At 41.7% G+C, this 121,896-nt stretch overlaps 2 protein-coding genes and 1 long non-coding RNA gene across 7 annotated transcripts in view; 1 reads left to right on the plus strand and 2 right to left on the minus strand.

Annotated features, from left to right (window-relative positions):
* Positions 1 to 21,141, minus strand: part of NAV3 (neuron navigator 3) — a 1,044,290-nt gene extending 1,023,149 nt beyond the window's left edge. For 2 of the 3 annotated variants that reach the window (XM_061639678.1, XM_061639673.1), the window contains exon 1: positions 21,096 to 21,141. The gene's annotated coding sequence lies outside the window, so the exon portion shown is untranslated. Of the gene's footprint in view, positions 1 to 15,651; positions 15,714 to 21,095 lie in introns of those variants that run through there. The other variant, XM_061639674.1, reaches the window with a different exon arrangement.
* A 46,230-nt stretch (positions 21,142 to 67,371) lies between these two features.
* Positions 67,372 to 97,264, plus strand: E2F7 (E2F transcription factor 7). 3 transcript variants are annotated; one of them, XM_061639690.1, is made up of 14 exons: positions 67,372 to 68,023; positions 68,352 to 68,477; positions 68,627 to 68,719; positions 72,044 to 72,322; positions 79,150 to 79,318; positions 83,852 to 84,139; positions 84,770 to 84,928; positions 85,635 to 85,772; positions 86,118 to 86,312; positions 87,969 to 88,035; positions 89,610 to 90,123; positions 90,660 to 90,930; positions 91,796 to 92,220; positions 93,775 to 97,264. In XM_061639690.1, exons 3-14 carry the CDS (start codon positions 68,627 to 68,629, stop codon positions 93,949 to 93,951), a joined length of 2,775 nt encoding a protein of 924 aa, XP_061495674.1. In that variant the 5' UTR covers positions 67,372 to 68,023; positions 68,352 to 68,477; the 3' UTR covers positions 93,952 to 97,264. The 3 variants fall into 3 exon arrangements, with proteins under 3 accessions (XP_061495674.1, XP_061495676.1, XP_061495673.1); XM_061639692.1 differs by lacking the exon at positions 68,352 to 68,477 and having other exon boundaries at positions 90,663 to 90,930; XM_061639689.1 differs by lacking the exon at positions 68,352 to 68,477 and having other exon boundaries at positions 67,373 to 68,023.
* On the minus strand, positions 89,264 to 121,533 carry LOC133390655 (uncharacterized). The gene is made up of 3 exons (XR_009764443.1): positions 120,931 to 121,533; positions 96,221 to 96,391; positions 89,264 to 90,802 (listed from the first exon to the last, which is right to left on the minus strand). It is a non-coding gene; the product is annotated as an uncharacterized LOC133390655 (long non-coding RNA).
* Positions 121,534 to 121,896: the final 363 nt, after the last annotated feature.

A 121,896-nucleotide genomic window follows, 5' to 3' on the forward strand; every position in this document is an offset into this window, starting at 1 on the left:
TTTGGGAAGATGCACTGTGTATGAGACAAGAAATTAGCTAATAGAAAGAAGTGTGATGTTTAGATTACTTCATTCTGCTGGAATAAGAATAGAAAATCTGCATTTTGAAACACGGAGTTTGACTTCAGACATGATGAGTGTGGATTGTTTGCCATCAAATTCATATTGAGTCTTTATGCCAATTGGATTTTCATGAGGTGTGGCACTAGCTAACAGTGTGATCTGACAGGTCCCTGTGATTGCACTACAAATATTATGGCTCTAGCTCCTATCATATAGAAGCAGATTTTCAGTGGCAACCACACTACACTAATATCTAAAGATAGTCTACTCTAAATGAAGTTTCCTGGCATGTAACAAACTTTTAGTTGCATTAAACTATTTTTCAATGGACAGAGTTTATAGTGAAAAATGAACTTCACTATTTCAGTTGTAAAGCAGCACATTCAAAGAAATGCTGATGGTTTCTTAATAGTTCCAATGTATCCAAATTGAGCATAATAGAGCTGTTACTTACATTTCAAGCATCTGAAGAGTTTAAATATTGTCATAATTATCCTAAACATTTGCAGCAGTACATATGCCTGCATATTTTGCTGTCCCCTTAGTTTACTGTAGCTTTTACTGTAGCTTTTTAAAGTGCTTTTACTTTCTTCACCTGGTACAATGTCTGGATTGTGTAAATTGATCTGCATGGCAAATAGATAGCTCTGCTTTGCAGCAAGGATTGATACAATGCAATAGCAGAGGAAAAACGCACACACAGGGGAACCAGGGAATTAGGGAGGTTTACAGACTAAAATATATGAAGTGGGGACCAAGAGAAACAAATATGGAGTGAAGCCAGGTAGAAACAAGGCAAAGAAGCTGGAGCAGTAATGTGCACAAATGTCATCCAGCTTTATATCACATTTCTGTACAACTGGTGAGGGGAATCTTTGACCCTCCAGATGTTGTTGAGCTATGCGTTGGGCCAGTGACAACTTGAGACAGCCCTATGATCATCATGGAGGCCATGACATCCCGAGCTGGAGCACTAGAAGCAGCCTCAGCATGGACTTTGAAATCACCCAGAACTATCATTCTGGGCTCCTCCAAAACCAGAACCAAGACGGTCTCCGCCAACTTGGTAAGAGAGCCTGCCGGGCAGCAAGGTGGAGGATACACCAGCAGTAAACATAGTTTACTGTCTCCTTGGCCCGACACCAGGTGCAGGCCCTCACAGCCAGCTCCACGACAGAGTGGATTCCTGGTGACAGAGATGGAAGTTCTGTAGACCACAGCAGCCTGTGCTGGTGTTGTACCAAGTATCCAGGTGGGTGAGACCAACTCCTCCAAGTTCACTCGCCCAGGTCTCAGTAATGCACACCAAATCGGCACCCTCGTCTATGATCAAATCATGGATGAATGTGGTTTTATGTGTATCGATCTGGCGGTAAACAACAGCTAGTGGGCATAGCAGATAAGCAGTGAGGAACCTGTCAATGAGAGGAGTGGGAGCGAGGAACAAGGCATAAATAGCCTTGCCTTTGACTTCTAGGGTAGCTCACCACCTCCCCATAGCTATACCTCCCTCTGCTTATGATTACTGAAATTGGGGTGGCATCACCCATGTCCCTCCTTACTAAAACCCCTCCTAAACACCTGATATGGACCCAACAATAACCCACCAACAAAACCTACCTGAGCCAATTATCTCAGTAAGCCTCTGAGGGAATTGGGAACAATCAGACCCACTCAATATCTTTCACACAGAGCACATCTACTCCCCCCCACCTCACACCCAGGGAGGGCCAGCCTTCTGCCAGTTACAGATTCTCACTCTGAAGGCATCTGGCGACTTTCTCCTATCATTCAGTTCACTGCACAGGCTCTCACCCTGCGCCAGATCTACACGATCATGTTATGCCCTCCCCACTACCAATCTTCTCTAGATTTGTTTTTTAAAAATAGAAGGGGGTAGTGCCCTCGCCCTTGGGACTCCCTAAGGAGCTCCCCAAGGGACAACTCCCTTTGGTGTTGCCCCTTCAGTGGGGATCCTACTGGTGGCAGACCTGCCACCCAAGGGCAGCCAGGCTTTTATGCCCCCTGACCCAGCCAGGAACTGATGCAAGAGGCTGCAAGATTGACTGCAGCCTCTCTCTGGATTCAGGGTCAGGCAGAGGGTCCCAATCCTTGCAGCACTTACCAGGGACTTCAGCTGTCTCAAGAGACAGCAACCCCAAGAAGCGATCAAGCAAGCACCCAGATGCTCAAGTACTCACTCCCAGGACAGGTCTTCTCCACTCCCCCAGTGCTGCAGCTGTTCTCCTTAATTATTAAGTGTATCTCTTAATGATTTTTCTGCCTGTTGTAGCAATTGTAATGCACTGTGTGAATTGTTTTTTTTTACAATTAAAATGGTATTTGCCCAATGTTGTATGGTTTTTAATTGCATTTTTACAGACACACCACAGACCACCTGAATGAAGCTCGTGGGCCACTGATGGACCATAAACCACAGTTTGGGAACCCCTGGTCTATAAGAAGGAACACTGGAATAATGTATAATAATTTATAGAGAATAAAGCCAGGAACAATAGGCAGGGTATGTAGCCAATCCAGGTGAGCAAGCTCCATGAGAGGGAAGAATGAGGTCCTGCACCACTGAACCCATTGGAAGCCAAGGTCCTTGGGAGAGTTTCTCATGGCTGAGAGTGTGCTTGCACCCCCAGTTTCAGTTTCACCCTTCTTTCTCCCTTTGTTGAGTAAATATGTCTTAAGGAGGCCCAACCATATCTATTTTCAGTCCAAATAGTTATGCCCAGACAAGACCCTAGCACCTCACAATTTCCATCTAATGATTTTTAAAATAAAGGACGAACCATCATATCATGAATCTGCATTAATTTCCTTCAAATTAGCATAAAAGAGAAACTGTTCAAAGGAAAATACCATCCCAGCACATTTTTCTCCTTTGGTACATTTGTTGATTTATTTGTGTAAATTATTATTTGTTGTTATGTGCCTCCAAGTCGACTGCGACTTATGGCAACCGTATGAATCAGCGACCTCCAAGAGCATCTGTCATGAACCACCCTGTTCAGATCTTGTCAGTTCAACCTGCCATATACATTGTTACAATGTGGAGGTCTTCTTACAAACATGGCTATGGTGAAGCGATGTAGGACTGAAGATGACAGAAACAGGTAGGAAAAACATGATTTATTAGTTTGTGGCAAATGAAACCATTTGTCTTGAAGGTGGGTCCAGTTTGTTAACTCTAGTTTATACTATAAAGAGATGTCACTCTATAAGGTCCAAAAACTGCTAGGGCCAAGAAGATGCCAGCATGGTTAACGAGCAAAGTCAAAGAAGCTCTTAGAGGGAAAAAGTCTTCCTTCAGAAAATGGAAGTCTTGTCCAAATGAAGAAAATAAAAAGGAACACAAACTCTGGCAAAAGAAATGCAAGAAGACAATAAGGGATGCTGAAAAAGAATTTGAGGAGCACATTGCTAAGAACATAAAAACCAACAACAAAAAAATCTATAAATACATTCAAAGCAGGAGACCATCTAGGGAGGCGATTGGACCCTTGCATGATAAGGGAGTCAAAGGTGTACTAATGAACGATAAGGAGATTGCAGAGAAGCTAAAAGAATTTTTTGCACCTGTCTTCACAGTGGAAGATATAGGGCAGATCCCTGAACCTGAACTAACATTTGCAGGAAGGGATTCTGAGGAACTGAGACAAATAGTGGCAACGAGAGAGGAAGTTCTAGGCTTAATAGACAATATAAAAACTGACAAATCACCAGGCCCAGATGGCATCCACCCGAGAGTTCTCAAAGAACTCAGATGTGAAATTGCTGATCTGCTAACTAATATATGTAACTTGTCCCTCAGGTCCTCCTCTGTGCCTGAGGACTGGAAAGTGGCAAATGTAACGCCAAAGCAGAAAGCAGAGAGTAGGAATAAATGGACAGTTCTCCCAATGGAGGCCTGTAGAAAGTGGAGTCCCTCAAAGATGGGTATTGGGACCTGTACTTTTCAACTTGTTCATTAATGACCTAGAATTAGGAGTGAGCAGTGAAGTGGCCAAGTTTGCTGACGATACTAAATTGTTCAGGGTTGTTAAAACAAAAAGGGATTGCGAAGAGCTCCAAAAAGACCTCTCCAAACTGAGTGAATGGGCGGAAAAATGGCAAATGCAATTCAATATAAACAAGTGTAAAATTATGCATATTGGAGCAAAAAAACCTGAATTTCACATATACGCTCATGGGGTCTGAACTGGTGGTGACCGACCAGGAGAGAGACCTTGGGCTTGTAGAGGACAGCACAATGAAAATGTCGACCCAGTGTGCGGCAGCTGTGAAAAAGGCAAATTCCATGCTAGGGATAATTAGGAAAGGTATTGAAAGTAAAACAGCCAATATCATAATGCCGTTGTATAAATCTATGGTGCGGCTGCATTTGGAATACTGTGTACAGTTCTGGTCGCCTCATCTCAAAAAGGATATTATGGAGTTGGAAAAGGTTCAGGAGAGGGCAACCAGAATGATCAAGGGGATGGAGCGCCTCCCTTACGAGGAAAGGTTGCAGCATTTGGGGCTTTTTAGTTTAGAGAAAAGGCGGGTCAGAGGAGACATGATAGAAGTGTATAAAATTATGCATGACTTTGAGAAAGTGGATAGAGAAACATTTTTCTCCCTCTCTCATAATACTAGAACTCTTGGACATTCAAAGAAGCTGAATCTTGGAAGATTCAGGACAGACAAGAGGAAATACTTCTTTACTCAGCGCATAGTTAAACTATGGAATTTGCTCCCACAAGATGCAGTAATGGCCACCAGCTTGGATGGCTTTAAAAGATGATTAGACAAATTCATGGAGGACAGGGATATCAATGGCTACTAGCCATGATGGCTGTGCTCTGCCACCCTAGTCAGAGGCAGTATGTTTCTGAAAACCAGTTGCCGGAAGCCTCAGGAGGGGAGAGTGTTCTTGCACTCAGGTCCTGCTTGCCGGCTTCCCCCAGGCACCTGGTTGGCCACTGTGAGAACAGGATGCTGGACTGGATGGGCCACTGGCGTGATCCAGCAAGCTCTTCTTATGTTCTTATGTTCTTACAGCACATAGTAAAAAGAAAGAGCTCTTTGGAAAACAGAGAACCAATACTCCTGTACTTGATATGTAAGAAAATGGAGTATCCATTTTATATCCAGGTTATGGTCTGAGTGCACATGAGGCCACCACTTTGTTGAAGCTAAGGAGGTACCAGTCTGGTCAGTAACTGGATGGGTGATTGCCTGGGAACAACATGTACACAACCCTGGGTTCTATAATGGAAGAAAGGTGGCATATAAATGGAAGGAAATGAATAAATAAATGAAATATCTACATAGTGAATTCTCACATACATGCAACATCCTGCCAAGTGTTCCCATTGGCAAACACAACTAATAAAATAGCCAGAAAATAAAGTCATAGCCAGAATTATAGCTGAACGACTTATCCTTTTACTTTGACAGCTCCCACCTTTGTTAAAACTCTCACCTTTATCCAGGTCTTGTCAAGATTTTTATCCTCTTTCAGCTAAGGAAGTGCAATGCAGTCTTCTTTCACCTTGAAAAATCCCAGCCTGGTCCCTTTTTTCCATCCAAAATTCTGCAGCTATTGTCATTGTCATATGTACCATTGTTCTCCTCCTCCTCACTGTGAATTCTTCTCAAGCTGTTCTGGCTGCCCTTTCCTCCTAAAACATATAATGTGTGCCTTGTCTTTTAGAGGCATTCACAGTCCCTTAGAGAGCATCTGTCAAGGTACCTTTTTTCCAAACAGGAATACTAACTTTTACCTGTCATGTTAGGTCTGTAGAAATGTACCCTGATATTTCCCCTCCTCCCGTGCCAACTCTTAGAGTTAGTTCCTGCTTTATGAACTGGCCCAGATTCATGTGAGCAACTGTCCATGTGTTATGGGATCAGAGAACGTAGCTTTTGCATGAGGAAATTCTTGTGCATCGAATATCCACTGTGTCTCCTGTAAGTACTCCGATCTTACATCTCACTCATATAAATCAACTACTGTAACAACCAATTATCTGTATCAATCAGAACTGATTTGCAACACATAAATAATATTTTTAAAACTCCCATAACATTGTTGACTTTCCAACGATTCCCATTTTAAATCCAGATGTAATGTGAAGTTGTGCTTACTGCTCTAGCCTTCCCTCCGTCTGTCTCCTCTTATAAATGATGTAGTGTAGTGGTTAGAGTGCTGGACTATGACCTGGGAGACCAGGGTTTGAATCCCCACATAACCATGAAACTCATTGCGTGACCTTGGGCCAGTCACATCCTCCCAGCCTCAGAGGAAGGCAATGGTAAACCACCTCTGAATACCACTTACCATGAAAACCCTATTCATAGGGTCGCCATAAATCAGAATCAACTTGATGGCAGTTCATTTCATTCATTTCACAATGCATATGCACACTGAATATTATTAGGTTGGGAATGATGTGTGCAGTGCACTTCTCCCACAGCAGTTTTTCTGGATGCACTTTAAAATAGAAAACTTTATATTGGCTATTTCCCAGGAACTAACATTTTCAAGCATATTTAATAATGTTATTTAATAATATTTAAGCTCATGGCAATTCCCTTGAAACAAATTTGGCACTATAGGAAGACGATGGAATGCCACATCACATTGCTATGAGGGATAGAGTAGAAATTTGATTCAGCATTTAATGATGAAACTCTCTAATTCACACTTTCTCAAACACTATGCAAACTGAAACACAGACATCCTTCAAAATTTGCCCTTCTCTGAATTTTGCAGTGCAGTGCTCCAGCCAAGTAATATGTTCAAAAATACATATACTAGGGTAAAGTGTACAAAAATGCATTATATTGCAGAAAATTGTTTTGCAAGAATCTGTATATTAGACAAAATTGTAGACAAGCACGGGCATGTTAGCAGAAATTTGCACTAAAATGCTGATGAATTTTCAGGAGGACTTTTAAAACAAAAATCACAAACTGATGTGGAAATACAGAGAACTAAACCTAAGACTGGGAAAATGAGAAACTGAGAGAAGCGGAAATTAACAGATTTGCCCATCCTTAGTTGGCAACCAAAATAATCATGTAAATGCACCAGCAGAGCATGGGTATTAGATTTAGGGAAACTACGTTGAGCAGTTTGCCAGTGGAAAACCAAGGATGGAGGTGGAAGATGGCAGCAAGGATAGGAACTGCCTCCATCAAATAAATAGGCTGTGATCTTTTTGAGAAAGACAACAGAAGAGAATAGGCAGAACTCATCATGATTCATTGACCCTTAACTTTGGTTAGATTGTGCTCTGTGTTTGCATATATAAACATCAGAACTCTTTTTCTTTAACTAAAAAAACCTGTCTATAGAAGTGTAACATTGTTCCATACCACAGATCAGTCCAATTGAAACTTTTCCATATACAAATTTGCAAGTAGCATTCTCTTGCTGAATAACACCACACAATACTAATCATATTTTGTCTTTCTGTGAACAATTAGCAAATAAATCTGTGCATCAAAGATATTTGTACATTATACAGCCAGAAGAGTGACTGTATACTATAGCCAGCACAGATTTTTCACATTCCTCAATGTTACATTGAAAATACCCCCATGCCATTCTGATGCTTCCCATAAGCTCACTTCAAAACAAAACCTTACAAAACTTATAGTCCTTGTTTAACAAACCTCTAAATTTTCATGGTGATACACAAAACAGTCAGAGAGAATTGAGAGTTCAAAGTGTAAAAAGACAGAAAGAAAAGTCAGACCCCTGTTGGACTTTTTTCTGTTGGTGGTCTCATAATTTGTTGAAATTAATTAAAAATCAGCCATGTTCACAGAGTACCTGTAAGCCTACTACTGACCTTGACCCATACTGTGACCTTCATCATCTGCAGTTTAAAAGTTAAAAAAAATGCCTGGCTGATTTTTAATTAATTTAAGAAATTTAGCATTGAAGTTAACGATACACCCAGGCATGCTCATTAAGAACCAACTGTCAGTGCTCTAAAAGCCAGACTCACAGCTGCTTGGCTTGGCTAATCAGGGGGCCACACCAGACCATTATTTCACGTTAGATAGTCATGGTTTCCCCCAAAGAATCCTGGGAAGTGTAGTTTATGAAGGGTGCTGAGAGGAGACTCCTATTCCCTTGACAGAACTCCAGTGGCCAGAGTGGTTTAACAGTCAGCTGCTCTGATTGAAGCTCTGTGAGGGGAATAGGGCATCTCCTAGCAACTCTCAGAGCATAACCTCCAGTTTGAAACACAAAAGGCTGTCTTCACCATAATATGACATTGACCAATAAAAAGGCTTTGAAATTAATAAAAATAAATTTAACACAGGTTTGTAGGATGAATAATGAGAGAAATATAATTTTCTAGGTTAAATTCTCTGTAGCAACAGTAGTAACACAGAAAAGAAGCAAAGTAAGAACACCAACAAACATACAAAAGTGTAATTCTCCATCTTTGGAGATGGCAGGTGTTGCCACTACTCACCATATGCTCAGAGGCACATGCTACCAAAGTCTTCCAAGCTACACAGGAAGTGGATTGGACTGTGAAAGACCAACCCAAATTGTGTTTGCATTTTGACAAATTTGTAGGGCAGTACAATATCTCAGAGAGGGGTCAGGTCTCCTGCTCCCCTAGTGCATTCACTATAGCTGCCCAATTTCCCTGCTTTTTAAAGTTTGATAGAAATATCTGTTGGCTATAGGTACATTCTTAAACCACAATGTTTTTTGCCTATTAGTGAATATTTATTTTATTTATGCATTTATATGTGCTCCTTTAATACTTTCAAAGTAGTTTCCAATTTAGAAAAAAAGAGTAACAATAAAACAACCAATGTACATCTTTTTTTTTTAAAGGCACAAAATATTACAGCAACTACTAGCATTTTTGCAGTAGCCACAAATTTTCAGATTTTTGCCGTCATATTACATTGTATGAATCAATTACCTACTGCATGTATATATGTAATGAGAGTGTCACAATAGTCATCCTGTGGGGAAAGGGAGGAAAATACAAATAATAATATTGAGGGTGTAAGAGAATTGCCTCCCTCCTCCCCATTTTTGTTCTATACAAGTGAAGTATCAACCCTGGCATTTCAGAAACTGCCTGCATTGTTATATGTCTCTTGCCATGACCAAATGCCAGAAACTGTATTGTCCAGCTTACTGCTCCCTGGAGAGAGAGCTTTGCACTCTCTGCCATAACAGGCACCAAATCTTGTGTTTTTTATGTGACATGACATCTATAGTTTGTCAAGACAAAACTTTTTAGAATAGCCTTTATGCCGGTGCTTTGCTTACAGAGCTACAAGAAGATTAATTTTGTGCTTTTCTTCAAAGCAATCTGAATCTTATTGATACTTACAGCTCTTGTTAAAGCAAGCTGATTTACCCTTCCAACTTGCCCTTTAGCTAACAAATGGTTACCACTGAAATGCTGCAAAAGGAGGCAACTGACGCTATTTCTAGTTGTGACACTTCCATTTGTGGCGTTGGACTAGCCTAGATGTCAGACTACAAAATTTATATGAGGGGAAGAGATTTGATTTTTGGAACAGAAAAAATCTGCACTTCTCAAGGTCTGTTTCTTGTTCCAGAATTGGAGGTTGTTGCCTTTGGCTTGCTAGTGTAATGTAACAACCTCTCTGTAGATATAGTTCCATGATATTTTGGCCATTGAGCCTTCCTGGACTTCTTAGATCATTCACAGGTTGCTCCATTTCTCTATATGGAATTGTGAATTACATCTGCCAGAGGTAATAAAACTTATATATCTTGAAATAAACAGCAAGGGATTGACATCTCTTTCTTGCTTCTGAGTCAATCTCTTTACAGGGCAATCCTATGCATGTCTGCATGCATGTTTAGTTCAATGGTGCCTACTTCCAGGTAAATGTGTCTATTGAAGCCTTAAATTGCTATAGCCTCAGAACAGCCTGGGATCATGTATATAACCCCAAGGTTTAATCAAGTTCAGGGTCTCCTATCGCTTGTCAGAGCTTGGAAAAGTTACTTTTTTGAACTACAACTCCCATCAGCCCCAGCCAGCATGGCCACTGGATTGGGCTGGTGGGAGTTGTAGTTCAAAAAAGTAACTTTTCCAAGCTCTGGGTAAAATGTTGTGTAATCAATCTATTACTCATATTTAATTTACATGAACTTAAAATATTTTTGGAAATGCTTTTATTATACGGATACTTTCATGCAAGTGAGGCAGCAGACATAGTAAGTGTAGGGCCATCATGAGATGATTTATGATCAAGTTAATAGATGCATCATGGCATCTGTATTCCTTCAACACATGGCAGGATTATAAATATATTGGTCTAAGACACTGGAAATCAATGCAGCTTCTTGGCTACACATCTGTAGTGCAAAAGAATTATGTACTGAAGAGTCTGAGTTCCAGGCTCCTAAACGGTTTTTTGAAGTAATAAGCCATAATGATAGTAAAAAATAGGCACGTAGACAGCAGTTGGCGGTGACAGTGGGGAATGGAATTCCACTAGAAATGTATCTGGGAAAATGACAAGAATACTTCAGGAGCTTCTTGAAAGTTTCTAAAGATGAAACTTTTCTATTGCTGTTCTGGTAGGCTAGTGTCCTGTTAGGGATATTATCAAAGGAAAACAAGCTGTATTCTCAGTCACAAATGCTAACCAATTTAAATGGTTAGACTTTTTTTTTTATTAAAGGTAGCTAAATCAGATTGAAGCTGAAGAATATTGTGCATTAACAGAGACTGGCTCATTTATTAAGCTGGGGAATAGATGGGTATTGCAAACATGATGCAGTTATCTGCATTTAGAAGGAAGAGCCTTTTGTCAAATTGATTGGTGACACAAGCTGCTCAGTGGTGTAGTGCCAAAAAAAACCCACAAACCCTTGTTTTAATACTAAGCAAAAGGGCTTTTTTTCTCCTATTCATGGAATGCATAAAACCTGTCATGAGTTTAACAAAGTTAAAAATAAATTGTAAGCTTTCATTTTCCTGGGCTAGGTTTTTAGCTAATGGGGTGATGGGCAGGGGCTGTGTGCTCATCCAAATAGATTCTTAAAAGGGACACTGCAATTTGTTAATACAGGACTGGGAAACCTGTGTCCCAAGAGCAGCCCTCAGTATAATTTCATGCAGGTGGCAAGGAGGAAAAATAGTGGAAAGTGTGGGGCAGAGAGAAAGAAAGGCATATATGCCAACCATTTTTGGCTTGGGCCCAACCCACCACTGACTCCAACCACCATCCACTGCAGCATGTGGCTCTTGTCAGATTACCACAGATGCAGCCCTTGCCAGAGAAAAGGTTGCCCACTGCTGATTTAATATATGTTTAAATAACAGAGGTGATACTGGGGTGACTGTTAAAAATGTACCTCTTTTTTTCTTTTACAAAAATAAATGCTCTAAGTACTACAGAAATATTCTAGTGGACATTAGGCTACATTTATATATAATATAACTATCTAGTTGTGTAGAATTACATACTACAGCAGCCATTTCCAAAATCCGCAATATGGCAACGAAACAATAAAGCTAAAGTCTCTTCCACAGCATGGACGTAATTATCTGGGACCTAGGACAGAATCTTTCCCTTTGTTGGTCCCACCTCTACTCAGTTCCATTCCTCCCAATATTCTTTTCACCTCATAGGAAATTTTTTCATCAGTTTATCTGCAACAAGAGTGATGCTGAAACAACCAAAGGTTCTTCAGCATAAAACCAAGCCAGGCCCAGATTCTGTTCATCTGTCATATTGCTTGTATAGTGGCCCCTACATGTGCCATATTGACTACAGAATCCTATTATCACACTATTTTGCTTAGTTTCTTTAATAGGTGCCTGGGTACCAATGCTTATATGATGGGCTCCTCTAAACTACCTGTTTATTCAACATTCATCCAGATTTGCCTGAAATAAAACATCTGCATTGGTAAGACTATGTCTGGTCTTTATTGAGTATTCAGATTTGTTATATAACAATGAGCATTCATCCTGATTCGCTTATGAGGAGTTTACCCATCTTCCTGTTAAGTCATTTGTTCACACACTTTTCAGTGCATTTCTCCCTGACTTTCCAAACTGCGAAAAGTCTTTTTAAAAAACACATATTTGTTGTGCTAGGGTAACAGACCACTTTAATTCGGTTTAATTGCATAAACCAAAATTTCCAGTATGCACTTGAATTCCTCCTGCAAAATACTGATAGAATGTTTACACGTATGCTTTCTGGATCTCATTCCTGCTAAATGCTTATTAAAGTTCTTTATTTTATTTTATTTTTTAAAAGCTCCAGTTAGCTCCACAACTTTCCTGAATAAGCCATGGTCCAATTGCATCTGCAGTGAATAAAATAATATTTGATTAAATAATATTCATTTCTGGGGATGCATTTATGCTGCTAGCTTCCTTGATTGCCATGGTAGCTTCCTCTCTTCAGGTGCATTCATACTCCCTCTGCTCCCACGGCAATTACTCTCAATTAGTTTGGAATTCTATGCTTTTTTGTGCTGGCATAATGGACAAAGGCAGCAGGGGGAGAAGCAAGGGAGGTCAAATGGAGAGACCAATGTGAATAACCCATGGCAATCATTTATGATTAGTAGTAGTAGTAGTAGTAACAACCACAACAACCACAACCACAATAATAATAATAATAATTGTTGTTGTTGTTGTTGTTGTTATTATTTATATCCCACCCTTCCTCCCAGTAGAGGCCCAGGGCAGCAACCATGAAATTATCTCTTATATCCCTCTCTACACATTTTTGTATCTTGTTCAAGCTTTATCAGGAACATCTGCCCTTCTTCAAATGGTACAACTTTCAATGCCAACACCAATTTCCAGATGTAGGTCAGTTGTTTTTCAGCTCTGTAGATGAGACCTTCAGCTGAATTTTTTAAAAAATGTACTCAAGCTGCTCCCACCGGATTTTACAGTAAAAAGGGGGCAGGGTTTGACTAGCATTATGTGCCCCTATTTTCAGAAGAGAGAGGTAGAGATGCACTGGAACCAGCAAAACAGTGAGTGTGTTTCTACCCTTAGTTTCACAAACCATCACAACGACAAAACAAGCAAGCCAGCAAAACACGGGGAAGTGAACAGTATACAAGAAGAAAACTAAGTATACAAGAACAAAATGTCTATAAGGAATGTACTTGTGTTTGGTTGTAAGTCGCCCAGAGTGGCAGATTAACCTCTGCCAGATGGGCATCTAACAAATCTTATAAATAAATAAATAAATAAATAAAACAAAACATGATAAAGATCATTAACTAGCATTATCCACTGGAATTACTATTCCAATATCAATTTTGTTTTATTGGGTTTACAGCTTGAGTTACAAATCTGACAGCTTAAGTGATGCTGTTGAACTACCATGCTGTTCGACACAGGTAGCTCTCATCCATATCCACTTAACTTGTGCAGGAGAATTTCTTTGTGCCTTATGTCCTGAAGCTAAAATATTCTGAAAACTCTGAGAAAGTGAAAATTGAGACTTGTGGACTCAGCTGTGTCACAGTATCAGGATCCCAAACCACCAGAAATGAATCAACCCCTTTACATTAATATAAATGTCTATCATTCATTAGCAAAGTACAGTATTTAAAGCCTCACACAACCACATCTAGTTCCTATAAAGCAGGGATGGAGAGTATGTGACCCTTTAGATGTCGTTGGACTAATACTCCCATCCTTCCTGACCGTTGGCCATGCTGGCCTGGGCTGATGGGTGTTGAGGTTAAACAACAGCCAGAAGGCCACAAGTTAGTCCCCTCTACTATACAGCCTACTTTTCTACAATGACTTGTTCTCTTCCATTGAGTTACAGCATCTGAAAGATACACCTTTTTTTCAATTACTCCCTTTCCCCATACACCAAAATCCAGTCATAGCGGTGGACAGATTAATTTGTTACTGCACTTATGTCGCTGTAAGCAGAAAATAGAAATAGTTATTTAGTTCTGATGTTTGTTGGTGAAAGGGGATATCCTCTCAAGCAATATTTACTTATCACACACTGCTACTTGTTCAAGAAGAAACCATAAAGCAATTGTGCTTGGAAAGCTAGGCTGTTAGTTAGTCAGCCATATACCAGAAACAGATAACACAATCGAATAGCGTGTCTCCTTTTTGTAATTGAAGCCCACAGAGGAGCCACTGCCCAGTGATGGATGGTAAGACTGTGTGTATTCTATGGGTCAACCTACATGTCCCATTAAATGTGTCATTGTATCTAACTTTTAAAAATGCAAATTGCATCAGCAGGGGACTGATCATGAAATGAATTGAAGCAAGTGTGATGGGGCATATTGTGTTCAGAAGCCTGGAATTCTTAAAAACTAGAATCTGGATTCAGACTATGTTTAGTAATATAGATGCACTTAGTTCAGGCCATTCTGAAATCCTGGTCTAGACTGAGAAATGGATCTGCCATAAACTTTACAGGAGGATTTAACCCTTTTCTCCTTTGCTGCAGCCCTGAGGGAAAACCCTCTTCTGAAGCTAGTATTTTCTGGGGTTAGGGAGGAATCCCCATTGGCACCTGCTCTGATCAAAGCAAATTGCAATCTGGAAGGAAGTAGTTTTTGTCGCTGAAATGACTGTTGCTTGGAAAGGTCTGATATAGAAATGTTGGAGTCCAGATCCTGGGCCAAGACACTGTGAAAGAAGAAAGCAATTAAATCTGTTGGACTTTGATGTTCTCTATCAGACTCCTCATATGGATTCTGCAAATGTTTGATCTCTGTGAGCCAATAAGTAATACCAAACATTTTAGCTATCTTATTTATTTATGTATTTATTATTTAATTTATATCCCGCCCTTCCTCCCAGCAGGAGCTTAGAACATAAACACCTCTACTGCCATCGTCCATAGGCTGCTTGATACATTTCTTTTTCCTAAAAAAAATTCAGTCTTATACTGTATTATCACAGCCATAAAATGTGAACTACCATGTAGCAGACAGCCACCTTGCCTTAATTTTGTGAAGGCAATTGTACTGGTTTCTTTCATTAAATTCTCTCCTCTAAGAAGATTCATTCATTTGAGTTCAGACAGTTGTAGTTACTAAGGGAGAACTAACCATTATCTATTGTTCTTCTGAGACTGGAATTTCAAGTAGAAGACCAGTGCAGGGTGAGGGGCTTCTTAACCTCTTCTCCTTGCACCATTTCTCCACGGAAAATAACCCCCATGTTTCTTTTATTCCCATGGGAAAAGTGGATAGATATATTTTAATCAGTGGGGATATAGTACCTTGGGGAGTCTGTGATTTTCCGCAGAAATATCATAGGAGGGGAAAGTGTTATGAAGCCCCTCTACCCATACATCAGGGGTAGCAAGCATTGTGCCCTCCAGATGTTGGATTACACCTTCCATCAGCCCCAGCCAGCATGGCCAATTGTCTGGATGATGGGTGTTGCTACCTTGCCATATGCTGTCACTGAATCCTTCCATTTTAAATTGCAGCCTCAACAGATGGGAGCTGTGGATTGTGGACAGATTGTGGACAGCGGACGGAAACGGCTGGAACTAGGAGGCTGGGAGACGGAGAAATTGACGCCGGGGACGAGGCCTTACCTTTCTGCTGTGGGTTCTGCCGCGCTGTGCCACGTTCCTGCTTCGGCCTGCGTCTTGCTGCTTGTCGCTGTGGCGGCTGTGTTTTCTGCCTGTTTCTGCCGCGACGTGCGTGGGTCCTGCCTTGTTTGGGGGTCCTGCCTGTTGTCGCGTGCTAGCGTCATCTCTTGTCGTCTCTGTCGCTGCCGTGCTGGGTCCTCGCTGTGCTTCCGCGTTGTCGTCTCTGCAGGCTCTCCTTCTTCCTGCTGCGGCTGGATTAGTCGGGACGCGTTGCAGACTTTTTCTTCTGCTGCGGCTGGATTGTTGGGGGTGCGGCTGGTCGTTGGACGGCCTGCCTCCCTTTCCGCGGCCGTGGCTGTGTCCATTGCGGCCGTCCTCGTTCTATGCCTGGCCTGCTGTTGTGGTTTGAGGCCCGTGGCCGCCGCGGCTTGCACCTCGCCGCTATCGGCGGCGTATGTTCTATATTGGGGCTTATGCCCTTCGCCACCATTATCATCTGTCTGGTGGCATTTGGTGAGAAGAAAGAAGATTCCATCTACATACACAGTGCTGGACTATGTTTGGCTTATAGGTTTGAATTGAATGGTGTGATTGTATTTTTAAGTGTGCGTTGTGTGTGAGGTGTGAGGTGCATGTTGTGTGTTGTATGTTTGTCTTTGTATATATGTTGTTCTGTGTATTTTTATCTGCAGTCTTAAAAGAGTGGCTGGCAGTCTCCGGGGTGGAAGGGGTGGGTTTTTATTTTTATTATTGTTTAGGATAGGCCTGTCCTTTAGGCAGTAAGGATAGGGGCATGTGCAAACCAAGGGGGGATGGAACAGAAAAGGATGGGGGCCAAGTTATACCAAGATTGGGTGGCAGGCGCTGGAATGATGCTAGGGGCAGACCATGTCAATTTAGAGGAACAGGGGATAGATGCGTAATACCCATCCCATGTTCCAGGTCTGCCCAAAACCAGAAGTTAACTGGGGGACGCAGGATTCCTACCGACCTTCGACTGCTGCTGTGTAATGCCAGGTCTGTGACACAAAAAACATCTGTCATCCTTGATATGATATTGGATGAGTGCGCAGACCTGGTGTGTATTACGGAGACCTGGCTGGACGAGGCCTCAGCTCCCATCCTTGAGGCCATGTGTCCACCAGGTTTCCATTATGCGCAGCAACCGAGGGTAGGAAGGTGGGGAGGGGGAGTGGCAGTCATCTATCGGGAGTCTTTGATTTTCACCAGGCCTCCGCTCCCAAGGACCAAGTTTGTTGATTGCATGTACTGGAGGTTGGGCCCGAAGGGCAGTTTGGGGATCCTGCTTGTGTACCGCCCGCCCCGCTGCACGGCAGACTCCCTGACCGAAGTGCTGGAGGTGGTCTCGGATGTATGAACGTTGCACCCAGAACTGTTAGTATTGGGGGACTTTAACGTGCATGCTGAGACCACTCTCATTGGAGCCCCTCGGGATTTCCTGGAAACCATGGCTTCCTGGGAACTGCACCTTAGTAACACTGAGCCCACCCATGTAGCCGGTCATGCTCTCGACCTTGTATTTGTCCTGGGAGAGGTAGGGAGTGTTCTGAAGTTGGGGGCTATTTCTTTCACCCCCGTGTCATGGTCAGATCACTATCTGGTGAATTTTGACTTCTCGATGCCACACACGCAGGGGTAAAGGACCTATTAGAATGGTCCACCCCAGGCGCCTGATGGATCCGGATGGATTCCTGACTGCGCTAGGGGAATTGGAACCTGCTGAAGGCCGCCCAGTCGAAACCCTGGTGATGGAGTGGAATGAGGGAATCACCAGGGCATTAGACCGGGTGGCTCCGAAATGTCCTCTCCCCCTGAACAGAACTCAGACAGCACCGTGGTATACACCCCGGTTGCGAAGTCTGAGACAGGAGGTGAGACGACTAGAACACCGGTGGCGGAAATTCCGTTCTGAAGATGTTCGGACACAGGTTAGAGCGGCAATAGCTGCCTACCAGGTGGCAATAAAGGCAACAAAGAAGGATTTCTTTGCTGCCTCTATTGCATCCGCAGAGTGCTGTCCCAGGAAGCTGTTCCAAGTGGTCCGAAGCCTGGTCGGTCCAGTTGCTCAGGAACCCTTGGAGCACTCTAAGGCTTCCTGTGACAAATTAGCAAGGCAGTTTGCTGATAAAATCGAACACCTGAAGGACTCAATTCCGTACGCTGTGGATGCAGTAGAGGATCCAGAGTTGACTAGTTGCAATCCGGTTCAGTGGGATCGGTTCCGGCCTCTCCCTTCTGAGGATGTGGACAAGGTACTTTCAACGGTGAAGCCTACCACCTGAGTGATCCTTGCCCATCATGGTTCCTTATGAATTGTAAGGAGAAATTGGGCGAAGGGATCAGGGCGGTGGTAAATGCATCCTTGAAAGAGGGTATACTGCCACCTGCCCTCAAGGAGGCAATTATAAAACCTATTTTAAAAAAGTCCTCCTTGGATCCCCAAGTCTTGAACAACTTTCGCCCCATTTCGAATTTGCCATTTTTGGGCAAGATCATTGAGCGAGTGGTGGCTAGCCAGTTGTCAGCACACTTGGATGAAATGGATTATTTGGATCCATACCAATCGGGTTTCAGGACTGGACATAGTACTGAAACAGCCTTGGTCGCTCTGGTGGATGATAGGAGCAGGGCATTAGACAGGAGGGAATCCACCTTTCTTGTCCTCCTGGATCTCTCAGCGGCTTTTGATACCGTCGACCACGATATCTTGTTAGATCACCTGGAAGGATTGGGAATAGGAGGCACTGTTTTACAGTGGTTCCGTTCCTTTCTCTCTGACAGGCATCAACAGGTAGCATTGGGGGATGAGGTTTCAGACCCTTGGCCCCTCACTTGTGGAGTGCCACAGGGTTCTATCCTCTCTCCCATGCTATTTAACATCTACATAAAACCGCTGGGAGCTATCATCAGGAGTTTTGGGCTGCGGTGTCACCAATATGCTGATGACACGCAGCTCTATCTCTCTTTTAAATCCTCACCGGAGTCGGCTGTGGAGACTTTGTCCAAGTGCCTGGAATCCGTGAGTAGGTGGATGGGAAGGAACAGGCTGAAGCTCAATCCTGATAAGACCGAGGTGCTACTTGTTGGTGACAGGGGAAGGTTGAGTGCTGTTGACCTGAAGCTTAATGGGGTGAGTCTACCCTGAGGGATCAGGTCCATAGCCTCGGGGTTGTTCTTGATTCCAGGCTGTCCATGGAGGCTCAGATTTCGGCAGTGAGCCGGGCAGCTTGGTATCAACTGCACCTCATACGGAGGCTGCAACCCTACCTCCCTGTCCATCAGCTCCCACTGGTAGTACATGCCCTGGTCACCTCTCGATTAGACTACTGCAATGCGCTCTACATGGGGTTACCCTTGAAAATGGTCCGGAAATTACAACTGGTGCAGAATGCGGTGGCTCGTTTGCTTACAAACAGCCACCGCCGTGATCACATCACGCCAGTGTTATTTCATCTACATTGGCTTCCAGTTGTTTTCCGGGCCCAATTCAAGGTGTTGGTGTTAACCTTTAAATCCCTATACGGTCTCGGCCCAGTTTACTTGAAGGAGCACCTCCAGTACCACCAATTAAGCCGCCCGACTAGATCAGCCACGCAGGGCCTTCTCTCAGTCCCACCAACAAAAACAGCTAGGTTGGTGGGGACTAGAGAGAGGGCATTTTCAGTGGCGGCCCCCACTCTCTGGAACTCCCTCCCATTCGATCTTCGCCATGCCCCTTCCCTGGATACATTTCGCCGAGCCTTGAAAACTTGGCTCTTTGGACAGGCCTTTGGGATCTCCGGGGTGGGCTAATTTTTCTGTGATTGTTTTATAATTGTTATTGATTGCCCTACATGGTTTTATACTGCTACATTAGTGTTGACTGCATTGTATTTTATTTTGTATTACATTGTATTTTACTGCATTTTAATGTGTACGTCGCCTAGAGTGGCTTCGGCCAGATAGCCAACACAAAAATTAAATTTGTATTATTATTATTATTATTATTATTATTATTAAAATCACAACCCCCCCCAAAACATTTCGGAATGATATGCAGTATGTAATTCCACCCTAATCAGCTTCATCCTGAATGTTCAAAGTAGAAGGCAACAGCGCTTAACAGAACAATACTATAAAATTTATGAAATAAAATACACAACGAGATACCAGTTAGCACTCGAACTCAGGAACATTCAATGAAGTTAAATGTTGGAAGATTCAGGACAGACAAAAAGAAGTACTTCTTCACACAGCTCACAGTTAAACTATGGAATTTGTTCCCACGAGAGGCAGTGATGGCTGCCAACTTGGATGGTTTAAAAGACCTTTAGACAAATTCATGGAGGATAAGGCTGTCAATGGCTACTAAACATAATAGCTAGTAGTGTTGGAGTCCAACAGTTCATACTGTTGGAGGCACTATGCTTATGAATACCAGTTGCTGGAAGCTGTAGGAGAGGAGAGTGCTGTTGCACTGAGGTCCTGATTGTGGACCTGATTGTGGGCTTTGCACAGGCATCTAATTGACCACTGTAAGAACAGGCTGCTGGTCTAGATGGGGCATCAGCTTGATCCAGCAGGCTTTTCTTATGATCAGTTGCTAAAATGATTTAGCCTGGAATCCTATACATACTTATCTGGGACTAAGCCCCATTTAATTAATTCATTTAATTAATCTATTTATTTATTTTATATCCTGCCCTTCCGCCCAGAAGGAGCCCAGGGCAGCAAACAGAACACAAAAAGCACTCTAAAGCATCTTAAAAACAAAACAAAAAAGACTTTCATAGAATCATTGAATCTTTGAGTTGGAAGGTGCCTACAAGGCCATTGAGTTCAACCCTGTGCTCAATGCAAGAATCCAAATTAAAGCATACCGGACTGGTGATTTTGGATACTCTGTTTGGGCTCACGGCTAAGATGGCGACTTAGGAGGACGTTAATTCGAACTCTCTCCAGATAACTGAACTAAACTCCTTATTAATGCCTAAAACTGCCTAATTACTTCAAGGTCTACACAGTATTATTATCTGCTTCGGATGTTTGCTTTTAACTGCTGATTACTCCCTGTTCTCTGGCTACTCCCTGCACTATGCACGCTCTATAATCAACCGAGAAACAACAGACCCTGTGCTTGGAGCTTATTTCCTAACTGTAAGTAAGCAAAAACATGAAGCTTATCTATGAGACTATTTAAATTTAATTTATCCATTCTACAGTGATCAAGCCAACAAAATAATATACTAATTCAAACTAAACTGTGATGGTTCTCACTAGAAATGCCTGCAAAACGCTGGGTATCTCCCCCACACCGGAAGCTTTATCAACTAATTTTCGAAAAACTTCTCACAATCACAAGCAGATGGAGATTACACAGTATTATAAAGTAAAAAGCAGCAAAGTGGGAAAGAAAGAAAGTGATGAAATATTAACATCAAACTTACATGCTTCCCCCAGAGGTAGGACGAATGGGAACATCCTTGATATTTCTTTAAGCAACACAGAAATATTAGCCTCCAAGTGGGAGGACTCATCCTGTCCTAACTTAGCCGAAGAGCTAAAATGGGCTGAGCAAAATGACTCCTTTATCCCTTTCTCGGACCCATATCTGACAGACTTTCCAATCAACTTATCTACATCCAGCTCTATGCCCCCACTTGAATCATCTTACAGTGAGGTAACACCTGAACGACAATCTATTAAAAGCATAGGAACTTTAACACCATCTTTGCCATCTTCGTCAAAAACAAACTCAAATTCACATACAGATTACAACTTTCATGACCTTATCAAACTTAACGATGTTTCACATAATGAGCAAAGAGAACCTGATATTCCTGAACTGCCTAAATTTCAAGAAGGACCTAAATCTCACACAACACATAACAATGAGACGAACACAACAATGACCAAATGGATCATCAATTACCTCTGCTTTCAATGGAGATTATTAAGATACCCCCTCGCTCCTCTAAGGACAATGTTACAAACTATGCAGGACTGTTATTAATGAAAATGTGTATAGAAGCTAATTTAATATTGCTGAATGGTCGAACCAAGGGAGATACTCCAGGGGAACTTACTTATTATTCATTCAATGGTTCATCCCAAATTGATTTTGTTTTTGTCTCAATAGATTACTACTCCTTGATAAACAAATTCTACATCGAAAACCGTCAAGAAAGTGATCATCTACCAACCATTACTAAATTTAACCCTAATGTAACGGACTTCCACTTCTCTAATAGAACATTTGCTAGTAATGAGATAGAAATCTGTACAACGAGGGTTAAATGGCTACCAAGGTTGTGTGATGAGATATCTAACCTATTAACTTCCCTGACCATTAATAAAATTAAAGATGAACTATTAGAACCCAATTCTACAACTGATACACTTCGTATTTTCCAACTACTTATGACAAAATTACAAACGACTATCGTAAACACATCACGCCCTTATCCCATTAACCATCGCTTAAGATCTAAGATATGGTTTGACAGTGAATGCGTAACAGTCAACCGTCAAATGAGAGATACTTACCGGAAAGCTAGTGCCACAGGGACTCGTGAAGATTTACATGCATACTGTAACATAAAGAAAAAATATAAATTATTAATTAAGAATAAAAAACAGCAAGACATAAATAATGCTTGGAAAAAACTATTTGAAGCTGCTAATCAAAATAACACCAGTATTTTTTGGCGTTTAGTTACATCTTATTGGCCAAAATCTCAAAATCGCAATTCCATAAATATACCAGCATCTGTCTGGGAATCATATTTCTACAATTTATACTTGGACCAAATTGACCTAAATCCATCACTTTATCCAGCAAACGAGTCCTTACAGAAGTGGCCCCCAGTTTCCAAACAGGAAATAGTTTATTTGATCTCTAAACTGAGGTCTAACAAAGCCCCTGGACCAGACAACATCCCCCCAGAGGTTTTTAAAACGAATGTAAACTGGTGGGCTCCCGTTCTGGCTTCATTGTTCACATATATCGATTCTACATTAACGATACCAAAAGATTGGGGATTGGCTACAATTGTACCTATCTATAAAAAAGGTTCGGTAAATGATCCATCTAACTATAGACCGATTAGCTTACTTAACATAATCAGTAAACTATATGCAGCCCATCTCCATATTAAATTACATGATTGGATCGAACAGAACGATATTTTAGTGGATGAACAAGCTGGGTTTCGACCGAAAAGATCAATATTTGATCCTATACTTGTGCTCCAACACTTAATTGATAAATATGCAGCTAGAAAAGGAGGAACCCTTTAGACCTGAAGGCAGCATTTGATTCAATATCCCGCCCTCGTCTCTGGTCAAAGCTAAACCACTTAGGCATGGATAATCGCCTTATTACCTTAATACAGGGCCTCTATAACAATACTTCTATGCAAATAAGATGCAATACTAAAGGACATTTAACCAACCCTGTTCCAACATTTAAAGCGGTCAAACAGGGTTGTGTGTTAGCTCCAGTATTGTTTAATATATATATTAATGATATTGTACATAATCTTTCAACAGCAGCTACACACCCTCCCATATTAGCTAAGAAACAGAGAAACATCCTTCTATATGCAGACGACATTGCTCTAATATCGAAAACCTCAATTGATCTGAAGCGACTTCTTGCTAAATTAGCAACCTATTGTCAGATGGAGTCACTGACGATAAATTACCCAAAGACTGAAATAATAGCTTTCACCAGGAAAAAAACCAAACACCATTGGCAAATACAAGGAAATGAAATCGAACAAGTCAACTCCTTTAAATACTTGGGATATGTCATACAAATGTCAGGTAACTGTCACATGCATAACAAACTTATGATTTCCAATGCTAAGAGAACGATGAAAGCATTACTTGCTTTCTATTTCTCCACTGGCGGACAATCCTTTTTACCGGCCATTAAAATTTTTAATGCTAAAATAATAGCACAATTAATTTATGGCTCTCAGGTAAATAAGAATCTCAACTTTAAAGAGTTTGAAACGATTCAGACCACTTTCTTGAGATCGATAATGGCAATTCCAACATGTGTTTCCAACAATATTCTCAGATTGGAAGCTGGAGCACAATCAATTGAAACCAGAATATGGCTTTCAAGAATCAATGTTTGGCTAAAGCTTAACTTTAATCCCACTGGTTTTGCTCCAGATATTCTAAACAATAATTTTAAATCCTTATGGGCGGATCTCATGGTAAATAAACTTACAACGATAGGCTTTTCACCCCAACTTATCTTCACCATGGGATTTCAATCAGCTATAAGTAACATACGCCAACGCTTGAAAGATATTGATCACCAACAACATTTGCTATTAATCAAAAACCAAAGACACAACTCCGCATTTTTTACCCCAATGCCATATCTATTAAAATTCGAAATACCCAAATACCGTAAAGCTTTCTCCCAGATTAGATTGGATGTTTTACCTTCGGCTGTCATGGAGGGCAGGTTCACTAAAACTCCATATAAAAATCGAGTATGTCCTTGTGGGGAAGATGTACCTGAAAATAATATACATGTACTTTTTTATTGCCCCTTTTATAACTCTTTAAGGCATCAACTGATTATTCCCCTTCTATCTGCATCTCAACAAAAATCTGAATACCTTTGGTTGCAATATCTTCTAGATAACACATCTTCCACTATAACAACTCAAGTTGCAAAATATAGTGCTGCTGTTCAAAAACTTAGATCCAATATTTTAAAAAGCTCTCCTAGCTGAATATATGTTTTAACAGGATGAATAATACTATGAAATACAATCTATCTGCATTATTTTAACTGATTTGTATTTTAAAAAAACTTTACTCCACGGGTTTTACTAAAATTGTTATCAATGTATAACTGTTACGTTTAACTTTCAATATGTCTTACTGACCACATGGTCAAATAAATTGTTTGATTTTATTTGATACCGGACTGGTGGCTGTCCAGCTGCCTCTTGAATGCCTCCAGTGTTGGAGAGCCCACCACCTCCCTAGGTAATTGGTTCCATTGTTGTATGGCTCTAACAGTTAGGAAGTTTTGGCTGATGTTCAGTCAAAATTTGGTTTCCTGAAACTTGAGCCAATTATTCCGTGTCCTGCATTTTGGGACGATTGGGAAGAGATCCCAACCCTCCTCTGTGTGGCAACCTTTCAAGTACGTGTTTTTAAATTGTTTTTTAAAAAATTTAAATTGTGTTTTTAATGTTTTTAATTGCTGTAAACCGCCCAGAGAACTTCGGCTATGGGGCGGTATATAAATGTAATAAATAAATAATAAATAATAAAAGTGCTATCATATCTCCCCTCAGTCTTCTCTTCTCGAGCCTAAACATGCCCAGTTCTTTCAGTCTCTCCTCACAGGGCTTTGTTTTCAGTACCCTGATCATCCTTGCTGCCCTGCTCTTGAATCTCATTAAGATAACCATTTTGTTCTATGCTAATTCTTGTTTACTATTTCAATGATACTTTAATAATATGATGTCTTGTTATATCTGTCAAAATGTTTCCAAACCCAAGCAATTTGTTTATTCTTAAATATACCCTATGATGGATAAGAATGCATAATGTATAATGCATCTAAAACAAAAATGTATAATGTATCTAAAACAATGCAATTATTACTACCAATGTAAGAAAATTAAAGCTTTGCGCATACCATGGACTGTGAAAAAGACAAATAATTGGGTGTTAGAACAAATTAAACCAGAACTATCACTAGAAGCTAAAATGATGAAACTGAGGTTATCATACTTTGGACACGTCATGAGAAGACATGATTCATTAGAAAAGATAATGCTGGGAAAAACAGAAGGGAGTAGAAAAAGGGGAAGGCCAAACAAGAGATGGATTGATTCCATAAAGGAAGTCACAGACCTGAACTTACAAGATTTGAACAGGGTGGTTCATGACAGATGCTCTTGGAGGTCGCTGATTCATACGGTTGCCATAAGTCGCAGTCGACTTGGAGGCACATAACAACAAATAATAATTTACACAAATAAATCAACAAATGTACCAAAGGAGAAAAATGTGCTGGGATGGTTTTTTCCTTTGAACAGTTTCTCTTTTATGCTAATTTGAAGGAAATTAATGCAGATTCATGATATGATGGTTCGTCCTTTATTTTAAAAATCATTAGATGGAAATTGTGAGGTGCTAGGGTCTTGTCTGGGCATAACTATTTGGACTGAAAATAGATATGGTTGGGCCTCCTTAAGACATATTTACTCAACAAAGGGAGAAAGAAGGGTACTGACAGAGTTGAACTGAAACTGGGGGTGCAAGCACACTCTCAGCCATGAGAAACTCTCCCAAGGACCTTGGCTTCCAATGGGTTCAGTGGTGCAGGACCTCATTCTTCCCTCTCATGGAGCTTGCTCACCTGGATTGGCTACATACCCTGCCTATTGTTCCTGGCTTTATTCTCTATAAATTATTATACATTATTCCAGTGTTCCTTCTTATAGACCAGGGGTTCCCAAACTGTGGTTTATGGTCCATCAGTGGCCCACGAGCTTCATTCAGGTGGTCTGTGGTGTGTCTGTAAAAATGCAATTAAAAACCATACAACATTGGGCAAATACCATTTTAATTGTAAAAAAAAACAATTAAAAAGCATATACCATCACACAGTGCATTACAATTGCTACAACAGGCAGAAAAATCATTAAGAGATACACTTAATAATTAAGGAGAACAGCTGCAGCACTGGGGGAGTGGAGAAGACCTGTCCTGGGAGTGAGTACTTGAGCATCTGGGTGCTTGCTTGATCGCTTCTTGGGGTTGCTGTCTCTTGAGACAGCTGAAGTCCCTGGTAAGTGCTGCAAGGATTGGGACCCCCTGCCTGACCCTGAATCCAGAGAGAGGCTGCAGTCAATCTTGCAGCCTCTTGAATCAGTTCCTGGCTGGGTCAGGGGGCATAAAAGCCTGGCTGCCCTTGGGTGGCAGGTCCAGAGCTTGGAAAAGTTACTTTTTTGAACTACAACTCCCATGAGCCCAATCCAGTGGCCATGCTGGCTGGGGCTGATGGGGGTTGTAGTTTAAAAAAGTAACTTTTCCAAGCTCTGGCAGGTCTGCCACCAGTAGGATCCCCACTGAAGGGGCAACACCAAAGGGAGTTGTCCCTTGGGGAGCTCCTTAGGGAGTCCCAAGGGCGAGGGCACTACCCCCTTCTATTTTTAAAAAACAAATCTAGAGAGGATTGATAGTGGGGAGGCCATAACATGATCGTGTAGATCCGGCGCAGGGTGAGAGCCTGTGCAGTGAACTGAATGATAGGAGAAAGTCGCCAGATGCCTTCAGAGTGAGAATCTGTAACTGGCAGAAGGCTGGCCCTCTCTGGGTGTGAGGTGGGGGGGAGTAGATGTGCTCTGTGTGAAAGATATTGAGTGGGTCTGATTGTTCCCAATTCCCTCAGAGGCTTACTGAGATAATTGGCTCAGGTAGGTTTTGTTGGTGGGTTATTATTGGGTCCATATCAGGTGTTTAGGAGGGGTTTTAGTAAGGAGGGACATAGGTGATGCCACCCCAATTTCAGTAATCATAAGCAGAGGGAGGTATAGCTATGGGGAGGTGGTGAGCTACCCTAGAAGTCAAAGGCAAGGCTATCTATGCCTTGTTCCTCGCTCCCACTCCTCTCATTGACAGGTTCCTCACTGCTTATCTGCTATGCCCACTAGTTGTTGTTTACCGCCAGATCGATACACAATAAGACCACATTCATCCATGATTTGATCATAGACGAGTGTGCCGATTTGGTGTGCATTACTGAGGCCTGGGCGAGTGAACTTGGAGGAGATGGTCTCACCCACCTGGATACTTGGTACAACACCAGCACAGGCTGCAGGGACAGGGGCGGGGGAGGAACTGCTGTGGTCTACAGAACTTCCATCTCTGTCACCAGGAAACTGGCTGTGAGGGCCTGCACCTGGTGTCGGGCCAAGGAGACAGTAAACTATGTTTACTGCTGGTGTATCCTCCACCTTGCTGCCCGGCAGGCTCTCTTACCAAGTTGGCGGAGACCGTCTTGGTTCTGGTTTTGGAGGAGCCCAGAATTATAGTTCTGGGTGATTTCAAAGTCCATGCTGAGGCTGCTTCTAGTGCTCCAGCTCGGGACGTCATGGCCTCCATGATGATCATAGGGCTGTCTCAAGTTGTCACTGGCCCAACGCATAGGGCAGGGCACACCCTCAACTTGGTTTTTGCTCCATATGGAGGAAGGGGTGGTCTGGAGTTGGAGGGGTGGATGTCACCTCGTTGTCATGGTCAGACCACTTCCTTGTGAAGTTTAGACTTACGGCCCTGATCTTCCCCTGCAGGGATGGTGGACAGATTAAGATGGTCTGCCCCCAGAGACTAATGGAATCTACTGGATTCCTGAATGCCCTGGGGGAGTTCCCAGTAGATAGAGCAGGTGACCTTGTTGAAGCCCTTGTCACGCTGTGTAACAATGAGGCTGTTGACATAGCTGCCCCTGAGAGCCCTCTCCAGCATTGTTGAGCCTGGTTTGCACCTTGGTACACCAGTGAGGTAAGGGCAATAAAACAGGCTAGAAGATTGCTAGAACGTAAGTGGTGAAAGATGTGCTGTGAGGCTGATCAGGCACGAATAAAACATCATAACTGTGCCTACTGTGTGGCAGTGAGGGCAGTGAAGAATGTCCACTTTTCTGCCATCATCACATCCTCAAGTAGCCGTCTAGTGGAGCTTTTCCATATTGTCAGGGGTCTGTTGACAACTCCAGGAAATGGAGTTTTAGACCCTTCAGAGGCCCACTGTGAATTGTTTGCAAGGCACTTAGAGGGTAAAGTTGCTAGCCTCTGTAGCAATCTTGAAGCCCTGTCCACATCTAGTGTAATCCTCAGTGAGGTGTCCAATGCAACACCTGCTGAAACTTCTTGGGCTTGGTTTCAGTTGATGTGGCCTGATGATGTAGACAAGGTGCCTGCAACAATGTGGCCAGCAACATGTCCTCTCAACCCTTGCCCTTCTTGGCCTATTAAAGTTTGCCGAGGGGGGTTGACAGAGTGGATCCAGGATATGGTCAATGCATCGTTGCGAGAGGAAGTGGTTCTAGCCACCCTGAAACAGGCAGTGATCCAACCACTCCTGAGAAAGCCACTCTGGACCCATTGGTTTGTGACAACTACTGCTCATCGCAAATATCCCCTTTTTAGGGAAGATGATCAAGAGGGTTGTAGTGCAACAATTGCAAGTACTCTTGGATGTGTCATGAGCCAGACAGAGGGGAGTCGGATAGATGAGAGTGAATCACAGGATGAGTACTTGGACTGGGAACCTGGGGGGGGGGTTAAAAAGTGGGATGGACTCACAGAGTGACCCAGTCCTCATCTTGGACAGCTCAGCCCCCTCAGCTCTTGACCCCCCGTGGAAGCGCCGCCGCCGCCAGTAGAGATTTAACCTCACACGTCAGACATTCCCCAGCCAGGCACCCAGCAACTTTCCACACCTGAACAGAATGTTAGCCTCCCTCATTTGGAGGGGAAAGCTGAGGTCCAGCCCCCTTTGCCCTATTCCCAGAAGCTTTGGAGGCACAAAGAGCAACAGTCGGGGTTAAGTAGGATCCAGCGTCTTCATGTGAAAGAGAAACCTATTTGAGGCAGCGCTGAAGGGAGGGAAGTTGCTGCATCAACACCTGTGGCTGCGAAGGCAAGCTTAGTCAGTGTTAGAGAGGGAATTAGTTCCTAGAAAGCATAGTTAGATGAAAGAGTCAAAAAGCTTTTGACATTACTGTAACTTTAATAAAAAGAGAAAAACTCACAGAACCGAGTGTGACTGTATTTCTCAGCTTCAGGCAGGACAGGATGAAACAGATTATTTTGAGATTACTAATCTGAGTTCAGGCCTGGTTATGAGACTGAATCGGCCTTGGTCACTCTGATGGATGACCTTTATCAGGAGAAGGCCAGAAGGAGTACAACCCTGTTATACTTACTTGATCTTTCGGGGGCTTTTGATACTATTGACCATGGTATCCTTCTGAACTGACTTGGTGAGATGGGTATTGGAGGCACTGTATTAACCTCACACGTCAGACATTCCCCAGCCAGGCACCCAGTAACTTTCCACACCTGAACAGAATGTTAGCCTCCCTCATTTGGAGGGAAAAGTTCAACCTCCAGGGTTGTTTTCAGAGAATAGCATTGGGTGATTGTCTTTCAGCTGTCTGGCAGTTGTGCCCGATGCTGTTTTAACATCTATATGAAGCCTTTGGGAGCAGTCATCAGGAGATTTTGGGCAAGATGTCAGCAGTACGCTGATGATACCCAGTTCTATTTCTCTGTAACATCTTAATTGGGAGAGGCTGTGCAAGCCTTGGACCGCTACCCGGACTCTGTGATGGGCTGGATGAGGCCAATAAACTGACTCTGAATCCTAGCAAGTGGGAGGCACTGTGGGTTGGTGGTCCCCAAATTCGGATCATTCATCAGTTGCCTGCTTTGGATGGCGTCGTACTTCCTCTGAAAGAGCAGGTTCATAGTCTGGGGCAGAGCTTGGAAAAGTTACTTTTTTGAACTACAACTCCCATCAGTCCCAGCCAGCATGGCCACTGGATTGGGCTGATGGGAGTTGTAGTTCAAAAAAGTAACTTTTCCAAGCTCTGGTCTGGGGGTACTCCTGGATCCATCTTTGGCACTAGAGGTCCAGGTGGCCTTAGTGGCTAGGACTGCCTTTTACCAAATTAGGCTGGTAAGACAGGGGTGGCTGATTCTGCACCAGGATAACCTGACCAGTGTTGTCCATGCACTGGTAACCTCCAGGTTGGATTACTGTAATGTGCTTTATTTGGAGCTGCCCCTGAGGTTGGTCCGGAAGCTACAACTGGTGCAAAATGCAGTGGCATGACTGCTCACTGTAGCAGGGTATTGCCAACATGTCACCCTGCTTCTGAAAGAATTGCATTGGCTGCCCATTAGCTACTGGGTTAAGTTCAAGGTTCTGGTTCCAATGTACAAAGCCCTATACAGCTTGGGACAGAATACCTGAACAATCATCTTACCCTTTATATACCCAGTCGATCACTGTGCTCTGCAAGTGAAGGCCTCCTGCACATACCATCTTATCAAGAGGTCTGTTCTGCACAACATAGGAAGCGGATCTTTAGTGTAGTGGCGCCTACCCTTTGGAATCCCTCCCCTTAAATATTAGACAAGCACCATCTCTGTTATCTTGCCAGCGCCTACTGAAGAACTTTCTCTTTCAACAAGCTTTTTAAGTAGAGACTTTATCCCAGTCTGCGTCCATGTTGGAATTGTTTTTTAAGATGTTTTTAAAGCTTTTTTTTTTTTTAAAAAAGTTGTTTTGAAAGATGTTTTGTTTAAATATGTTTTGAAAGATGTTTTCTTTTAATATATTTTAAACCTTATTTTTTTTTAAGGCTTTATAGTGTTTTTGTTTGCTGCCCTGGGCTCCTACTGGGAAGAAGGGTGGGTTTATTTATTTATTTATTTATTTATTGCATTTGTATACTGTCCCATTATTATTATTATAATTATTATTATTAACAATAACCGTAACAATAGCAACAAGATCCTCAGCAACTTTCAGGTGGTTCACAGGTAACAAAAAGTTTAGGTACCACTGCTATAGATTATGCTAAGTTATTAGCATGTACCAGCATTTGGTTAGTGGACTTGGTGTCCTGGGGACTGTTGAGTCACATCTCATCTGTATTGTCAGAGGCAGTGAGGCACTAATTGGAGGGGGCAGGACTTGTAAAAGCTGTACTTATATGTTAGGGTCAAAATGTTTGGTTGGTTAATTGGTTAGATTACTCTTTCCCAACCTGTTGCCCTTCAGATGTTTTGCACTTCAACTTTTAATCCGAAACATCTGGAGGGCTCTACATTGCGAAGGCTGAGTCTGATTAATTGTTTTAAAACTTTTTTTAATTGATTAAAAAGTGTCTCTGATTAACTGGGCAGCAGAACACAAGAACTTGAAAATGAGTCAAAAATTGAATGCAACAGCTTACAAATACTGTGACTAATATGCAACATCTTAGAAGAAGCATTCCTCCCACCCTCTTTTGTATACATAACAGTAAATGTCCCTTCTTCAATGATGCAAGTTTATGTTATCAAATATTTACTGCTCTTCTACTACAATTATAAGCCAACATTAATTAAAGGAACATTTGTTACAAAGTAACGTCCAACATCCTATGACATCTTCATACAGACTACTTCCATATGCATATTCTGCAACCAATGGCAGAGAAAGACAATGGGGAAGTTTTTCACACTGAGAATGAAATTCAGCTGAGACAATTCCCAGGAAATGCATTTCAAGAGGTTTAACTTGAAATGTGCCATTCATTTAAAGGAAGTTCAATAAAGGTAGCTCTCTGCCATCTCCGGTTTAGGCTAGGGGTTGATCTAGCAATGCTAAGATTACAAAACTTTCAGAAATCACCATAAACTGACTTGTCCAACTGAACTGTTTAATGACTGTTATCACAGAATAATGCTAGGAATACAGTTGTAATGAATTGTTTTAGAAAGAGTATCATCAATGTATGTATATCCAACATTTTCACGCTTTTCATTCTTTTCAATGTATGTATATCCAACATTTTCATTCTTATTTAGTTAATTCATAAAAAGATTAGCAGAGAAAAATATATAATTAAATGGTGAATTTACATATTAGCATAACTTTAGTGATTTGTTATTCTCCTTTTAGCACAAGATTAATTCACATTCACTGGTTTTTCACTTCTTGTCATGCATACTCTGCACTGCACATCTTTCTCTCTCTCACACACACACACCAATGTGTAGATGTGGATCTTGGATAACTCCACTTATGCACTCATCTTTTCCTTTTTTTCCTCTCACCTTAACAGCACTTCACTGCTTTCACTGACAGACATTTTGATTAGCCAGTAGTATTACATAATTTGAAAAGGCAGGAAGAAAGAATTGATGCAGATTTGGTACACAGTATATCCATATCCTACCAGGGCATTTCAAAGTGTAATAGTGGGAAGTGCCACATTTTATTTCCTGTTATTCTGAAGAAAGGTAACCCCCTCCTTTTTTTTTCAGTTGAACATCTCCTTAGAGATACCATAGCAACTGGTGTGACTCTAATTGTGAAGGCTGAATGCATAGAGAGGAGTGAGATTGTGCCACTGTTCCTGTGCCCAGCTCCACACATTAATCAGCTCAGTGTGTGCAGCTTCATGCAAAAAAAAAAGCCCAGAGACAGCTTATATGCATACAACTTGTAGGTGTGTGGATTTTGTGAATACAACTGTGCTCTTGCATATAGTAGTGCCTGTAAATATCCACAAGAACCCACCCTATTCTTGTGATTGAAATGTATTTTAATTCTTTTTAATACTGTATTTTAGATTTTGGAACCCGACTTGGGACCTATTGGTGAAGGGCAGGCAATAAAGCAGCAGCAAAGTTGAAGCGCCGCTTGCTGGGAGATGTAAGGGTGGTTCAGACAAAGTGTACATGAGGGACTGTGGGGCCACATCGCTTAGCCAGTGGAGGTTCATCCATTAGGGCAAATGGGGCACTGCCCCATCAACCTCAGTCTTGATTTCTCCAAGCCCACAGGGTGGCCCTTGCTATCAGCTTCCTCCTCTGTTGTTTTGTCTTTGTAATACAAGGTAATACTAATTGGTGATGCTTGTGTCATTGGCTCTGTCTCCACCTACTGTTGGCCTCCCTGCCTTCCACCCCACCAGTTCTGATGGGCACCAGCTGATGGGGAATTTTGTGGTTCATTGGACTGGGGGTCCTTGAAGGAATTGAAGACACAGGCTTGCAGCAAAAAGTTAGGTCTTTATTGGATGACAAGTGTACGCTTGGTCAGTCTCCCTCTAAGTGCGTGGAGAACTGCCACATTGTACTGCTTGCCTGGAGTTTTATACACTTCAGGACAAAGAAATTAGCATTAACAAATCAGGAACTTACACATCAGTATTACCTAGGCATTACAGTATTACATAGGCATGGCATAGACATTGCATAGGAATTACATTATGTTCTATTTGGCAAAGTTCATAACTTCACATATCAGCACATGACATTTATTTGTTTCTCTTAGTTATTTTAGTTGCCCATGGAATGGCCTTGCTTCTGTCCTCTTTCACAGTACTGCAGGAATGCATAACGAGCCAGAAAACAGGGGGTGTGGGGTGAGAAATGTGGTCCAGAGTGCTTCATGGCCTTGCCACCCCTTCGACTCCAAATGAATCAAAGTGGGGATTAGCCAAGCTCTCATAACAATTCCTTTAGTTGAAAAACACCCAAATACTTCAGATGTTTTTTCCACACCTTCTCATGCTTTCTTCCTTCTGATGTAACTGTGTCATTTGGGACAGGATCCATCTTACCAGGGCTATTAAGATGATGGCCAGAATCACTAAAATGACCACAATGGGGTGTATTAAAAAGGATAAACCTCCTTTTGCTCCTTCACTCCAGCCCAGCAGTCCGTCCTACCACCTATATGTATTTTCCTCCTCCTCTCCCCTCCTCTTCACCACGTCACCACTAAAATTACCCCTGTCCTGCACCCCACCTCTGATATGCTCAACTGACATGGGGCAGTGTTTAGTCACAGAGTGTGATGGCAGGGGGTGGGACTAATCCACCCACTCCCACTGTCGACTTATGCATGTTTTTTTAATGCTTGAGGGAGTTGGTTTGAATTCTTTTGTTGTCTACCAATCCTGGAGACAGGAAGTAGTGGGGGGAAATTTGACCTGCTTCTTGAATTACTTACTCAATGATGTAGTGGTTGTGCGTGTTTTACTTCTAAAAACAAAGGTTACTTGGACTTAACGCACAGCTTTGTTGCTTGACACAACATACCCGTTGCTTGACACAACATACCCATTCACAGTGAATGTGTAGAGGTCAAGGCAGGGCCAGCAGTATGATCCCTGTCCACATATGCTGACTACACGGTAGAAAAGTGTGTTAAAAAGGTTTAACAGACTGCACTATGAAGTAGGAAGTCCCTGGAGTGGATTTCACCTAAGGTTCCTATAGACCAGACACAGCCTTAGCACCACACTGCAGTCTTCAACACAGACATAACAATACTGTCTGTGGATAGCATCATTATATGGTTCAGCCACCAGATTGCACTGATAAGGTTCCTACAGATAAGACACAGCCTTAGCACCACACTGCAATCTGCCACATAGGCATAATAATACTCTGTGGATAGGTTCATTATATGGTTCAGCCACTTGATGGCACTGAACCTAGTTGTATCTGGGTGGAGTCAGGGGTTCACTGTTGCTGTTCTGTTCCTGTTTAAGTTAGACAATAAAATTCTTGTCTCACTTCCAGATTGGAGTGTCATCTAAGCCTTCCATAACATTTATGTTTTAGGTTTTCATTGTAAGGATTATCTATGTATTTGAAATGCTTTGAACATCTAATCATTCTAAATGTGATTTATGAATGCTGAGTATTATTCACCACATTCAACCCTATACTAAGAATGCTAAGCAGAATCTCAAAGTAATGTAACAGAGTAAATATAGGCTGATGCTGGAACCCAAGGCAGTCTTAACCATGCAGGACTTTATATGCTGCTGCTTGTAGTTTGTGGGACTTGGATGTGTGGGGAAAGTCATAATAGGAGTAGATCAGATAGAAATAGTGGTCCCATGACAACATCCAGATATCCAATGGAAAGTGGAAGCCAGCCACATGGCAAATACTATGTCACAGAAAACTGTAAGATGTAGTCCACAAACTATGAGCATTATTATGAGATGGGGGTTGGAATATAAGATTTCCAAGGTGCCTTTCCACTCAATGAATCTATTGTTGTGAGACTGGAGTCTAGATTGCTAGAGAAAGATTGATAAAGTGGTCAAACCATTGAGCTGAAATATAGGTGATATGTTGTCATAGGAACTACCTGTTAAGACCATATTTTTGAATGATTAAAATACAGCCAGTGACGATTCTGAAATGGGAGAGCCATTCTGAAGAAGGATGCTTACCTTCCTTCATCCCTTGGCTGTCAAGTTCTCTGGGTGTTAAGGAAAGAAAAGGACAATTTTGAGGCAGCCTGAGAAAAGAATCAGAGAACTAAGCTGTGGGCTCTGAAGAACAATAGACATTGGGTGACTGAGTATTTAAGCCAGGTATTGAGAACCTGTGACCCTCCAAGTATTGTTGGATGCCAACTCTCATCAGCCCCAGCCAACATTGCCATTAAAGAAGGATGTTGGGAGTTGCACTCCAGCAACATCTGGAGGGCCACATTTCCCATCACTGGTTTAAGCTATGCCTCCACCTACGCTCAACCTGTATATTTGTGAAGTTAAACCTGATATTACAAAACACCATAATCTTCCTTTGGCTTAATTCCAAATAAAACAAAATCCAGGTAAGTGTTGCACCCTAGAACTTTCACTGCTCAGAGAAATTGATGGTAATGGAACAGTATTAATTCAAAGCAAAGAGTGCCAAGTCCCAAAGTCCATTACTCAAATTGCCCACTTCCCCCCCAATGGCGCAGGTGAGCACCCAATGATAGGCCACACAATGCCCAAACAACTTACATCGGTGGTTCCCAACCCTTTTTCCCCACAGACCACTAGGGTTGCCAGGCTCAGGGCCTGAGAATTATTCTGTATCTTTAAGAGAAAATTCAGCCAAGTGCAGGTTTTCTTGCAACACTGTAATGGGAAAAAACGCAAGGTGAAATTCTCCCTTCCCCCTGCACAACTTTTAAAGATACAGAAGACCTCTTGAAGCAGAAAGAAAGAAGAGTGAGCCTTTGAGAAGAAGAGCCTTGCATCCTGTTTTCTACAGTGATCAGCCGGATGCAGGGCCGGCACCAGGTATGACTGGGCCCTTGGGCATCAGCCTGCCCCAGATGCACGGCTTCTGCCTGTTCCACCTACCTCTCTCCCGTCTTTGCTGCTGTGTGCACTGTGCACACAGGGTTACCATCAACCAAGATGTCAGCGCAGGCTTCTCTAAGGGGCTGATGCTCCCACCGCCATCTTGGTTGATAGCACGCATGTGGAGTATGCTATGTTCGCGCACATGCCTGCCATCAACCAAGATGGCAGTAGAGGCATCAGCCCCTTAAAGAAGCCTCTGCCACCATCTTAATTGATGGCAGCCCTGCATGCGCAGCAGCAAAGACAGGAGAGAGGTAGGTGGAGTGAGTGAATGGGCAGACGGCCTGGAAGCTCCCTCCCTGCGATCAGCAGCAGGACCGTGGAAGGGGAGTGCTACTCTCCCAGGGGCCCCTCTGGGTCACAGATGCCCTTGGCCAAGACCCTACCTGGCCGCCGTTTGACACCGGCCCTGGCCCCTATAGAAAGCCAACAGGGATATTACTTATTTAGAACAGTTATATCCAGTTTTATAGCCCTCAGAGAGTCTCAAAGCAGCTTACAAAAGATACAATAAAAGTCACATTCAAGTGGTGTCAGGAACAGAAACATCCCTATGATGAGTGGATTATCCAGGTGGCATTTCCTACCTCATCCTCGATCTTCCCTGGTGTTGCCCTTCAACCTTCACCTACTCAACAGCACAGCTCACTGAGGTCCTGTGAGGTAAGGGAATGGAGCTAATCATCTGAAAGTTGATCACTGCATAATAGAGGCAGGTCTCTCGTTGGTAGTTGCCAGGTAACAACTTCCACTCAGGTCCTCTGAGGCAAGGAAGTGGGGCTGAGCAGCTAGAACTCACTGAGCACATGAAGGACACAACAGCCCACTCCTGACTTCAGATCCTGGAGGTAGTATATAGCCATCACGATTAGTAGTCAGTTCACCTTTAAATCCATCTATGCCATCAGCAGTGGCAGTGAATTACATAAATGAATTATCTCTGATTAACTAGAATCATATTCCACACATCTGCGTATAGATGGAAGAATTTCCAGAACAAAGGGCATTACTCATAAGTCAGCCTGAGCATTGGCCCTTCTCATCTTTAATAAATTAAGCAGCATTTCTATAGTAAACCTCTATGGTGTAAATGCCCTGCACTGCAGATTTTTTTTTCTACATTAGTTACTTCTAGCAATTTTTCTAAGTATGTCTTTCTGACCTGATGAAAGTATTCAGTGCTAGGACATCTCATATCATTGTTTTCTGATGTGGCTGTAAAATCAGCAAGGAAATTGTTTGATGTAGCCAATTTAATTTTACATCTTATCTTAGATAAGGGAGATAAGGGAGAGGGCACCTTTCTTTTTGTAGTTTGTGATGTTCTTTTTCATCCTTACAGTTTTGATGAAACTGTGAAAGAAGCTGAATGTAAACTGTGGCTTCCTTTATGGAATCAATCCATCTCTTGTTTGGCCTTCCTCTTTTTCTATTCCTTTCTGTTTTTCCCAGCATTATTGTCTTTTCTAGTGAATCATGTCTTTATTATTATTATTATTATTATTATTTATTAAATTTATACCCCACCTTATGCCCAAAAGGCCCTCAAGGCGGCTTACAAAAAACACAAATATAGCAATACATCAATAGAACATAATACATCAATAAAATAACACAATTCTCAAAATTAAATAACAAATAACATTATTAAAAAGAAAAAAAGAAAACAGCAATTACAAGCTTCCAATAGTAGGTCTTCTCATGATGTGTCCAAAGTATGATAACCTCAGTTTCGTCATTTTAGCTTCTAGTGAGAGTTCTGGTTTAATTTGTTCTGACACCCAATTATTTGTCTTTTTCACAGTCCATAGTATGTGCAAAGCTCTCCTGTAACACATTTCAAATGAATTGATTTTTCTCTTATCTGCTTTTTTCACTGTCCAACTTTCACATCCATACATAGAGATCGGAAATACCATGGTCTGAATGATCCTGACTTTAGTGTTCAGTGATACATCTTTACATTTGAGGACCTTTTCTAGTTCTCTCATTGCTGCCCTCCCCATTCCTAGCCTTCTTCTGATTTCTTGACTATTGTCTCCATTTTGTTTAATGACTGTGCCAAGATATTGATAATCCTTGACAAATTGAATGTCCTCATCAACTTTAAAGTTACATAAATCTTCTGTTGTCATTACTTTAGTCTTCTTGACATTCAGCTGTAGTTCTGCTTTTGTGCTTTCCTCTTTAACTTTTATCAGCATTCGTTTCAAATCATTACTCGTTTCTGCTAGTAGTATGATATTGTCTGCATATCTTAAATTATGGATATTTGTCCCTCCAATTTTCACACCTCATTCATCTTGGTCCAATCCGCTTTCCGTATATGTTCTGCGTATAAATTAAACAAGTAGGGTGATAAAATACACCCCTGTCTCACATCCTTTCCTACTGGAAACCAATCGGTTTCTCCATATTTTGTCCTTACAGTAGCCTCTTGTCCAGAGTATAGGTTGTGCATCAGGGCAATCAGATGCTTTGGCACCCCCATTTCTTTTAAAACATTCCATAGTTTTTCATGATGTACACAGTCAAAGGCTTTGCTGTAATCTGTAAAGCACAGGGTGATTTTCTTCTGAAATTCCTTGGTCCATTCCATTATACAACGTATGTTTGCAATATGATCTCTGGTGCCTCTTCCCTTTCTAAATCCAGCTTGGACATCTGGCATTTCTCCCTCCATCTATGGTAAGAGCCTTTGTTGTAGAATCTTGAGCATGACTTTACTTGCATTGGATATTAAGGCAATAAATATAATAGGGATAGCCAGCAGAAGCACCTAGCAAGCTTAGAGGCTCATGATTGTTTGAAAACCCCTCCAAAACATAATCTTAGATGCAGCGCTATCAATTCCTAATCCTGATGCTTGGGATACCAGGAAGGAGGGTGGATAAGGATCATGGAATTTAGAGAAGAGGCCCACTTCATAGATGCCACAATAGTACCAACAGTTGTAGGTCAATGGCTTTTTGGTGGGCATAGTAGAAGTAAAGTGCTTTAGGTTTCAGCCTAATGAAGGTTTCTAAGAGGTTTAGATATAAATAAGCATTTTCCTCTACAGCTGGTCCATAAGGTCCCACCCTCCCCCTCTGCTTCATTAATGGGAAATTACTTCAGATTGTCAGTTGTGTTCAGCAAATTCATCCATACTTCCCAAAAGCCTATTTATGAGGCACCTGAGAGTGATTCTCATGGTTAGGAATGCATTACAAAATGAGATTAAGTGGGAGGGTAGTGAGTCTCAATAGGGCATCTATTAACTGGGATAGTTTAGAGATATACTTTCCCACTCAAAGTGACCCTAAGCCCCTGACTGTTAAATATAGGGAGTAAATTACAGATTAGATCTTTCTATAACTGCCCCTGTATTTTTAATACATTTCTTTTTAAAGGCCTCAGGTGGGGTTTTAATGACAGAGAATGGTATTGTTCAAGAGAAATGAGGAACTGGGAAATTTTACTAAACCTACTATTAGAATTCTATGAGGCCACTATTAAGGTGGCAAGATTGCCTTTGAAACCAACATGGATGTTAGTCTCTCTCATTTAACTTTCCTTCCCAGATCCTAAAAACAAGTTGGATACAGGTTCTTCTCTGCCTCTTAAACTGTTGTTGTATATCTGAAATCAGACTGAAGGAGTAAACAAATCAAAAGCAATAGCTGGCATATAAAAGGCAATATTTCATTACATGGAAAAGAGAACTTCCTTTCCCCTCCTCCCAAATATATGTGTGCATTCAGGCACATAGGAAGAAGTTAATAGCTCTTCAGTCAAAATTCTATCTATCTTTGTTTGTGTATTTAAGACATCCCTATACCAACTAATCATTCACATTTCTAAATAGTGTACATAAAAACAAGCCATACGTAATATGAAAAAATAAAAAATTATCATAAAAACAAACAGTACCTTAAAATGCCTGCTGGAACAAGAAAGTCTTAGTCATGCACCTGAAGTTCGACAAGGACTTTAGGCCACTCTGTGTATATGTGAGTGTGGGGGGAGTGCTATTACATTTGGATAAATATTTGAAAAAATAAAACCATGTTTCTTCTGTTCACAATTGACTCTTGTATTTTATTTGCAGTTATACTAAAGACCTCCCTTATACAATTGAACATGTATTTGACAATTCTGTGAGACCACTTGAATAGGCTTAATTGATTTCCCATTTCTCCCTTTTATTTTGCTCACTAGAAAGCGGGTGGTGAAATTGGATAGCATAAGATGCAATCCAACAGGCAGTGTTGCTGTGCAGCTTTCATTACTTTCAATTATATTTGGATGGGAGTCGCTCCACCCCCAGGGTTTACATTAAGCATATCTGAGGAATTCCTACATACCTACAGAATTTGTACTGTTTCTCAGAGATCAACTATCTCAATACTTATATGAATGCACTGTAGGACAATACTCTGTGAAGACATGTTGCAGCAGAAAGTTAATTTTCAGGCTTTCCCAAATTCTTTCTTAAAAGTGGAGAGTTTTGTTTGTGCATTATTTACACTGCCTCTGATTCAGTACCACGAGAGCAATATCTAGTCACTACACAATAAATGGAGGCTGGGGCATTTTTCATGTATTAATCTCAAAGTGCATACAAGAGTGAGTGGGACTGTGACCACAAGCCTCTCTCTGTACATGCATTCAGCAGAAGGTATGAAAGAAGTGTGTACAAACCGTACATAGGTATATTCCATCCATGGCCTTGAATTTTGGGAGTGGGTGGCCTTGCTGTCAATTTGGGTGGTTAGGGCAAGAGAATCTCCCTACTTCCCATTAGGATGAGATCAATTCAGGAAGAGCAAAATCAGCAAGAGAGAATTGGGGAGGAGGGTAGCTGCTTCTACTCTCCTCCCTTCAGCCTGGGATTCTTGCTGACACGTACCTAGTTTCTTGCCTTCCTGCTTGCCAGAGGGACGGGGAGAGAACAAGAGAAGGCACACTTTGATTTAAACATACACAGATAGACAGGATGTGTGGTGATTCAGATATACAGTATACAAATGTTAGCGGAGAGGGAAAGGATCTGAACATGGGGAAAAGCAGCTCCCACTTTACAAAAGTAATTTTGAATCTGGCCTGATTGGCTGGAGAATGATATTCTTAATCATTTATTTTATTTATAGGCAGTAGTGTAGTGGCAAATTCAGAAATGTAGGGTCCTTTCATGGTAGTCATGCCACACCCCTCACAGCCACGCCTCCTTTTCCACTTTCCCTCATCTCCCTTGGTCTCTGTGTGGTCTCGCAAGTCCACACTCCATTACAATAGATGTTCCTGGGAACCAATCAGCATGAAAGGGAAGGTTGTGTGTTAACTATTGAGAAAAGTCTTCTCAGTGGCTGACTCACCTCTTTTCACTCTGACTGGCTTCAGTCAGCATGAAAGGTCAAAGACTCTTCTCAGTGGCTAACGTACTCCCCGTTCATGCTGATTAGCTCATATATAGGAATCTGACTGAGACCCTGTTCCCAAAAAAGTAACAGATCTACAACCCCCTACAACCCTAGACAACTACACCACTGTTTATAGGATTTATACCCCATGTTTCATCATGGATGATATCCGGGCAAGTAACGACAATTAAAAATACAATAAAATCAATGAACAGAAGAAAAACATTAAAATAGGCAAATATCACACAATTCTCATCTGTCATAGCACAAGCCAAATAGACAGCATACGTAAAATGAGGCTGGCAGAAAAAAAAGGTTATAAAAGATGGATAATGTTGGTGCCAGCTGACCCTCGGGGGAGGTATTCCTCAACCAGGGTACTATTACCAAGAGGGTTCTCTAGCTATATGATCTATAAAAATTATCAACAGCAGAAATTTTGGGCTGGGTTCAAGACTCTATAATCCAGCTCAATGGGCCAATTAATAAGGACCCCTTGAGTGCAGATGCCACTACAGTTAAGAAAGAAAGGGACAATACACTGCACATGGAAAGAAGTGTGGAGGGAGCCCACAAACCTGTGGCTCACTCTTGAACTCTTAGAGATCCCCAACATTATGTTATAGTGACCCAGTGTAATGTAAGATGTACATGTGTGTTCAAGCGAACTAGATCATGTTTGTCAGCCTGCTCCACAAGCTAGAGGGAGCCCCCTGCTGACGATGCATCGAAGCCCCAGCTGACAAAGCATCAAGGTGAGTTAAGCAGCAGAGTGAGAAGACAGTAAGTAGCGCCCATTTATTTCATTATTTAACTGAATTAAAACAGCTCAGAGTAATAAGTAATAAGGGCAGCCTAGGGTCACCATGACCTAGGAGCCAAATCCTGAAAGAACCTATATCTTAGGAGACAGATCCTAGGGGTAGGAAGCCTATAGAAAGCTAGTTTTCAACACCACCCTAGCAGGAGAGCTTCAGGGGACACTGTAAACAAGGCTAAATTCCAGCTGGAGAGAAGGGGGAAAAGGAAACTCCACCAATACATACAGGGAGAGAGTCAGCTCAGCTTTTGCTAAAAAGGGCAGCTTTAGCCTTCATTAAACACAACCACAAGCTCTGTTTCCCTAGGTCAAAGAAAGGTCAGGCTGTTCTAGGTGTGAAAACAAAAAACAAAAAAGACTCGCCTGAAAGTCGCAGCCCCTTGCTTAGATTAAAAGCAGCCACAAGCTAGTCTAGTTTGTCCAGGCCAGAGTGCAAGGCACCACTTAAAACTACAGGGGAACTTGCACTGATAAAAGTGGTTGTTGTCAGCAAATAAAATAAAAATAGAGTAAAAGCTAGTTAACCTTTCTTAATACCACTAGTCAAAGTCCTTAAACAGCTTCCCCTCCCTGCCTTCCAGCCTTCAAAGGAAGGAAGCCTGAGATAATCCTAAGGGGTTAAGCCCCACCTGATAGTTGATCCATCACCCTCAATTAACACATCATTGGCTGGCAGCAGTAGCTGGGAGGGACCAGCCACACATATAAAGTCAGAGCACCCTAGCGAGGGAGCCTGCTCCAAGAGCTAGAGGGAGCCCCCAGCTGACGAAGTGTTGAGGTCCCAGCTGACAAAGCATCAAGGTGAGTTAAGCAGCAGAGCGAGTTCGGCAGCAGGGCAAGGAGACCAGGGCTCCCCACTCTGCCCGTCTGTTCCCTGACCTCAACTAAACAGCAGTCTTCAACCCATTAACTTAATAAATCTTAAACAAAACTATGCAGGTAAGAAGCCAGCAGGGGTGTGGGGGGCTTTCCAGTGTTTTGCACTGCCTGCAGCATGTACGACTATCTGCCTGTTGGACAGAAGTCGTGGGTGTGCTCTCGGTGCAATGAGCTCCTGGCTCTCCGGGAATGACTTCATTTCCTTGAGGCCAAGGTGGCTGACCTGGAAAAACTGAGAGAGGCAGAGAGGTGTGTGGAGGAGGCCTTCAGGGATGTTATAGCTGTGTCCCACTCTAAGGATGATAGCTCTCCCGCTATCATGGAGAACGATGGTCTCAGAGAAGGAGAGCATCCAGCCAAGGAAGAGGGAAACGATCCCTTAGAAGGGACCCATTCCTTGGGGGATGAGCAGCTATCCTCTCATGCCGAGGACATATCTCCGGGGGGTGGAGGGATCCTTGTAGTGCGTGATTTGATCATTAGGAAAATTCACAGAGGGGTGTGTGATGGGTTTGTAGACCGCAAGGTGATTTGCCTGCTTGGTGCGAAGGTTGCGGATATCACCTGTCGTTTAGATAGTTTGGTAGACAGTGCTGGGGAGGAGTCAGTGGTCATGGTGCACGTTGTCACCAGTGACATGGGGAAATGCAGCCGTGAGATTGTGGAAGCAAAATTTAAGTTGCTAGGTAGGATGCTGAAAGCCAGGACCTCCAAGGTGGTTTTCTCTGAAATGCTACCAGTTCCACGTGCAGGACCAGCCGGACAGGCACAGCTTTGCAGTCTCAATACGTGGATGAGACGATGGTGTCGGGAGGAGGTGTTTGGATTTGTTAGGCACTGGGGAACATTTTGGGACAAGCCGGGCCTGTACAAAAGGGACGGGCTCCACTTGAACCAGAATGGAACCAGACTGCTGGCACTTAACATTAAAAAGGTGGCAGAGCAGCTTTTAAACTAACTGAGGGGGGAAACCTGACAGGAGCTGAGGAAGGTCCGGTTCGGAATAAACCTCCCCCCTGGGATAAAGACCAAAGAAATGCTGAAATTTTAAAAGGGGTAGGCCTAGAAGTAGGCATTATGAGAGCAGGGGCACAGGATATAAATTCAGAAGGGCAAAATTACCACAGGCCAAACCAAAAGTGCCAAAGAGACTTGAAGAGAGACACTGCTTACAAGTGTCTGTACGCTAATGCTAGGAGCCTCCGAACCAAGATGGGAGAACTGGAGTGCTTGGTCTTAGAGGAGAGCATTGATATAGTGAGCATAACGGAGACCTGGTGGAATGGAGAAAACCAGTGGGATACGGTTATCCCTGGATATAAACTATATCGGAAGGACAGGGAAGGGCATATTGGTGGTGGTGTCGCTCTATACATGAAAGAAGGCATTGAATCCAGCAAGCTCGAAACCTGAAAAGAGGCGGATTCCTCCACAGAATTGTTGTGGGTGTTGATACCATGCCCCAGGAGGGATTTAATACTGGGAACGATCTATCATCCCCCTGATCAACATGCTCAGGGAGACCTTGAGATGAGATATGAAATTGAGGAAGCATCCAAACTAGAAAATGTGGTAGTAATTGGAGACTTCAACTACCCGGACATAGACTGGCCACATATGTGTTCCAGTCATGACAAAGAAGCAAAATTTCTAGATATTCTAAATGACTATGCCCTAGACCAGTTCGTCATGGAACCGACCAGAGGGATGGCAACCCTGGACTTAATCCTCAGTGGGGACCGGGACATGGTGCGAGATGTAAGTGTTGTCAAACGGGTTGGGAGCAGTGACCATAGTGCTATTAAATTCAACATACATGTAAATGGCCAATTGCCAGAAAATCCAACACGGTCACATTTGACTTCAAAAGAGGAAACTTCACAAAAATGGGGGATTGGTAAAAAGAAAGCTGAAGAACAAAGTCCAGAGGGTCACATCACTCGAAAATGTGTGGCAATTGTTTAAAAACACTATATTAGAAGTTCAACTGGAATGCATACCGCAGATGAGAAAAGGTACCGCCAGGGCCAAGAAGATGCCAGCATGGTTAACGAGCAAAGTCAAAGAAGCTCTTAGAGGCAAAAAGTCTTCCTTCAGAAAATGGAAGTCTTGTCCGAATGAAGAAAATAAAAAGGAACACAAACTCTGGCAAAAGAAATGCAAGAAGACAATAAGGGATGCTGAAGAAGAATTTGAGGAGCACATTGCTAAGAACATAAAAACCAACAACAAAAAATTCTATAAATACATTCAAAGCAAGAGACCATCTAGGGAGGTGATTGGACCCTTGCATGATAAGGGAGTCAAAGGTGTACTAATGAATGATAAGGAGATTGCAGAGAAGCTAAAAGAATTTTTTGCACCTGTCTTTACAGTGGACCTGAACTAACATTTGCAGGAAGGAATTCTGAGGAACTGAGACAAATAGTGGCAACGAGAGAGGAAGTTCTAGGCTTAATAGACAATATAAAAACTGACAAATCACCAGGCCCAGATGGCATCCACCCGAGAGTTCTCAAAGAACTCAAAGGTGAAATTGCTGATCTGCTAACTAATATATGTAACTTGTCCCTCAGGTCCTCCTCTGTGCCTGAGGACTGGAAAGTGGCAAATGTAACACTAATCTTCAAAAAGGGATCCAGGGGGGATCCCGGAAATTACAGGCCAGTTAGCTTAACTTCTGTCCCTGGAAAACTGGTAGAAAGTATGATTAAAGCTAGATTAACTAAGCACATAGAAGAACAAGCCTTGCTGAAGCAGAGCCAGCATGGCTTCTGCAAGGGAAAGTCCTGTCTCAGTAACCTATTAGAATTCTTTGAGAGTGTCAACAAGCATATAGATAGAGGTGATCCAGTGGACATAGTGTACTTAGACTTTCAAAAAGTGTTTGACAAGGTACCTCACCAAAGACTTCAGAGGAAGCTTAGCAGTCATGGAATAAGAGGAGAGGTCCTCTTGTGGATAAGGAATCGGTTAAGAAGCAGAAAGCAGAGAGTAGGAATAAATGGACAGTTCTCCCAATGAAGGGCTGTAGAAAGTGGAGTCCCTCAAGGATCAGTATTGGGACCTGTACTTTTCAACTTGTTCATTAATGACCTAGAATTAGGAGTGAGCAGTGAAGTGGCCAAGTTTGCTGACGATACTAAATTGTTCAGGGTTGTTAAAACAAAAAGGGATTGCGAAGAGCTCCAAAAAGACCTCTCCAAACTGAGTGAATGGGAAGGAAAATGGCAAATGCAATTCAATATAAACAAGTGTAAAATTATGCATATTGGAGCAAAAAATCTTAATTTCACATATACGCTCATGGGGTCTGAACTGGCAGTGACCGACCAGGAGAGAGACCTTGGGCTTGTAGTGGACAGCACAATGAAAATGTCGACCCAGTGTGCGGCAGTTGTGAAAAAGGCAAATTCCATGCTAGCGATAATTAGGAAAGGTATTGAAAATAAAACAGCCGATATCATAATGCTGTTGTATAAATCTATGGTGCGGCCGCATTTGGAATACTGTGTACAGTTCTGGTTGCCTCATCTCAGAAAGGATATTATAGAGTTGGAAAAGGTTCAGAAGAGGGCAACCAGAATGATCAAGGGGATGGAGCGACTCCCTTACGAGGAAAGGTTGCAGCATTTGGGGCTTTTTATTTTAGAGAAAAGGCGGGTCAGAGGAGACATGATAGAAGTGTATAAAATTATGCATGGCTTTGAGAAAGTGGATAGAGAAACGTTTTTCTCCCTCTCTCATAATACTAGAACTCGGAGCTTTTTAAAGTCGTGCGTGGGCTCTTACACTCTGGCCCCCACGATACTACGGAAACATCGGAAGCCCGCTGCAATGAAATTGCTGGACACTTTCAAGATAAGATCGCATGTATCCGCAGGGATCTTGACTCCGATGTTGCGACAGATGAATCCATTGAAGTGTCCGGAGCACGGCCTTGTCCTTCATTATTGGATGAGTTTCAGTTGGTGCAGCTCGAGGAAGTGGACAAGGTGCTTGGAATAATAGATTCGGGCAACCACGTCTGTTCTGGATCCTTGCCCATCTTGGCTAGTGAAAGCTAGCAGGGCTGGGACCACCGGTTGGGCCAAGGAAGTGGTTAATGCCTCCTTGAGGGAGGGAGTAGTCCCTGGTAGCCTCAAGGAGGCAGTAGTGAGACCTCTTTTAAAGAAACCCTCCTTGGACCCAGATAACTTGAACAACTATAGACCGGTGGCAAATGTCCCTTTTTTGGGCAAGGTTTTGGAACGGGTGGTTGCCGGCCAGCTCCAGGCGCTCTTGGATGAAACCGATGATCTAGATCCGTTTCAATCCGGTTTTAGGCCCGGTTTTGGCACCGAAACAGCCTTGGTCGCCCTGTATGATGACCTTTGTCGGGAGAGGGACAGGGGGAGTGTGACTCTGTTGATTCTCCTTGATCTCTCAGCGGCGTTTGATACCATCGACCATGGTATCCTTCTGGGGAGACTCGCGGAGTTGGGTGTCGGGGGCACTGCTTGGCAGTGGTTCCGCTCCTACTTCGCGGACCGTCACCAGAAGGTAGTGCTTGGGGAACATCACTTGACACCATGGACTCTCCATTGTGGAGTCCCTCAGGGGTCGGTTTTGTCCCCCATGCTTTTCAACATCTACATGCAGCCGCTGGGTGCGGTCATCAGGAGTTTTGGAGTGTGTTGCCATCAATATGCTGATGACACGCAGCTCTATTTCTCCTTTTCATCTTCTTCAGGTGAGTCTGTTGATGTGCTGAACCATTGCCTGACCGCGATAATGGACTGGATGAGAGCTAATAAACTGAGACACAATCCAGACAAGACCGAGACACTGCTGGTGAACGCCTTCCCTGCTCAGATCGTGGATGTTCACCCTGTTCTGGATGGGGTTACAATCCCCCTGAAAGAACAGGTACGTAGTTTGGGGGTTCTTTTCGATTCTTCCTTGTCTCTCGAGGCCCAAGTGGCCTCGGTGGCACGGAATGCATTTTACCATTTTCGTCTGGTAGCCCAACTACGCCCCTATCTGGACAGGGACGACCTCGCCTCCGTTGTTCATGCTCTGGTAACTTCAAGATTGGATTACTGTAATGCGCTCTACGTAGGGCTGCCCTTGAAGACAGTTCGGAAGCTTCAGCTGGTGCAGAACGCGGCTGCCAGACTATTGACGAGGACCAGTCGGTCTTCGCATATAACACCTATTCTGGCGCGTCTGCACTGGCTCCCTATTTGCTTCTGGGCGAGATTCAAGGTGCTGGTTTTGACCTATAAAGCCTTACATGGCGTGGGACCTCAATACCTTGTGGAACGCCTCTCTCGCTATGAACCTACCCGTTCACTTCGTTCAGAATCTAAGGCCCTCCTCCGGGTACCAGCTCATTGGGAAGCCCGGAGGGTGGTTACTAGATCTAGGGCCTTTTCTGTGGTGGCCCCTGAGTTGTGGAACAGCCTCCCCAAAGAGGTACGCCTGGCGCCTACACTTCTATCTTTCCGGCGCCAGGTAAAGACCTTTTTATGCTCCCAGGCATTTTAATCTTTTAATTTTCTTAATCTTTCTACTTTTAACATGTATCCTTCTTAATTTGTGTTGTATTTCATTTTTGTTGTGCTTTCTGTTGTTTGTTTGTACATGTTTTTGTGATTTTTTACTATGATATATTGTATTTTATCTTGTTTGTTCACCGCCCTGAGAGCTATTCTGCTAAGGGCGGTATATAAATTGAAATAATAAATAAAAAAATAAACTCATGAACATTCAAAGAAGCTGAATCTTGGAAGATTCAGGACAGACAAAAGGAAGTACTTCTTTACTCAGCACATAGTTAAACTATGGAATTTGCTCCCACAAGATGCAGTAATGGCCACCAGCTTGGGTGGCTTTAAAAGAAGATTAGACAAATTCATGGAGGACAGGGCTATCAATGGCTACTAGCCATGATGGCTGTGCTCTGCCACCCTAGTCAGAGGCAGCATGCTTCTGAAAACCAGTTGCCGGAAGCCTCAGGAGGGGAGAGTGTTCTTGCACTCAGGTCCTGCTTGCGGGCTTCCCCCAGGCACCTGGTTGGCCACTGTGAGAACAGGATGCTGGACTAGATGGGCCACTGGCCTGATCCAGTAGGCTCTTATGTTCTTATGTTTATATCCCAAGAAAACTAGGACTATCACTCCAATCCCAACTAGGAGAGCTATACATACATATCACTTGCTAAATTAAAAACTATATGTTTACATTTGATGTGTATGGATGGTAATAGGAATGTGATTCAAATGTGGAAATGGCCTTTAGGGATGCGGGGAAATTCAGTTTGCATTGAAAAGTAAACTGCCCAGTTCTCAATTTCCAAAATAATGCAACTAAAACACAGCCATCCTTTAAAATTTGCTCTTGTGCAAATTTTGTACTGCAGTTCTCCAGCCAAATAATGTGTATAAAAATGTATATACTAGGATATAAGGTTCATACAAATGCACAAATTATGGAATATAGCATACAAAAATGCATTATGTTAGGGGACATTGCTTTGCAAAAATAAATATATTATGCAAAATTGGATACAAATGTGTATATTAGAGAAATTTGCTTTAAAACTGCAAATGAGGACTTAAGAAAAATCATAAATGGATGTGGAAATGTGGAGAATGGAACTTACTATTGGAAAAATGAAAAATCAAAATTGACAGATTCATCCATCCCTACACACGGCATTACTTTAAACTGGATGTGCATTCAAATGCATATCTGCATGCATATCCCCATTCATGCTCTGATGCAACTTGCTGCATATGTCTAGAGCTGGAACATAGCAACTCAAATCTACAAAATGGGTTTTGAAAGCATCACTGCTGTGGTCCCCATTGTTCTTCAGTATTATTTGCTTGACATATTGATGATCTCATTGATTCACATTTGCCACTCTTCCCCTTCAGGTAAAAGTATGAATGTGCTCCTGGTGAAACAGCTTGATATCCAAGAGCCACTGGATATTATAGCCTATACATTTCCCATGCATCTACTACTGTTGCTATCACTGTTTCACAGCCAACAACAAGGGATGTTTTCTCAATAAAAATGACCTGAAGGGAACAAAGGAGAAACAGTAGCTGTAAGTGTAGCTTTTTATAACATCAATCTTTTGAATAACTTCCTATATTCTATATCCAACTGTTAGGTTTATTAGATTCTAATCAAATGCTAGGATCAAGTCAAAGTAGTGTACTGCATACATATAAGTGACAAAAATGTACTGTCTTGAAATTCAAGATGGATGTATCCTGTGAATGAATAAGCTTCTCTCTGAGCAAAAGGAATTACCATGGTAAATGAAACATCTACTTTATTATCCTGTCTCCAATAATGACTCTACCAGATGCTATAGAGCAAGATGTTTTTTAAAAAAAACCCGAGGTAGGCAGATAATATTTGAATATTTCACCTACTTACTATACAACATTCAGTGCTTTGTGTGCATTTGAATTTCCAAAGCACTGTAGAATTTTTCTATCTGATCCATCTATGCAGGTTAGAAATTCAACAATCTCCAGCCTGGCAGTCTGTTATCCCCTTGTTGATTGCAGCTATCAGTGTTAACACTTCAGGCAGTAAAAGACATTGGAACCACACAGTCAGAAGATTTGAGCTAATTTTCTGAAACAAAGTGTTGGGTTGTTTTTACCATTAATTTGCTGACATCAATGAAAAACCAGCATTGTAAATAGGTACCACAGACACAGAAAGCAGAGATTTTCCACCTACTATTAGCTGACTGTTGCTTGAAACCAAAAGCTTGTTCAACTGCTGCTTTTTTAGCAGCAAAGTCATCAGCTTCCTGCACTGCACTATCGTTGTATTATCCCTGATACTCAAGGGACAGCATGACAACTGTTCATAATGCAGCAGGAGAGTCTTTCTGCAGGGAGCTAGCCTTTCTGCAGGAGAAATATCTATTTTCCAAACAAAGAAACAAAAATGCAATGGGATTAGTGGCAGGGGGAGATGCACATCATTCAAAGGGGACATGGCAGGGGGAGAGTATAAAAGGTTTGAATGCTGGACATTGGTATGGGAAAGGGAACAGCCTTATATTCATCACTTATTAATTTAAAGGGCTAGTGTACAGCAAAGCAAAGATGTGTTCTTCCTGGAAAGTACTAAAAAAATCCTATCAACAAAAACAAACCTTTAAAATGCCAGCAAGCATGGACATTAGCAGTGATGACATGGGCTGCCCTGTCCTTCTGGCCTGGACATTGACCAGGTCTGCTCCTGGATCCAATCTGGAGGGAAGAGTGCTTCTGGGGAGAAGACAACAGCCCAAACCACCACTGACATTGGCAAGAGAGGAGGGTAACTCCATCAAGCCCTGTCCTGTGAGGATTCTAGCTGCCAACAAGTCGGTTGTGTGAAGGAAGAACTGAATTCAGGTTCTCTTTTAATGATAGCTGATCTAGGATAGGTTTGGGGACATGTGCACTATGAACTGAGTCCAGTAGCCAATGAAAATAAAATAATACTGGAGTCATTTGCTCTGTCCAATAATCTCCAGGTAACAGAAAGGCAGTAGCATTTGGGACCAAATGAAATATTCAGATAGCCCCACATAGAGTGTGTTATAAGTTGTTCAATCAGGATGTTGTGAAGACCTGAATTTCTTGGCCAAGACTTGTCTTCTCTGGGAAAGGGGACATTTACCATGCCAGACTAAGCTGGTAAAACATGTTCCTAGTTACCACCGCCACCTCAGCATTCAAAAGCAGTACTGAATCAAGTAGCACTTCCAAGCTGCAAACCTGTATCAGTGCAACCATACAAGGCAGGTTGTACACCTACAGCTGGATAAACTAAATTACCATTGAAAAGTACTTCCACCTTAGCTGGATTAGTGTCAGTTGGTTCACCCTTGAAAATGAAAATGGACTGCCTTCAAGTTGATCCTGACTTATGGCTACCCTATGAATAGGGTTTTCATGGTAAGCGGTATGCAGAGGTGGTTACCATTGCCTCCCTCTGAGGCTAGTCCTCTCCAGCTGGCTAGGGCCCGCTCAGCTTGCCACAGCTGCACAAGCCAGCCCCTTACTTGTCCACAACTGCCAGCTGGGGGGGCAACTGGGCTCCTTGGGACTATGCAGCTTGCCCATGACTGCACAGGTGGCAGGGCACATAACCCCTGAGCCACTCACTGTGGGGGTGTTCTTTAGCTGGCCCTTGACACCCAGGAGACACGAGCGGGGACTTGAACCATTTCTTTATTGTCTCAACATTTCAGTTGATAAAAGTAAAAGACAGAGCCGTGTATCACCAGCACGCTGATAACACTTCAGCCCAAATCTCCTCACTTAGTAATTTCATGCATATGTTAAAAAGAATCAAGGACAAGATGGACTCTCCTTCATCACCCACAGGGCAATGGCTGTGGAGCATACCATCAGCACTCCACTACCACCTCCTGGGTCCTACCTCCTAGAAATGACCAAAGCTACCTAGCTACAGTGTTCCCCACCTCCATTCCTGACAGATAGCCCAGAATGATACCATCTACTGTATGCCACAGAGAATCCAGAAGAATCAAAAGGGCAGCATTGCCTCTTCAATTTCCTAGTGCCAGTCATCCAAGGCAACCAAGATAGTTTCTGTCTGTAAGTAGGCTGGAACGCAGACTAAAGGGGATCCAAATAATCAGTTTAATCCAAGACAAATACAAACAATAACGATTATGTCTATAAAAGCATGTCCCTATACTCAATCAAAATAAAGAAAACGAATCACATGCAATAGTGACATTTAGTAACCAATACTGGACAGAGGATTGTGCATGTTAGTCAGAATGTTTGCAGTAGCAAACTGTGGGGGTGGGGTGGGGAGGAACTGTGGTCACAATTTGCAGAGATGATTCTTTGACATGCAAGCTCTTGTGTATATGCACCCAAGGTTTTTTTCCCCCAACCATTATTCTTTAGCTGTAACTGTTTTCTGTAAAACTCAGGATAATTTTAAAAACCAGTTTATGAGTTTGACAGGATAGGAGAGAAAACAAGCAGAAAACCTCAACGTTCATGCACATCTAGGGCATGTACCTCTGTGGATCACTGATTTTGTGTTTAGGCCTCTGAATTTGCTGCATGAGCCATTCATTCAAGGCACAGCTTGAAAAGAGGGGACTGTTCCCCAGCCTGCAGAATTAATTACCTACCCTTTCAAGAAAAGGAAAGGGGGAAGAAATCCTGTGCTATCTATTTTAAGCAGCATGTCATTTCAGCAAACTGCAAGCTATGTTAGCGACCTCTGTCAGCCCATATTCTGTGGATTTCACACAATTACAAGAGGTCACAGAGCTTTGATAATTATTTTCACTTTTCACCTGCTTTACCAAAGCAGCTGTAAGAGATTAATTTCAAGCTATGAGTGAATTCCCCTAGGTATGGGGAGCATCGGATTGCACATGCTGAGCTCCTCCGTTCAGACTAGAGACAACTCCACTGCAGCATAATTATGCAGTTTATGTCTGCAATGCCAATAGTAACATTAGCACCCTAGAGGCTAAATCCTAGATTAGGATTCCAAACATGAACTCTTAATTTTTTTTAACCTAACTACAAAAAAATGCAACACAAAATGATCTTATAATGACCGTAAGCTACAGACATGGTTCACAGCTGACCACAAACAGATGTTTCAAGGTTCTACTAAAGATGAACACTGAGCAACTATTTTAAATGAATCTGGCTAGCAGTCCTTATGATAGCTATTACTTTATAATACACTTAGATTTGTGTACAGGGTCAGTTGTTAGTGTGCTCAGTTTATATCTTGCTGCTGCTGTTGCATGATTGGCCAGGAGTTACACCAGATCCAGCAAGCTCTTTCAGAGCTGTGATCTGTGATGATTGGTTTCCCAGTGACTTCTATTGTATGTTTTTACTTAGACCACCCTTTTTCCCGGCTTAAGTTACACTGGGACTGGACTAAGATGAACAGATGTAGGATATGGCATAAGTCCCCCTCCCCTTGGTCCTGCCCCCATCACACCCCTGGAACACCCCTTGTTTGGGACTTCCGCTGGCTTAATTTACACTGGTTTTGTCTGAGCTGAGCTGAGGGACTTATGCCACCATAACTTGGCTGAGCCAGAACCCAACTGACTCAGACAGAAATCCACTGTATCCTAAATCCACTCAGTGCAGTGTAAATCCCTTTAGGATTGTGCCCTTAGTCATGTTTTTTTTTAATTCCAATGGATTTAGTCTGAGTAGGACAAACATTGGATACAACTCTATGATGTAATACTGGGATCCTCAACATGGAACCCTTGGGACTCATGGTGCCCTCAGACAACCCCCTTGGGTTGCCCATGACAGCCCACCAAGGATCCCCGTTCCTCCCAATTTAAACTTAATTTTTTTAAATTGACATTTGGCTCTCAGTGGGGGCTTGTTGGGTTGGGGGGTTGCTTGTTTTGTCATATGGTGTGGGGGTGTTTTGCTAGTTGTTTGGGGGGCATCTCAGCTTCACCAGTTTTTCTTCTGTGAAATGGATATTCTATGGTGCCCATGACAGTTTCTTAGATTTCAAATGTGCCTCCAGACCAAAAAAGGTTACTACACACAAAAGGCAAAAAAGTGGATTAGGTGGAGTTAGGTACAAGAGCCTTTGTGTCAACACAGTGTTGCATTGTGTGGTGCTGTGCTGCTACAGCAAAATAGTAAGGACTCAATGGAACTCACCTAACTAACTTTTCATGGGTGGGGGCTGCAGATGCTTCACTAGTATAGTGGCCCATGATAACATTAATGCACAGATGCAACTGCAATGTCTAGATCTGTCTTAGGGGCAGATATGATAGGGACAAACAATTCTAAATGCATTCATAGCCAGTGTCAACAGGATCGAGGATCCCCTCCCTTTGTAAAAATGCAATATTCAGATATGGGATTTATTGTTATTTTTTCCTGATTATAATATTTTTTCCTGATTATTATGTTTTTGTCCTGATTTCTAATGTTCCTTTCACACTGTGGTACCTGTTGCATTATGGAACTGTGACTTTTTCATAAATGTACTGCCATGTCATACTAAATTTCATTGACACCAGTGGGCATGGTGTGATACAACAAGAGTGCATGTCATTAGACATGTCACCCCCTCCACCTTTTATGTGCATGTGCCCTTCTGTATGTCAGAATACCACCCCCAATTTTGTTATGTGAGTGACACACACTAAAGCAGGATTAGCCAATGTTGTGCCCGCTAGATGTTATTGGACTGTATCAGTCCCAGCCAGCATGATCAATGATCAAGGCTGATGGGAAGGTACCACAATGGTTACCCCTACCTTGAAAAAACTGATGGCTAAAGTGAATTAAATAAAATACAAATTCCCAGTGAATGCCAGTCCTTGCTTTACAGCTCTGCTCAGGAACTATTTTTGCTGGAGGACCATTACTATTTATTTACATCATTTATATACTTCATTTCAACAGTTTCCAAGGTGATTTACATAATAAAAAGTATTTTTAAAAAACATTAAAAACAAATAACAACAAAAGACAAATCAGTTTCCAAAAACCTGGCAGAATAGGAATGTTTTCACTTGTTTCTGGGGGAAAAAGAGAAGAGGATCAATGAACCTCCTGAGGCATAGCATTCCATAAATCTGGGGCCACTACAGAAAAGACCCTGCCCCTTTTAAATGATACCCAGACATCCATAAAGGATAGAAATTGGAACAGGAAATTGGAACAGGGGCTTAGTTCATCCCCAAAGTGTGTGAAAAGACAGTTAGGGATAGCTCCATCCTCCAACGTAACCTGCAAGAAAAGTTCTGCTGTTATAGGCACCACTCCCTCTGCACCCTGTCTTTCACATCTTGTTTGACAACTATACATTTCAATTTGGCCCAAAGGGCTGTCAGTTACTGATGTGAATCTACTTTACACGTCATTACCACCAGATGGAGCCTGACAACTATCTCTTTTCTTTTTAGTTAAGAATATCCTTGACATACTGCTGTTTCAGAACATGGTTTTTCCAAATTTTTAATGACAATCCTTCCATCCTCAGTCAATCCATTGTGTGAAATTAAGGTTACCTCAATGCAGAATTTGACCACTTGCCAAGCAATCATTTCCACCTACAAAATCAAGGACATCATGTTTCATATGAAAGTGCAGAGGAGAATACAATAAACACAAGTGATTGGTCAGCAAAAAGAGTATCCTTATACATATTGTTACTTTTAGGTTCATTTCAATTTGATTTATAGAAGACACTTTGTGAAGATATTACCCAGCAATGATAACAATAGATGTATCACGGAGCAAAATCCATCACAGAGTTGCCAAGAATAAATTGTTCTGTCTTGTGGACATACTAGAGGATGTCCTTCACCATTAACTAAATTATATTCACTTAAGAAGTAACATTGTTCAAATCCATTTCTTGTGTTCAAATCCTCAGGTCGAATTGCTGGTTTTCTCCAAATCACCTTTCATCACAATTTTTTTAATGCTTCAGAAATTCACTCTAAAACAGAATTGCAAATTTAAACACACAACTGAGCTATAGCATCCTCTGAGAATGAACTTCAACATTGTTGATATGAAAAGTGGTGGATGTTGGCCAATCATACATAGTAGCATTCAAGCTAGACGGCATTAATGGGAAAAGTGTTACTAAAATTCAGAGAATGCTAAGGAAAAAGAGACACAGTTTGGAACAGTAGTTATGGCATTAATTTCTGAACAAAGATTCCTTCCTTGCAACTGTCACCATGCTCCACTTTCAATCTGCCTATTACAGAGACTAGCTAATGAAAGGGATTTGAAGAAACAAATAAGATAGCGGCATTCATTCCAAGAATGGGTCCCAGGCAAAAACAATCACAACAAAATATACAACTTCAATAATATTTTCTCATATGATCATTTACCCAGGCTTTTCTTCCTGTATGATTAATGTTATATAGGACAAAAGTCACAAAATGACTCAGAAGTAAGCATCAGTGAGTTCAACAGGGTTTGCTCTCAGGTATGGATTGCATTCAGCAACATAGATTAGCTAAGGTGTCTAGACAGTGCAGATATTATTCCCATAGTTTCTAAAATACATTCTAATTATATTCAGTCAAGACTTTTCTTTAGTTTACCATGATATAGTTGGCATGGACAAAGCTGTGCACTCCTACCCAACTTCCATTATAAAGTCTTCTTAAGACAGGATAAAACTACTTTGGCAGCTATCCTTGCAAAGACTGTGGAATGCATTGCAACCTTTGCCAGGAAGTTCTGCAAAAATTCAGCATGTGTTTGATGGCAGTCTGAGCTCTTGATACACTATCCTATATATTTATGTGAAGATAGCTGATCTGTGCACAAACGTTCACTGCATGTATATATCAGTCTCATGGTTACTTCATGTTTAAACATTAAATACATAAAAATGCCAGATTTAATTTGAAAACGTGCTTCTATAAATATTTTCAGGGGATAAAAAGCAATTTATATTCAGAGACATTTTTAACCAAGAGCAAGACCAGCCAACGCACCGGGTTATTCCAAACAGCGTTGGGCTCTTTCCAGCTGTCCAGTGAAGAGATGGAATAGCATTTAAATCAGCAGATATATCATGTTTATGATCACTAGGAGATGCTGACAAGTGTTTGGACGTCTGCCTCCCTGTCTTTCACCAACCCAGAGAATTGGAATTAACAGTCAATACAATCACACTCTGCTAAAAAAGAAATCCCACACACTTGTCAATACTTTAGTAGCAAAACAATGTCAAATCTGTGTCGCGCTGCAGTTGTTTAATTACAGATCAATTAAATTTATAGTTTAACAGCAATATGGTTTTAGCCTTTGGGAAAATTCACAGAGCTGGAGCAAATATCCAATGTATCTATTGTATTAGCAATAGAAAGAGAGTATCACCACAGGCTAGCTTCAGGTTTCTGTGGGCACTGGGCACTTAGGCAATGGAGATGTTGCAGATTAGGAGGCAGGGTGCACACACAGAGTGCACAGAGTGCTTCAGGGCATGCTCTGTTGGGGCTGGCCTGTTCAGAGGCAGTGGATTTTGATTTCAACCTGGTGGGAGACCAGGGTTCAAATCCCCACACAGCCATGAAGCTCACTGGGTGACCTTGGGCCAGTCACTGCCTTTCAGCCTGAGAGGAAGGCAATGGTAAAACCACCTCTGAATACCGTTTACCGTGAAAACCCTATTCATAGGGTCGCCATAAATCGGGATCGACTTGAAGGCAAGTCCATTTCCATTTGGATGATGCTTGAACTAATAGGATGGCTCATGATCCCCAGCACCATAATTGGGAATTTAAGAACCCACTTTTGCGTGGCGAACTCCTTAGATAGGCTGGGGGCAGCCAAATCTCTTTGTAGCCCACCTTCTGTCATTATTTTTTTGCCTAATTGTGAGGTGTGTTTTTTTAAAAACTACATTACTGTAACTGAAAATATCTAGTATAGATACAGAACCGATTCCAACTGTAGGAAGATCACTTTGTGTTTGATCACTTTGAAACTATATCTAAACAAATTCAATATTTTATCAATTAGTTAAGACTTGGCAGCCTGAAACTGACTTACAGTAGGGCCCCGCTCATACAGCGGGTTACGTTCTGGACCCCTGCTGTAAAGCGAAAACCGCTGTAAAGCGGATCCCATTTACTTACATTGACCAAAATGGTGCCCGGCGGCAAAAAACCACCATAAAAGCAGAACAAGTGCTGTAAAGCAGGGCCTTTCTACAATTCACCACCACTGTATTAGCGGAACGCTGTAAAGCGAAGCGCTGTAAAGCGAAGCGCTGTAAAGCAGGGCCCTACTGTACATGAAAAAAAACGATTAAAAAGTCACAAGCAACCTGATATGGCAATACAAGTAACAAAAAAATGAACAAGTGGACAAAAAATTATTGCTGAATCAGCAGACTTGCATAAATGCTAAGGGAAAACACAGAACAGTAATAGCAACACATGCTGTTTTCTTGGATTCTCCCCCCATAACGTTCTCACATTAGAACTTTAAGTTCAGTATTTTAATTGTACATTTACTTTACAGAATGAGTTTAGGGCATTTTTGTGTGTGATGTGAAAATGTCAACTGATGTTAAGCATGACATGATTATACAGCCACAAGAGTGGCTGTATACTATAGCCAGCGTGGATTTTTCACATTCCGCAATGTTAAATTGAAAATACCCCCCATGGCATTCTGATGCTTCCAATAAGATCATTTCAAAACAAAACCTTACAAAACGTATAGTCCTGAACTCAGAAACACTTGCTTAACAACACTCTCAATTTTCATGGCGATACACAAAACAGTCAGAGAGAATAGAGAGTTCAAAGTCTAAAAAGAGTGGGGGGAAACCCGGAGCCCTTTTGGACTTTTTTCTGTCAGAATAATCTGTCTCATAATCTGTTGAAATTCATTAAAAATCAGCTATGTTCACAGAGTACCTGTAATCCTGTTAATGACCTTGCCCCATACTCTGACCTTCATCTTCCGCAGTTTAAAAGTTTAAAAAATGTGTAGCTGATTTTAATTAATTTAAGAAATTTTGGCTGGAAGCCAATGAAAAGGGCGGGCATGCTCAGTAAGAACCAACTGTCAGTGTTTTAAATGCCAGACTCACAGCTGCTGGGCTTGCCTAATCAGGGGGCCACACCCACACCAGACTTTGATTTCAGTGAAACAGTCATGGCTTCCCTCAAAGAATCCTGGGAAGTGTAGTTTGTGAAGGGTGCTGAGAGGAGACTCCTATTCCACTGACAGAGCTCCAGTGGCCAGAGTGGTTTAACAGTCAGCAGCACTGATTGAATGACTGTAAGGGGAACAGGGAGTCTCCTAGCAACTCTCAGCACCCTTCATTAACTACACTTCCCAGGATTCTTTGGGAGAAGCCATGACTGTCCAAAGTGAAATAAAGGCATGTTGTGGATATCACCAGGGACAGCTTTGGTTTAAATGTGGGTGGGTGGCTACATGTGCCTGCTGTAGAATGAAAAGGTGGGGGAAATGCTGAAAAGCAATGATACTGTTCGCAATGTTTTCCTTTTAGAAAGGAAAGGGTCTTTCCTTCTGCCCAGTGCCCACCCACCCAATCTCTTCCCCTCCCTCTCCTCCTCCCTTCCTTGCCCCTCCCCTGGGTCAGTGTTGGACTACGACCTGGGAGATCAGGGTTCGAATCCCCACACAGCCATGAAGTTCACTGGGTGACCTTGGGCCAGTCACTGCCTCTCAGCCTCAGAGGAAGGCAATGGTAAAACCACCTCAATACCATTTACCATGAAAACCCTATTCAAAGGGTCGCCATAAGTCCAGTCGACTTGAAGGCAGTCCATTTCCATTTTCAAACATGATTGCACAGAAATAAATCCCATTGAACTCAAAAAGTATACAACTGATCAAACCCACCCTACCTTCTCCTCCCTCCTATCCCCTCCCTCTTGCCCCTTTCCTCCCCTTCCTTTGCCCCTCCCTACCCATCCCCATCACCTTCCAATCCCCTCCTTCCCCCTCCCCATGGTCAGTTGTACCTATCTTAAGCATGACTGCACGGAAGTAAATACCATTGAACTCTACAAGCATGTAAATGATCAAACCTGCCCTCCCCTCCCCCTCCTTTTGTCCCCCTCCAATCCACTCCTTCCCTTTCCCCCTCCCCATGGTGAGTTTTTCCTATCCTAACCAAGATTGCATAGGAGTAAATCCCATTGAACTAAGCATGCAAATGATCGGACATGCTTTTTTATTTTTTTATTTATTATTTAATTTGTATCCTGTGCTTCTTCCCAGCAGGAGTTCAGGGCGACAAACAAAGCGTTAAAAACACTTTAAAACATCCTAAAAACAAATCTTAAAATACATTAAAACAAAACAGCATTAAAAACATTTAAAAAGAAAAAAAAACTTTAAAAGGTGTTTAAAACATTATTAAAAAGCATATTAAACAATTCTAACACAGACGCAGACTGGGATAGGTATCAACCTAAAAGGCTTGTTGAAAGAGGAAAGTCTACAAAAGGCGCCGAAAAGATAGCAGAGATGGCACCTGCCTAATAATCAAAGGGAGGGAATTCCACAGGATAGGTGCTGCCACACTAAAGGTCCATTTCCTATATTGTGCAGAACGAACCTCCTGATAAGATGGTATCTGCAGGAGGCCCTAACCTTCAGAGTGCAGTGACTGACTGGGTATATAAGGGGTAAGACGGTCTTTCAGGTATCCCGGTCCCGAGCTGTATAGGGCTTTGTACACCAAAACTAGAACCTTTTCCCCTCCTTTCCCTCTCCCCTCCCCTCCCCTCCTCCTCCCCTCCCCTCCTCCTCCCCTCCCCTCTTCCTTCTTCCTCCTCCCCTGCCCACTCCAGCCCTTCCTCCCTCCCCCCCCGGATTAAAAAGCAGAGAAATTCAATAATAGGCAAAAAACCTTGCAGTTTAAGAACATACCTATAGCCCACAGATATTTCTATCAAACTTTAAAAAGCAGGGAAATTGGGCAGCTATAGTGAATGCACCAGGGGAGCAAGAGACTTGAATTCCTCTCTGAGATATTGTACTGCCCTACAAATTTGTCAAAATGCAAACACAATTTGGGTTGGTCTTTCACAGTCCAATCCATTTCCTGTGTAGCTTGGAAGAATTTGGTAACATGTGCCTCTGAGCATATGGTGAGTGGTGGCAACACCTGCAATCAACCCAAATAATAGAAACAAGACATGTGCTGTTCAGATCTTGTTTTAACAAGGAGAGCAGGGAGGAAACAACATGATTAAGACAGTTAACATAGTTCAGATAGTCATTTTAAACTTGTCTGATTTACTTTGCAATTTTAGTGAAGTTTCCTATAGGAAATCATTTTCTCTTCCTTCTATTTCTGTGAATCTATGAAGTACAGTAACAGTTTACAAAATTTACACTCAAAAAACTCAAAAAACAATTGTGGAATAATGGCACTGACTATTCTGGCTAGATTTTATCTTCATTGTTTTTAGATTTTTAATGTCTAGGTATTGTATGCCTATTTTGTACGTCGCTCAGAGTGGCTGGACAGCCAGCCAGAGGGGCGACTAATAAATTCAATAAATAATAACAACAACAACAACAACAATAATAGTCTCCAGTGGACATCAGGAGTGTCAGAGTTTGCACAACAGTGGGAGGTGAAATATATTTTAGCAAAATTTTAGGTGTGCTCTATGTTTTTAATTGACCATGCCCACCTTTCCTTCAATGAAGTGGTTTAAACATAGCAAGCTGAAAACATGCATCTTGGGCAGGCTAAGTTTGTTTTTTCCAACACCTAGAGTCACTCCTGAAGTAGCAACTTATTGTAATCAGTTTGATTTTACATCAAACTGCAGTTTCAGATTCAACTGTTAATGCACCCAAAATAGAAATAGAACATAACCTCCAATTTGAAACACAAAAGGCTGTCTTCACCATCGTATGGCACTGACCAATATAAAGACTTTGAAATTAATTAAAAGAAATTTGGCACAGGTTTCCAGGATGAATAATGAGAGACGTAACATTTTCTAGATTAGATTCTCTGTAGAAACGATAGTAACACAGGAATGAAACAAAGGAAGAACACCAACAAACATACAAAAATGTAATTCTCCATCTTTGGAGATGGCAGGTATTGCCACCACTCACCATATTGTTGTGCGCCTCCCCAGTCTCCGAGCTGTGAGATTTCCAGGGTCCCTGCGCTCATCCAGGGTTTGGTTTCCTTTGGGAAGAAGGTCAGCGGAGACTGCGGTGTCTTTATAAAATATGGTTTATTTATTTACACACATTCCAACCTGAGCTTAGGATGGAGGGGTTCAAGGCATCAGCAGTCCAATATCCAGCTTTTCCATCTGGGTTGCAGGACGCATCCTAAAGCCATAGTGCAGAGGGATAGCCTCTCTGCCTGCCTGCCATTCTCTAGATCATTCTAAAAACACTCAAAGCACAAACTTCTGCTAGCCACCAGGAAGTGGGGGGGGGGAGGCTCTCCTGAAGAGTTTCAGTGACAAAAGGGTCTTCCTGGCCCATTCACCAGTTGCTGGGCAACTGATAGACCCATTATCCTACCTGGCCACTCTATTTAACAAAACAAATTCATCTGGCCAGCAGAGCCAGCCCCAAGGGACAGGATTCCAAATCAGAGGCTGGAAAGGGGATCCACAGGAATCATCCATCCCAACCCCTATGCTCATAACAATATGCTCAGAGGCACGTTACCAAAATCTTCCAAGGTACACAGCAAGTGGATTGGACTGTGAAAGACCAACCCAAATTGTGTTTGCATTTTGACAAATTTGTGGGGCAGTACAATATCTCAGAGAGGAGGTCAGTCTCCTGCTCCCCTGGTGCATTCACTATAGCTGCCCAATTTTCCTGCTTTTTAAAGTTTGATAGAAATATCTGTGGGCTATAGATATGTTCTTAAACCGCAAGGTTTTTTGCCTATTAGTGAATTTTCAGTTCCTTTCCTAATGATCCCCAGCACAAAATTTGCCTTTTTCATAGCTGCCGGTCTGCCGCACATTGAATCAACATCTTCACTGAGTTATCCACTATGAACTCAAGGTATTGTTTCTGGTCAGTCACCACCAGTTCAGACCTCATGGGCATATATGTGAAATTAAAACATTTTAGCCGAACATGCATCACTTTACATTTAACTAAATTGCATTTGCCATTTTACCGCCTATGGCAAATGCAATTTAGTTAAATGCCTCAGTTTGGAGAGGTTCTTTTGGAGCTCTTTATAAACCCTTTTTGTTTTAACAGCCCTGAACAATTTAGCATCATCAGCAAACTTGGCCACCTCATTGCTCACCCAACTATATCGTTTCTGAACAAGTTAAAAAGTGCAGGTCCCAATATTGATCCTTGGGGCACTCCACTTTCTCCAGCCCTCCATTGGGAGAACGGTCTTTATTCCTACTCTCTGCTTTCTGTTATTTAGCCAGTTCCTTATCAACAAACAGGCCTCTCCTCATATTCCATGCCTGTTCAACTTACTCAAGAGTCTTTGGTGAGGTACCTTGTTAAAGGCTTTTTGAAAGACCAAGTACACTATGTCAACTGGATCACCTCTATCTGTATGCTTGTTGACACTCTCAGAGAACTCTAATAGGTCAGTGAGGCAGGACTTAACCTTTGCAGAAGCCATACTGGTTCTGCTTCAGAAAGGCTTGTTCTTCCATATGCTTGGTTATTTTATCTTTAACAATATTTTCCACCAGTTTTCCCAGAACAGACATTAAGTTAACCAGCCCATAATTTCCAGGATCCCTCCCTGAATCCCTTTTTAAAGATTGGTTTTACAGTGAAGTTCAAAGACAAAGTTAAGAGGGTCAATTCACTACCCAAAGCTTGGGAGTTGTTTAAAAATGTAATATTGGAAGCTCAACTGGAGTGTATACCGCAGATCAGGAAAGCTACCACTAGGGCCAAGAGGATGCCAGCATGGTTAAAGAGCAGAGTAAAAGACGCTATTAGAGGCAAGAAGACTTCCTTTAAAAAAATGGAAGTCTTGTCCAAATGAGGAGAACAAAAAAGAACACAAACTTTGACAAAAGAAATGCAAGCAAACAATAAGGGATACTAAAAATTAATTTGAGGAACACATTGCTAAAAACATAAAGGCCAATAACAAAATATTTAAATACATTAGTAGCAGAAGGCCATATAGGGAGGCGGCAGAGCTTGGAAGTAATTTGTTACAAGCAACGAATTACTTGTAATTTATTACTTTTTTGAGGAACGAGTGGGTAATTCTTTAATTCTTTACATTTTGATTGTAATAGAACTAGGAGTAATTGTATTACTTTTGTGGAGTAATTGTAATGTTTCCAGCATTACTTTGGGGCATTGCTTGGGGGGGGGAAGTCTTCTGCTCCTCTGATTTGTGGATGAAAATCATATGCCTCAAAATGGGCTTCTGTGCAGCATCACTCTTCCCTTATGCTCTGTGGGTTGGTAGGAGGCGATGAGGGAGGAGGTGGAGACCGAGACGGGATGGAGTGGAGAAAATTGTTTTAAAAAAATGGATGGTGGTGGTGAAGAATGAAGTGGAGGGAAAAAGGAGCTGGAGGACGAGAACATGGCTAAAGAAGAAGGAGGCAGCAGAATGGAGATAAAGCACTATGGAGATGAAAGATAACAGTGTGTGTGTGAATACTTGGCACACAAAGTGGCTTCCACCACCCTCTCTGGCTACTGTGCTGCATTTGCAGTATTTTCACTTTTTTGCGTCTTAGGGGAAAATGTTTGCTTGGGTGAGTGTCCCTTAGTTGGTGGCAGGGCAGCATCTGGAAGGTGGTTAAGTGAGATTATGCTTCCTGGCTGAGTTTGGGGGGTCGCACTTGGTTTGACATGCAAAGATCTGAGTAATGGCCTCTGCCTCCCTCCTCACCTCCCTTACCAGCAGAGAGACCACGATTGCTATCTTATGGATAAAAAAGAATTATTCTACTACCTCTGTATGTGTGTGTTTATTTTTAATGTTGTTTTAGGCTACTTAGATGTGCAGCAGCCAAGGCCAGCACCTTGTAGGCGTTTTGTTTTTTTAAAAAGTTGCTGAAATGTAATTGTAGTGATTACCTTTGAGAAAAAGTAAAGTAATCAGTTACTTCCAGAGCAATTGAAATTGTAACAGTAATTACTACTTTTTGGGCCCATGTAATTGTAACTGTAATTTATTGCTTTTTTAAAGTAATCTTCCAAGCTCTGGGAGGTGGTTGGACCCTTGGATGACAAGGTAGTCAAAGGTGTGCTAAAGGAGGATAAGGAGAAACTGAATGAATTCTTTGCATCTGTCTTCACAGTGGAAGATAAAGGGCAGATCCCTGTGCCTGAACTAACATTTGCAGGAAAGGAATCTGAAGACCTGAGGCAGATAGTGGTGACAAGAGACGATGTTTCAGACATAATCAATAAAATAAAAACTGACAAATTGCTGGGTCTGTATGGCATCAACCTGAGAGTTCTCAAAGAACCCATGAAATTGCTGATCTAACAAAAATATGTAACTTGTCCTTCAGATCCCCCCATTTTAGGGAAATTTCCTTTTGAAGTCAAATGTAGCCATGCTGGATTTTCTTGGCAATTGGTTATTTACATGTATGTTTAATTTAAAAGCACCAGTGTCACTTCTCCCAGTTGGTTTGACAACATTTACATGTGGCACCAGGTTCAGGGTGCCATTTAAGATTAAATTCAGGGTCCCCTCCCCTCTGGTTAATTCCATGACCAGCTGTTCTAGGAAACAATTTTACCTCTTTGTCATGACTGGAACACATTTGTAACCAGTCTATGTGAGGGTAGTTGATGCAGCAGTTCTAAGTAATGCCACACAGGTCTGAAACTGTATTCAGGACGGAATCACATGTGACCTTTTAACCTAATTGCCACCTTCATGGTGCTTTCCACAACACCAACTGGTGCATGCCTGAATTAATCCATCTTTCAGAAACAAAACGCAATGAGCATTTTATTTCATATTTATTCCTATCTCACCCTTCAAACAAGTTCACAGAGAGGCTTACAAATATTATAAAACTTCTCCCTTTGGAAAACTTAGAGGGAAGAAAACTATAATCTTCACAATGTACTTGTACTTCCTGCTTTCTAAATTCTTAAGAGATTTCAGGAAGGGCTGAGCTGCCAACCCCAAAGCCTCCACAACAGCAGATTGAAGGGGAGGGAGAAAGCACAGCAGTCCCGCCACACTTCACGGCGTCTCCGAGGATTAGATTTCCCAATTCCATCTGTTCCCTTCACTTTCTTATTCTTCAGACCTACGCTTGAGCTGCCCACTCCTGCCTAACAAAAGTGGCGGGGCGGCCCTCCCCACTGTCGAGTCACTCCGCCCCAGGCTTCCCAGGTACCACAAGGTGGGAGGAGGGCGCGGCGGCAGCGAAGGCGGAGAAACAACCAAAGCTTCCCCACCGCTAAGGCGCGGGACCCTGAGACAGAGCGCGCCGAGACTAGCGCCAACTCTTCGAGCAGGGCTTTGAGCTGATTGGAGAGAAAGCTAAGGAGACGCCCCTTCAGAAAAAGCCTGATTGGCCGGATTGTAAAAATATGTCTCAGGGCGCCAGAATAGAAGCTTTAGCGCCTAGTGGAATCTCCAAGGCAGTAAGGAAGCGGCTAGTATAGGCACGTCGTAGGCTAGGATCAAAGTAGCAGTTGGGGGTTTGGGACGCCTCTTTTCCTTTTGAGTAACTCCAATGCACCTCAATCCTGGCTGCGGCTTTAGAGGGCCAGGAGGCGCTGACGCAAACGTGTCCCTGTGAGAGAACAGAAAAGAGTCTCGAGAAACGTAAGTCCTTAAGATTTTTGGAGACTTTTGGGGCGGGAAAGAGGGGAGGTGGGTCGCGTAGTCTTGCCTATGTGTGCTTTTTGTGTGTCACAGTCCTATGTGTGCACCGAAGCAGCCCCACTCTAAGCAGTAAAAGAAAGCGAGCGAGCGACAGTCTTTCATTCCACATCTTTATCTCCAGCCTTTATTGCTGAAGTTGGAAAGGGGAGGGAGGGTCCTCGTCGGACAGGGAATCTCCCGCGCTCAGGGCAGGGGGATTGCTAAACTGTCCCCGCCTTGAGCTTCGAGGTGGTCAGTTTCCCATTCAAAGTTGGGATTTCACTTCCAGGTTCTTTGCGCCAAAAGTAACTGATCCTGGGGCGAACACCCTGAACTCCAATGACAGATTCATCAGAAGTCCCCACTTTTCAAAGACACGCATACACACGTCGTCTACACGGCCAATTATTTTAAGGTTTTGATTTGTTTATGTATCTGTGAATTTAAAAAATAATGTGATCTTCATAAACTTTGCCCAAACTATTTTGGAGTATCTGAAAGTCAATTTTTAGTTAGGAGATGGTGTAAGATGCTGATCCTCTTGTGCAACTTTCAAATTTACAGATGGAGATTAATTGCTTAACACTAAAAGACTTGATTAGTCCAAGACCTGCAAAGGTAGATTTTATAGATGAAGATGGGGAAAGTGCACATAAGGTAAGTAGATCAACCTGGGTGCCCAAACTCTCAGTTCCATATTTTCAGATTGGCTTTGTTTTAAACTGTGTTCTCCTTTATTAGTGTAAGTTTCATATCACAGTGGAACTGAATATATAACCTAACTGTAATGACGTACGAATTAAACAATTTCAAAACCCTGTTTATGTATTATTACAGTTACATGAAGTAATAGTTACTAGCTCCATAAAACTTAAAAATAAAATTGTAACAATTCTATTGTTTTTATCACAATTGTTTAGTTGGGCACTTCTAACTTGCTAAATTCTCAGTTGTGACCAAAATCTTCCTTTTGGCTCTAATTTCACAGAAAGTCAGTTCCTCCATTCCTGTCCTATTAAGGAAATAGGAATCATATTCTGTATGCTAATTAATCAGGTTTTTTTTTTGCAAGATGTCTGTCATATATGCATGGGGTTACAGATAATCCTGTCAATCCTCACTGGCTGTTTGCAATAGATTCTTATACTTGTGAAGGGGTAGAGGTGATACAGTACTGAGCAAAATGGATGAATATTTGTTTTTAAACATGAAACAATGAAGTAGAAGATGTCTCTCACGTTATGTGTTTTTACTTTAATGTAGTATGCTGGGCTCTGAATTCAATTGGAGCAATGGCGCTGGGGGAGGGGTGCTTAACCCTTTCTCTTCCACCAATTTATTAACCAAATTAGGGGTGGTGGCATAGGAATTCAAGTAAAGGTTCCCCTCCTCCGCAACGGCAGGTTCAGATCAGGAAAACCTCAAAGGAGATGGGGGAGAAGGATTAAATACTCCTTGTTCCAGGAAAGCGCTGTTCCAATCAAAGTTGGACACATGCACTCCCGCAGCTGCATTAAAGTAAAAACAAAGCCATCAAGAGATTCAGTGATTGTATCAAAGAGGGATACAATCCAGTATAAAAGATGGGTTGCTCCTGAGATAGGAATGAAACTTGACAGACTTTATCAAAGTGGATGTACAACATTCACCTCTGAAATAACACTTTTTAATTTTCTGCATGGTAGTTGATAGATTTTTTTAAAATGCTCGTCCCAAACTGTTTGTCATTGTAGGTATTAATTTATTTGGGTTCTGCAAGCAGTTTTGGCTCTTCTGACATTATCTTTTGTAGATCTCTGAAACTAACTAATCAAACAGGTAATGCAAGTCTAAATGACTGTTGATTGCTGTAGTATATTCCCGTCAGTAAAGTTAGACGGATGTCCCAGTGAGAGTAATACAATAAGGTTTTGGCCCAGTAAAGTTTCCTCATTCTAAGAAATAGCAAAAGGTTTAAGTAAGAAACATTGTATGGATACAGCAGTTTTCATTGACCTGAACATGTTGGTAAGATGTAGTACTCTGATATAGCACAAAACTAATGTGTCCTGCAAGAGACAGCAGTACAGAAGAAACTCACTTGGGTATTGGCCCTCACAGAGTGTGGTTCCCATCGAGTTCTATAGGATGCTGTAAGCAGGCTTAAGTCAAACTGGCTTACTGGGATTCTGAGGACATCTCAAGAGGAGCTTGTAACCACATTATTCCCCCTTGTTCTTTTTTCACTCCTGTGCCATGCTGAGCTAAGCCAAAATTTGGCTTAGCATATCATCCATACCCAGACTGATGGTTAAGCTTTTTCTCACTACAGCTCATGTTTAATGAGAAGAGAACTTAATTATGAGTCTGTGTTTGAAAGACACCATACAGCTCATGCTTTGTCATGAGGGAGCTTAACCACAAACCCAGATTTGCATGACATGCTTAGCCAAACCTTGCTTAACACACAAGTAAAAAAAGACCAGGGAGGAGCAAAGTGACTTTATGCTCTCCTCCAGAAGCCTGGACATGTGCACACTCCCAGTAAGTCTTTCTGTGACTAGCAAACCAGGTCTCTGTCTTTGGCATTAATGTCAAACAAAATATACAATAGCTCAGGTGAATTAGTCTGTTAAATGTCTGCCAAATTAACTTAATAACTGGTTAAGTAATACATGAGTCAGTGTGATCTATCATACAGAAGGGTTATTCTGCTTGTTCAACATGGACAATTTCATCAGAGATTTTTTGCAATCGCATATCCATACATATCTTGGCAACTTTGAAGGATAGAAATTTATTTAAACAAAAGTTTCAAAGTGAAATTCCAGTCTTTCTGAAGACTTATGAAATACCAAGATTTTAGACTGTAAAATCATTCTAGCTTCTCTGATTGCTTTCTCTCACATAACTTTTACAGTTATGAATTAAAAAAAGAATTCTTATTCTCCAGCTGCACTCATCAAGTCAGCAACTTATTTTAACACAGTTAACTTTGGTTTTAATTAAGATTTTAAGATAATTATATATGTGTATATTATTGTTATGCCTTCCAGAAAGAGTAAAAAGAATTGCACAGTTTTAAAACTGGCTTTTCCTGATGTTTTAGATATCTATAATCAAGACTGGATTTCTATATGTACAAAAGTAAATACTTAGATTCTGTCACATTCTTGTACGACCAAGAAATGGTAGCCAGGGTAGGGTTATGAAAATGTTAAAGTGCTTTTGCTGGTGAATGGCTTCCACTGAGTTCTACATACAGAGTAAACAGTCTTAAATCTGGCACAATCGGACTGTCTCCATATATTGGGGTTACTGGAGTCTGGAACAAAAAGTAGGTTTTGTACCAATCAGCTATATCTCATTACAGCCCAGTTTTTTCCCATTTAAGTGAATGCCATTTAATCCTATGGCAAAAAATAAAGCACTAATCTTAGAAACATCTATCCTTGAGCATTGTTCCCTGACCATAAACCGTGTAGTCTGTTCTTCGCTATTTAACTGATAGGTGTTTTACTCAGGCACAATGTGTCTGAGAAAATATCTGACATTATATTGGGTGTACTTATAGAGGGAGCGTCTGTATGGTTGCACAGTGACTTACTGTGTACTCTTAAAACATCATAGCGCCTCTAGGTAGTGTCTGTTGGTTGAGGCTGGGATGTCTAGGACTACAGATAGAAGGGTGGGGCTCTCTCCCTTTGTTTCCCTACCCATAGGACTAAAGTAAAGTAATACACTGGGTCTAAACTTGCCTCTTGTAACTCAAGTGTCTGGGATGAGGATCTCTCTTAACGGCATCCTAAAATTTAGCTTGTTTACCTTGTCCCATAGAACTCTATGTGAGCCATTCGTAACTGAGCAGGCCATTGTTTCTCGGTCTGATGTTGGCGTGTGATAGGACCCTGTGAATGTGTATATATTTATAAGAACCCCAGCATTGATTGCCTGCCTAACCTACTTTCCTGTTATCCCTAAACTATATTTTCTTTCTAATAGGAAAACATATTTGATCGACCCAGAATGACCCCAAAGACTCCCATGAAAAATGAGCCTATTGATTTGTCAAAGCAAAAAAACTGTACCCCCGAGAAAAATCCAATTACACCTGTGAAGCTGACTGATAGGCCCCTGACAGATCCATGGACCCCTACAGCTAACCTAAAGATGCTTATTAGTGCTGCTAGCCCTGATATGCGGGACAGGGAAAAGAAGAAAGAGCTCTTCAGGCCAATTGAGAACAATGAATTTAGTGATGCTTTTTCTGATTCCTTGCAGGTAAGAGACTTGCAAGTTTGTTTAGAGTTAACAGTCATTTGTTATCTCTTTCAGCTAAATAATATATTTGTTTAGTCACATACAATCGCTGTCTCATTGCTTTCTTTAGTTGGCTGAGACCTCAAATCATTTGTGGATAACTCTCTCAAATTGTTCTGAATTAGCCCTTCTCAGCTTAGCCCTTCTCAACCCTTCTCCTGTTTCTGTTCACATAATCAAAATACCACTTCCTTTGTTTTCTCTACCTGGCATTTTAGTGTATACTGTCACATATTACTTCCTCAGCACAGCTGCATTTGTAAGGCCATTGCGCACGGATGATTGAGAATATGAACCTGCCTTAGAAACAAGAATATATGTAATACCATGCAACTTTGTGCTTTCCAACTTTGTGCTAGTAGAGGCAGCTGAAGTCTTACTGAGAATTCCCAGAACCAATCTAATGAGAACTACTTTCATACATTATTGCTTTTCAGAAAAAATAAAAGCTACAGTTTCTTTTAACAAATAGGGAAGTAGCCCTCAGAGTTATTTACTAGAGCCATTCCAGCCTCTTTCTTAAATATTCCTCTCAGGTAACAGCTGATTAAACATAGTTTATTATAAGAGGCTTTGAAATTTTTCTTTTGTGGTACAAAACGTGGTCTTTTGGCTAAAGAACTGTTGGATCTCTTGATTTCCTATCAAAGTTACTATTCTCTTCATTCTCCTGTGAGCCTGCAGGCAGGGACAGTTTTTAATTGGTATATAGTGTTTAGTAGCATTTAAGGGCTTTATAAATTCTACTTTGTTTCTAGAGGCAGGTGGAAGGGCTCCTAGTCAAAATTAATGTGCTGTTACTTGTTAAATTCAGCACTAGATCAGCTCTTGTCCTGCCACAATGCCACCTTATAAGCCACCATGTTTCCTGTACCAGCCTGACTACCAATGCCCAAGACTTGTCCACCATACTACTAGCTTAAGCCACTATGAGAAGTGGAGAAATACATGAGAGTAAAGGGGATGAAAACGGGGAATCATAGTCCTAATGTGACCCATAAGCATATGGATGTAGTAATATGTCCCTAAACATAGTTTTCCTGAATGTTAATATACCTTGGGGTAGGCAAGCAAGATCTTTTCCTAGTTCACAAGGTTTAGATTAAGGTGTAGGACTACAGTTCCCATCATCCTCAGCCAACATGGCACATATATAGGGAAGATGGGAGTTGTAGTCTGTGACGTCCTTCCCTGGTTCTCCCTGTCAGGTTCCCACCTGCTTGTGGCTACTGCCTTTCACTAGGCACCACCAGGGATACCACCAGTCCGGACCGTCCTTTATATGGTTTCTCACTCCGCTCTAGCACAGATCTCACTAGATCCCCCTGCTAGGCAGCACCACCAGTCACGTCCTATAACCAATACTCCTAGAGACTTTGCCTGAGTCTCTCTCTAGCTGGTTACTTTTGTGACTGCGTGCTTATGCTGTTCCCAACCCCCTTGTATCTTTATAGATAACGCATACAACTCTGGGTTGCTCTGGATACTTGAATTGTTATTATTCCTCCCTTCACCGCTGCCACCATTAGATACTGTTTCTGTTCAGCCTTGGTAATTACCTTGCCCTCCCTTCTGGTATGTATATCCCCCAGCCAAGGATCAGGCCTTTGGTAAACCAAATAAGTATTTATTAAATATCAGAAATAACAAGATTAGTTTTAGAATGTTTCACAAGCGTATGATTTCATCTATTCCTGTTTTGTACTTGACTTATTATTAATCAGAACTCCAACTCCCTCTTTCTCCACACTCCTGACCTCCTCCCTCAAACACCTCTTTCTCCACACTCCCAACATCCACCACCAAACACCTTCTTCTCCACCCTACTAACATCCACCCAGATTCAACTGTCATTCTTCCATTTATACTCCCAGCCATTCAAACGCTCTGCCAATCATCCAGCATTCTACTGCTCATGTACTCCCCCCTCCTCTTTCACTCCACTTACCATATGTCTTCTATATAAACAGCACTTACCATATTTACCCTACAAGCAGGAACATCACATTTCCCCCCCCTTAAAATAACAGCAAAGTATTATTCCTCCTCTAGGATTCATACGATGTGTTAACAATAAAAAAACAAGTCTCTTTGGGGAAAATGTCTTTTTGCACCCATGTCTGGGTCACGTCACTGCAGTCCCGGCCACCTGCCTTGAAAGTCCATTGGCCAATACATTGTCCTTGCCTTTGATGAACTGGAAGTCCACTTGATAGTCCTGTAGGGCCCAGGACCACCTCTGCAGCATAGTGTTATGATTTTTCATAGTCTGTAACCATAACAATGCTCGATGATCCGTTGTCACTGTAAATCTTCGTCCCCACACGTATGGGCGCAACTTGCTCAGTCCCCACATGACCGCTAGGCACTCCTTTTGGACCGACGAATAATTCTTCTCCCTCGATGTCAGCTTGCGACTAAGATACGCCACTGGATGTCTGGTGCCTCCTCTCTCTTGTAGCAAGACGACTCCCAGTGCTAGGTTCGACGCATCCGTAGCCACGATGAATGGTTGCTCGTAATCTGGTGCTATTAATACAGGCCCTTGGCACAAGGCTTGCTTCAGAAGGTCAAAAGCCTTTTGACAGTCATCTGTCCGCACCACACGCTCAGCATACTTTTTCCTTGTTAGTTCATGCAAGGGGTTGCGATTTCCCCCAAATCTTTTACAAATTTACGGTAAAACCCAGCCACACCTAAAAATGCCCTAACTTGTTTCTTAGTTAAGGGGATGGGCCAGGATTGTATTGCCTCAACTTTGCTCCATAAGGGGGTTATTTTCCCACTCCCCACCTTATGTCCTAAATAGATCACTTCATTCAACCCAAACTGGCATTTCTTGGCTTTTATTGTTAGCCCTGCTTTCTTAAATGCCTCTAATACTGCTGTCAGGTGTTGGACATGCTCAGGCACCGACTTGCTGAAAATGGGCACATCATCTATATAGGCCACTGCGAAATCTGACATGCCTCGCAACACAGTATTAATTAGTCTCTGAAAAGAACTTGGTGAGTTCCTTAGTCCCATGGGTAAAGTCACAAACTCATATAACCCATCTGGTGTACTGAAGGCAGTTTTGGCTCTGGATTGCTTGTCTAATTCCATCTGCCAAAATCCTTTACACAGATCTATGGTAGAGATAATGGTTGCTGCTCCCAATAGCTCTAACATTGCGTCCATCCTAGGCATAGGATACGCATCTGGGACAGTAATTTTATTGATTAAACAATAATCAATACAAAACCTTGTGGTTCCATCTTTTTTCAGAACCAGTACAATACTTGAGCCCCAGGGACTGATGGATTCCCTGATCACTCCTAGTTCCAACATGTCTTCAACCTCCTTTCTAATTTCATTCAAAACTTTCCCATTCACACAGTACGGAACAGATCTGATTGGGGCATGATTTCCAGTATCAATTGAATGTCTGGCTATACTGGTTCGGCCAGGTTTATTGCTGAAGAGATCCCCATAATTTTTTTAAACTCTTAGAATCTCTTTCTTGACTTCTTCCTTCACCTCCTCTGACCATTCCAATTGATCTACCCCTCCTTTTGCTTTGCTTTCCTGTACCAAATCTGGAAGTTCAGGCCCACTTCCCTCAGGGAATAAGGTAACTTGCAACACCTTTGCATCCCTGGTGTGATAAGGTTTCAACATATTTACATGAACCACTTTATGCTTTTTTAATTGGTCTGTGGTTATCACATACGTCACTGTGTCAAGCTTTTCCCTTATGGTATATGGTCCCTCCCAGTTGGCCTGTAATTTATCGTGTTTCCTGGGTATGAATGCCATAACCATATCTCCCACATCATACACATGTTCTCTGGCTGTTCTATCATACCAGTAACTTTGCTTCAAACTTGCATCCTTATCCAGCTCTTCCCTGAACTGCTCTGCCTCTTCACTAGAGACCATTCGATACAGTTTGTCTCTTTTAGCAGGCCTGCCAGGGGTTGCTATGGCGACCTTAGGCTCGATAACAGGTTCCACCCTGTTTTCTTCGGCCTCTGTTAACATGGTTTCTGTTGCTTTGCCAAGTTGTTGTCTGGTCACCACATATATTTTTCCTTGTGCCCCCATAACATCTCTTCCCAGTATCACTGGTTCTTATTGTTGGGCATTAATACCTACTTTACATATTTCCTCCTTTCCTCTCCACTTTAATTTTATCAGGGCCATGGGTATGCTTTCTGGTTCACCCCTCACTCCTTGGATTGTCACCGTTTCCTGAGGTAATATTTCCTCAGATTTTATCAAATCTGGCCTCAGTAATGTCTGAGCAGCACCAGTATCAAGCAATGCCCAATAATTTGCCCCTTGCACACTCACTTCTTCCCTCAGACTCGAATCAAAGTCTTTTACATTTGTCCAGTTTATCTGGCAGAACTGAACCTTCTTCGTTTCTAACTCCCTTGGTTCTGTTTTCACTGGCTTTCCCTGAGCAGGATTACCAATGGGGTTGGCAACCTCACATTGAAAACGTAGGTGCCCCGGTCTACCACATTTATAACATAATTTCTCCTCCATTTTAGGGTACACAGATCCACTCTGGGGTGTCCTGTGCCCTTCAGTCTTTATTGGAGGACTCACTCGCTGTGGTACCACATCCTTTCTGCCACCATTATATGGTCTGGGTTTAAACTCTCTTGATGTTTTCCCCACCCAGCCAGTTCTATTGGGGTCAAAGTGATCTGCCAACTCTGCGGCCTCTTGAACAGATGTAGGGGAACGGTCTTTGACAAGGAGCCTTATTTCTGGTGGTAACTGAAGGTATAATTGATCCAGTATCATGAGGCTTTTCACCTCTTCCACTTACTGAGCTTTGGCACTTCCCATCCACTTTCCAAATATGTCCATCAATTTTGCTCCCAGTTCAACAAAAGACCTCCCTGCTTGGATCTGACAGTTTCGAAGTAACTTCCTAAAGTAGTCAGGTCCCAGTCTGAATCTTTTGTACACTGCCTCTTTAAACTCGGCATATGTGACGGGCCTGTCTGTGGGGAAATATTGGTATTCCTCTGCCAATTCCCCTTTGATCAGATTTGATAAATATTGCATATATTTATCCTCCGGTAGCCCCCACATCTGAGCTGCCTTTTCGAAGGTGTTGAGGTAAATCTGTGGGTCTTGTCCAGGTTCAAACACCGCAAAATCTTTTGGTGTAACCTTTATTTTGGTTTCATTTCTGTCCTTTCTTGATTCATCAGAATGAAACTTCTCTCTTTCAAATTTTAACTTTTCCACCTGTATCTCAGCATCCAATGCTCGTTGCTTCTCCCTCTCCTCAAACCCCATTCTCATCCTTTCAGTATCCATTCTCATTCTCTCAATTTCCAACTCCCGCTGTTTTTCCTTCTCTGCACCTTCCATCCTCAATCTCTCAGTTTCCAACTTTAACTTCTCTCTCAAATACTCTATATAAGCGGGATTGCTTGAGTACCCTTCTGGGTTCTCTTCTCTGACAGGTTGTTTTTGTTGAACAGATGCGAATGCTATCAATGCTACTTGCAATTCATCTACCCCTTTACCCTCGTGAGGTAAATTGAATGTTATGCACTTCTCCACCAGCTCCTCTCTTTTCACCTTTATATATTCAGCCATGTTTTTAGGAGTTCACTCGCACTTTGCCACACACTCTTTGCCAGTCACTCTCACAAGTAATCTTTATTTGTTATTTCTTTTAGCCACACCACTTTTAGGGCCTCTCTAGGGTTCAAATCCCACCGCTACAGCCACCACATGTGACGTCCTTCCCTGGTTCTCCCTGTCAGGTTCCCACCTGCTTGTGGCTACTGCCTTTCACTAGGCACCACCAGGGATACCACCAGTCCAGACCGTCCTTTATATGGTTTCTCACTCCGCTCTAGCACAGATCTCACTAGATCCCCCTGCTAGGCAGCACCACCAGTCACGTCCTATAACCAATACTCCTAGAGACTTTGCCTGAGTCTCTCTCTAGCTGGTTACTTTTGTGACTGCGTGCTTATGCTGTTCCCAACCCCCTTGTATCTTTATAGATAACGCATACAACTCGGTTGCTCTGGATACTTGAATTGTTATTATTCCTCCCTTCACCGCTGCCACCATTAGATACTGTTTCTGTTCAGCCTTGGTAATTACCTTGCCCTCCCTTCTGGTATGTATATCCCCCAGCCAAGGATCAGGCCTTTGGTAAACCAAATAAGTATTTATTAAATATCAGAAATAACAAGATTAGCTTTAGAATGTTTCACAAGCGTATGATTTCATCTATTCCTGTTTTGTACTTGACTTATTATTAATCAGAACTCCAACTCCCTCTTTCTCCACACTCCTGACCTCCTCCCTCAAACACCTCTTTCTCCACACTCCCAACATCCACCACCGAACACCTTCTTCTCCACCCTACTAACATCCACCCAGATTCAACTGTCATTCTTCCATTTATACTCCCAGCCATTCAAACGCTCAGCCAATCATCCAGCATTCTACTGCTCATGTACTCCCCCCTCCTCTTTCACTCCACTTACCATATGTCTTCTATATAAACAGCACTTACCATATTTACCCTACAAGCAGGAACATCACATAGTCCAACAACATCTGGAGGGCATCATGTTGGCTATCCCTGATCTAGATACTCAGAACTCAACTTTTAAAACTTGCTTAATAGCTTCTACATGTATTTCATTTTGTTTCTGGAAGTCCCAGTTTAATTTGTTAAAAATACAACATCCATTGCTAGTACTGTAGCATATAATAAAGTGCTCATTTTAAAAAAAAACCTATGTATTTATTTCTAGTGTGGTACTATAGATGATGGAGCAGTGGACGAATATGAAAAGCAGAGACCCAGTAGAAAGCAGAAAAGCTTAGGACTGTTGTGCCAAAAATTTTTAGCCCGCTATCCCAGTTATCCTTTATCAGCAGAAAAAACAACAATATCTTTGGATGAAGTGGCTTCTAGTCTTGGTATGTATGTGAAGAAATAGTACTAACTGAGAATGAATGTTCCAGTTGAATTAGGTAGTGTTGTCTTAAGGTTTTAAACCCTATTTAAATGAACTATCCTCTCAGGGCTGTGGAGTTGGTACGCCAGACCTTCGACTCCAACTCCTCTATTTTTCTACTCTCTGACTCCTTCATAAATGGCAAATGTATATTAACTAGTAATAACAAATTTACTGTAGTAAAATGGTAGCACGAGGCATTTCATCACTACCACGTGAATCCAGAGCTTAGAAAAGTTACTTTTTTGAACTACAACTCCCACGAGCCCAATCCCTGGGGCTGATGGGAGTTGTAGTTTAAAAAAGTAACTTTTCCAAGCTCTGGATTCACGTGGTGGTGATGAAATGCCTCGTGCTACCATTTTACTACAGTAAATGTGTTATTACTAGTTAATATACATTTGCCATTTATGAAGGAGTCGGAGTTGGTACATTTGTACCGACTCCACCCAAAATTGCTCACGACTCTGACTCCACAGCCCTGTATCCTCTTGTGACATTCCCGTGCACTTCAGTAGGGTTTCAATGGGAGAAGGTACTGATTATTTTGCATCAGTCTTCATGTTATTCCTCTACAAGAATCAAACCAAATGTATTCCTGCTGAGGAAAATATAGGAGGCCTGAAAGTTCCTAAACAACCACTTGTGAACATATACATTGAGAACAAAATGCAGACTATGGTCGCTGGGACCAACTTTTTATCTTTTTTTTAAGTGTTTATGTTATATATTAACCTTGTTTTAAGTATTCACTGTTCTTCTTGGCATCAAATCTTAATGCTGTATATGGAAACTGGAAATAAAGATGATGGTTATCAGTTATCTCATGAAAGTAGATATTTAAGAGATATAGTACCATGTTCCTTATTGGAAGTGAGATTGTCACTAAATCAGACAAACCCCATACATATTTTATTTATGTGAATAAATACAGAAATGACTCAAGTATTTGGAACAGCATACTTTTTCCAAGAATTGGAATTGTAACCACAAGTTCTGTATTCTAAGCAAATTGGTTCATCACTGAAATATAAAACTGAGGGGTTATAGCTCAGTGGTAGAACACATGCTATGCATGCACAAGTTCCTCGATTTTAATCTCTGTAATTTTCCAGTTAAAAGAAACAAGTTGCAGGTGAAGTGAAATACCCATGTTGGAGAACTTGGACAGCTACTACCAGACACAGGAGACAATACTGGGATATCTTGTATAAGGCAGCTTTATGTGTTCCTGTAAGAGTAAGCAGTATTGGGCTTGATAGTCTCACTCGATACACAAGGCAGGCTTGTGTATGTCTAAAGTTCTTTTTCATTTTGTTATTTACATAGCACATTTTCTTAAAATAGATTTTTGACATAGTATTGCTAGGGTAGATTTGTGTAGCCCTTTGCTGTAGCAAATTTAATGAAAAATGTAATGAGATGTGACAGCATCAGAAAATATAAGCATAGCACTAAGTCCTTTTCACCATAGGCTTAAAGCCCCAGATCTGCTGCTGAGGGAAGTTATCTACAGATCTCTCTGGAGTTTAGGAAACTATATGGTATAAGCAATTAATGGTGCCATCTGTGGCTTAGTCTGTGAGTGATAGCACAGGGCTTTCTCCCAGCTGTAAATCTTCACATGGAGCATAATAGGTGAATGAATTTCCCACGTTCTAGGTAATGTGTCCTCTCCCGGGTGAATTCCAAGCTTTAGTAAAGCTCACAAGGAAGGCCAAACAAGAGATGGATTGATTCCATAAAGGAAGCCATAGGCTGAAGTTATAAGATATGAACAGGGTGGTTTGTAACAGATGCTATTGGAGGACGCTGATCCATAGGGTCGCCATAAGTCAAAATCAACTTGAAGGAACATAACATTTTAGTTCAAGAAGATGTACATTTCAGCAAGAACTTGACTGTACCGAGGGCCCATCCGTCTCAAACCTTCTAAATATCTGGAAGACTAACTATGAGTCTATCCACTCCACCGTAATAATGGTAACAATAATACCTTTAGTATTATTGGTGGGTGGGAATTGTGTTTTAAAACAAAGCATGCTACCTGCTCTTGCCCTTGCCCTATCAGCATACCACTGCACAGCTGTGAACTCTGAATAATCTAGGGATAGTCAATGTCATAGTCCATAACATCTGGTGGGTACAGCTCCCATCATCCCTAACCATTGGTCATGCTGTGTGGGGATTATGTATGTTACGGTCCATAACATCTGGACAGCACTGTGTTGGCTACCCCTGGAATAACTGTCTCCGAAGATAGACTACAGTTTATAGCATGCTTCTGGATAATTTATGAATATTTTGAGGCAAATTTAAAGATTATCACAGACATTATGAGTGGCACAAAGTCCCATGCTGTTTCCAGCTAAGAGAAAGTATTCATTATTTACTGTTTTGAAGAAAAGATTTTCTGACTACATAAAGATTTCCTATCACTGTTGCATTAATTCAGTTTCTAAGAAGGCAGTATTAGTAGGAGCTCTGGGACAATTGCTTGTTTTTTAAGCAGTGGCATAGGTCACATAGTTTAACATGGTGGTTGTAGTCAGCAGCCTATTCTCACTTGGGTTCCTGTTCTGCTCAATAAACTAAAGACTGACAAATATTTTTAGAATGTTTAGGTACAGACAGTCATGAGCTACCTTTTACATAAAGATTTTTCACTCTGGCTAATAAAAAAGATAATGAGAGTGCCTATAAGTGAAAACATTGTGTAGGGAGTTGGTTAGTCTTCTGTTCATGGATCATCTAGGCAGTATTGCCATCACTCCATCATGGTTCCACATTTAGGCACTTGTATGAGCACAAATCATTTTAACAGAAGCAGCAATGTAGGTAACTGTTCATTTTGTGAATAAGCCACCAAATGTCTCTTGAGGTATTTCTGCACATTCTGCACAATCCTATACATGTCTGTTCAGAAACAAGTTCCATTGAGGCTTACCCCCAGATAAGGGGGTCAATGATCAGAGACCGACCTGAGTGATAAACAGTTTTCCCTACAATGTGGGAGACCAGAAGTGCTACTAGCCTCAAATTTCCCGGGGACAAGAAGGGCCCCTCAAGTGAGCTGCTCTATAAGAGATATATTTTGACAAAAAAAGAACAGGGGGTGGTTCTTCCTTGTTTTCAGTCTTTTAATTATAAAAATATATTCTTCTGTATATTAATAAAACCAGATGGATCGAAAAGGTCAAACGTAAGTAAGGATAGATAAAAATCCATACAAATACAATTAATTAATCCCCTTTCTCTTAGTCCCATTCATAATATTAAAGCAGGCAGACAGAGTTCTGTGTGTGCGTGCATGCATGCGCGTGATTCTCTAGTCACCCCTTTTTAAAACCCTTCTTACTCTTCCCCAGCCTATGAGAAGACCTTGGGTTTGCTTGGTTACTATATGTTCTTCAGGAACTCAAGCCTGTAAAAAAGGTCAAGCAGAGTATGTTGTATTCCAACAGAAGCTGCAAAATAACATACAGTGATCTTCAACGTTGGTTCTGCTTAAAGTATACCAGAGCTTGGAAAAGTTACTTTTTTGAACTACATCAGCCCAATCCAGTGGCCATGCTGGCTGGGGCTGATGGGAGTTGTAGTTTAAAAAAGTAACTTTTCCAAGCTCTGAAGTATACCTATTGAAGATAAAGGACATGACTAACTGAGGTTCATTAATTTTAATGAGTCTGCTCTGAGCAGGTCTCATGTTGAATACAACTCATAGTCTCTCAAAACATCCTTGGAAAACGTTCTTTACTGGTACAAAAGGACTTTCATCTGGATGTTTTTGGATGCTTCATTTCTCTGTTAAATGGTTAAATATGAGGTGGGCAAACATCTGTTCCATCCAGGATGTCTGGGCTGTTACAATGGTCTCAGATAAGCAGAATCTGGAAACCTCCCTCAGAAATGAGTTTCTCAGACTGAGAGGAGGCAATATACCTGGAAACTGTATTTAAGCCAGAGATAACATATCCTTCTGGTGTAACCTAGCCTCCCAAGCTAGGAGGACCATGGTATGTCACTGAGACATGAATGGTTCAGTTAGAACTATTTGTAATTGCCTGTTATGACTTACAACCCCAGTGATGAAAGGGGAGTAGTTCTTGATCCACATGATCCCAGTTTGAGGCTGATGGCACCTATTTTTAGCAGTCCAAAAAGGAGTGACATCTTAAAATTGTACTGTTGAAAGTAGCCCCTAAAATACCAATTTTCTACTGGAATATGACATTGTTTTTCTCCTGCATAAGGTACATCACTTACAAGCCAGTAAAAGGTATTGCACTTTTCACACCTATTATGTCTATATCTTGTCTGGATGCTTAATAGTAGAAGTTGGGACCAGTGAGTATAATTACGTTCATTGTTTTGGAAGGAGAATCACCGTGATTTGTCTTGTAATGTACACAGGAGAGTGGTTTTTAGGGTTTTGTTTTGCTTTTTGCAATGTTTTGCTTTTATTCTCTTTGTTTTGCTTTTGTTCCACATCTAGGAGTTGAGCGTAGGCGAATTTATGACATAGTGAATGTCCTGGAGTCTCTTGATCTTGTTAGCCGAGTGGCGAAGAATCAGTACTGTTGGCATGGTCGCCACAGCTTGAGGCAAACTCTGAAAAATCTCCAGGAAATAGGAGAGCTGCAAAAATATGAAGAACTTATGGCTTATTTCCAGCATAAAGAGTTAGACCTTGACTGTAGATTTGGAGAACATAAAAAAGAGACCTTTATAGATTTCCAAGACCGACAGTTGCTTGACTTTTCAGAGACAGATTGTCAGTCTGGTAAGTTATCTAAGGCTACTGGCGAAATAAGAGAGATTCTTGCCATCACCAGCATGTGAGGTGTGTGTGGTGTTTTTCTATTTTTATAGTTGAAAAAGATTATTGCATGGAAACATGGTTCTATCTCTTGGGAGACAAGTCTATTTTTCCTCTAAGTGATGGAACCATATTAAAGTCAACTCTTGTTGCTTTGTCTTTCATTGCCCCAATCACCATCCTGACACTGCAGTATATAAATGGCAGTATATAAATACTTTTATAAATATATAAATAAAAATCAACCTACATATTGTCTGCTGCTTCTTCCTAACCTCCATTTTTATCTCTTTTCTAGAACAAAACTCACACAGCTTGATTTTGCTCTTCTTACAATACACCAAATAAAATTCTGCTCAGAATGTCTCATTTTCCATGCACTCCTTCAAGGAACTATTTTATGTCTTTCCTCTTTCCATATGAGAGTTAAAGCACAAGTGTCCATCTGTTACAGGCAATTATTTTCTGCTCATTAAAAAAACCTGCTTTCCAACAAAGAAATGTTTCTTTTTTTCTGCTTGAGAAGCTTTCATAATACTTTCTTGGCTGTGATAAATGTAACATGCTGAGACTTGGGTTGTGTTTGTAATACAGCTTCTGCAAACAGCAGAAAGGACAAGTCGTTGAGGATTATGAGCCAAAAATTTGTCATGCTGTTCCTTGTCTCCAAGACCAAGATAGTTACTCTTGACATAGCAGCGAAAATACTGATAGAAGAAAGCCAGGATACAGCAGATCACAGCAAGTTTAAAAGTAAGGATTATTTCTGAGGGGTAAATTATCATTCAGTCACTGTGGAGAACAATGGTCATCTTGACATAACCAGAGACCATCTTTGGTTTTTCAGAGTTTTCTAGGAAGGGGAAATTATTTGGAATGAAACATCATGACATGCAGGTGACACAAGAGTCTAGTTCCAACCGGAGATTGAGCAGGAAGAACAGTGTATGTGAGGGTGTATATTTGTGATTCCTTGGCCACTGTGCACTGAAGAGTGAATTCTAAAAGTAAATGCTAAAACAATAATGGGTTATGCCCTGTGATCCTGCCTTAAATAAAAATAGAATACAAACTTTGAAAACAAAATTTATTATCCTAGATTGTATTCTGAATATATTTTAAAAAGAGGCTACAATCCTGCTGAATTGAAATCAGACCAGGGTTAAGCTCAAATACTACAATGCTACTACACTTAGTTTATGTTTTTCTAATTGGGTATGGTGTATTGCTCCAGAGACAAATCCTTTCTTACACATACTAATTTTGCTAGGGAATTAATCCAATGGTCATAGTAACAGTTCAGACCACACCCACCCACCCTAGAGTCCTAAGATACATTTTATTTTTGTACCCACTCATAATTTTACTTTTATGTTTTCTGGCAACAGTTCTTCAGCCTGGTTAGTTATATTTATATTTAACACATTTATTAAATTGAACTTAAATTGTTTTCTTTTAGCAAAGGTGCGAAGATTGTATGACATTGCTAATGTCCTGACAAGCCTCGGGCTCATTGAGAAAGTGCATGTAACAGAGGAAAGAGGTCGTAAGCCAGCCTTCAAATGGATTGGGCCAGTGGAATTCACTGGAGATAGGGGTAATTGTCTTTATATTATGTCATTAGTTCTTCCTGTGCATTTCTTACTGCCTTAACAGCCCCCTTAGGTTGCCTTAAACTGTTTTCTGTATTGATGTAAAGGTGACTCAGTAACATTGAGACACCTGTCAATAGAGAGCCATATCCTTAAGACTGCAAAGGTGACATACAGCGGCCTTCAAAAGGCATCTTCTGGTGATTACTATTTTGCTTTATCTATGGCTTTCTTTTAAGCAGTAGCTACTTATCAATGGAACTGGTTTACTGTCCAAGTGGTGTCTCAAGGTTCTGAGCATGACTGTGGGTCATGTCACTAGCTAATTTAATAAGAATGCATGTGTTTAGGTGATGTCAAGATGGAAATTTCAACCTATCCTGCTTTAACAAAAGTGAAAGGGGCAACACATGTTCCACATCAAGCTTGTGCCAATAGGAAAGAGCGACTGTCACGACATGCTTCTTTTAACACGACTCAGCCTTCTGATGTGGTCAAGAGAAAGGTCAGCTCTGAACCTAGCAGCCCACGCAGAGGGAAGCAAGGTAACTTTTGGAGGGCTTGTACTCTACTAACCCACTAGATCTACTAGTGGCTTTCAGTTAACAGCCATGCATTTATACATTTATTTTCTGGTAAATCAACTCCTTTCCACAAGCGTAAACCAGAGTGCTTTTCTTGTTAGAATTTGGCACAGGCAGATTAAAGCCCTTTAAATGGAAAGAATGTATTATTTTATGGTTGCTGGTAAGATGGAACTGACTAGAACAATCCTGTTTATAGTACTTTCACACTTCAGCAGTGTAAGTTTTTTTGACAATTGGCCCATCTCTGTATGGTGCATAGTGCACAGCTTAGCGGGCTGTGTATCTTATGTGGATCAGGCTGTAAAAACTGCACTGTTACTTGGGCATAAGTTGAAGGCATCAGTACTGAGCTAGAAAATATACAATATATCAAACATTTGTTCTGATCTCCAGGCCATCATTTTCACAGCGATCCACAAATTCATTCACTATGCTTGGACCTGGGAATAGGGGGTAGGAAATGGTACCTGCAATTCCACTGCCCACCCAAGCCACATGAATGGTGCAACTGCAGTAACAATCCTGTACCCTCCCTCCCCAGCTTAAAAGAAATCCTTATCCACGTTGTGGTGTACAACACAATTGTATGTTCACCTTCTCTTTTCCCAACATCTGAGTTCAGGAGAACAGCTGGGGCTTTTTTATATAATGCTGTGCTTTGAAAGAGTAGCTTAGCATAGGCAAGGTAAAGAGCTCTGGGGGATAGATGATTGTTTTCACAGTCGTATTGCATTTCCAAGTTCAGTGATCAGTGGTCCAGCAACCATACAGTTTGGCTGACTACCACGGCCAGTCAAAATCTGTGGACACAGGAATGAGGATCCTGAAGTGGCCAACTCTGTGGATCACTTTGACACATGGGTGGGGCTGCTTGTCTGTCAATCACTTGAATAGATATGATGTCAGGTGACTGAAACTTCAAGCCATAGCTACAAAGGAAAAATTGGGAGCATAGTCTAAGTGCACCCCCAGTACTTTCTTTTGCATCCATGGCTTAAATTCTCTTTTGAACTTTTCCACACATGATGTATTATGACATCAGGTGTGGGAAAGGTGAACATTGGTTCACACAGAACTGCCTGGTGGGCCAGCCTCAGAGCTTTGGTGGGCCTAAGTAGGTCTGCAGGCTGGAGGTTCTCCACCACTGGTATAGACTATTCTGTAAACAAAGTTAAAGAGATAAGATACCCAGTTCCATGCTCTTGGGGGACTGAGGATAAGATGTGAAGTGGTAGGAGAAGGGCAAGACAGGGAACTGCATACCTAGCAGATGCTAACAAGGCCAAGGTTTGATGACCCAGAAAAATAGGGAGCAGAAGACAGTTGTTGTGAAAGAAATCTGTCACTACATGTGGTGGAGATAAGAAACAACGTAAAAGGAGAATGGGTGATCATGAGACGGAGCCTAGAAAATAATTAACAGATCTTACTCTTTCTCCTTGAAACAGTATTCATCAAGGGGGTCTTCCCGAGTTTCCATCTCCCTGTCAATTTGAGATGTTTCTCTAGAAAATACCTGATTGGGTGTTTGCATGTTCATTTATTATACAGTACCAGGATAACCTTAATCTGTTGATAGTTCATTCAGCATTTTGCTTTTCCTTCACTTTTCAGATGATTGCTGCTCCAAAATGACAAATCTAGCATCTATTTGCTGCCAGAAGATGGAAGATGATGCAAGGTATGTTGAAATTTTAAAGCTGATACTCTGTAAAAACTGTAGTCTACATTAAAATTAGATTCAATCTTCCAGGTATGGCTGTTGTGCAACATCTGTATGTTATGAGAGGATCCCATAGTTCAGTGACAGAGTTTGCCTTCGTATGTTTAATGGAGTACAAGCAGCCATTCTTGTTAATTGCTCTTTAGACTTGAAAAACAATGGCTCTGCAGTGCAAATGCATAAATTGCAGCACACAGAAATAAATGATGGTGTTTTCCTGATGCTTGTGAAAATGCATCGTACTAAGTGAAATAAATAGTTGTATACAATTTTCAACAAAAGTAGACATTTTAAAGCTCTCTAATTAATATGAGGACTAAAATAAATTTAATGAAGGGCATCTCTAAAAAATTATCTATACTACCATGGAAATACTGAATAACAAATCTAAGAGGAAGGTGAATTTAAATAATGGTTATGTTGCTCTGATGACTATTTTATCTTGGTAACTTAGCTTGTCCTAATATCATAATGGATTGCTTCCAAAGATGTGGTTCTTATGTAATTAAGCAATCAAAAAGAGAAGGTCAAAGACCAAGATGCTGGAGAGTGGGAACTTTTATTTTTGATAAAACCCAACGCGTTTCAGCCTGTTATCTACAGGCCTTCATCAGGAGATAATAGCTTGTAAGATTAAAAGACGAGCAAATCGCTTTCTGTGCTGTACCAATATTAAACATGCTGAAATGCATTGGGTTTTATCGAAAATAAAAGTTCCCACTCTCCAGCATCTTGGTCTTTGACCTTCTCTTTTTGATTGCCCATTTGGATGCTAGCCACCCTGTTTCTTCTCTTATGTAATTAAACCTATATGAATGTGTATGGCACCATGTTAAACTATAACATGGCAGAGGCAACATGCTGGTAAGCATGTCTGGATTCTAAAGTTCATTTCATGAGGCACATAGAATTTCTGAAATAAGTATTGATCTCTGTGAATATTGTTACTCATGTAAAACATTTTGTGCATGAATGATACCTGTCAGCTAGCATCTTGGCCACATGGTTTTATAGAGTGTCTGCTCTTGTTATCTTATAAGCCAAGTATCCATTTTAAAACTCTTTTATGTTTTATACTGAGAAAATAATTCATGTACTGTTATAGTGATTTATGGCAGACTATTCTAGGTAAAGCCAGAATTTCAAGTTAGGTCAAGCTAATAAAAAGGGTAATAGTGGTAGTAAGACAGGTTTTTAATTAGCCTTGTCATTTAGTGAAGGAGCTGATTGGGTTTTTTTAATTTATTTATTAAAACATTTATATATCACCCTTCTGGTGCAAAATCCTTCACAGCATTTCTGAAAATTTGAACAGGCCTTCCACTGGCCTATCCATAGTATCCATATCTGAATCTTCCTGTTACAATTCATTATATTTCCCCCCAATCATAAACCGGAGAAATTAGATCCATGTATCCAAACCTTTTGATGATTTAGTTCCCTCCAAAGCTGTTGCAATAAATCACGTTACATGAGTAGAACAATAGTTTGTGTCATAGTTCTGGACTAACTATCTTCCTTTGTCTTTATAGTAAAGGTTTTGTCATTGAAGCAGCAAGAAACTGGGGCATCACTTCTCCGTTCTCTGTTCTCCCTGTCCCAGGAGACTCAGACTATTGTCTTAACACCTTTCCAGCCCTCTCCTCAAATGCCAACTCAGACACATCACATCTGTCTGCACCAAATGGAATAAATGACCAGGGTTTGCCATTAACTGCTCTGTCAGCTTCCAAAACTGAGACTGGGAAAACCACTGTGCTCCCCAACCAACCTTTTGTTTACTTGCCGTCTCCACCTCTGTATATGCTGTGTGGCAGTCTTCATGAAAGTCTCTTGAGAGAAAGCCTTCCAGAAAAGGGGAATGGAGACCTTAAGGGCCAAGCTTCACCCTGCCCATCAGAAGCAGATGAGTCTTCAGTTAACTGTCAGAAGCGGAGTTCCCAAAAGTGTGTTCCTTCCACTACACCTCCCACTGAAGAGGAACCTACAGCTAAAAGACAGAGTCTGGAGCAGAGCGGTGGTCCCATTTCACTGGTGCTATCTAAAGTAAGAGAAATATGTTGGACCAATATCCAGGTTTCTTGCTCGTGACTGTAGCAGGAGAATTGGAAGGTTGTACTTGAAATGAGCCCTACTTTCAAGAAATTGCAACAGCTCCCTCAGTGACATACACCACTTCACACACACAAATGATACAGTCCAGAATTGTACACATGTACACTGCAGTATGTGAACTCAGCACATATTTGCTATAATACTTTAGATATGTGTTTCCCATTTTATCACCAAGTCATCCCAATGCCATCCAGTGTGGCAGTATTTCCATTTTTGAATGAAAAACAGCAATATTGGTTCATTTTATGCCAATTGCACAAGTTAACTCCTGCCAGTCCTACACTGGAAACCCTACCTCCAACTCTAATAAGAAGGATATTTTATGATAAAATTTTGCCCCATTATCAACTTTAGTTTTTAACCTTTCAAGACTAAGTTGATACAAGTTGTACAAAGGCTATAGCCCCACAATAGGGATGCATCTCTTAATAAATAAATGGTTTGTGCTTTTATTTCATTTTTCCTAGAAGACTGTGAAGCCAACTGATGAAGACTCTTCCCCAGACAGTAACTGCAGTTCCATTGACCAACTAAGAGGTTTTCAGCTTGAAGAAGGGACTCCTTCTGTTGTGGAAGGTGCCAAAAGAAAGACAGCTAAATCTTCAGTAACCTGGGAACAAGAAAAAGCATTTAGGAATAAGGGTTTGAAAGAAAATGCAAAGGAAAATGAACAGGCCTCTCAAGAAAATGGCAAACAGTCCTTCTTACCACAGTATCTCTATGTACAGCCTGCAGCTGGTAAGGCTACTCTGAGAACTAGGTACTGATGTATCAGCCAGCCAGAATATATTTTCATACTATGTGCACACAAAATAGCAACCATTTCCTAAGTAGGTAGGTAGAATTTCCAAATCTAAATCCTCTTCATTATTTCTCCCACCCTCTGAAGCTGCTATTTGTTCTTTTTCACTTGGAGCAAACAAAAGACTTGAGGTCATTTAGATTGAGGAATACTCCCAGCACCATAACCCTTATCCAATTTCACTCCCATCCCGTGTGTTGTTTAGTCTGACCCCAAATCTGGGATGACATTAAAATCCATCTACTGGAACATTCCTTCTACTTTCTAAAATTTAGCAGAAGCTGTCCAAATATTTTCATTTTCCCATCCTCAGTGCAGCAATGGGTGCTAGAAACTTGCTTTCTTTTAAAACAATGAGCTCATATTCTCTGAATTTTACTGCAGATGGAAGTTCTTTGATCAAGTTAACAGTCATACTCTGTAAGCAGAAGTAGCCAACATGGTACCCTCCAGATATTGTGGACTGTAGTCTCATTAGCTCCAGCCAGTATGACCAATGGGTCACTAATTATAACATAGGCCCCATGTAAAGGGAACCACATTAGTTGTCCCTGCTCTACACTATATTACTATATGCTATAATTGCAGCCATAAAGATTTCTAGCCCTCCCTCCTACCATTAGTCTAAATGGTATAGAAAAAGCAGACAGACCGTAAAGAATATAGACAGATTTAGATGCTCTCCTTAGCGTGTGGTTTTGTTAATCCGTGCTTCTTATTGGTATCTTACTTTTGTGTCTCCTTCTCAAGAGAAAATAATATACAGTATCTTATCTAATTACAGTGTCTTCTTTTGTTTAGGATTAAATGGGTTTAATTTCCTATTTCCTGCCAGCCAAGCTCCTGGTCCTGTCAGCCTGTCTTCAAACTCTTTGCCTTCGCTTAATGTTCCCTGTATGATGGTTCCATCAACAGCATTGGCACCATTCCCTCTTATCTATTCTCCAGCAGTCACAAGCCAACTTTCTTCTGCTCCTGCTGGCTCCTTCCCAAATGTCACATGCATGAATTTTAGTATGCCTGGTCTGACACCTACAACACCGGTTTTCATTGGGACTCCAGCAGTAGTTACTCCAAATTCATCACAGCTACCAATGCTGGAACCGCACCAACAGTTTCAGTCAGCTGTACACCTGAACCCTGTCCTAGGATCTTCTTGTAACTCCATTAAAGTGGACTCACCAGTTTGCATGGGGCACCCAGTCACACTTCTGAAATTCCAGCAGGTAAGAAGGCAAAGATTAATGTACAGCAGCAGAAAAAGCTCAATGGGAGTACATAAAAACTGTTTTCAAACCAAATTCTCTTAGTTCCAAAATTCTGGTGCATTTCTGGCAGCTAAAGATCATAAGATTATTTCTGAATATTTTATATTATCTTGTAGACAGATTTGTATTAATGAAATCATCCAACCAGGGTGATAGTCAGTGATAGTCCTACTCAGAGTAGGCCCATTGAAGTTATATAGACATGACTAACTTAGGTTCATTAATTTCAGTGGATCTACTCTAATAGGGCTTATTTATTTATTTTTATTTATTACATTTCTACCCCGCCGTTCTTTTTCATGATTGAAACCCAAGGCGGCTTACATATGGTTCCCAGGCGGTCTCCCATCCAGGCACTGACCAGACCTGACCCTGTTTAGCTTCAGCAGGGAGCTGGCCTCATGTGCCTTCATACCATAGCCTGGGACTTAGCAGTTGAATACAGTCCCAGATGCTTCTTTGTAAATGATGTTGTAAATGATGATACATGTTGTTCCACTGAAGTCATTCACTGTTATAAAGAGCTCGAGGCATCCTGCAGCCCATATATGGACTTGGTACACACAAAGGCTCCACAATCATTTCAATGGAGGAGGCAGCAGTACAGCATCTGTTGCTTTGTGTATAGCTGTTTGTGCTACCACTGCATTGAAGTTAAAAGGAAGCCCTTCAACTGGAAGGAGCCCTTTCCCCCAATAATCAACCATGTAGCTAGGATTAACAAATTTAATAATACACAACTGATCATGTGCTTGAAAGGTAAACACAAATCTTCCTTCTCTGGAACGACTATGAGCCGAGTACAGCTTTGGGGATTTTTGGCTGGAATAGCAGGAATATCCTAAATGCTGAGATAATTAGATATTTGGATAAGCTTGAGTGCTATTAATACAAGGTTGCACTGATCCGTTCATCTCTAAATAAGTAAATTTATTGTCTTTGGTTCCTTTCTGGACAGGTAATCAGCATTGTCGCTGCAAATTTATTGATTTATTTATTACATTTATACCCCGGCTTTATTTTCATGATAGAAACCTAAGGCGGCTTACATATGGTTCCCAAGCGGTCTCCCATCCAGGCACTGACCAGACCTGACCCTGCTTAGCTTCAGCAGGGAGCTGGCCTTATGTGCCTTCAGACCATAGCTGTTAATTAACCATTAATTAATCTTAATGTGCAAGTATATAAGCAGCCTTGCCTGTGTTGTCTTGGGGCCCCAGAATGAAATTACAATTCTATCAAGTTTCAGTAGTCAGCATTCCATTCTTTTATATAGGTATGAGAATTCTTGCAATTGTAAAGTTCTTTAGTGAGGGCAGGGGTGAGGAACCTATAGCCATCCAGATGTTGCTGGACTGTCATCTCCTGCAGCCTCAGTCAGAATGGCCAATGCTCCAGGATGATGGGAGGTAGACCAGCAATATCCAGAGGATCACAGGTTCCCTTAGCTAGGGGAAGAACTGATTTGATAGAAAACTGCTACTGAACTGCTTTATCTCTTTTTACTAATAGTCTTCTTCAGCCCCACTGACTCCTAAGAACATGCGTCCTACTCCCCAAGAAGTATTTTTCAAGACACCTGGCAGCCTTGAAGATTCTGTTGCGTGGAGAAAAAATGAAGGCAGCCAGAGCAGAATGGCAAGTTCTGTTCAAAGAAGATTAGAGATCTCTACCAGCAGCCCTGACTAATCCAGCTCACAGCAGTGTGGGCAGCTTGGAATAGAGCCTTACACTTTTCACAGAAATAATCAGTTATTACATAAAAAAGAAAATATTTTAAAATGTTGTTCCACAGGCGCACTTGCCCACTGTGCATTTACCCACTACTGTATTAACTTTCCTCCTTGTGAATCACCCCAGTTGTGTAATGTTAATACCAGTTAGAATTCAAATTATGCACATGCCGATACAAGGGAGCATCAAATTCTATTTGGGGGCTTTAAGAAATCTTATTTGGGATGGGTTATGTGAACAGATTTACCAGCATCTGCTCCAAAGTCCAAACTGGGGGAGCTGCCTAGCACTTACATAGGGAAAATACTCTTTACAAATACTCTATTGTGCCTAAGTAAATGAGGTGGGCCAGTGGGGGACCTCTAAGTGAATTAGTGTAGAAGCTGATGCTTCTTTGCTAGAATGTTGGGAGTATTGCAACTTCAGAACAATAGACTTTTGTGGAGTACTTGAATGTGATTAATGTACAATTTTTCCCTGCACTTGTTAAAGCAAAAGTCTAATAACCCTACAGTATGAATGAATGTATTCCTGGGAAATACCTTAAGACCAAAATAACTGTGAAGTTTTACTTTTTCAGTGGGGTTTGTATTAGTGAACTTTGTAGTTTTTCTGTGTCCTTGTTTCTGTGTGAAATGAACATGTTAATTATTCATTGGCACAAAACTTTGTCCCCAACACTGTAGTGACTTAACAGGTTGCTTCAAGAATTATGAGTCTCTGAAATGCAGATGGTAGGAATTCATCCCTAGTTTAAATATATGGCTACACAATGCAATCCTGTACATGTCTACTTGGAAGTATGCCCCACTGAATTCAATGAGATTTACTCCCAGGTTAGTGTATATATGATTGCAGCCACAATCCTCTATATTTTATAACTGAGCCTGGATTCCATTTAGAGAGCTGTTGCTAGTCGGGCGGTATATAAGCTTAATTAAATAAATAAATAATAAATAAATAAAAATATGGCACTACATAGAGAGTGCCCATTCTGTAATTCTGTCTCTGGCTCTGCAACTTGCAAGAAATCATTACTAGTTCGACTGATTTGCCTATGACGTAGCCTTTTTTGAGTTACCCGATTAACATATAATTTCCCTTAGGATAATACTTTGAGCACAGTGTTTATGGCATGAGCGGCTACTGGGCTCAAATTGGATGCATGACAATAAGAAATGGAGGATCTGTAACCTAGTATAGAAATGGGAAAGTTATGGACTGATCAGTGAAAGGAGTTGAAATTCATGTATGGCCTGCCCTTTATTACTTGAAGGAAGGAAGAGCAGAGGATACAAGTCAATTTAGAGTATCCAAACTCTTGCTATTGGCAACTGGTTAACATTTTACAAATTTATTAGGTAATAAATACTTTGCATTTCTTTCACCAGTTTAATAGACTGAAGTGGCACATGTCCTGATTTTAAAAGAAAATTCATCATGTTATTTTTTAGTTTCTAATCAAGTAATACTGGCTGTTTTTTATCTAGGGATGACTATATTCATGGTGTACATTTCTTAAGTTCAGACAAGTTTTCTGTGTTATCATTTCACCAGGTTTAGGGAAAAAATGATGGTTTTTGTGCATCAAGATTTTTTATTCATTTAATTTTGAATAATGAAATGTTACTAAAAGGAAATTAAGTATGAGTAATTTTAGTGGAGCTTCAAAATAATTCAGGAATATAGTGTTTTTATGTTAGATTAGACCAGTAACAGCCTTACAAGGAGAGTGGACAAGTTGTATTTCTTAAATCTCTCTAGTTAAAATCACAATAGGAGATTTAAAAGCATGAAGGAGGAGGACCCAATTACTGTTGGTTTTGTTTGTTTTTTTTTTAAAAAAAACTTTACACTACAGAATTTGCATGTTTTCATGACTTTTACCCGATACCTTGTTTTATACACCCACATTAAAGTTTATCCAGGTGAAATGAAATCTGTTAGTAACACAACTGTTGCTAAGTATAATTGCAGCAGGTGCTTGACTTACTAGCATGTTTACCTCTTCTCGGTTAGCCCAAGTTGGTACCAGTTTTGACCCAAAGCATACTGTTTCTCTTAACAGAAATATCATCTGATGTGCCTGCGCTTAGTCTTCCCTCCTCCATATATAACATATATAGAAAGAAAAGGGTGGCTCTCAATGATCAAGACTGATATAAAACTCATGTTTCTAAAACATAAAAAGACAGTATGTCTCTGTTTTTCATGATCCATATACCTATATATTCAGTAGTCAATACTTGCTTTCTTGGGTCTCTTTCTGCTGTGTTGGTCCCGAAACAAAAAATAAGAGGCGATGTAATTGATTCCTTCCATTGGCACAACTTCTTCTTAGCATACTTGTTTGAACATCCAGCTTCACAGAACTCTTTTGAGCAAGAAAGGGTATCTGTAAGACATGAACATCTGTGAACCACTGCCGACAAAAGTTGGACCTGTAACAGCCATCCTTGTTTGGGGGAAAGTGAATTACAGTTGGGCATTTTATCCTCAAGCTGGAAATTTAGGACAGACAGTGTAGCTTGTGCTAGGCTTGCTGTTATCTCTGCTGCATATTCAGAGTGAGGGGACAAGACTGAGGCTGAAGATACTCAGGTTACATGAACTGGAGAATCAGCTGGAGAGTTAGATTCTAATTTTCTGTGCACCAGCATAAAGTGAGACCCATATATAGCTAGTGAGAGCAGAATCAGATGTGCTAATCAAACTGATAGTGTGGCAGAGCATGGCTTGCTACTGAGCCTGAAGACTGGTTGTAAATAGAAACAGGAGTGTAAAGCTGCAGAGGTTGGTGGAAGCAGGACCTGAAGTGGTTGTCTACCTGCAACCCCCATTTCAGAGAACCTATGACAAAACTGCTTCAATGGAGGGAAGCATATTGTTTGCACTAATGCAAGTGCTCATGCACTAAATTGTGCAGGATTTCAGGGCTTGTGAAACCTTCATTACTATGGTACTAACCTGTTTGCAGGGGGAAGTGTGTGTGTGTAATTTATACTTGAATCTACCTACCACGTTTACATTTCTCAATTCCTTTTATAAAAGGTGCTATTTCTGTATTTAAAAAGCTGTATTGTTTTTGGTAATGTAAAGCTGCTTCATGTTTATAACATTGCACTGCTAGTTCATTATCTTGGTATTAACTTCTCAATTGCTTGTGGATCTTAGAAATTACTTTCCTCCTGTTTTAAGTTCTTTGCTACACTCTGCGTATAAAACTATTAAGAGCACACACTATTGGGGGGCATTTTTATACTTTAAATTAGAGAACTAATCTTTGTAAAATAAACATACAGCCAAAAGTAAAAGTGGTTGCTTCTTTTTGTTTGTTCCAGAGCTGCCAGCCACAGTTCATCAGTGTCCCCATGCATCTGTGCCAAATAAGATGCAGTGCAAGTTGAGATTTCCCTTTATGAAAAGCAGCAAAATCCATTTTTGACTGCAGCCACAGTTTGGGGAGGGGGGGAGGTTTAGCTCTGAACCCCATGCCACTTCCCTGACTTAAAATTGTAATCTTCCCTTATATTTTCTCCACAAGAGCAAACAGCAACTGAGGCAGTATGGGGTGCCACTGTTCACCTGACCTCTGGTCAGTCGTATTGCTACAGACCCAGAAGGTGGAGGGGCCAAATTGGCTCTGCTATGCCATCTACTGAATTTAGGCCCTTAAAACAGTATGTGGTGAAGAATTTAAAAGCCCAGCCTGCCCCCAATACTATAGCTCAAGTCCAACATGTGCCCCTGTATTCCTTTAAAAAAGAAAGGACATGTCCAATCATGGTTTTCCTATGTTTCCTTTAGCACAGCACTTGGAAATCCATGATGTTTAGTAATGTGCATAGTTATGGGTGACCCATGTGGCCATTAACATGACTCTGAAACCACCTACAAGACATGCTTAATTAAAACAACTATAATTAGACTATCAGATCTGAAGACTGCCATGAGCTTCTAGATGCTCCCATATCTTCTAAGGAAATCTTAGAAACCAGACTACATCTGAAAAGCTTGCTTTAAATAAACTTCCTTGTTGCATTTGTGTCTGACAAATATAAGAGGGTCCAGGCTCACAATAGCTATTCATTCTCTGGCTAGAAGAAAATGTAGATTCTGTCATGCAACCATGAGTGGATTGCTTGGTATTAGGGTTGCCAGCTCAGGAGCATCCCAAACCCTGAGATTTCAGGGGCAGGCCCTAGCGATGTCATTAAGCATGATATATTAAGAATCAACCACAGTTGCTTCGAGCATACAATTAGAACAAAAACATTTCTCTGATTGGAAATTAAGATAAAAATCTTAGCTAAAAGATGGTGTACCCAGGTCCAACTGAAGTGAGGGTATCATTCCTTCTCACCTCTTTAGGGAACCATTTAATCTAGCCTACTTGCTTCTGGCAAGAAGGGTTTAAGTGCTCTCAGGCCAGGCCAGTCACCAGAAGGCCACTGTAGGAAGAAAGGAGCCTAGTGTGGAGATGTTAGATGGGAGCACTCAGGATGGATGCCCCTGAAGGCTGCAATTCTAAACACATAGAACTCAACAGGACTTCTCAGTAGATATGGTTTGGATTGTGTTGTTGGTAAAGCTTGACTAGGGATCCTCTGCAATGATATCCATATCCAAGCAGGGTTGGCAACACCCTGCCTGGAATGCCCTACTCTTGCCTCTTAACATGGCTGCTCCAAACTTCCTTACAGACTTGACCCTTCACTTCAGAAAGAGGTTTAAGAAATGAGTAAGAGTAAGAAGATTCTCTACCCTTTTCTATCTACCATGTGGACTGCTATAAACTCACTTTGACAGCAAACACAATTCCAGTGAGTAATAATTGACAGAGAAAACACATGATTTGGTCTACCTTCACAGGCAATAGCTTGGGAACAACAGCAATTGCAGCCACATTTTTACAGCTCTCTTTTACCACTATTGGGCAAGAGATAAATCATACAAACAACAACGTGCATCATCAGGGGGTTGAACTGAACACATGGAACCACTGTTGCTTCCATGGATGTAAGGGAGTGAGGTTAAAGGTAAATGGAATGCAAACAAAAATAAAAAAGACAGTGATGATTTCCTAAATGCAATATCATGCCAACCACAACAAGATTCTTATGAGTAAGACAGAAAACTCAGCATCCCACAACCAGTCAGGGTCCCTAAAACAAAAAAAACCCTGGCAGCCAGTCAGCCAAGGTCACAGAAATCCCCATGCAGCACAACCTGACTCAGGCTGCAGTTAGTGCAGAATGCTGTGGCACGATTGCTGACATGAGTGAGATCCTATCAGCACATAATACCTCTGCTCTGAAATCTGCATTGGTTGCTGATTTGTTACCAAGCCAAGTTCAAGGTGTATTTTCCATGTTATGGGTGCCACATAGTACTTGTTCTGCTCTTGTAAGAAATCAGTCTTTTAGCATGGCAACACCTACGCTTTGGAACTTCTTGCCTATTGATATTAGGCAGATGCCTTCATTGTACCCTTTTCAACACCTGCTAAAAAACATTTTTGTTTAGGCAAGCCTACCCAGGCATACAGACACTATTGTGTTTTTATGTGTTTTTAACTCATTGTTGGTTTTATTATTTTTGAATGTTTTTAAATACCTGTCTAACTGTTTTTGCCAATAATTTTATTGTTTCAATTCTTTCTGTAGACTGCTTTGAGGTTTTTTACAAAAAAATATAAATGTTGGTAAAATGGCAATGGTATATAAATGTTGTAAATAAAATACATTGTGGCCCTTGGGTCTCTTTCCACTTCTAGGAACAAAGGAATCTGCCTTATACCTATGTGATGTTCCTATATTAATGTATATATGGTAAGTGTTGGTTGTTTAGAAGATATATGGTAAGTAGTGAAAGAGGAGGGGGAGTGAATGGGCAGTAGAATGCTAGATGATTGGCTGAGTGTTTAAAATGGCTGAACGTATAAAAGGAAGAGTGAGAGTGGAATCGGGGGGGAGAAGAGAACTGAGTGGGTTGCTTGGTGGGGTTTAGAGAGTTGTTTGACAGGAGAGAGTGGAGAAGGAGGGAGGTGGTGTTCGGATTAGTATTGAGTAAAACCATATGCTTATGTGCTTTAAGAAGAAATCTTGTTAATCTTGTTAGCTTTGTTATCTTTAATAAATACTTAATTTAGTTTACCAAAGGCCTGATCCTTGACTGGGGTTTCACAGACCAGAAGGGAGGGTAAGGTAATGACCAAGGCTGAAGGGGAACTGTAACAAATGGTGGCAGCGGTGAAGAGAATAACAATACCAGTATTCAGAGTCTCTGGGAATACTAGTATTAGGACGTGACTGGTGGTTGCCTAGCAGGTGGATCTGTTGAGATCTGTGCTAGAGCGGGGAGAGAAAAAATAAAAATAAAGGACAGTCCGGACTGGTGGAGTCCCTGGTGGTGCCTAGAGACAGGCAGTAACCACGAGCAGGTAGGAACCTGACAGGGAGAGCCAGGGAAGGACGCCTCACAACCTACCCAGGCCATTGGGTACCATCTAGCTGAGTACTGATGACATGGACTAGCATTGGCTCTCCAGGATCCCAGGCAATCGTCTTTTCCAGAGATTGAATTTTGGACCTTTGCATGCAAAGCATATGCCCTAACACTGAGCTACAGCCCTTCCCCTGGTTGCCAATATGCTTCCGGGCCAGATTCAAAGTGTTGGTATTAACCTATAAAGCCTTATACGGTGCGGGACCACGATACCTGTTGGAACGCCTCTCCCGATATGAACCGACCCGTACACTACGGTCTACTACGAAGGCCCTCCTCCGGGTTCTGACTTATAGGGAGGCCCGGAGGGTGGTGACAAGATCTAGGGCCTTCTCAGTGGTGGCCCCCAAATTGTGGAATAGTCTCCCCGAGGAGGTGCGCTTGGCGCCGACATTGTTATCCTTTCGGCGCCAAGTTAAAACCTCTTCTCTGAGGCATTTTAATTTAAGTTATTTAGTTTTAAATGCGTTGTAACTGTTCTTAGATTGTTTTTTATATGCTTTGTTGTATTATATTGTGTGATTTTATTGTATTTCTGTTGTTCACCACCCAGAGAGCTATTGCTAGTCGGGCGGTATATAAAACTAATAAATAAATAAATAAATAAATAAATAAAATAAAAATATATATTTTAAAATTGTTCTTTTCAGTTCACTAATGAATGCACAGCATACTTTGGGCAGGTCCACACCGTTCATTTAAAGCACATTCAACACACATTTGAAGCATATGAATCCCACCTCAGAATCATGAGAACTATAGCTTGTTAAAGGTAGTGGGTCTATAACTGTGAGGGGGAAACTATACTTTCCAGGATTGTTTAGGGAAAGTCATGCACTTTAAATGCGAGTTGAATGTGCTTTAAATGTATTGTGTGGATCTACTTCATAAACTTTGCCTGCTTTTAATTAATTTTTTTAAATGGAAATGAGCTATAAAGTTTAGCCTAATCTTCCTTTCAGGTTGAAACAACAGAGGGGAACCACGACCACCCCAAGGAAGACGAGCACACTTAAAATGTAGAGGAAATAATAATGCACAACCATAGTGTGAAATCAGATACTTATTGGGACAGTATGAAGAAATCAGAGCTTGGAAGATTACTTTTAAAAAGTAATAAATTACAGTTACAATTACTTGGCCCAAAAAAGTAGTAATTACCGTTACAATTGCAATTGCTCTGAAAGTAACTGATTACTTTACTTTTTCTCAAAAGTAATCACTACAATTACATTTCAGTTACTTTTTTTAAAAAACTACAAGGTGCTGGCTTGGCTGCTGCACATCTAAGAAGCCTAAAACAATATTAAAAATAAACACACACACACAGGGGGTAGTAGAATAAAAAAATTTATCCATAAGATTAACATAATGGCATAACAGAATCTCACATCCCCCCAAGCAATGAAGATACCCCAACTCTTGAAATCAAATTTTACACTTGAAATGCTTTTATAATATGTTTCTGTTATGTCTCAAAAGAACAAGATGCTCAAAGAGCATGTCAGACAAGGAATGTCTTTTTACAGTCATTACGTTGCCACCAGTACTGAACAGGCGTTGTACTGCGGCGCTTGAAGGTATGCCTGTGTTGTGCTGCAAAAAACACCGCAGCACACATGGAAAGCCATGCAGTGATGACACTTCCCTGCTGGGAGACCTCAGGTACCTCACCAGTTCCTCCTCAGCAGTGTCCACTGCTGACTTCTTGCCCTGGGGCAGAAAGTTAAAGAAGTCATCTTCTAAGTCATCTCCTTCCTGGCCTTTATCTGAAGACTGATCACTGTCCTCATTAAGTACACCCATCTTTATTTCAGCTTTCAACAAGGCTTCCATTGTGTATCTAAGAAAGAGAGAGGATATGTTAACACATATATGTTAGGAAACCATCATCTGCTCTTCATTTCCTGATGCTTGTCATGTCCCCTGGTTCAGGGTCCAGCCTGAGCCTGTGGATGATGACATGGAAGGTAGGAAGGTGACCAAGTCACCACACTCATGGGGCAGCACAGCAGACCCTTAAGGATTACCTGCAGCAACCCAAGGTTGTGATGAGGAGCCCCAGGAAGAAAAGGACCAGCCCCTGCCTACCACCTTAAGCCCTCTGATGCCTCCCTTGAGACAGCATTTCCCTTGGAGTAATCCACCCAAAGGGCTTCCCTAATGTTCTTACTTGTTGGTATGGGTGGTGGCCTGACACGATTCCAGCCAATCTAGTTTGAAGCGAGGGTGTAGGCAGGCTGCCAGAAGAAGCCTCTTGTCCTCCCAGATAGCTGCAAACCGCTTTCTTAGGGCTTCGCGCACACCTCTCAGCAGCTGAAAACAGTATGTGTACCTCTCAGGTTTGTTTTCCAGTCCTTCTAACTTGCGGTCCAGATTGCAGAGCGTTGGTAGCAAATACCCCATGAACATGCCATTCTCCCGTTGCAGGATATCTAGGGACTGGGCTAGTGGCTCCACAATCTCTGTGTATTCCTGTACCACTTCAATCTCAGCAGCTGTGATCCTGGACAAGGAGCAGCGGTCCATTATGGCATGCATTTTTAGTGGCACAGTTGACAGGAGCTCATGTAGTTGCTTCAACGCATCAAAGGTGAAATTCCACCTGGTCTTATTCGATACCTTCAGATACACACCACATTGCGCATGGATATACTCAGCAATCTGTGCTGACTGGTTCTGCTTGGACCACAACTTGCTGCACTTTCCCATCAAGGAACGAAACTGTTTCTTGAAAGGACCAAGAAGACCACTTTTGGAGGAGTCAGAAAGCATGGCCTCTATGTCTTGTGTTGCCACAAGGTTGAGGGTGTGGCTAGCACATCTCTGGTGTGGTGGTAAAACAAAATCCTCTCCTGAGTCTGCAGCTTCTTCCTCTGCCTCAGGTCCTGTGTCCAGGATCTCACAAATAGGCACAAACTCCACCTCAGCCTTCTCCTCCTCCTGGTTATCACCATCATCGTCACTGGTGCCTGCAGCTTCCACTGGTTCTTTGGCCATGAAAACTGTGAACGCTTTCACAAAGTTGGAGCCATTGTCTGTAGTAGTGCACATAACTTTGCTGTGGATCCTGTACTGCACATGTACATCATGCAGTGCTTTTGAAAGGACATCGTATGTATGGCGCCCCTTCAGACGCTTACAAGCCAAGGCCCCGACCTCATGTTTCAGGGTAGTTGGGTTGATCCAGAGGGCTGTTACCCCAAAGTAACTCTTCTTGCCATTGGTCCAACAATCTGCAGTGGTTGCTATATATGCCACAGCACCCATTCGGTTTGCAAGAGTTTCTCTCATGTGGCATGCTCTCTTCTCAATTCTGTCTCTCAGAGTCTTGGCACATATGATGGTGAGATCTTTGGGGAGTCCAATGCGAACCAGATTAATGAATGATGGTTTGTTCACAGTCTGAAGTGGTAATGTCTCCTCTACAATGAAATCAATGATTCTCCTGTCGAGATTGCTCTGGGTGACAGGCTCCCTGCCAGATCCCCACCTCTCAAGGGTTGTCTGCTGCTGCTTCAGCATTTTGGGAGGAGGGGTGCCATGCATTGGTTCAGGAAGGCCACGTCTCCTTGCCTTTATTGCTTCTTCAATTGCTCTCAGCTTCTCAGGGTGTGCCCTCTGAGGAAGAAGAACAAAGCATGAATCCAAGAAAAAATGGAAGAGAAACTTCACAATTTAAACATAAATAGACAATGGACACTCTTTGAGGACCAGCATGACAAAGGCTTACCTCAAAATGTTTCTTCACATTGGATGAGGAGGAACAGCTGATATCAGATTTTTGATCCTTGGAAGGCAGTAATTGCATCGTACAACAACATTTTTCCCACTCTGGCTCACAAATGTACAAGCTTTCTCAAAGCCAAACCATGGTACTTGCTGTTCTGCAGATGTGGCTGTGGGCAACTGGCACTGCTTCATGCCCTCCTCCTCCTCATGCACAGGGCCTCCTTTCTGAACCTCACTTTCTAGTTTTGCCCCCTCAGGATCAACAAGCTGTGACTCAAGTGGCCGCACTAACTGACTGCTGCTCTCAGCAGCAAAACCTGCAACAGGCGTCTCTGTAATAAACAAGAGATAATGCTCCTATATGGGTGAACTTCAGCTGTGATGTGCCCCCATCTCTTCCCCATGCTGCAAGATCCCCCAGTCAGAGTGGAAGTAAGCAGGTCGATAGCACAATTAAAAGAGATCCTATTTGCATCATTTTTGCTCACTGAATAACCCTGCCTGGGCCAGTCTAACCTACTATCTCACAGGGTTGTTGTGAGAACAAAATGAGACTAGGGTTCAAATCCCCACATAGCCATGAAGCTCACTGGGTGACCTTGGGCCAGTCACTGCCTCTCAGCCTCATGAAAACCCTATTCATAGGGTCACCATAAGTTGGAATCAACTTGAAGGCGGTACATATATTTTTTATTTTGAATATGATGATTATGATAATAAATATGCAGCATTTCAAATTAATTCTGTATGAGAGGCATTCCATGCCAAGCTTGGAAAACCAAGGATGAGGTATAAAATGTAGACAAAAATACTTTTGACAAAATGCCGTTTATCTTTTATATCCATATCTATAATTAGCAATACAGCTGAATGATGTATGTAAAGTATTTTTTCTTTCCCTTTTCTTTTTTATTAATATTTTAGTACTACTGCTAAAGTTCTGATGAAAGAATAAAGCATTCATTAGCCAAATTCAAATGATTAGAACACATCACATAAATTCCACTGAAGTTGGAGTTTTTGCCATAGAAAATGAAAAAACATATAACCTATGATAGCCCAATAGACAATCAGAACTAATATAAAACCCTATTGCTTCTCATTTGCAAATCTTGCAAGATCTAAGGTAACTCTAGATCATGTGAGTTCAGGTGATGGATGTTATGTACATTTGTATAGATATTAGCAGAGATTGTCAACAGTCTATCTCTCTCTGGGACTGGGAATCTCTCTCTTTCTCACAGAACATGAGTTTGAGAGCTGGGGGACTGAGAGTAGGAGCTGCAAGGACCCTACTTCTCACCTCATCTCTGCCAAGAACAAAAAAATCAGCCTTACGCCATTTATTATATGCCTAATGATTTTTTATTTTTATTATTAGGGCGGTCTAAAAGTACAATAAATAAATAAAATTATTATTATTATTATTACTGAGACAGTTTTTGTCCCACATACAATTCAGTCTTGTGATTAAACAGGACAAAAATACAAATAAAAAGAAAGATGGAGTTCAAATAAATATACAATAAAAAGCTAGCCGGCATTTTAAAAGGCAGGAGTGCTCTGTCTGGATAAATACAGCACACAAGTATGCATGGGAAAAGGGGGAGAGTTCAAAAAGGGGGGGAAGGAAGTAGGCAAGAGCTTGGAAAAGTTACTTTTTTGAACTACAGCTCCCATCAGCCTAATCCAGTGGCCATGTTGCCTAGGGCTGATGGGAGTTGTAGTTCAAAAAAGTAACTTTTCCAAGCTCTGATGTAGGCCGAAGTTTCGGAAGTGCCTTGTGATTGATGGAGGGGGCGGCAGAGGCAAGGAGAGGCAGTGGGGGGGCAGAACGGTGCCACGGGGGGCGGGGGGGCAGAACGGTGCCGCGGGGGGGCACACACACACATACACAAATCATCGTCACTCACCTCCACAGCTTTCGCCATTCTGCTGCTGCCTTCTCCTCCGTTGTCCTTGCCCTGGCTTTTTCCTCCGGCCTCCATTTTGTCCTCTCAGATGCTAGCAGGCCCTGCCTATTCACCTCTTCCCTCGTGCATCCTAACACAGATCACGAGGGGAGAGAGAGAGTGCGCAGAGGTCCAATCAGTGTGAGGCGCATGTCTTGTGTTAACCAATCACAGCCAGGAGCTGTCTTCCCCTTGTTCCCGCCCCCAAGTAACGTGCAACCTAACGTGGAAACGTTAAAGTTGCAGCTGAAAAGTAGGGAAATTACTAGTCGTTCCGTTACTTGCCCAATCTAATTGAATTACCCACTCGTTATTTAAAATTGTAACGAATTACAAGTAACTCGTTAAAAATAACGAGTTACTTCCAAGCTCTGGAAGAAATATTTATATAAGCATGACTGTCAAAGATGTTTATTATTTATCCAACCTATAAAGATATTTATAATGCAATCCTATGCATATTTACTCAGAAGCAAGTCCTAATGTATTCAATGGGGTTTACTCAAACAGGGCAGCATGCATAGAACTACAACCTCAAATGATAAGGAACGTCACTCACCCAACCCAAAATTCAGAATCATGCCTCTTTAAGCTGTTTTGCAACTGTTCTATACTTGTTTTATGGGTATTGGAGTTTAAATGGATTTATTTCTTGTTGTGAGCTGTCTTGGTTTTCTACTTGCCACCCTGGGTTCTTACAGGGAGGAAGGGCAGGATATAAATCAATTAATTAAATAAATAAATTGGCAACACTACCTCAAAGGGATGTTGGAAAGACTCCATATACACACACACACTGTAGATGTAAAATACATATACTCCATATAGTCAAAACCAGCTTGCCACTGCAGAACATTTTCCTACCAAATAAAAACAGCGACACTTAACTAAGGCCTGCCTAATTGCTTTAAAAAATAGGATTGCCATGGGAGAGAAAGATTTACAACACAAACACAATCCTTTGCTATGTTCACTCAAAAGTTCCATTGATTTACAGCATAATCCTAACCATGTCTACTCAAAATTAAATCCTAATGAATTCAATGGGGTTTACTCCCAGTTTGTGCGATTAGCATTGCAGTTTCACTCCCAGAAAAGCGGGTATAGGATTAAAGCTTCATATTGGGAAGGTTTTCAAAACACTCCCCTCATCAACAGCCCAGGAAAATTTAATCTTGTTTGACTCCTCATAATTAGAAAAGCATAATGCATTGTATTGGCATTTAGATCTCCTGCACACAGAGAGAAGAGACTTTTGCTACTGCTGAAAGCTATAAACTTACTCAATTTATGAGATTTTCAGACAAGCAGGAAAAAACATCAATTTACTGGACTTGCAGTAGGTTCTAGCTATTGCCTGGAGGTCGACAAATCCCTTGTCAATCACAACCCTAACTTTACAAATTGACTACAAAGCTGAAAGGGTGGTTAGAGCAGCCAGCTATGAGCTCAGCAGAAGTTGCGGGCAGAGGGGCTGATGTTCTGGTGTATATCTCTTGAACCAGACCACCTAGAAACTTAATTCTTTTAGAAAATGAAAACTGAGAGTCCAGAGATTGAGGTGATTCACCTGGAAACCTGAAGAGGACCCAAAAAATCTAGAGTCTCCAGGCAAAAACTACAGACCTGGAAACGCTACTTGGTAAGACTGAAAATTTAGAGGGGAAATTCCAAATTGGGTTCACTTCATATATCTGTATACAGATCAACAGAAAACCAGGTCCATGCCAGCAGCATAGGATGAGTCAAAATAATACTAAAAGAAATTTTTGTAAAGAGCACATATGACTTGTGGAAGAAGTGCATCAAATTTTCTTCGAGCAAAGTTTCTTAACAATTCTTATATTAGTTTAGCCTTCAGTTATAAACATGAACGTTGGCAGGTTTAGTACCTGACAAGATAAGCCTCTGAATTAGGAAACTATGACATTTCCATGGTTTTGAGGAAGTGAATGTTTTGTGTGTGCACTATAGATATTGGGCACAGGAGAAAAAATAGTATTTTGATACTTCATCAAATAAGACATGAATCTTCCAAGAGTTCTGTTCAATTTATGTTGTACCACTCCCCATTCAAAGAATTTGTCTTGGCTCACCACATGATGGCAGTAATGCTTCTGTGACAAGCTAGAAAACTAAGCATGCATATTTTTTTTAAGTGCAGTGCAGAGAACCTTCTGAGTTTGGGTCTTTCTTTCTGGGTGATCTTGCCACATCTGCTTTGGATAGCACACAATTCTAAGTCTCATGCCAATCGCAATAATTTGCTAGTGCATGCTTTATTAATTGACAATATTTTTGAAAGCATAAGTAGATAGGGTTGCCAGGTCGGGACCATTCAAAAACCTGAGAAAATGGGGGCGGGCCCTAGTGACATCACGGGGCGGGCCCTAGTGATGTCACGGGGCAGGCCCTAGTGATGTCACAGGGCGGGCCCTAGTGACGTCACTGGGCGGGCCCTAGTGACGTCATTAAACGTGATACATTGTATCAACCACAGTTGCTTGGAGCATACCATTCAAAAAAAAATTCTCTGATCAGAGATTAAAATAGAAATCTTACCTAAAATATGGTGTTCCTAGGTCCATCTGAAGTGACAAGGTCATTCTTTCTCACAAGCTTAGGGAGTATGGATGGAAAATGGAAATGGAATGCCTTCAAGTCGATCCAGACTTATGGTGACCCTATGAATAGGGTTTTCATGGTAAGAGGTATTCAGAGGTGGTTTACCATTGCCTTCCTCTGACTTTGGACACATATACTTTGGACACATAATGAGAAGGCATGATTCATTAGAAAAGACAATAATACTGGGAAAAACAGAAGGGAGTAGAAAAAGAGGAAGACCAAACAAGAGATGGATTGATTCCATAAAGGAAGCCACAGACCTGAACTTGCAAGATCTGAACAGGGTGGTTTACGACAGATGCTATTGGAGGTCACTGATTCATAGCGTTGCCATAAGTCGTAATCCACTTGAAGGCACATAACACACACATACAATATGAAGAGAGATTCCATTCTATGCTTATATGTAATTAACCTATGAAAGTGATTGTCACATAACGTCTACTAGGATATAAGGGTAGACTTATAGTTGGCTAATAGCATCATTAGGCAGAAGTGAAATCTCCATATTTTTAGAGATGATACAGTACATCTGACTACCAGGCATAAAGGAACCTAGGGGAAAGAGATCATCATGTCATGCTTGAAAAATTCTCGTTGTGTCTTCTGGCTGGCAACTATCGAAAGAGAAAGTTCTGAATCAGATGCATCATTGTTCTGATACTGCATGGCGATTTTGTTGGAGTAGTGGAGGAATTGGTCAGAATTTAATAATCAGAATTTGGTGATGCAAGCCATGTTGCATATATGACACCCTGTCTTCTAATGATGAAAGTTTCTTGCTGTTTAATGCTAGAAGAGTAAGAGACATGACATCCCATCCCATCCCATCCTGTGGCTCAGTGCAACATACAGTAAAGTGATGTTAGTTGTGCACCCAGCTATATCATTGCAATGGGCAGTTTGCATCTTGAGTGCTCACCTGGGTTTTTGCTCAACATGTTTCAGATTTTTTTGGGAGGGGAGCAGAATTTGGAAAACATTGTTTCTTGTCACAGAGTTGGGAAAGCAACTTGGGATGTGTAGGAAAAAATAGAAGCAATAATTTAGAGACAGAGGAACCCAAATGTAGAATCCTAGGGAGGAATTTTTGCTGACTGAAGACCTATTTTCTTGAACACTGCTACTTGGATGGGAACTCTACCCAATTCTTTTTCTATTTATTTACTACATTTGTATTTTGCCTTTCCTCCAAGGAGTTCAGGGTGGCATACATGGACTGACTCAAGAACACCTAGTGAGCTTCACGGCTGAGTGGGGGTTTGAACACTGGTCTATAGTCTACTACTCTAACCACTACATCACACTGGCTCTCTGGTGCTTATAAAAAAATTTACCATGCTGGTTCTGTAATTGCCTATCTGCAGCATGGGCAAGTAAGGGACAAGTATGTTCTGAAGTTGTTACTACAGATGACTGCGTATATGCCTTGGGTTAGCATTACATCTGTTGCTGCTCTGAATAGGAAAGGCCAAATGCTCTTTTGCCACTGAATGACTTAGTGCAAAAGTCACATCTACAGAAGGTGATGGAAAGAGAATGAGTTGGGGGGAATCAAGAAGGTACAGATGTATTTCCATGCTTTATAAAACAGTATTCAAGCTTTCTACAGCAGTGGATATGGGCAAAATATACTGGAAGGTCTCAATTTGTTGACATCACTAAATCCCTTTTTCTTTCCCTTGATACAGTATTATTATGTTCCCTGTTTGAGGAATGTGGAATACCACTCCCAATGGAAATTACCCTGCAATTTTCCAGTTTCCCAATTTTTAGCTTGTGTGCACACATTTTATTTTCTCTGTTTTCTAATCTTTCCAGTCCTTATTAAATGTGAAGTATTTCTGGGTCTGTACTTTCTCCGTATTCTTTCTTAATAGGGACTGGATGAACTGTACAAAGAGATTGCGTTTGGTTTTCTAAGTCAGGCCACCTCTCTTTAGATTACAGGGATAGTTTGCAGAGGCAATGTACCGTTATGTCAAAATTTAATTAAAAATTGAATGATGCAGTGGAATATGAAGCATGTGCTTCCTGATTCTTATTAGGTCTGGAGTCTATGGTGAACCTGCCTTGAAGTAAGTTAAAATAGCACAAAGACACTGCAGGTGCAGCCAGGAACAGAACTCAACTTTTCCTTAACTGATGTTTGAATACTGAGGTGTAGACTTCTAAGCATGGGATGTGGCCTAATGACGCTTTTGCAGGGGAAGGTATAATCCAAGAGCATAACATTTTTTGAGCAGGTGAAGCTTTGTAGGAGAAAATAAATGGAGTACAAAGAGGCTTCAGATCAGCCTTAAGAGTTTTAAATCTGGATAATGTGCAGAGGCATGTTATTTTGCCTGCACTTGGAAACTAGGCAAAGATGGCAAGAATGAGCCTTTCCATAACTATTTCCTGTGGGTTTTTTGTTTAGTATGTTTATCAAACAAGGAATTTGGGGAGATTGTTCATTGCTTTAGGTAGAAGTGGTGGTCTTAACATGATGGCATACTGTATCTAATGTCTGGCTCTACTTCTGTAAATTAAGAGAGCTGCCTTATAGATAAATACATACCACATTGTTCTTGCCTCAAGAGAGCTCCCAGTCACCAAAGAACAGTGAAGTGGTACAACGAAAGAGAAAATAGGGATTCAGTACAAATGTAGATTGCTTCCATCATCATGATCTAGAATTCTAACTTCTTGGTCTGCCTTTTCACATTTTTCTGATGAAAGGGAAGTATCCTCAGGATTTTTTTATATTGAGTCCAGTTCAGGCATAGCATCAAGGAGAAGATTTTAAAGTTGTGTAGATCCTCCATAAACTAACGGCTTGTGGATGACTATAAGGACAGCACCATGTAAAGGTTTGGTAGTCAAGCTTGAACAAATCGGAGTTTCTGTTTGGTTATTTTACCCTCCCAACTGTGATTTCAACATTCAGATTAAAACAAGGTTTGGAAACTTTCTTTAAGCAAAGCTCAGAGATTTGCTACTGATAATGGCAGGGGTAGTAAGATCTAAGAAATTCTCTCTCTCTCTCCAGCCTGTCTCTCTTTCTCTCCAGCCAGCCTCTCTCTCTCTCTCTCTCCAGCCTCTCTATATCTCTCTCTCCAGCCTCTCTATCTCTCTCTCTCCAGCCTCTCTATCTCTTCTGCTCAGGCTGCAAGGCCGCATGGGCCCCGTCTCGGCAGCGGTTGCTAGGAGATGGCTTCCGAGCGGCCTGCAAGCCTCAACAGGAGTGGAGGCCGGCCAGGGCCGGCTCCTTCTTAGCCCCGGAGCCGTTTCCCCTGCTCCGGAAAGGACGGCCGGCCCGGCGGCTTCACTCCTCCTGCTGTGGGTGCCACTGGGCGGTAGCGGCCGCGATGGGGCTCAGCAGTCTCTGGCTGGGGGGGCCCATCGCGGCCGCTGCCGCCCAGCGGCACCCACAGCAGGAGAGGTGAAGCGGCCGGACGTCCTTTCCGGAGCAGGGGAACTGGCTCCGGGCCGGGGCTAAGAAGGAGCCAGCCCAGCCTGGCCTCCACTCCACTGCCACCGCCTCTTCACGGGCTGCTGCTGAGGCTGCCAGGCTGCTGCTGCTGGGGGGGGGTCACTGAAGGGGCGGTGGCTGGACGGAGCCCATGTCGTCGTGGCAGACACGGGCCAGGAGGCTGCCCTCGCTCAGCCAGGCAGCTGCGGGCTCCACGTCCAGCAGCACCCTCACCTGCAATTGTGTGTGGGCTCTGGGTGGTGGCTGCTGCTGCAGCTGCATGCTGGGGGGGTCCCTGCAGGGGCAGCGGCTGCTCAAGTCCACGCTCTCCAGTGGTCCCTGCCTGACTGACAGGGCGGGAAGGTGGCCAGCCACAGCCCAATGTATGCGTGTGTCAATCACGCATGCGTGGCTGAGGGGGCCAATGAAAAGCCGGAGATCTCCCTGTTTAAACAAAGTATTGCCGGAGGCCGGAGACAGCCCCCTTTTGCCGGAGACTCCGGCAGAAAACCAGAGACCTGGCAACCCTATAAGTAGACCATGCTGGTCTATAAGAAAAAACAAAATCCACAGTTGGGCAATACCTTTGTACAGTACTTTGTAAACTGCTTAGAAGCCTATTTTGGCATTGGTATATAAATTAATAAATACTAATAACCAACCAAAATGTCACAAAATGAAAGCAAGCTTTTGAGTTCTGTTTTAAAAGAAACGGATACAGTGACTAGCGAGTTACAGGTTAATAACAGCAGCACAGATACCTACTGTATTAAGTTAATGCTAGCAGCTTAGTACAATCAGTGTTGTGTGGATCATGGCTTTTGCTTATTTTGTTATAATGCTCTCATAACATCCTGTCTGCTTTATGGATTACGTTTTGTTGCAATAAAGACATGCTAGGCAACATCAGTGGGCCTTCAATACTGATTTTAAATTCATACAACTCTGGGGGGGGGAATTCTGTCTAGTGTTGCACAGGCTATATGACTAGTGCTTACAATGGTTTGACATTAGCCATAATTTCAGAAAGCTGAACTTAATTTCTTTGGGCCAAAAATACTGAGTTGTTATTTATTTAACCCACCAAAACATAGTTTGCTTGGTTAGTAGAAGAAACTGCTTCCACAAAGAAATCTGAAACCAACAGATCTTTGTGAGGTGGTGGTACTTAATAGTCTAGCCCGGCCTTCTAGTAGCACCAAATTGCTTTTCTTAATGCAATTTCCATGAGAACTTTTGTGCAATCGGTACAGAATAAAGCATATTCATGCTTGCCTGTGCTTGGAAACATTTCTGCTAATTTCACCCAAATGAGCAGAATGCTTCTGCATCTCTTCTTTTCATTCCCCATTTTACTGGCCCATTGATTCCATTTAATAACATTCCTTGGTGGTATAGATGCTCCGTCAGCAAAAATTCATAAATCAGCTTGCAAAACTGATGAAGACATCAGGTATCTCTTGTTTTCTAATGTCCCACACATTGTATAAGGTTATCAGACATATGACATAGCAGTGCAGCTGTTAACAGGATTTGAAATTTTAAAAAACAATAAGGGCTATAATTAAGCACCAGATTAATATTAACACTATTTTTCAATAAACTGCTGAATGATGTAAAATGTTAGCAAGTGCATTTCATGTAATATTTTCAACCATAAATATGCCTTTTAGGGTTCCTTCTTTACTGACATACCTTCAAGATTCTTGTGTAAATCTTTCTAAAATTTTGTGTATCGAGAAGAATTTGAGATTACTTGCTAAAGTTCTATGCTGAAGTAAATATATTAATTATAATATTTTATATTGGTATTCATTAAATTTACAAAATATAACAATATAAACATCCAATAAAAGCAACAAGTCAAACCAATAAACCAACAAAACATTCTCAATAAACAGCTATAGAAATCAGCACAACAAACAGCACAAGGGCAACCAGCTAAGCATTAAAAAAAAAATCAAAAGTCCTATGAAAAAGAACACTGTTCAACTATTTTCAAACAGACAACAGGGGAGAGGCTCAATGAAATGTGTTTCAGAGCACTGGGGCTACTACAGAGTAGGCCCTATATTTCCTCCTCCCCCCCCTTTACTCTTCCCCTACACATAATCCATTACATGCACAACATGCCTCTCCAGAATCATGGTAAGCTTTCTCTCTGCAGTGCCGGGTCACCTTGTGTTTGCAGTTACGGACACTTATGATTTCTTGAGGGTAATTCTTCTAAATTTTCTGAGCCCAGTGATGGTTTGAAATGGAATAGTATGTGTATCCAGGGTCTCACATTCTGCTGTATTAGAGGATCACTTTGCTGTTCTGTCTCATAAATAACATGGAAGGTGCTTCCCAATGTGCTAGTCCAACAAGAGAGGAATGAATATATACCGTCAGACCATTGGTCCATCTAGCTTAGCATTACCTACACTGACTGGCGGCAACTCTCTGGGGTTTCAGACAGGCATTGTTCCAAGCTCTGCTTGCAACTGTCAAGGATCAAATTTGCAAACTTTTCCACAGACGACACGGGTACTACAACTGAGCTCTGGTTCCTCCCCCACACCCTTTTAGCTAAATCTACAGAAGTGGCTTCTGTATGCAGATTCCTTTGCTCAGACTGTGCATGAAATAGATACATATGCATCTCCAGATGCACATCTGCATTGCAAGGTGCATTTGAAGGAGAGGCCATTTGCACAACACGATGCAGGATGTGACACACATTTTCAGCTGCATTGGAATATAGATAGGAATGCATTTCTCTAAACGTTATAAACAGAAATCAAGCAAATTCCATGCAGGTTATTTTTCCAGATTCTCAACAATTAGGTGAACTACTGTGAATGTCACAGTTTTACCATATCTTTAAACCCTTGCAGCATAAATTCTGTCTCTACCATGCTAAAATATTCCAAGCTTTAGTTTCTCTGATTGTGAACATACCAGCAGCAAGAACAGGCCACAAATGATTACTTCTCATTGTTCCACTCTGCAAGAAACTTGCCATTTTTCATGTTTTGTGAACAACTCAAAACTCAATATACTTTAAAAAAGAAAAAATGACTTTTTTCTGCATGCTTCTGACATTTATTCTATGAGACTATCAGTCTCTGAAGAACTGAAATAAATAGGCTCAGCATAGAGCAACCAATTGTGTTTAAAATCTGGAGCAGCCATAACATAATGCATTCAGGCTTCCAAATGTGTAAAGATTTATCATAGTTTCCCCAGAGGGCTTGGATTTGGGTTACAAGGAGAATATAGAGGGGGTTTGGAATGTATTCATACTAAAAGGTGGGCCAAGTTTCTGTCCTTTCTGCTTAAAGATGCAATAATTTATCAGGCCCACTGATACCATTTTACTTGTTTAACAACATGATGCACCATAATCAAGTTGTTACCGTTATAAGCTTTTACTTTAAATTACTTGCACCTCATATCACATTGCATGGACCAATCTGGGCCTGCAAACATTTAGCATGCCAATTATGAATGCAAAAGGAAGTCCAAATTAACGTGCTGAGGGAAAAGTTTAAAGCCTCGGGTTCATTTATTTATTACAAATATTTATGATCCACCCTTTGTCTATTATACAGCCACAAGAGTGACTGTATACATGGCCGGCTCCAAAGAGCGGCCAAGTGGGGCCCTGACCAAGGGCCCCTGGAGCTACAAGGGCCCGTGAGGGGCCCCTCTGCTCCTCTTCCGTGATTCACAACAGGATCACTGCCACGGATTGCACGGCGAGAGCTCCGGAGCCCCCGCCATTCCCTTGCTTCAACCTACCTTTCTTGGCTATTGTGTGGTTGCGTGTGCAGCGCTGCCCTTAACTAAGATGGTGGCTGAGTTTCCCTAAGGGGCTGAAGCCTCTGCCACCATCTTAGCTGATGGCATGCATGCAAGCTACACGCGCATGCGCATCCCTGCCATGAGCCAAGATGGCAGCAGAGGCTTCAGCCCCTTCGGGAAACCTTGTGGCTTCTCCCAAATAATCCTGGGAAGTGTAGTTTGTAAAGGGTGCTGAGAGGAGGCTCCTATTCCCCTGAAAGACCTCCAGAGGCCAGAGTGGTTTAATAGTCAGCAGCTCTGATTGAAGCTCTGTGAGGGGAACAGAGCATCTCTTAGCAACTCTCAGCACCTTTCACTAATTACACTTCCCAGGATTCTTTGGGAGAAGCCATGACTGCCTAAAGTGAAATAACAGTCTGGTGTGGATGTGGCCAGGGACAGCTTTGGTTCAACTTTGGCTGGAAAGCTACATGTGCCTGCTGTAGAATAAAAAGGTGGGGGAAAGAATACTACTGTTCACAATGTTTTGCTTTTGGAAAGGAAAGGGGCTTCCTCTCTGCCCAGTGCCCATACATCCAATCTCCTCCCCTTCCCCTCCCTCCCTCCCCCGGCTTAGTTTCACCTATCCTAAGCATGATTGCACAGGAGTAAATCCCACTGAACTCAAAAAGCATGCAAATGATCAAAGCTCCCCCCCCCTCCTCCTCAGACAGCAAATGAAGAAAGCCCACAGGGCACCATGACACTATGGTGGAATGTATTGCATTACTATTTAAATTACATTATTTCTGAAGTCATATCTAAATACATAAATTAGCATATACAAATGTTATGCAAATTTGTGTCCCCTTTTGTCTTTGTCCTCTTCCTTGGAGGGTAGATTCTCTTTTTTTGGTGATGTGCAAGTGGCCCTCATAGGTAAAGAACAGGAAATGGAGGATAAGCAGTGAAAGAACAAGAAGCAAAGGGAAGAAAACAGTGGGGCTTCTCAAATCTATGTACTGGGATCAAAACTTTCATTTAGTCATAAATGATGTAGCGTGAGGGATAAACAGTGACGTAACCAAGTTGGCAATGACACCCAATTATATAGAATTGTGAAATTCAAAGCAGATTGTGAAGAACTCCAGAGGGATCTCTCCAAACTGAGTGAATGGGCACCAAAATGATATTCAGTGTAAGTACATACAAAATGATGCATACAGAGGTGAAAAAATCCTAGGTTTACATATAAACGGATGGGGTTTTTACATTTTGCATTCGTCATATCGTTTGTCCATGCAGTTTACTGAGCAAAATGAATCCATGCTGATGTTACCCATCGATATAATGTTATCCAATCAGATGAAATCAGCTGCTTGAGAGACAATTTAGTGGGAAGTGTATTGTCACTGTCATAATTATTAGGAAGAAATGGTGGCTGCTGAAAGAATAATTTTTAAACATCCCTATAAATCCCTGCTACAAATGCTCATAGGAGACCACTTTTTACGTTTTAAGGGAGGTTCCAATATCCAAGAACAAAACACATATTGTGAGAGTTAGCATTAGGTATTCACATTATTATTATTATTATTATTATTATTATTATTAAACTACAAGTATTATGAAAACACCATGAATTACATACAGTAGACTAGTACTCTTCATAGCAGACTTGATACATGTATAGGTTGTATTAGGGCAAGAGTGGTAAATGTGTTCCTCCAATGTGTTTGGATTCCACCGTCCATTAGCCCCAGCCAGCATTGGCAATAATCAAGGATGATGGAACCCACACACCAGCAACATCTAGAGACCTACAGGTCCTCCATGCCTGTACTGGGGTATGATGTGTCATAAGAAATGAGTCAGACAAAGTCATGTGCTATGCTAAGACATAAAGTATGCTGGTCTTCTGCCTCCATATGTTTGCATTTCCCAGTGACTACCGTGGCACCAAATGTATGTGCAGATTAAATCAATGAAGAAGCTCTTAGTGGATTATGGCCTCAATCACTAGAATGTCTCCTGTGCAGCCCCCAGTGAACTGGACTGAAGTGAATTGGATCTGTGGAGGAGAACTCACATGGCTATACTCAACCCATTTATTTCAATGGATCTTGTACACTAGATGTTTTCATTAGATACTGACTTAAGGTGTGTAGGCTTTACAAATGGTGAGGAGTGGGAACTGGTTTATTTCAACATATTTCAATGTTTGTTCTGAATATATAAAACATATTTAAGTAAAGAATGTCAGATGACCTCAGAGTTTGCTTGTTTTTAAAGAAAAACATAGCCAGCTTTTCTACATATTGCATGGATTATGGTCCATCCATAATACTTCTGAAAATGAAAGGTGAGGTTAATTGAAAATGGTGGTTCCAGAGCAGTACAATGGTGTACTATGCAATTTCTTGAAAAGAACATTCAAAAATTCCTTTGAAGGTATAAAAAGTAGGCACAGCCAGCTCTAACCCACCTTTCTCATAACCCTATTTGTCCACAGAGAATGCCTGTTGGATCAAACAATTGTCAGCTGGCATACAGTTGTGGTGAGGAAGAGCTAGGAAAAATGTAGTGATACAGTTAGTATTTTTCTGGCGCTAGCCTTTTTCCAAGACCAGTACATGAAAGCAAAAATACAAATACATTTTAAAAAAACTCAGCTATGCTGATCTTCTCTACCAAGACCAACCTCAGGTTTATTATGCAGGTAACTAAATTGCTTAGTTCAGAGTCACCATTAAATACAGCGCTTTTTCATTTATGACTTTACAGGACAGAATCTTGCACTGTACTGAGACTGTACATAGCTTGGAAGACACCTGTGCGTGAATTTGTTTTAAGTGGGGAGATCAGCGCATGATGATCAACACAAAATCTTGACAGAAAAAGGCTTTGATCCAATGGCATGGATACCATGACAATTGGAAGTCTTTTATCATAGCATATCTACAGTAGTCCATGGAGCTCCTTTATAATTGCAGTAACTTTCCTACTAAGAAAAAAGTTGCCACATTTTGCATTCTTCAGAGAATACCAAGGGTAGCATCAGATAAGCACATATTGCAGAACTGCCCCCCCCAAATTGTATCTTAAATCTTAGCTCTCTGCTTACGAGTTAAGACTTTCTTTCAGCAGTCATAAATTCTTATGAAGTTTACTATAATCCCCGTCTCTTCCAAAACATTGTGATCAGGTTATTTTATTTATCAGTTACATCTTTATTCCACCTTTCCTTCAGCAGATCAGAGAGTTTCTCCCCTTCCCTTTTTACCTTCACAACAACTCAGAGAGGTAGGCTAGGCTGAGAGATAATTACTGGTTTAAGATCACTCACTGAGTTTTATGGCCTGAGCAGAGACTGGGACCTGAGCCTCTTAGTTCAACTCTCTAACCACTACACCACACTAGCACTTTTTAGCAAACCCCCCAAGTTGAGACCCACCTCCTGTCTCTGATCACCTACCCCACAAGTGGTTTCAATTATTCTGGAAATCTCTCAGTGCTCAAGGGCCTTCAGTCTGTTGAGCAGGGCTTGCTTTCAGTCTCACAAGCTTGTGAATGTTTTCCCCTCGTTTTCTTTAGTACAAACATGGAGTAATTGCAATCGGAGTCTTGCTTATTGAACTTAATAAATAGGAAACTCTAGTCTGTTCAATAGATCTCAACTAGATTTTTATTGCTTCCTTGTGCTGGAACAGTCTACGAGCAGCATCTTAAACCACAGTCTGAATCATGCAGGACATCAAGGCTGAAGCCCAACAACTGACTTTTATAACAATTCTTGCCAATATCATCATAGATTCAGTACCAGATAAATGCATGCATTTGAAACTTATTTTGTTTTAATGGTTGTTTCTTGTTCTCAATGGGAGTTTGCTCTTAGCCAGAGAAATTAAATGCTGTAGGATGCATGAATCATTCTGTAGAGAAAAAGTATCTAACAAATCATGCAGAGGTATGGTGAAAAAACCTTCCCCCTTGTGTTCAGCATAGTTTCTTTAAAAAGAGCCAAGTAATTTATTGCTTTAATTAATTGTTGCAATTACTAATGAAATTAGGATAAAATGTGGGACCATAATTGGTTGAAAAAGTAACATAAAGGGTCAGAGATGTAGAAAAAATATTTCCAACTCTGATCATTTTAAAAGGGAGGCATTCACTATTGTATTGTAGTATGGTTCCCGCTTTCCTGCTCAGAGCTGTTCCAGAGGCAGCACAACCTACATTTTGGTTTCTGTGGAGAAAAGCACATGGGAGGCTTAAGAATACAATCCTATACATGTCTGTTCAGAAGTAAGTCCCACTGAGTTTAATGGGGCTTACTCCTAGGTAAGTGGGTATAAGACTGCAACTTTAAATTTTCTTTTTAATTCAAGTAGAACTCAAGTTGAATCCTAACAAGGTGGAGGTGATGTGGGTTGGTGGTTCTTGGGTCTGGGAACTGGGTACATGGCTTCTTCTGGATGGGGCTTCACTCCCATTAAAGGATCAAGTCCATGGTCTGGTACTCCTTGACTTCACCCTGTCACTGGATGGCTTAGGTAGCCACAGTGGCAGGGGGTGTATATTGGCAACTGTAGCTGGTTTGCAAACAATGGCCTTTCATGGACAGGGATAGCTTGGCCACAGTAATCTAGGCGCTAGTGATTGATTTATTGATTTATTTATTAAATTTATTAGTCGCCCATCTGGCTGGTTGTCCAGCCACTCTGGGCGACGTACAAGATAAAAACAATACATTAAAACGTTAAATTAAAAAAAAAAAAAGGATGACCCACAACCAGCACACAAAAAAAAACCCCAGGCCACCTCAGCCAGCCGGCTTATGTATCCCTCCAAAGAGGGACAGGTGGTGGAAATCAGTCACAGCTGGCTGGGTACCTGGGGCCTGGTCCTGCAAGATGCACGTCTGCCAGGCAGAAGTCCCACAGGGAAGGGTGGTGGAGGTGGTGTTCCAACAGCAGCAGCAACAGCAGGCTCTCCTTCCCTGGGTGGCGATGTTCTCCTTCCTGCAGGCACTGGGTCTCCCAGGCCACCTCAGCCAGCCGGCTTATGTATCCCTCCAAAGAGGGACAGGTGGTGGAAATCAGTCACAGCTGGCTGGGTACCTGGGGCCTGGTCCTGCAAGATGCACGTCTGCCAGGCAGAAGTCCCACAGGGAAGGGTGGTGGAGGTGGTGTTCCAACAGCAGCAGCAACAGCAGGCTCTCCTTCCCTGGGTGGCGATGTTCTCCTTCCTGCAGGCACTGGGTCTCTCGCTAGTAACTTCCCACCTTGATTACTGTAATGTACTCTGCATAGGGCTACATGTTAAGGTGGTTTAGAAACTGTAGCTAGAGCAGTAGATGACTGCATGGATGCTAACAGAGTCAGCAGCCTGGGCATATATGACACCAGTTTTGAAGCATCTGTCCTGACTGCCAAGAGGCCAAGGAGCCCAATTCAAAATATTGACCTTGACATATACAGCCCCAATAGCTTGGGATCCAACTACCTGTAGGAGTGCTTCTCCTAATATTGTTCTGCTCATGTACTGAGATCTACTGCAGAGGTAGAGATCTGAGTGGAACCTGGAACAGAGCTTTCTCAGTGGTTAGTGGAGGCTGGTCTACTAGGACTATTAGTAGGCTGGTCTACTAGGACTACTAGGGTACAGCCCAACCAATGAGAACGTCAAGCAGGTTTTTTACATCCCTCCACAAATCTCAAAGCCACACACTCTTTCCTGTCCTACACACATTTTATATTTCTTTTTGAACTCGGAGAAGCTCAAACATTTCTGTCAATATCCTGTTCACAGGCTAATCAGCTCTCTGGGCCACCCGGCCAATCCTAATACAAAAGTGTA

Source organism: Rhineura floridana, chromosome 8 (assembly GCF_030035675.1).
Source record: "Rhineura floridana isolate rRhiFlo1 chromosome 8, rRhiFlo1.hap2, whole genome shotgun sequence".
NCBI lineage: Eukaryota > Metazoa > Chordata > Lepidosauria > Squamata > Rhineuridae > Rhineura > Rhineura floridana.

Coding starts and splice junctions, on each gene's coding strand:
- E2F7 (XM_061639690.1), top strand. CDS start 68,627: ATGGAGATTAATTGCTTAACACTAAAAGACTTGATTAGTCCAAGACCT. Junction 68,720..72,043: donor ATGGGGAAAGTGCACATAAG/GTAAGTAGATCA, acceptor TCTTTCTAATAG/GAAAACATATTTGATCGACC. Junction 79,319..83,851: donor TGAAGTGGCTTCTAGTCTTG/GTATGTATGTGA, acceptor TTCCACATCTAG/GAGTTGAGCGTAGGCGAATT.